Here is a 131,474-nt window from a genome sequence, read left to right on the forward strand (position 1 = left end):
CCATAGCAGACAATCAGATGCCAACTTTAATTTTTCACAGCTCCTTTGGCAAATGAAATGATCGATCTGATTGGTTGCTATGGGAATCTAAGCCAGTTCTCCTTTACACCAGCTTTGATAAATCTCCCTCATTGGGCACTGAGTCCTGCTCATCTGGGCACGGTGTGGCACTCTTTATCCAGGCATGCTTCTTCTATGCAGTAAGCTATAAATGGAATTATTAATTATGTGTACGGAACATACTACACAGCACTGTGGCAGTATACTTGTGATTATATTCAGATAGAAATCTATTAAATATATAAACAGGTTCAAGCAAAGGTTCGCTAAAGGCCTTCCAGGGCCTCCTATACTGATGACCTGTCTTCGGAAAGGTCATTAATATCTTATTGACGGGGGACCGACTCCCGGCACCTCCACCGATTAGCTGTTTGAAGAGGCCGTGGCGCCCAGCCTCTTCACAGAATACCAAGCACAGCACCGTGCATTGTATAGTGGTTGTGCTTGGTATTGCATCTTAGGCTTACATGACTGATGAACACAAGGTCACTGATCTAGGAAGGGGCTCTGGTGCGCACTGCCTCTTTAAACAGCTGATCAGAAGGGGTTCCAGGAGTCAGAGCCTCATGATTATACAGGTGAAACTCGAAAAATTAGAATATTGTGCAAAGTTAATTTATTTCAGTAATGCAACTTAAAAGGAATTGCATTAATGCAGCTTAAAATTAGAATATTGTCAAAAGGTTCAATATTCTAGGCTCAAAGTGTCACACTCTAGTCAGGAAAATTAATCTATATACCCTGAGCAAAGGGGACCTCAAAATTGTGACTTTGGGATTTGATAAGCTGTAAGCCATAATCATCCAAATTATACCAAATAAAGGCTTGAAATATCTCGCTTTGCATGTAATGAGTCTCTCATATGTTAGTTTTACCTTTTAAGTTGCATTACTGAAATAAATGAACTTTGCACGATATTCTAATTTTTCGCGTTTCACCTGTTTATAGATGACCCATCCTGAGGATAGTCCATCAGTATAGAAGATTCGTAAAACCCCTTTAACCCTTGTGTTCAACACTGCACTTTATTACTGCTCATGAAATATACCCACAACATACACATTCCACCCACAACACATACAACCCATCTGACAGATCCTAAACTACACAGTTACTTGTAGTACTTCATTCTTTCAAGTCTCGCAGGTTCTTAGAAGAAAGCATTGCCTAGGTTTGTCCTATTCTTCTCTATCATAGCAGAACAAGACTATTATTTCCCCTTTGTCTGACTCTTTAAAATAAAATGGCACAAAACAAAGTTTTACTTCTTTTTTCTAATTTTTATTTGAAAAGAGACCAGTGATCAGTAACATGGAGTCCAGGGATCCTGCACAGGAAAGGGGTGCAGACATTTATCATGCAGCCTTCATGATGCTGCAGCTTCCGGCATTCATCCTGATATCAGACATTAAATTAAAGCAAACCTACAGAAAAGAAAGAAAATAGTGTTAAATATAGGCGTTAATACAGGGACAATCTCTCCTCATAATCCTCATCCACTGCTGACCTGCGATCATTAACCCATTCTATGCTCTGTATACAGCTCTCTGAAATCAGGAGTTAGCAATTTTATCATCATAAGGCCTCATGCACACGGCCGTTGTTTGGGTCCGCATCGGAGCTGCCGTTTTTGCGGCTCGGGTGCGGACCCATTCACTTCAATGGGGCCGCAAAAGATGCGGACAGCACTCCGTGTGCTGTCCGCATCCGTTGCACCGTTCCGCAAAAAAAATATAGCATGTCCTATTCTTATCCGTTTTGCGGACAAGAATAGCCATTTTTACAATGCTTCCGTTTTTTGCGGATCCGCGGACCGCAAAAAACGGCACAGTCGTGTGTATGTAGCCTTAAAGGCATAAATTCACTAGTCCTGAAATAATTCCCATTCTAATGTGCTATAATTGTAGCGTTTAAAATGTATGTGGGGCAATGGCAATGCACAATAGCTTACATAATGCTAAAAGGATTGTGCACCAAAAGTATTAGTATGCAATGAACAGGGCGTTTTAAATGAAGTATGACTGCAATACAAACTACCAGAAAATGAAAAGAAAACCTGGAAAACTTAATTCGATGGCACCGAGATTGACAAAGTATAAACCGCTAGTGGGATTGGGCCAATTATCACACAACCAAGGTGGTGCCCCCTTTATTTTGGGCTCAGCAGCAGGGTATATGTTGAGGCAGGGTTGCATTAATAAAGGGTGGTATCTCCCCTCCTGCGATACAGGCCTCTCCCCTGGTAACGGTCATACAGATGCCGGATATCCTCCTGTGGTTTGTCATTCCAAGCACTGTCAATTTGAACCCGTAGTCCAGTCCAGTTGAGGTGGTTGCCATCGCCTCATCCAGTCCCAGATATTCTGGATGAGGGAAAGATCTGGTGATCAAGCTGTCCAGGGGAGCTGGTGAATACCCTGAAGAACATGTTTAAACACCACCTAATGAGGCAGTAGAACTAGCTTCAATATATACCCTGCTGCAGAACCCAAAATACAGGGGGCACCACCTTGGTTATGTGATCATTGACCAAGCACCACTAGCAGTTTATCCTTTGTCACTCTCAGCTCAATCGCATCAAGTCGTCTTCGTCATTTTCCACCACCGCTGTTTTTTTTTTTAATGTACATTACACTTTTTAGTGCGTAGCACCCCTACTGTGTATTATTCTGGTCCACCTTCTCCTACATTCAGTGATGGACCAACATGCTTATTAACTTCCCTTCGCTCATCCCCTCAGTGCTGGCGATATCTGGGCTTATTCATCTGCTTCTGTATAATATTGTTCATCCATCCCTACTAAATTCCTAGAAGTATCTAGCTATATCTCAGCGGAGAAAGACATTGTGGGGGCATTACATGTCATATGCATCTCTGGGGCTATATGTCAGGGACTATGTTCTATGCGCAGGAGGAAAGGGTTAACTAGAGCTAACTGCAATGCACCCTGGGACATGCAGATGCTTGATTGTCTCTGTGACCCACAGAAAGACCAGCAGTCTTTCCGGTATGCCAGTATAAAACAGTTACATTTGTGGTATAACCCTTTTAAGGGGGTTTCTCAGTTTATAAAACCAATTTTCAAATACCATATTCTGAGCTAATAGAGGGAGGTCCCTCCTTGAGAGATACATCAGAGCAAGTTTCAGCTACAAAGACCATCTCCCTCTCTGGAGGACAGATCATTATAACACAGGCAGCCAATTGATTTAAACGGACACAATGTAATGTTTCTTTTCCCCTGTGGTGGCGCTCCATGGAAACTGAAGCTGTTAGATTCCCCAGCAGATTGTAGCTGATCGCTGGGGATCCCAGTAGGGTAGAGCTACCTTTTCTAACAAGCAGTCTGATAATAAAAGGAAAAAAACAAACAAAAAACTTCTCCCTCTTCTCAGACTGCCGGAATTAAGGACGCAGATGTGAACCCAGCCTAATGAAACATATATTCTAATCTATTCTTATTTTCTAATTGCAGATGCAGAATTGTACAGATTATGGGGCCAACCATCCTCCTTGAGCCGTTTCTCTGTTCTGTTACCAGCAGTTCAAATGTATATAGGAAACTATATCCGGCCAAATCTCCTCTGGTCCCTATTATAGCTAATGGGGCCAAACAGCAAGTAGGTGGGGGCAGCAAAACCATAGAGAGGCAGTGTAGTGTGCTACACTTTGGTATATGGTTGTACAATATAATAACATTTGCAAAGACAGGTGCACTCTGCGGTCTTACTAAACCCTCATACTGATGTTAAAATTGAGAGATTAGCCAACATATCCTACTGTGGAGGACATGTCTGAGCCCAAGCACCGCGACAAGGTTTCTCAAGTAGCTCGGAACTTAACACTCACTTACCTGTGCCGTATGGGCAATACCAGGAGCCAGTGGTCTATGAGTCGGACCTTACGCTCCTGTAATTCGCCCACTGGCTCCTGGTATTGCCCATACGGCACAGGTAAGTGAGTGTTAAGTTCCAAGCTACTTGAGAAACCTTGGCGCGGTGCTCGGGCTAAGACATGTCCTCCACAGTAGGATATGTTGGCTAATCTCTTAATTTTAACATCAGTATTAGGGTATAGTAAGACCGCAGAGTGCACCTGTCTTTGCAAATGTTATTATATTGTTATACTGGTTATCACATCCACATAATTGCTATCTTGTGTAGGATGTCTATTGTGGTACTTGTGGTCCACTGCGGGCATCCTCGCTAGGGATCGCCATTAGCAATGGGCTACAAGTGCAGGATTTGCCCCCCTGTATACACATGCACAACTGCATATGTGTTAGCTTAGAGCACTTCCTGCCTGTGTAACACCACGCCATTTTTTCTGTTGGTTTGTATATGGTTGTGCAGCAGAACCAAACAGCAATGTGCAGCACAATATGCTGTTCTAGTAGGACCAAATAGCACAGTGCAGCATAATATACTGCCCCAGCAGAAGTTCTCAGGACAGCGCTAGTGACCAAAAAATATCAGCCTTAGATATGTATTATACACCGCAGATATCTCTGTACCTACACATTTAGTCGTCAATATATTCAAATGGCTCTGGGGGTTCTGGCTCTTGCTCCTCTTCCTCAATTTTCGGACCATGCGCAGCAACAGGTTCCACTAGCTGTTCTTCTTCCTCACTAGTATCCCTGAGAATTATGATGCCACCAATTGAGAGCTGCAGGGAAAAAGCAATTTTACCAAAAAAGTAAAAATGTCAAATCTTAAAACAACATTAGTTATCCAAAGGATAAGTAAAAACATTTCTCATTGCTAGGGATCAACGTATCACTACAGTGGGGTCCTGAGCCCTACTGGGCAGTCGTGCAGCGAGGAGGGTCTTGAAGGAGACTAATATAGATTTTGGTTGTTTCTGTCATCCCCACAGACTTTAAATGGGCAGCGGGGCGTATGTTTGACCACCTACCACGCTCCTCTCTGTAGTTGTGCACTTAGAAGGAATGGGGGCCTTGGGACACCTGTTCCAGCGATTTATGGGTGTCCCATCGCTGGTGCACCCAGCAATCAAACATTTGGCACCTATCCTGTGTATAGGTGAGAAATGTCCACTGTGGGAAAACCCACCATTTTTCTAAATGGAACAGCCATTGTTAAGATGATCACCACAGATCCGGCAGGTGAATCCTGTAGCATTCGGCTGCTAGTGCCTGGGGAAGCTGCGGACAGCCACAGTTTTCCTGCACTCGGAAATGTGTTTTAAATGGGACCCATCGAAATGAATATTCGATCATGTAATACACAATAAATGGATCTTGCAATGCTGGAGCAATTTTTTTAAATTATTTTTTTAAGCAGCGCTCTGCAGGAGGTTCATGTAGCATTCACCTACCTTAATAGGGCACATGGGCAGCAGCTCTCCTAATAGGACAAGCCCTGCATATGAAAACTGTAAAAATCTGTATGCAGTAAGCAATCCCAAAAGACAGATGTAGATATTAAAGGGTTTGTCCAGTGTTTTTTTTTTTTTATGTTTCACATGGAGTTAGAAAAAAATTAATAAAATGATGTCATACTTGGGGTCCATTCACAAGTCCGCAAATGGGTCCGTATCCGTTCGGGAACGGGTGCAGACCCATCCATTCTCAATGGGGCAGGAATCTGCATTTCTGGAGCATGGCTCTGAACTTCCGGGCTTCGGCCCCGAACTTCCAGGCCGCGGCTCCGCAAAAAAAAAAAAAAATAACATGCGGACAAGAATAGGCAGTTCGGTAGGGGGTGCCGGCCGGGTGTATTTGGACCCTTACTCTCACTGATCCTCTGCTGCTCCCACCTTCCTGTTCCAGGCTCGACACACCAGAAATGCCAGGAAAGGCCCGTTGAGCCCCACAGGCTGAGGCCGGTCATGTCTAAAGCCAAAGATTCGTTAAGAGGGCCTATTTCAAGCCAGGACAGGAAGAGGAAAGCAGCTGTGACTGGAGGACGGGAGATCAGTAAGGAAGGGGAGTATGCCTGCTTTTATTTATAACCCCCTGTGAGCCATGTATAAGAAACAATTAACACTGCTGGACAAGCCCTCTAACTCCCCAACCCTTCAAGTTCGTTTGCACATACTTCAAATCATTCTTGGTACATTGACCATCAAAACTTAAACTGCACTCACAGGTTTAAAAGGTTGATATCTGGAGCCCTCTGGCATGGTAAGTACTTTGAGTTGGGCAGGCATCACCCGAGCTGGGTTCTCAAGGAGCTGGAAGTTTGGTTCTGGTTCCTTCTTTTTCTCTTCCTTTTTTTCTGTCTCATCCTAGAAACCAAATCAAAGACTCACATGTACAAAGAATATGAGCAGGTATCACTTATAACTACATTATCATTTGTACAGTATCTCGGCGGTAAAGTCTAACTTACTGCTGCAGATATCTCCATCACATTTGGGACACAACCTCCTGCTAATTTCAGATCACAAGCTTTTGAATACTTGGAACTGGTTCTTGTGTCGCATGCTATTAAACAGGCCACTGACAGTCATTGTTTTTTCACGCCACGCACCGTGTGGTATAAATAATAAGTTACATTTACTCTATGAGCTGGTACATTTATGGCGATACAAAGTTATACTTTGGTTTGTATCAGTACTTTTGCTGAAAAAAAGCAAATTTTTAGGTTTTTATTTTAGAATTCAGGCTTTATTTATAAAGGAAAGGGTTAAAATGATAACATCCTCGGAGCCAACTGTGTACAACAAAATGGGGAGCAGCCAATAACTATGAAGCCACATGCAAGTGCCCAAGAGGCACATGTTGCGCCTGAGCATCAGGGACCCTGGTCTAGGAGGACCATGATCATTGCCGGTAATAGAACAAGCAGCCACAGAAGCAGACGACTCACCACTTCCATTTTTTCCTCCTCTTTCTTCTCCTTCTCTTTTTCCTTCTTCTTTGCCTTGGCTGTAATGGATAAGACAGCAGTGGAGACCTGAAAGAATAGAAAGTATGAAAATACCTAAAAGGTAACATCTGAATTTCCAAGATGGCGATGCTACAGACTATTTTGAGGTACATAGAGAAAAGTCCACTACATGGATATCTTACAGGTTTGGCACCATTGTTTCGTAAAAGGTATAATATGGTCTAGGGAACGCGTTCAGTTATTATAAGGCAATGCGTGTGCTGAAAAAACTTTCTTAAAAGAGAAATACAATTGTACATTTAAGGGTACTTTCACACTAGCGTTATTCTTTTCCGGTATTGAAATCAGGTAAAGGGTCTCAATATTGGAAAAAAACATCAGTTTTGTCCTAATGCATTCTGAATGGAAAGCAATCCGTTCAGTATGCATCAGGATGTCTTCCGTTCCACATGCTGCAATATTTTTTTTCCAGCCAAAATCCCGGAACACTACCGCACTTGCCGGATCTGGTATTAATTTCCATAGAGACGTATTAATGCCGGATCCGGTACCAAGTGTTCCGGAAATTGCCGCATTGCCAGATACGGTTTTCCGGTCTGTGCATGCGCCGGGAGATAGGAGAAACAATTTTTACCCATTGATCTTTGAAAAAAAATGAAACACTGGATTCGTTATTCCGGATGATACAGATCCGTTTGCATACGATTTTCCGGATCCGGCAGGCAGTTCTTTTGCCGTTGCCTGCCTGATCCGAACAACGCTACTGTGAAAGTACCCTAAAGGGGTTGTCCAGGGTTTTTTACGTTATGGCTTATCCTCACACAGTCCATCACTAGCTGATAAGCAGAGCTTGACCCTCCGCACCCCCGAAGATCAGCTGGTCTGTGTAGCTCCACTGACCGAAGTCGGCACCAAAGCTAGACAGCACTGTTGACACTGTAGTGGCGGAAGATCACTACTACAGCGCTGCTTCACATTTTACTATGTGTACATTACATAAAAGCAAAAAAAACTAGTTATTAGGTATAAGCACAACTAAAATAACCTGAACAACTCATTTAGGCTACTTTCACACTAGCGTTCGGGTGTCCGCTCGTGCGCTCCGTTTGTAGGGGCTCACGAGCGGCCCCGAACGCATCCGTCTGGCCCCAATGCATTCTCAGTGGAGGCGGATCCACTGAGAATGCATCCGCCTGCCAGCGCTCAGCCTCCGCTCCGCTCCGCTCAGTGAGCGGACACCTGAACGCTGCTTGCAGCGTTCGGGTGTCCGCCTGGCCGTGCGGAGGCGAGCGGATCCGTCCAGACTTACAATGTAAGTCAATGGGGACGGATCCGCTTGAAGATGACACCAAATGGCTCAATTTTCAAGCGGATCCGTTCCCCATTGACTTTCAATGTAAAGTCTGAACGGATCCGCTCAGGCTACTTTCATACTTAGAAAATTTTCTAAGTTTTAATGCAGACGGATCCGTTCTGAACGGATGCGAACGTCTGCATTATCGGAGCGGATCCGTCTGATGAAACATCAGACGGATCCGCTCCGAACGCTAGTGTGAAAGTAGCCTTACCAGGTTATTCAGTGTGAAATATGTACAGTGTAAATAAAAAGGAAAAAAAAAAGCAACGTAAAAATAAATATCGCTGTTTCTATATTTTATATGTACTCTCAAACAGCACCTAAAAATGCAATTTACCTTGCACAAAACCAGGCCTCAAAATGCCATGTCAATGAAAAAACAATTAAGTAATGGCCACTTTAACATGGGGAGGCAAAAAACGAAAAAATTATCTTGATTTGACAGCTTTCACTTTAACTTCTCAAAGTAAAGACTTTCCTCTAACAGCATCTGATCATGCTTATCTGATGATCAAAAAAATGACAGGGACCATTAAAAGTTTAGAAATTAAATTATAAAAACTTTCCACTTCGGACATTTTCTTTTGTTATAAGGCTTCTCCTTACAAAGGAGTGATTGGCTATAATCTTCAGGGAAATCTGGCAACGAGTGTTCAAATCCCCTGCAGCACCCCCACAGGAGAAAGCAGACATTACTTGATGCTCGGGCTGCAGTAAACGATTATTTTAGAAATCAAGTATTCTATCAATTATTTTTTACGATTAATCGAGTAATCTAATAAGAAAAAATGATTACTGTTTTCCTTTATAAAAACTCATCAGACCCCCTACCATCAGTCCCCAACACCCTTCGTTCCCCCCTGTGCGATCAGCTTAAGTGCATCAGTTCCCCCCACCCCAGTGCCCTCAGCCCCTCCATGCCATCCAATGCCATGTCCTCCACTCCACCAGTGCCATCAGATCAGCCCCTCCATGTCCCCCCCCAGTGCCATCAGATCAGCCCCTCCATGTCCCCCCCCAGTGCCATCAGATCAGCCCCTCCATGTCCCCCCCAGTGCCATCAGATCAGCCCCTCCATGTCTCCCCCCAGTGCCATCAGATCAGCCCCTCCATGTCCCCCCCCCCCCCAGTGCCATCAGATCAGCCCCTCCATGTCCCCCCCCCAGTGCCATCAGATCAGCCCCTCCATGTCCCCCCCCCCAGTGCCATCAGATCAGCCCCTCCATGTCCCCCCCCCGTGCCATCAGATCAGCCCCTCCATGTCCCCCCCCAGTGCCATCAGATCAGCTCCTCCATGTCCCCCAGTGCCATCAGATCAGCCCCTCCATGTCCCCCAGTGCCATCAGATCAGCCCCTCCATGTCCCCCAGTGCCATCAGATCAGCCCCTCCATGTCCCCCAGTGCCATCAGATCAGCCCCTCCATGTCCCCCAGTGCCATCAGATCAGCCCCTCCATGTCCCCCAGTGCCATCAGATCAGCCCCTCCATGTCCCTCACTCCCATCTGACACTCCATGCCATCCATTGCCAGCTGTCCCCCTTCAGTGCCATGTCCCCAGTGCCAGTGAAATAAAATACTTACCTTTCCTATAAGGGCTCCGCTCCACAGCTCATTGCTTACGTGCACTATGACCTGACGATGTGTCAGGATCCAATGCAGCGCAGTACTGGCCGGTGGGTGACCACGGCGCGGTAAGTAATAGCAAGCGCTTCACTCCTGCCCCGTGGTCACATGACACAAAAATCCTCAATGCAAAAAATTTCCATCGAGGATTTTTTTGTGTCGAATTACTCGATTCAATCGAATAATCGTTTCAGCCCTACTTGATGCCCACTGAAACCACACATCATAGTGGTCCGGCTACTAAGGGTTCCCTTCTTCTAACCCTAAGAGGGTATTTGAAAGTAAGTTTCCTAAAACTATGTTTGCACCATTAGAAAAAACTCCACTAAGGATCCATTAAATGATCAGTCTGAATAAAAAAAATAAAAAATGGATATCTCATAATGATAGTCAAACGTGATTTAACAGGTCCTCTGATCACAGGGAAGACTTTCAGTTGAAAGCAATACAATACTCTTTTTACTTGTATATGTCAATGCACTTTCTGGAAAAGTAATTGACAGATTTTTACATACAGTTGCAAGAAAAAGTATGTGAACCCTTTGGAATGATATGGATTTCTGCACAAATTGGTCATAAAATGTGATCTGATCTTCATCTAAGTCACAACAATAGACAATCACAGTCTGCTTAAACTAATAACACAAAGAATTAAATGTTATCATGTTTTTATTGAACACACCATGTAAACATTCACAGTGCAGGTGGAAAAAGTATGTGAACCCCTAAACTAATGACTTCTCCAAGTGCTAATTGGAGTGAGGTGTCAGCCAACTGGAGTCCAATCAATGAGATGAGATTGGAGGTGTTGGTTACAGCTGCCCTGCCCTATAAAAAACACACACCAGTTCTGGGTTTGCTTTTCACAAGAAGCATTGCCTGATGTGAATGATACCTCGCACAAAAGAGCTCTCAGAAGACCTACAATTAAGAATTGTTGACTTGCATAAAGCTGGAAAGGGTTATAAAAGTATCTCCAAAAGCCTTGCTGTTCATCAGTCCACGGTAAGACAAATGGTCTATAAATGGAGAAAGTTCAGCACTGCTGCTACTCTCCCTAGGAGTGGCAGTCCAGTAAAGATGACTGCAAGAGCAAAGCGCAGACTGCTCAATGAGGTGAAGAAGAATCCTAGAGTGTCAGCTAAAGACTTAGAAAAGTCTCTGGCATATGCTAACATCCCTGTTGGCGAATCTACGATACGTAAAACACTAAACAAGAATGGATTACATGGGAGTATACAACAGAAAAGCCACTGCTGTCCAAAAAAAACCATTGCTGCACGTTTACAGTTTGCACAAGAGCACCTGGATGTTCCACAGCAGTACTGGCAAAATACTCTGTGGACAAATGAAACCAAAGTTGAGTTGTTTGGAAGAAACACACAACACTATGTGTGGAGGAAAAGAGGCACAACACACCAACATCAAAACCTCATCCCAACTGTGAAGTATGGTGGTGGAGGCATCATGGTTTGGGGCTGCTTTGCTGCGTCAGGGCCTGGACGGATTGCTATCATCGAAGGAAAAATGAATTCCCAAGTTTATCAAAACATTTTGCAGGAGAACTTAAAGGGAGTCTGTCACCACATTTGGGCATATTAGACCGATCAAATAGGGTTATATGATCCACCCAGAACTTAAAAACGGTACCTTTGTTGTAGAAAACGGACTTTTCTTTTAGCCGAAAATGAACTTATAAGGTTGTTAATGAGCCCTCTCAAGTGCCCAGGGCGGTCTCTCAATCCTCGGAGCCCCAGGCAGCACCTCCTAAACGGCTCATAACCCCGCCCTCCGTGCGCCTCTGCCCGCCCGTTTACTCCCCTCCCCTGTCCTTTTCCACTGCGGCTGTGCGGTCCAAATCGTAGCGGGCGCATGCGCAGTAGGTATCGCGATGCCCTGCCAGGAGCGGGCATCGCATTGCGCATGCGCCCGCTACGATTTGGACCGCACAGCCGCAGTGGAAAAGGACAGGGGAGGGGAGTAAACGGGCGGGCAGAGGCGCACGGAGGGCGGGGTTATGAGCCGTTTAGGAGGTGCTGCCTGGGGCTCCGAGGATTGAGAGACCGCCCTGGGCACTTGAGAGGGCTCATTAACATAACCTTATAAGTTCATTTTCGGATAAAAGAAAAGTCAGTTTTCTACAACAAAGGTACCGTTTTTAAGTTCTGGGTGGATCATATAACCCTATTTGATCGGTCTAATATGCCCAAATGTGGTGACAGACTCCCTTTAAGGCCATCTGTCCACCAGCTGAAGCTCAACAGAAGATGGGTGTTGCAACAGGACAACGACCCAAAGCATAGAAGTAAATCAACAACAGAATGGCTTAAACAGAAGAAAATACATCTTCTGGAGTGGCCCAGTCAGAGTCCTGACCTCCACCCGATTGAGATGCTGTCGCATGACCTCAAGAAAGCGATTCACACCAGACATCCCAAGAATATTGCTGAACTGAAACAGTTCTGTAAAGAGGAATGGTCAAGAATTACTCCTGACCGTTGTGCACGTCTGATCTGCAACTACAGGAAAGTTTGGTTGAAGTTATTGCTGCCAAAGGAGGTTCAACCAGTTATTAAATCCAAGGGTTCACATACTTTTTCCATCTGCACTGTGAATGTTTACATGGTGTGTTCAATAAAAACATGGTAACATTTAATTCTTTGTGCGTTATTAGTTTAAGCAGACTGATTGTCTATTGTTGTGACTTAGATGAAGATCAGATCACATTTTATGACCAATTTGTGGAGAAATCCATATCATTCCAAAGGGTTCACATACTTTTTCTTGCAACTGTATTTGTATATTTCTACATATACACTCCTTTACACAGAAATTGGAACACCAAGGACAAGCCATAAGGTTATGCAAATCAAGGAAGTAGCAGATGTCACTAAGACCTGCACATAAGCAAATTTTTAAGCACCTAGCTCCAATCTGTGCCATGTGAGAATGCATAAAGTCCAGATTGAAAGCAAAGTTTTTTTAGCTACATGAAAACTAAAAACTCGGATCAAGTCATGTGGGATGATTGTGCGATGACAGGTTTGTGTCCAGCTCTAGGTGTTCCACATACATCACGCCACTACTCTCAAAGGCTATCATGGTAGACAGTAAGATGGCAATGGAGGCTGGAGTGGAGGTCTATCCTCCTGCATTTGTCTCAGAAAAAATGATAACTGGAGAGTGGTCTGAGACCACGTGGGCAATGCCTTGAAGAGGCCTTCAACAAGGTTAACGCCACACTGGTCCTACTCCTGGATTTATGGTGCGGGGTGGAATAATGTAAGGTAGCCCTGACCCCTCTAGTCTTCATTTCAGGTAAACGATGAGCTCGGTGTTACTTTGATTTGGTTGTGGAACCAATGGTACAGCAATTTCTCCAAAGTGTCCTAGAAGCATGGCCTAAACATGCTACTATGGCCTTCAGCCTCTCCGGACTGGTCTCCCATCAAACACATTTGGGATGTCATTGGTTGGCAATTGCAAAGGGAGCTGCCAGCAGCGGATCTCAATGATCTGAAGGCCCGAGTACATTCAGTGTGGCAGAACATTCCTCAGACAACCAATAATAACCTCATTGATGTGGTGTGTATTTCTGCGCATGGCGCTGATATTTAATACTAAATAATTCCAGATGTTTTGAATATTTTGTTTCAATTTTATTATTTGCATACATCATTAACATGTTCACCGATCCTGTGATCTCCATAATTCCATGACTTTTTCTTCTTGGTGTTGCAATTTCAATGTTGAGTGTACTTGTATGCTTTACATTAAACAGATCTTTGAAAAAGCTTTCAATGACGTTCCACTTTTTTTTTAGCTATTTTGTACAATTCTTACCTTCTCTTTTTCCTTCTCCTTGGGCACTTCTAGTGGAGCAGGGTATGCAAATGTTGAAGGTTTGCAATTTGATCGATACTGAACTTTTGGCATCTGAAAATAAAATATAGACCAACATTATAACAAGTTCACGACAAAAATCTCTAGAAACTGTTTGCCACTATACACAATGGTCCTGGTTTATCATTCCTTTCGCTCCAGAATTCTGGCTTCTTAGATTTGCAAAATAGGGATTTTGTGACGTTTTGCACTCGCAAAACTCCAGTTTTGTAATTTGGGTGGAAAAGTAAGGTGTCGTTAGCCATGTAAATGAGTGTCCCTCCAGTTTTATCATTCAGCATTTTTTATTTCATTTTTTTAAGTCACAATATCACTCCAGAGGGGGGAGTAGGAAAACTGGATTGGCTTTTCTAGACAAAAGTGTAAGGTTTAAGGATAAGACAAAATTATCAAATTATGAGATATTTGTTAAATGTGGCATGTGTGTAAGCCCTGTCAATCAATTGGAGGGGAGGGAAGCAAAAAACTGGTGACAAACTCCCTTTAAAAATGTTTCAGTGGCTTCAACATCTTAAAGATTGGTTTTAAAGGAGTTGTGCCAAGATGGAAACATATCCACTGTCCACAGAACAGGGGACAAGTATCTAGTCGATGGGAGTCTGACTGCTGAGGCCAGGATAGGTGAGCCATTTCCATCTTGGCACAACCCCTTTAAGGCAGCAGGGATCTGCCAATACCAGCCAAAGGAGCAAACTATATTCACAGTTTTAACCCCTTCATTCATTTCTAGATCATTCTAAAAGGGATCAATAGATGAAGAGGAAGGAGACACTGTTGTACAAGCGCTCTGGTGTAAGGAAGAGTTAATGAATCTCATTAACAGTCCTGTCCGTCATTACTATGAGCCACTAATGAGCGGTGAGTGATCCTGCATCATAAGGTCTGTAAGAGGATTATGCATTTTTCTTTTAAGTTATGGGGGTGATGCTACAACTATTGTAACCCATTCAGAGCCCTGCTAAAGGAAACCTTGCAGAACACCCAGACCTAGTGTGTTCACACTCACCTTCAGATCCTTATTAAGACCAATCACACAGGTCGGAGTAAAAGATAAAGATAAGAAATGCGACAGTGGGAACCAGAACCAGAACTGAGTGAAAACTAACACTCCGACCACGGAAGGCATGTGAGTGTGACCGGTGCGAGACTGCAGAGAGATGGTCACATTGTGTCCGCCTGCACAAAAGAAATTACAGAATTAGCTTCAAAACGGTTCTTGATAAATAGGCATTGCAATGCTAGCCGAGTGGCAGTCTAGTGGTTAAAACAAGGTCTAAAGCCAAGATTTTTCCCCGTCAGCGTGGGGTGAAGAGGGCAGCAGGCAGGGTCATTACCGCCATGAGGCCAGGTGCAGTCATCTAACGTCATTATAAAGCCATTATCTGCTGACTCCTAGAGAAGAGCAATTCATACAGTGACATTCTTCCAACAAAGATAACCCCTTGGGTACCACAGGCATTTCTGTCCGACGACACTAGCTCAGAGGGCTCAATGAGTCACACTGTATCTAGGTTACAACATACCTGCATCAAGGATTCCCTGTGCCAGTATGGCGCCAAACTTTGCCATCACATCATCATGCTTGTCATTGATCACCTTGGAATACAGTTGCCGGAACTGATTGACCTGAAAAATAAGATGGGGTGGTTAACAGGTTGAAAAATAAAAAAAAAGTCATATCAATATGCCACGATTTCAGGAACAAGCGTGCACATTTCAACCAGACGCTGACATTTTGGTACATCTAGGCTACATACTTGTCTTTGGAGTTAGGAACCTAGTGGCCCCCTTAGGGGAAAAAAGTGACAGGCAGCGCCCACAGCACTAATACATTCTGAACCATAATCACATCTTGAGGAAGCAGGACTACAATGAGGCAGATGCACCGCAGACGTAATGCTCCGCCGGCGCCTGTTGGAAGGGCGATGTTCAGAATACCGGACATGGGCATCGTCATGCATACAGCTTGTAACAGCACACTGACAAGTAGACGTGTTGTCCAACGTCTTCTGGGCTAACCCCTGAACTGCTGGAGAGTCAGAGCTCACAGCCCAAAAATCCATCAATAAAAGAAAGATAAAAATCAATACACCAATGCAGGGCAATCAGCGGATTTGGATAAGCCAAACCAACAGTCTTTAGTGACAAATTTTTGCCTTGTGCTAGTTGCCCATGTATTTGGAGGCGGGGGTGTTTCCAGGATGAGCTTGGAAGCGGGAGGTTTGAGTCACTATTGAGGTTCTGCTCTGTGCCCGGATCCAACTGTGGACACACAGACCTTATTATCTCCTTTATAGACTGTTTATTTTAATTCAGTGCGGAGTTCTCCCAGACGGAACACTCTGGAGAGAGCTGCATACCAAAGAGGGGAGACAATCTGTGCGCAGGGCAGAACACGGGGAGCTAGGCGGCCATACGCTGGAATAAGACTGATGTAATATTTATAGAGGGGGAAAATAAGAGGGTTCAGTGCTTGTGCTGCGCAGAGCCACACGATGCAGACCATCTACTTCTTCTGATACGGCTCATCGAGACCTACTAGCTTCATTTGGATACTTTACTAGACTAGGACTGCTTTGCAATGCTTGTGGACATCACTAAAATGGAGACGTGTGTGTAGAAGAATGCTAGTTTTCATTTGGCCGTTGCGATATACGGTAATATATAGAGGGTCTGGCAAGTCGTCTTCTGCTATTCTACCTGAATTCATTAACCGTGAAATGACATTTCAATATTTGCAGCTCTTCGTTGTAATCCTGGCTGTAACACGGGTCCCCTGCATTGACAGTTTTGAGGGTTTCTACTACGGTCATCACGTTTCTGGACATACCCATGCCTTAGCGCAGAGTTATTCTGTGACTTTTTGTAGAGCTAGGGAGTGAAAGCTGCAGTGCACAAGATTGTATACAACCTAGTGTATTTCTCTGGACTGAAGCTGTAACTCAATGGTTTATCATGTAAAGAAAGTTAATACAAGCCACTTACTAATGTATTGTGATTGTCCATATTGCCTCCTTTACTGGCTAGACTCGTTTTTCCATCACATTATACACTGATTGTTTCCATGGTTACAGACCACCCTGCAATCCATCAGTGGTGGCCGTGCTTGCACACTATAGGAAAAAGCACCAGCCTATGCGCACCATTCCCGGCCACCAGAGAAGCCGGCGCTTTTTCCTATAGTGTGCAAGCACGGCCACTTCTGCTGGATTGTAGGGTGGTCGTAACTATGGAAACAAGCAGTGTATAATTGCTGGAAAAAAAAAATCAATCAAGTTATTCGCTCCCAGGATGTAAACTTCCATATTGACACCGCTGCAGCGATGACCTGCTCTCCTTGTGTCATGTCAAATGGTCACACGAAGCAAGTGCAAGCACATGCACAACCCCTTTTAGATGCCCATACACAAGATGAAAGAGACGACTTTGGCCAACAACTAATTAAAGGGAATCTGTCACCAGCGACCTCCCTGTCCATCTGTTTGCATAGACGCATAGCTGTGGTTCACCTGATTAACACGCTGTTTTTGTTTTGTTGATCTCAGGCTGCGTTCCTGAGTAGTTTGCAAATAAGCCCTTTGGTGCAATGAGCATGTCACCATTGTTCTGGTTGCATCCAATCTCCACTCATTTCTGTGGTCAGCCCATCCTTCGCATCTCTGAGTGACAGGGCCAGGCAGTGGTAAAGCAGCCAGGGAGGGACTGGCCACAGAAATGAGTGGAGTGACACCTTTGTTGCACCAAAGGCTTAATTTGCATATTAAGAATAAGTATAACTCCCGAGCCTCGGATCAACATAAGAAAACGGTTTTAATCAGGGGAACCACAGCTTTGTGTCTATCCATACAGCAGGATAGGGAGGTCGCTGGTCACAGATGCCCTTTAAAAATCAACCTTTGAGAATACCTCTGAAAAAAATGATCGCCAGGTCGGAAAGTATCAGCCGTGGAGGCCCTAAACTCCATGTGTGTGGCATGATCCCCTGAATTCAGCCAATCCTTTACCATTCTGCTCAGGCACCAGGGAGTTTCTTGTTTTTTTGGTCACCAGTTTAGCCCGATATATGGTGGGATCATTCGTTGACACAAATTAATGGACGACAGTGATCTATCGTTATCTTATGTGTACAGCCACTTTTCAGGTTACGGGGGGCTCTTTGTATAATGTAATGTGACAGTCTGCCGTGAGGGTCCTGGTGTTAAAAGGACTACATTTCCCAGAATTTAAGGCACCTCAGTGATATCTCTGCAGAAACTGTGGCGGAAAGGAATGCTGAGATACCGCAGCTCTGAAGCAGACCTATGTAGATTACCGTAGGTCTATAGTTAAACTGTAAAATGTTCTTCAAAGGTAAGTGTAAAGGGAATGCTATATACTTACATGATATGCATATTCAGTCAGTTAGAACAGGGTGTCTCAGGTTACAAAGCAGGAGGAGGCGAAGAGTCCATAGTGGTCTGACTGTTGAGCTTGTTTTGCTTTACACCAAGTTTAAAATCATGGCGGACAGGGGATAATGCTTTGTGTGAATTGCGCAAGATGTGTGTAGTGATTGGATATTCTTACAATTCTCTTTACAACTCTATGGAGGGTAGGAAAACCTTCACTCACTTTTGGACAAGTGACCTCTGTCTGCTGGATCATGATGAGGGCAGAGGAGATGAGTGCACCTTGACGCACATAATTCACGGGGTCATTGGTCATGGGTTCCAGGAGGTTAATAGCTTCCTGTAATAGACACATGGACTCCAGGTCATAACACGTACAGATGGGTCACATACAAAGCTAGAGAGGAATTTTCTCTCACCTTGTTTCCAGTGCCAGAACAGCAGATACCAAGCGCCATGGCAGCTCCATACCGCACGTGAGGATTGTAGCTCTCCGACAGGAGGGACACTACACTTGGGCATTGCTCTGGTGTTCTGCAGGAGGAGAAAGGAGAGATATAAAGAATCTAAGGTCTCACAAAAATATAATTGAATTAAAGGCGTTTCCTACGTCCAGGTAAGCGATGGCAGATTCCCTATAAAGGGGTTATCCACCTTTTTCTGACTGATGATCTATCCTCTAACCCCGCCGATCAGCTGTTTGAGAAGGCTCGCAGTAGCGCACCAGCCTTCCTACTGCTTCTGTAGGGCCAAAAAGGCGGATAACCCCTTTAACTAAAGCCACCTGCCTTGCTAGATCTACGCTTGTCATCAGTTTCTAATGCTATTTGTCACTTCTCAATACGTGTCCCTAATTCAGAGAAATGAGTGTTTTTATGTAATGCAAAACCAGCCTCTTGGTGCAACCAGGACATCTGCCCAGCGATCTCCAGCCATGTACTGTGTGTGGGCTGAACGCACTGCCGTCAGACTTCAGGGACAAGCGTGGGAACAGTCCTTTTGGCCCTGTCAGTCAAAGAGGTGGGGGGCACAGCCGACAAAGAAAAACGGACCACAGCCTCTGGGTGCAATGAGGTGCAACCTCAAAGACCACACTGCACCAAGAGGCTAATTTTGCTTAACATAAAAACTGTAATTTCTGTAATTGGGGACACGTATTGAAAAACGACAAACCGCATCAGAATCTGGGGACATGCATAAATCTAGTGAGGCAGATTGCTTTAGTGATGACAGATTCCCTTCAAGTGTCCCAAACCTTTCTATTTAATTTCTTATACATCAAGGTAATCGTATGACACCATCAGGATGTGCAAATTCATTTCCTTTGAATATATAACCAGCAGTTACACTGGGGTTTAGGCCAGTTGACGATAGAATGGGTTCTGCCCAGCCGCATAGGGGGTCACTAATTTCTTTCCTGAAACAAATCTCTTGTATATTGTGTATATCATGATTTAGCGAGGCCACTACTTCGCATAAGTTCCCTCTCCATAATGGCACAACCGGTTATATCAATTTACTAAGCTCTGGTGGAAGTGCATCTCTCCAATTACATTTGTAATTGCATGTAATTAAAAATTGTGTATAGCCACTGAGTTATTCAATAAAATGTATCTGTATAGCACCACCTGCTGTTTGTTATTTCTTTGTCCTGCTCACTGAGATGGCCGCACATGCTCAGTTTCATCCTTCAGCTGCCTCCTGAGCTGTGATAGGGGGAGTATGGACACGCCCCCTTATCTACAGCAGTAAAGACACTCCCCCTTGAGCTGTCAGTTTGATATAAATCTAGCAGAGCAATGAATGGGGAGATCTCTGGATCCATGTGAGGTACAGGGCTGGGTCTAGGTTAGGCCTCTTTCACACTTGCGTTGTCCGGATCCGGCGTGTACTCCACTTGCCGGAATTACACCCCGGATCCGGAAAAACGCAAGTGTACTGAAAGCATTTGAAGACGGTATTAAAGTCCTGGTTGCCATAGTAGGAATGGGGAGCGCGGGAGCAGTATACTTACCGTCCGTGCGGCTCCCGGGGCGCTCCAGAATGACGTCAGAGCGCCCCATGCGCATGGATGACGTGATCCATGCGATCACGTGATCAATGCGCTTGGGGCGCCCTGACGTCACTCTGGAGCGCCCCGGGAGCCGCACGGACGGTAAGTATGCTGCTCCCCCGCTCCCAGCTACACTTTACCATGGCTGACAGGACTTTAGCGTCCCGGCAGCCATGGTAACCATTCAGAAAAAGCTAAATGTCGGGTCCGGCAATGCGACGTTTAGCTTAAGGCCGGATCCGGATCAATGCCTTTCAATGGGCATTAATTCCGGATCCGGCCTTGCGGCAAGTCTTCAGGATTTTTGGCCTGAGTAAAAAGCGCAGCATGCTGCGGTATTTTCTCCGGCCAAAAAACGTTCCGTACCGGAACTGAAGACATCCTGATGCATCCTGAACGGATTTCTCTCCATTCAGAATGCATTAGGATAATCCTGATCAGGATTCTTCCGGCATAGAGCCCCGACGACGGAACTCTATGGCGGAAGAAAAGAACGCAGGTGTGAAAGAGCCCTTATTAAAAAGCGGGTATAGATCAGTGATGGCGAACCATTTACAGAGTGACTGCCCAAACTGTAACCCAAAACCCACTTATTTATCGCAAAGTGCCCTCACGGCAATTTAACCTGAATACTACAGTCCAATATTTTACTTATCATTTAGCTATAATAGCCTGCCTACATTCAGTGCGCTGCCTGTGCTGTTCATAGTGCGTCCTGCGCTGATGAATGGTAGGAAATCTCTAAGGTATATTGGTACACTGTAGACTTTTTCCAGGGTGTGGGTGCCCACAGAGAGGACTCCGAGTGACGCCCCTGGCACCCGTGCCATAGGTTCGCCACCACTGTACTAGATGATGTCTGATTTTCATTATTTTTTTTTTATTATTATTCATGGGATAACCCCTTTAACATACAGATCATTCTGTAATCAAAAATAAATGATCGGTAGGACTATAAAAACCACAGATTATATTGCATTTAGACAGTTGGAGAATTCAGCAATATAGAGCTAAAAGGAATGCCAATACAAAAAAAAAAATTATTATTAAATCACTATCCATAGAGTCTGCTGAAATATAAAAAAAGTCAAAGAGAAACAACAACAAAAAACCCCCAAAAAACAGGATCCATTAGGAAGAATCAAATCTCATTGCAACACAAGTATGTATATACTGTACTGCAGAAAATTGGATTTAACTCAGTTCCTGACTACACATAACATAGAAGGAAGTGGACCCTGCGGACTCTACAATGAGGGGGTGGTTTGCTAGGCAAAAATGAAATATCCAGCTGCTTAACACAGCAGCATTGTGTAAGAATGTAAACCATGCAGCCCGGTGACAGTCAAGCCATTTTCTGCATATCTTTAATATATCATCAATGACCAAGTCTGATTCATACGATGGATCAGAGATAGACATGGGGATGACCCCACAAGGACAATGTTATTTCATGCAATGCTCTTTTTACACAACATCCGACAACGGAGATCAGCAGAGGTGTAGAAATATTTGCAACCTTCTGTATGTAACTGTACTTACATCATGGGCTGCCCGTGCCCCACAGGGAATTTTCCTTGATTGCATTGCTCACACTGTGCCCATCATATATCTCTCATGGTACCAACCCCTGATGACGGTCGGGTCATGTAATGCACTGGGTATTGGTTGATGCCGTTAAAACCGTTCCTTTCCATACTCTGCATCATATACCTCTAACATACATAACTGTGGAACACAGTGGCAAATGCCAGCTATTGACTCCCATTATCATAAACTTATACCATGTGGTACCATTTGTCTCTGTAATGAATACTGCCATCTACTTTGCTACTTACAGTTACAAAATAATGTCCTATCTTAGTTCACTCTGACCTTATGCATATGTTCCACATAGGCCCCAGCACGTATATGGCCCTACACGACAAACAGGGACTGAATCATGAATAATAAAGCGGACTTAATACTAGATGGATATGGGTTTGGGACTGACAGACCAAGCCGCCCAGGCTAAAACGCAGCTTTCCAATCTCTTATGGAGATATGAATGTGTTCTCTGGTTTCAGCCGACAAGATGGCGGCGTATTCCTACATCCTGCCAGCAGGAGAGGCTTCGTAAGAGACAGCGGAGGTAGACTGGCTCGAGTGCACCACAGCATCCATGCAGGAGAAACCGTAAATCCCTATAGAGAAGCTATATCATTTCTCAATCTCAATGGTATGAGTGTCAAAGGTTACAAGTGCGTAGTAAATGAAAGCGCCTGCTGCTTCCAAAGCCCATATATAGCAATCGCTCCAAATAACGAGCTGATCTACTGATATAGTCCTCCAGCTATGTACAAGACACAAAGGGTGCTGCCACATGTTCAGGTTTATTGATGCAGGAATAAATTGAAGGAAGGGAATCCGTCAGCTCCAAACAAGAGTAAGCAGTCTATAGTGCAAGTTGTGCCGAGTCCAATTATGACATTTTTATCTACATACTTACGTTCTGACGCTGAGCGCCAACAAACCAGCAGGGAAATGCATTGAGAGGACTATTCTTTGAGTCCTCTCTATGTGTGAGAGCTCAGGAGTCCTGTCGATGCATTTTGCTGCTTGTTTGTGGGAGCACAGCGTCAAAATGCAAGTTAAGTATGAAGATAATATTCATTCAGATTCAGCATCTATTCAATGCTTACTCTAGTTTGGTTTCGAATCTGACAGAACCCTCCCCCTGCAAATACTTTCTCTCCTGTTATGATCCACACCTGATTTGGGCTTCAAAAACACAGATTAAAATCGCGTGGCAGCACCCAAAAGGGAGACGTGCTACAAGCAGATTATTAGCCCACCTAATTATCCAATTAGTACCCACATTATAATCTTCATTGCTTCATAGCCAACAGCCTAGGTCAGTGGTGACGAACCTATGGCAAGGGTGCCAGAGGCGGCACTCCGAGCCCTCTCTGTGGGCACCCGCCCCTGGAAAAAGTCTACAGTGTACCAATATGCCTTAGACTTCTCCTGGCATTCATCAGCGCAGGGCGCACTATGAACAGCACAGGCAGGGCACTGAATGTAGGCAGGCTATTATAGATAAGTGAAGTGAAAAATGCCATGAAAAGCAACTTATACAACACACAGAGTTAAAGTGTGTGTAGATATTTGTGACCCCTCCAAGAGTGAGTAAATGGTTTAGGGGGTCTGGTTATAAGCCCTTGTAGGCACCAAACTAAAACTATGCGAAAAAAAATGGGGTGGCGATTGCAAATATCTTGGCATGTTGGTCCTGGAACTTGTCTAGCCCTATTTATATGGCGCCAACATATTTCTCATAGTTGTCCAAGGATTGTAACTGCATCAGTCCAGTGAGGCTCACACCCCAATTTTCCTTCCTCACATTTGTTCCCCTCGCCAGTCTAGGACACTAAATACTGAGCCATTCTGCTGCCTCATGTCGTCTACATATTCAAGAGCAAATCACAAAATCCTCAACAAATGCAGGTCCCTTGACTTGTCCTGGTAAGTTTTTGCAAACTGTCCTCAGATGTTTCATAAGCCACATAAGTTTCTAGAAAATCTGTTACACATGCGCTAACCACACACATTCATTAGGACACAGGAAAACAGGGCGACAGTCCCTGTAAAATTATAATGGCTCCACAGCCATTTCCAAAGTGGGGTTTTACAAGAAAAAAAAAAAGAAGGCCTTTAAATAATTGTAGCAGTTTTACTGCAGGAGAAACACCTTTTGCAACATGCAGTAAATTACTTCTCTCCCCTCTCCCCTCCCCCCGACATGGCTTCTTGTTCAGAAATTAAAAGGGCAAAATGTACGAGCGTCCATCATGCTAACATGTTGGCACACTGTGAATAAACAGTCTCCATAGACTTCTTCTGAAGAACACCGGGCTGACTTCTATAACAAACTGCACGGTGAGTCTCTGAAGAAACATTTCAACACTTCCTAACACTCACTAATTCCCCTGGATTCCTGCGGAGGTTACACCCCTCTCGTTACCACCCAAAGTCTGATAGACGGCTAGAAAGTAATACATTATTAAGATGCCGATTGTGTTTGTGTTCACAACCGTACAGGACAAATATACAGTGTCAGACAGAAAGATGACAGTGCTCAGCGGGGGAGAAAAGTGAGCGGCCCTGGTGGGGAGCCACTTATGGCGTAGTAAAATATATGGAGCACAATGCTCAGCACACATAATAAACTAGAATCAGGGGGCCAACGTGCCACAGGGAGGCAGACGCTCAGTCTCTACTGAGTGCCGTGCTTGGGCAAGGCCTCGTTCTTCATGGACAGCATACAGTCAGGTCCATAAATATTGGGACATCGATACAATTCTAACATTTTTGGCTCTATACACCACCACAATGGATTTGAAATGAAACGAACAAGATGTGCTTTAACTGCAGACTGTCATCTTTAGGCTACATGCACACGACCATAGTGTTTTGCGGTCTGCATATCGCAGAGCCGCAAAACACCCATGGCGTACATGCATGTTCCGCAATTTGCGGAACGGCACAGACAGCCTTTAATATAACTGCCTATTCTTGTCCGCAAAGCGCGGACAAGAATAGGACATGTTATATTTTTTTTGTGGGGCCACGGAATGGAGCAACGGATGCGGACAGCCCACAGAGTGCTGTTCGCATCTTTTGCAGCCCCATTGAAGTGAATGGGTGCATTCCCACTAAGACAGAATAATTTTTTATATTTTTTTTTAAAACAGGAAATCACAGTGTATGATTTTTAAAGAATTTGTCTTGCACTGCTGAACATAAGTATTTGAACACCTGAGAAACAGCAAGAATTCTGGCTCTCAAAGACCTGTTACTGTGCCTTTAAAAAGTCCACCTCTACTCCACTCATTAATCTAACTTAGTAGCACCTGTCTGAGCTCTTTAAAGACCCCTGTCCACCCCACAGTCATACACCAACTCTCACCAGGGGAAAGACCAAAGAGCTGTCAAAAGACACCAGAGACGAAAAAATTGTGGACCTCCACAAGGCTCGAAAGGGCTACGGGGCAACTGCCAAGCAGCTTGGTGAAAATAGATCAACTGTTAGAGCAATTGTTCGAAAATGGAAGAGGCTAAAGACGACTGTCAGTCTCCCTTGGACTGGGGCTCCATGCAAGATCTCCCCTCGTGGGGTATCACTGATGATAAAGGTGAGGAATCAGCCCAGAACTACAAGGGAGGAACTGGTCAATGACATGAAGAGAGCTGGGACCACAGTTTCAAAGGTCACTGTCGCTAGAACACTACGCCGTCATGGTTTCAAATCATGCATTGCACGGAAGGTTCCCCTGCTCAAGCCATCACATGTCCAGGCCCGTCTGAAGTTTACCAATGACCATCTGGATGATCCAGGGAAGGCATGGGAGAAAGTCATGCGGTCAGTAGAACTTTTTGGTCTAAACTTCACTCGTGTTTGGAGGAAAAAGAAGGCTGAGTTGCATCCCAAGAACACCAACCCTACTGTGAAGCATGGGGGTGGTAACATCATGCTTTGGGGGTACTTTTCTGCGAAGGGGACAGGACGACTGCACTGTATTAAGGAGAGGATGAATGGGGCCATTTATTGTGAGATTTTGGGCAACAACCTCCTTTCCTCAGTCAGAGCATTGAAGATGAGTCGTGGCTGGGTCTTCCAACATGACAACGACCCGAAGCACACAGCCAGGATAACCAAGAAGTGGCTCCGTAAGAAGCATATCAAGGTTCTGGAGTGGCCTAGCCAGTCTCCGGGCCTAAATCCAATAGAACATCTTTGGAGGATGCTGAAACTCTGTGTCGCTCAGCGACAGCCCCGAAACCTGACAGATCTAGAGGAGATCTGTGTGGAGGAGTGGGCCAAAATCCCTGTTGCAGTGTCTGCAAACCTGGTCAAGAACTACAGGAAACGTTTGACCTCTGTAATTGCAAACATAGGCTTCTGTACCAAATATTAACACTGGGTTTCTCAGGTGTACAAATACTTATGTTCAGCAGTGCAAGACAAAACGTACAAAATTGCAGGGTGTTCAAGTACTTCTGTTCCTCACTGTATATGGACATAGAGGTGACTGAATGGCGGCCGTGTCCAAATGGATACCAGAGTTTGCTGTAATCTTTGAAAGTTCCTATTAGGCTATGTTCACATCTGCGTTAGAGGCTCCGTTCAGAGCCTCAGTCACAGAAACTGTCAAAATATCTGAGAGAAGAGTCCTACATGCAAGACTTTTTTCTCCCCTAAAGAAAACAAACATTCTCCAGAATGGAACAGATTGATTCGTGTCAGTTATGTGCCAAGTCCGGATAAGGGCTCATGTACATGACCGCATCAGTTTTGCGGTCTGCAAATTGTGGATCCGCAAAACACAGATCCCGGCCGAGTACATGCTGCCATTTTTTTGACACATCTCTAGAAATATCCTATCTTGGTCCCCAAAACAGACAAGAATAGGACATGTTCTATCTTTTTGGCGGGGTCGCGGAACAAATGTGCGACCCCATTGAAATGAATGGGTTCACCTCCGATCCGCAAAAAAGGATCTACAGCCGTAACTAAAGCCGTGTATATGAGCCCTAACGGAAACATAGAAACATAGAATGTGTCGGCAGATAAGAACCATTTGGCCCATCTAGTCTGCCCAATATACTGAATACTATGGATAGCCCCCGGCCCTATCTTATATGAAGGATGGCCTTATGCCTATCCCATGCATGCTTAAACCCCTTCACTGTATTTGCAGCTACCACTTCTGCAGGAAGGCTATTCCATGCATCCACTACTCTCTCAGTAAAGTAATACTTCCTTATATTACTTTTAAACCTTTGCCCCTCTAATATAAAACTGTGTCCTCTTGTGGTAGTTTTTCTTCTTTGTGTGGTAGTTTTTCTTCTTTTGTGGTAGTTGAGCAGAAGAAAGTAAAATGATAGCAGTGATGTAAACGAGCCCTTAGCCAAACAGCAGATTTGGGGTAATCGGAAAGAGGACCACAATACCATTCTGCCCGTAATCGTGAAAACATGGTCTCATGACAGACCCTCTTTAAATCGAAGCATGGACAAAGGACAAAAAAATAAAAAATTTGGGTGACGTTAGCAACCTTTGCATTATAGACTTCATCCTGTGTAAGGGATCGTGCACATGACCACTGGATGTTTTGTGGTCCGCAAAACACGGATATCGGCTGGCTGCATTTTGCCGAACAGCTGGCCCCTAATAGAACAGTCCTATCCTTGTCCGTAATGCGAACAATAATAGGACATGTTCTAATCTTTTGTGTAATGGCCACGCGACACAGAATGCACACACTGTCATTGTCATTTTCAGTTTTGTTTTTTTGCAGCCCCACTGAATGAATGGTTCTGCATACAGGCCGCAAAAAAAAATATAAAAATTAAAATAAAATAAACGGACATAGAAAAAAAAAAAATATATATTATATATATATATATATATATATATATATATATATATATTATAATATAATTAATATTAAATATAAATAAATACCTGATGCAAAGAGTGAAATCTGGACCAAATACATGACAAAATCTGCATGTACGTGTAGGTTCACAGTCTTTTGGAGAAGGATTTGTGGCAGATTTTCCTATGGGTTTTTCAGCCAGAAGTGGATACAGTCAGACAGATAAGTATAAGTCCTTCCTTTATGTTTAGGATTCCTTTCGAATCTATTTCCGGCATTGGCTGAAAAACCTGCAGACAAATCTGCCTCAAATCCTCCTCCAAAAAACTGAGTGTGAACCTATCCTAAGGCTATTTTCACACTTACGGCAGTGTGATCCGGCAAGCAGTTCTGTCGTCGGAACTGCACGCCGGATCCGCCGATCTGGATGTGACTGAAAGCATTTGTGAGATACATCCAGATGCGGATCAGTCTCACAAATGCATTGCAAAAACTGATCCGTCTCTCCACTTGTCATGCGGACAGACTGATCCGTCTTGTATCTTTTTTAAAATTTTTACTGGTCTGCGCATGCGCAGACCGGAAGGATGGATCTGGCATTCCGGTATTTTGAATGCCACTAATACATTCCTAAGGGGAAAAATGCCGGATCCGGCCTTCAGGCGAGTCTTCCGTTTTTTTCGCCTGAGATAAAACCGTAGCATGCTACGGTTTTATCTTTTGCCTGATCAGTCAAAAAGACTGAACTGAAGACATCCTGAACGGATCACTCTCCATTCAGAATGCATGGGGATATACCTGATCAGTTCTTTTCCGGTACAGAGCCCCTAGGACGGAACTCCGTGCCGGAAAAGAAAACCGCTAGTGTGAAAGTACCCTTACACACGAGCTGATTCTGCTGTAGGTCTGCAGCGAAATCTGCATCAAATTCATTCCAGTGTGCATGCAGCCTAAGACTGAAGCGACACTCTAGGACAGTGGTCAGCACTCCGGGATGTGGTAAAACTACAACTCCCAGCATGCTCCATTCACTTCTATGGGAGCTCTGAAAACAGCTAAGCAAGTGTGCATGCTGGGAGTCGTAGTTTCACCACAGCTGGAGTGCCGGAGGTTGCTGATCCCTGATCTAGGAATACATAAAAATGCACGCACAGGCTTCATGTTATGCTGAGATTATGGAAGTCACCAAGGGGTTAATCGTGTGGGAAGCGTCTCTGTAGCTATGAACAGAGAAAAGTTCTTTATGATTGGAGAGGTATACGCGCTGCTGCCTTGTCCTGTATATACAATATGTGCACGTGAAATTCTCCAGACTCCGTTTGGTTCCTCATACACAGCAAGATTCATATGGCCCAAAGGTGCTGACCCAGAAATCACAAAACATGCCTTCTCGCCTTTCAGCTCAGGGAAACCTGATCACTGCTTACACGGTGTACGCTGTATATTTGAGGTTAGCTGAAGTGCAGTGAATAGGTAACAGTTTACAACATTTTAGGTCCAATTGCACTAATACAGAAAGAAATGCATGCACTACAGCCATAATGAAAGTTTCTAATAAGCTGGGCCTTGTAATCTCTTTTCTAGTATACAAAGTGTTAAAAGGTCTGCTGGTCTTACAAATAGTGTTGGGGGTCTGTCCATCAGTGACTAGCAGTGAAGCCCCCAAGGGTGAAGCTAGATGGGTGGGAGGGACAGAATGGAAAGAAAGGAGGGGAAAAAAGAAAATCAAGAAGGAGTCTGGCTTCTGGCTGACCTCCAGCTCTAAAGCTTCACTAGATTCTCTTAAGGAGACGGACTCCTTCAAGTGAGAAGTGCAGATGCATTACAATCACACACTTGCGGACCAGCTATGTACTTCTGGGACACAGATATGTGGTGCGAGAGCTGGGATCAACCATATCTATGGGAAAGAGTCAAGCCATCAGATGTCTGAGGGATCTGATTTGTACTCCGAGTTGATGAAGGCATCTGCAAAGCAAGGATCTCAAAGGACAGAGCAAGCACCAAGCACCATTCCATCAAAGTTTCCACCTAAGTGCTTTTGGTGAGTGAGAATTAGCAGATAAGTCATTACGATTGGTGGTTGATTTTATTTATTCAGACAGAGTGAACAGAGATTGCCGCTGCTTAAATTGGTTTCTGCCCCAGTTGGGGCGAAAGAAAGATACTGCCAATCAGTAAAATGATTACCGCTATATTCTAGGGCACAGAACATATTCATGGGGATGGTAGAGAGATCAATATTAAGAGTTAAAGCTCGACAAGGAGTTAGGTTACCAGCAGATAATACCCATTCTGGAAGGAGGGGGGGGGGGGAGCAAAATCACAGACGGGCTTGGTCAAAACAGATGGGTTTAAATGAAACAAATCCCTCATCTGCCTCATTACAAGGACTGACCATAGCATTTAAATGATATTAAAACATGGATACTGATAACGCTTCATGGAGATATGTATATGTCACATACTGTTCCTGTCCTGTCTAGACCATCACAACAAGGAGGTTTGACAGTTTTATGCCCAGTGATTATTGGATACAACAAGCAACACCTTTGGCATCCAAGGGGTTAAGCAAACACCTCCCACACACATACAAAAATCAAGACACTCCTGGTGGGGTAGGAGAAAGAACCGAGAAGGCTGGTGATTAGAGGAAGACGCAAGTGGACTTAGACCATCTGTGCCACATGGGAGACACCCTTATGGACTGCTCATTTTCCCCACTTGTTTCCAGGAATAAACTCCCATGAAAAGACATTTACATAGGCATGGCCAAAAACCTGGAGACCTCCTAAGTAAGGACAATAATGGATCTAAATCATATGGCTTGTGTCAGAAAACCAGCAAAGTGAATGGGACATGCATGAAGAAGTGACATACCCCGGGTCACCTGGAATTCTCCACAACTCTGTTCTCTGGCACGAAATGCCAGAGTTCAACTTTTCCTATACGGTTACTCCCAATGATACCAAGACAGACACAGCACCTCCGAAGTGCTGGCTTGCCCTCCTAACCCTTATGGTCATTGTGCCTACAATTGGAGGCAACATCTTGGTGATTTTGGCAATATCGCTAGAGAAGAAACTACAGAATGCTACTAACTACTTTCTTATGTCACTGGCTGTGGCCGATCTACTGGTTGGAATATTTGTGATGCCAATCGCACTCCTCACCATTATGTTCAGTAAGTATGAAACCGAGTGAATCCTTTCAGTAGCCGAGCTATCCAGTTGGTGTTTTTTTGGCCTCAAGGTAACTGTTGTATGTTGGTTCACATAATGCAAGTTTTTCAAACTTTTTTAGAATGCTCAATAGGAAAAATGTGACTTGCTGAAGTGTTTTTAGGTAAATTAACTCCACTAAAATCACCTAAATATTCAGATATGATTGCCCCCCCTCACCCCCAAAAAAAACTTGCATAGAAGGATGCTAAAAAAATAAAAAAAAGGTTGAGGTACATAGCTTCAATGACAACTAGCATTCAACTTTTGTGCAACTTTTTACCCCAATGTCTATATTCTTGATATTTTGGTAAGAGGCCTGCATGACAAGTGCCACCTGAAATTCCAAATGTGACCATAGAAAGGCATTAATTCACAAAATTAGGTTTCAAATATCATTCAGGACACAATAACAAGTTGAGTTTTAGTAGTAATGGGAAGCAAAAGATTTCCAGTACAAGGGAGGAAAAAAAAAACTAAAACACATAAAAAAAATAGGACTGTTCCTTTTGTTTCGACTGTTTGTCAAAGGACGTTTAGGAACATTTATACCAATACTTACATGAACCCCAAGCCTGTTTACACCACGGACAGATAGCAGGACTCCTATAGAGCTCCTCGGCTACTGTATACAACCACAAGTAGTCCCCATACATGACACACAGGATGAGAAATGTAACTCTGCTTTTACAACTTCAAAGGGGAAGAGAAAAATGTGTTTTAACTTTCCTTAACATGCTTTATGATCTTGTCAAGTAGAGGAAACGGTTGAACAAATCTGTGCTCTTATAAGGCCAGAGAGTGTGATCAAGTACTAGTTTTATTCAAAAAAATCAGCAAAAATCAAATATTAGTTCCAAAAGTAACAAACATAAAAGTGAACCTCCCTGCAAAAACACTAAATATCAAGACCCGGGTATTCTAGCCTAGTAAAATAAGCAGAGGATTCTTACACAAAGCATGCCCAGTTCTTTGTAACCGTAAGCACTGGAAAACTTGCGGCAGTGATTAAGAAGAATCCATCACCGGCACACTGTTATTGTAGAAAGCACATTTAAAATCAATGGAAGTGTCATTAGCCCACAGCTATAAAAAGCACAAATGTCAAGTTAATTCAAACATTTTATGCATCTGCATTACAGGTTCCTGCGGTTCCCCTCATGAATGTGCTTCCCTTGGAGTCCAAATGACAATAGTAATAGAGAGGTATAGTAGCCTTGAAGGAAACCAGGTTTCCCAGAGGAACATTTATACAAAATATTGTCAATAAAGTTGTCAAATACAATAATTTAGATTCTCCAAAAGTCCAAATAACAGTGTAGTATTACATTGTATAGTATTAGGTTACCCAAGTCTATTCCACATGGATTAAGCAGTATTAAATAATAATGGAAAAATTATTGCTACCCACATCCAACCCATTACCAAACTATGTTCATATATTCTTCAAAAAAATCAAAATAAAAAAATCAAGCTTCTAGTAGAAATTGTTCCAAATACATGACCGGATGGTTCTTGCAAAAAGATTTAGTTGGTAAGATGCTCTCTATACCCTAATTAAAATAGATATACTGTAGTAACCTTTCACCGGGGTTATCTGACCTTGGGAGAAAAATGAAAATCATAACCCGCAGCAAATGTTGTAAAAATAGTAATAATAATAAAAAAAATAAAAAAAAAAAAAACAATACTCACTTCTCCAATCCCCTGCCAATACAGCCCAGTTCCCTTGGCTGTCTTCCCCGTCTAACTGTATAAACAAAAAGTGGCCTAAGTGGTCATGTGCCATATTACTGGCATTATGGTTTTTCATATAATGCCAGTAGTACAACATGTGACCACTGATTGTTTACAAGCAGCTACCATGTGACTGCTGCAGCCAAAGTCTTGGGGAGCAAGTAGGCATCTGCCCTGGATCGGCAGATGATTAGAGAGGTACATATTGGGGTTCTTTTGTTATTTTATAGCATTTACTAGTTTAATTTTTTTCCCCAAAGGTCGGATAACCCCTTTAATGAAGCTTACATGTAGGTTGTCACCCAGCAACTTAAGGATAACGAAGCCCAGACGTCTTATATGGTACATTGCTAGGCACATTGGGGAGAAAAGGAAAGATGGGGACAATTGTAAAGCTACCATACTGCATGTCATTACTGTACAAGTTTGCGGTTTCCCTAGGCACTGGTAATAAGGACACATCTGAAAAGGACATCACATCCGGGAGTTAATTAGATCACCTAAACACAACGGTCATTTATGTGAAAATTAAAGTTAAAAGTTCATCAACTATTAGAAGCCACATTCACAAGTCCTACCCATTTTATTTTTAACTATTTTGACTACATCAAATGAATGAAAAGAAGAACACTGACAATGACCACTGTCTCTGTCTTTTTCAGAACCCGTCTGGCCACTGCCAAAATGCTTATGTGCAATCTGGCTTTTTTTGGATGTCCTGTTTTCCACAGCATCTATTATACACCTTTGTGCCATATCCTTAGATCGCTACATTGCCATCAAGAGACCCATCCAAGCCAGTCAGTTCAACACCAGAGCCAAAACGCTCATTAAGATTGCAGTGGTATGGCTGATATCAGCAGGTAAGCCAAATCAAACCTTAAAAGAATAAAACTCAATGTCCAACCTTTAGGGAATGTTCACATAGATCAAATCTGCCACTTATTCAGCAGTGGAAAACGAGCACGTTCTGCTGCTAAATCCACATTCACAACACAAGACCAGTTTCCTCATTGACTTTAATGTTAAAAACTCCATTTTGAGAACACAGTGTAAGACGGTTGATGTTTTTGTGTAGAGGTTTTGATAAATGCTTGAGAAGTGGCATGTTACTCCTTGGAAGCAGATTTGAGGCTTTCATAAAAGTTATGAAATCCTCACTCAAATAATCTAATACTCTTGTAAAAATGCCTCTAAAACCTTCACATTACAAATCTGCCGCCAAAAATGAATTTTTTTGCTGCCGATTTTGCCATGTGAACTTAGCCTTAGAGGTGTACTGTATTCAAAGTTCTCCAAAAACTCTAGTTCTAGGGACCTCCAGAAAGTTTCCCACACAAATACGCCTATTAGATTTTTGCTTCTTTTTATATATGTTTTATGTCTGTGCACTGAGTATTTTAGGGTTCTTTTATACAGCAGTTCATATAAAAGCTATCCATTAGTTAATCAAGAGAAGTGACTCCAGTTTTTAAGCTAGTACACAGACAATGGCAGATACAGTACAGAACAAACTTAGATAATACATTATATTATGTTCACAGAACATATGTTATACCGGCCACTTTACTAAAAGGTCCCTCCTAATATGCAAAATTGGAGGTTATACAAATGTCAGACATCGAGCAACCTCTGCTCCTAATCCCAAGCAAGTAGACTAACTGGCAACGGCCCTGGCTGGTTGGAAGAGCTATGACAACATGCTGATCCTCTGAATCCTGCAGCTGCGGAGGTGCTCGGCATAACTGGGACATGCTGAAAAACTATCCCTATACTACGGATCAGAAACACTTTCCTTTAATTTATTCCAGCCTGAAATAGCTTACAGAGCATAATGATCAGATTACTTGGGTCTTGCATGATAAAGCTTTGGTAATCAGTCTGCAGCAGCTGTACGGCAGAGCAGGAAATCAACATTTTCTGAAAGATGTAACTAACCAGTAACTAAACCTCATGCTTAAGATGGAATCTCTCCTCCGCAACTCTGCACACACTGTGGGGCAAGTGCAGGAGGTATAAAGTTTAGGTAATGAAACTTGATCAAAATGCAAAACTCCATGGCATGGTTTTAAGATACACTATTGTTTCCACTAATCTTAGCACATTAGTAAATGCCAAGGAATTATGGAACGAAAAGAGTATGATAGCTACAGAAATAAACATCTTCAGTGCAGCGCTTGAAAAGAATTCATAGAAGTTTACATGAGGGGTAAATGATCTTCATTCTCTTTCAGGCATCGCTCTTCCCATACCGATCCAAGGAGTCCTAGACCAAAAAACGATCTTCAGCCCAAACGACACCTGTGTGGTTCGGACAGAGTTCTTCAAGGACTTTATTATTTACGGCTCCATGGCTGCATTTTTTGTCCCCTTTGGGATTATGGTGGTCATTTACTTCCTGACTATTCATTTACTAAGGAAAAAGGCATATCTCATCAAGAACAAGCCTCCTCAGCGCCTCACCTGGTCTACAGTTTCAACAGTCTTCCAGAGGGACATGTCTCCTGGATCCTCTCCAGAGAAAGTTGCCATGCTAGGTGGCCAAAGAAGAGATCGGGCATTGCAGATAAACAGTGACGAAATGCCGATTCGAAGGCTTTCCAGTGTTGGCAAGAAGTCAATGCAGACCATCACTAATGAGCAAAGGGCTTCCAAAGTCTTAGGGATAGTCTTTTTCCTCTTTGTTTTTATGTGGTGCCCCTTTTTTATTACCAACGTGGCTTCAGTTCTCTGCGATCCAAGTGACTGTGATCCTGAAGTAATCGAGATGTTAATGGAAATCTTTGTGTGGGTTGGGTATGTCTCATCTGGGGTGAATCCATTAGTCTATACGCTATTTAACAAAACCTTCAGAGAGGCCTTTGGGCGCTACATCACCTGCAATTTTCGGGGTATGCGGCCAGTGGGCATCCTTCGAAACTGCTCCAGTCGGATATCATTTCGGAACTCAATGGCCGAAAATTCAAAGCTGATCATGAAACATGGTATGAAAAATGGGATTAACCCAGCCATGTACCAGAGCCCGCTGAGGCTGCGGAACTCTCAGCTTGAGTCATCGGCTATCCTGCTCGACACCTTATTACTCACTGAAAACGAAGCTGGAAAGACTGAAGAGCAAGTGAGCTACGTATAAAGCAAACGCGATGCTTAATCCGATATTTCGTAATCTATTTATAAAATGGAGGAAAATGTTATCCATGGAGTTCGTACCTCACTTTGGTTTCACACTGCACTGGAAGTTTTAGCGTCATTATGACAGTGCCTGTGTGGTCATATTTATAGAAAACAGTAAAAAGCCCCTTGAGAAAAGCCCAAAAAAGGGACATTAACACTCTCAAAACTGTTTTCAGCTGGCAACACTGGGATCTACGTCTGAACAGCACTTGCAAAAGTTATAAATGGCAATTGGTTGAAATCTTATTCTCATAAAAGTACTCTGGAAAGCTGTGAGTTCAATTACATTCCAGTATCACTTTACACAAAACGTCTGGTGAGAGCGCAGAACATTAGCCACTACCTGTAAACCATCTGACATAGACAATCTGCTGTATTTTTATTTTATTTTTTTCATACGGTCTCCAAAATACACACAGTGACAAAAATGGTAGGATTAGTATGACGGCAGTTGTCAGGCAAAACCAACTACAGAACCACAACTTCTGCAATAAAAATGAGTGTGACTTTATACAGGGTAAAACGTCTATAAAGTGCCCATGTTTCATGCAGGTGACTGCTTGTGACCACAGTGGTGGCTATGAAAAAACAAATGTTCTTTTTCGGAGTAAAGTCGCTTTTGTTGGGTACTGCTTGTTCAGATTGTAATTATTTCTGTTAGTTTGTGAAGGCTAACAAGACAATAAACCGATACGTTTTTAAAACTACATGGAATTCATGTTGGTGGTGTCTGGCAGTGGCTTATTCCCCTCTCTTCCGACACAAAAATGCAGAGAGTTGGCCAAGCTAAGTATGATGGGTATATGAGGGGGAAATAGCAGTCAGCCAACAGCCATCTAAAGTGTATGGGAAGCTTTACACCTTAAGGACCTTGCCATTTTTCAATTTAAGGCCCCTTTCACACAGGCAAGTTTTCAGCGCGGGTGCAAAGCGTGAGGTGAACGCATTGCACCCGCACTGAATCCGGACCCATTCACTTCAATGGGGCTGTGCAGATGATCAGTGATTTTCACGCATCACTTGTGCGCTGCGTGAAAATCGCAGCATGTTCTATATTCTGCATTATTCACGACCCATAGAAATGAATGGGGCGGCGTGAAAATCGCAAGCACCCGCAAGCAATTGCGGATGCGGAGCAATTTTCACACATGGTTGCTAGATGATAGGGATGAGCAATCCCGGACTCCATTAAAGTAAATTCACTGTATTATTTTACCTTATAACATGGTTATAAGGGAAATAATAGCATTAATACAGAATGCTTACTAAAATGTGGATTGAGGGGTTAAAAAATATAAAAAATTAACTCACCTCATCCACTTGTTCGCGCAGCTGGCAAAGTCTTCTTTCAGGACCTGAAAAAGGACCTTTGATGACTTCATCGCGCTCACCACGTGGTGAGCGTGGTGACGTCAGCGCAGGTCCTGCTGAATGAAGATGGAAGGATTACGTCGTCAAAAGGTCCTTTTGCAGGACCTTGACATTTTAGTAAGCATTCTGTATTAAGAATGGAATTATTTTCCCTTATAACCATGTTATAAGGGAAAATAATAAAATCTACAGAACACCTAACCCAAACTTCTGTGAAGAAGTCCAGGTTAGGGTCTGAGTACCACATTCAGTTTTTTATCACGCGCGTGCAAAACTCATTGCATCCGCGCAATAAAAACTGAACGCCGCAACGCAATAACAGTCAAAACTGACTGAAATTGTGTGCGCACTCGCACGGGTTTCCCGCAATGCACACGCGAAGCATCTGGAGCAAATCCGGGACACCTGTGTGAAAGAGGCCTAAGGACCAGGCCATTTTTTGCAAATCTTACATGTGTCACTTTATGTGGTAATAACTTTAAAACGCTTTTACTCATCTTCTCTACTTTTATAATAGATAGTAATAACTCCAAAAATAGTTATTACTTTACATTCCCCATATGTCTACTTCATGTGTGGATCATTTTGGGAATGCCATTTTATTTTTTGGGGGATATTACAAGGCTTAGAAGTTTAGAAGCAAATCTGAAGTCACTTTGTAAGGCTTACATAATAGAAACCACCCATTTTAGAAACTACACATCAAGATATTTAAAACTGATTTTACAAACTTTGTTAACCCTTTAGGTGATCCACAAGAATTAATGGAAAATGGAGATGAAATTTCAGAATTTAAAGGGATCCAAGCTGGCTCCAAGCTGCCGCCCACACCCACACCTGAGGCGGCGCTGGGCACGAACGGCAGCAGGTGCGGGCGGCAGCTTGGAGCCATTTACATCCCCTTGGGCACCTTATTTTTATGAATGACAGGTTAGTAATAGCGTATTTTTAGCAAAATGAGCCTACAGATTACATTTATAAGACCACATTAGGAATGGTTAAAGCTCCCTGAGCAAAACCATATTTTTATCTGGAGGGGGTGAAACCTGGTGACAGAATCCCTTTAACTTTTTTGGCAGATTTTCCATTGTTTCCAGTAACAAAGCAAGGGTTAACAGCCAAACACAACTCAATACTTATTACCCTGATTCTGCAGTTTACAGAAACATCCTATATGTGGATGTAAACTGCTGTACGGGCACACGGCAGGGCGCAGAAGGAAAAGAACGTCATATGGGTTTTGGCAGGCAGATTTCACTGGAATAATTTTAAGCTGCTGTGTCACATTTGAAGCCCCCCTGATGCTCCAGGAAAAACTCCTGAAACTCCCCAAAAATTACCCCATTTTGGAAACTACGGGATGCACTATATTACACTTTTTGAGAGGCAAGATAACCGTTTTTATTTTTTGTTATTTACAGTGCTCATCTAACAGGTTAGATCATGTGGTATTTTTATAGAGCAGGTTGTTACGGACGCAATACCAAATATGACTACTTTTTTTGGTTGTTTGTTTCTGTTTTACATAATAAAGCATTTTTGAAAAAATGTGTCCATATTCAGAAAGCCAGTTTTTTTATTTTTTGGACGACTGTCTTAGGTAGTGTATAATTTTTTTGCGGGATGAGATGACTGATTTGCACTATTTTGGGCTGTATATGACTTTTTGATCGTTTGCTATTACACTTTTTGTGATGTAAGTTGACAAAAAATGGCTTTTGACATGGTTTGTATTTTTTTTTATTTTTACAGTGTTCACCTGAGGGGTTAGGTCATGTGGTATTTTTATAGAGCAGGTTGTTACGGATGCGGCGATACCTAATATGTCTACTATTTTTATTTATTTTTTTACATAACACAATAAAAGCATTTTTTTAAACGAAAAAGAAAATATCATGTTTTAGTGTCTCCATAGAGAGAGAGATAGATAGATAGATAGATATATATATATATATATATATATTTTTTTTTTAAGCGAATGTCTTTGGTAGGGGCTCATTTTTTGCAGGATGAGGCGACGGTTAGATTGGTACAATTTTGGGGGGCATATGCCTTTTTGATCGCTTGGTGTTGCACTTTTAGTGATGTAAGGTGACTTTTTTTTTTTTTTAAGCACAGGTTTTTTTTTTTTAACGATATTAACCTGAGGGGTTAGACCATGTGATATTTTTATAGAGCTGGTCGATACAGATGAAGCGATACCTACGGTAATAGGTCTTCTAATTTTCACAATTTTTTTTTTTTACTTTATATTGGGAAAAGGACACTTTTTTTACTTGAAACTTTACATTTTAATTTTTTTTTGCTAAACTTGATTTGTTGAAACTTTTTTTTTTTTTTCACTTTATTATTTGTCCCACTCTGGGACTTCAACATTACAGGGTCTGATCCCTGCTTCAATGCAGCACAATACATCTGTATTGAACTGTTAGTGTCTAAGGGCTCTTTCACACCTGCGTTATTGTCTTCCGGCATAGAGTTCCGTCGTCGGGGCTCTATGCCGGAAGAATCCTGATCAGGATTATCCTAATGCATTCTGAATGGAGAGAAATCCGTTCAGGATGCATCAGGATGTCTTCAGTTCCGGAACGGAACGTTTTTTGGCCGGAGAAAATACCGCAGCATGCTGCGCTTTTTGCTCCGGCCAAAAATCCGGAACACTTGCCGCAAGGCCGGATCCAGAATTAATGCCCATTGGAAGGCATTGATCCGGATACGGCCTTAAGCTAAACGTCGTTTCGGCGCATTGCCGGAGCCGACATTTAGCTTTTTCTGAATGGTTACCATGGCTGCCGGGACGCTAAAGTCCTGGCAGCCATGGTAAAATGCAGTGGGGAGCGGGGGAGCAGTATACTTACCGTCCGTGCGGCTCCCCGGGCGCTCCAGAGTGACGTCAGGGCGCCCCAAGCGCATGGATCACGTGATCGCATGGATCACGTCATCCATGCGCATGGGGCGCTCTGACGTCATTCTGGAGCGCCCCGGGAGCCGCACGGACTGTAAGTATACTGCTCCCCACTACTACTATGGCAACCAGGACTTTAATAGCGTCCTGGGTGCCATAGTAACACTGAAAGCATTTGGAAGACGGTTCCGTCTTCAAATGCTTTCAGTACACGTTTTTCCGGATCCGGCGGGCACCTCCGGCAACGGAAGTGCATGCCGGATCCCAACAACGCAAGTGTGAAAGAGGCCTTACACTGTAAGAAGTTAACAGTTGCCTAGGAGACCCGGCATGGGGGCTGGGCCTCTTAGGCCTCCGTACATGCCGAGCCCCAAGCCTTGGAATGGCTTGGGGCTGCCATGGCAACCATCGAGTCCCCGCCACAGCAGCGCGGGGACCCGATGGATGAGGCGAGAGCGTAAATCTCCCATATGCCGCGGTCAGCGCTAACCGCAGCATTTGAGGAGTTAATCCACAAGCATCGGCATTATCACCAATGCTCGTGGATGCATTAGGGATTCCGCTGTTGCTTATCGCCGCCCCGCTAGGGGGGGGGGGGGGTAAAAAGCAGCAACAGGGGCAGTGATAGGAGTGTGTCTATATAACTAGCGGGGTGGGAGAAGCTATAAACTAGTTGGGTGTTAGGGGCAGTGCTGGATCTATGGCAGAGAAAAGAGAAGTGCATCATGGGTTTGGTTGGATATAGTAACAGGAAGTGCTACATACAGGATGTAAGGAAACCAGAGTGATCTGGTCAGGAGAGTCCAAATAAAACCCCTTTAAACAGTAGCTAGCATTGAATGTGCTCCATTTAGAGATACAAAGGGGAACATTTATCAATGTCTTTATGCCACAATAGTGAGGTGAAAGTCCCAAATTATGGTGCACGTCATATTTGCGACTTTTCAAATGTGGATAAAACAGGTAGAGGGGCTTTGTGGGGTCCGCTGGATTTACTATAACTTATGCCAAAAACTGGCATGAGTTACAGCTGAAGTCTACGCCAGCCCCTAGATGATGTAGACTTCAGTTTCTGGCACACGGACTGCCAGAGATGCAACTAATTTATTAACAGGCATCTGCCTCTTAATAAATTAGGCGCATCACACTCTGGCACAGGGAGATCGAGACTGGTGTATGGAAACTCTAGCCTTGATAAATTTCCCTCATTGTCTGTTTTATGAGCTATTCCAAGAGGGAAAAAAAATGAACAACAAGAGAGGATGTTCAGTTTCTAAGGAGAGCAGGCATTTCTGTTAACAGAGCAGGTTTGGGTACCTACTAATATCCTGTATGTATCCACATTCAAACCTACAGGACATTGTTTTAACCTGGCACCACGTGCACACATCGCAGCCGAGGCATATCTAGAGGTCAATCCATAGCAGTGATAGACGCATGTGATTACACTGTCCCTGGCCCCCGCATACTTCTCTGAAGGCTCTCATAGTGACCTGTGTATGTTCCCTTTAGGCCCCTTTCACACGAGCGAGTTTTCCACGCGGGTGTGATGCGTGAAGTGAACGCATAGCACCCGCACTGAATCGTGACCCATTCATTTCAATGTGTCTGTGTACATGAGCAGTTTTTTCACCCAACATTTCTGTGTTGCGTGAGAATCGCGGCATGTTCTATATTCTGCGCTTTTTTTAACGCAGCCCTGGCCCCATAGAAGTGAATGGGGCTTCAGTGAAAAAGGCATTGCATCAAGATGTAATTTCACTGATGGTTGCTAGGAGATGTTGTTTGTAAACCTTCAGGTTTTTTTCACGCGCGTGAAAAATGCATCAAAACTCATTGCACCCGGGCGGAAAAAAACGGAACAATTGAACACAATGTCAGACAAAACTCCCTGAACTTGCCTGCAAAATGGTGCGAATTTCACTGAACGCATCCGGAGCCAATCCGTATTGTTCGTGTGAAAGGGGCCCTAAGCTATTTTTTCCTCACAGTTCTTCATAACTGCAACACTAAAATTTCTTCACACGTGTGAGGCTGAGTTCACACCGGCGTTCAGGAGAACGGAAAGGACGGATTCGGCACATAACTGAGCCGAAAGGAGCCTATGAACCCCATAGACTATAATAGGGGTCGCAAAAAAGAGCAGCACAGGGAGAGGATAAATCTCCCCAATTAGGATTTTTTATTTATTTATGTACATTACATTTTTCTCTCTGGTTGTCCTCCCTGCTGTTTCTCCTGTGGCCGAGATGCTGGTTTATCTCCACAGTGGTGGACTAATATGGTCATCGGCTTCTGATTCCTTCCTCTTCTCAATGGTGGTGTAAAGATCTCATAGTCAATTAGCCCAGAAAGTTTTCCTTCATTCATCTCTAGCCTCTAAATTCAAAGAATCACATAGCTATGTCCTTCTCTAGACACTGAAGAAGGAACATTTGGGGGGAGCACTGCATATTATAATTCTATTTATTAGTGGAATCACTGGGGCCGAGTATGAGAGATCATTTTCTATGCAATGCACTCCTGGGAGATGCAGGTGCGTGATGGTCACAGTGACAAGCTGCTGCCCACCCTGAGGGAGAGTAAAGAAGCCAAAAAGGGTCTTTTGCATTGATACAGTTTAAATAGGAAGATTTAGGACAATTTCTTTTACTCATTTTCCCCTGCTTGAATGTATACCAAGCACCTGTCCTGCCTCTCAAAATTATGTGCAGAATGTCAGGAGGAAGCCAGGAAAGCTCACCGGCTTCCATCCCACGCACCACGACGTGTAAATGTTTGCGTTATAGAAACAGCACCAAATAAACACACCAAGATGTTAAAACTAGGAATTTCAAGAGCAGTACATATTGACCTTCCTCATAAACACCCATTAAAAGACTGCACCACCCTGATACTTTACACGGCAAATTATATCTATGGCTCTGTTCACACCGGTGTCATGGGTTATGTCATGGGGATTTGCTCTGCAACCTACCCTAACAAGTCCCATTAACTTCAAAATGGTTTATTATATTACCGTGTACGCCACTCTGCTGGTCAAAAGCAACAGAACCAAACCTAATGCCAGTGTGAAAAGAGCCCAAAGCACACCATACATACAATATATTAAAATCTGCCAAACCCACTGACCTTGGGCGACAATACATGTATGGGAGCAACCTGACCATCAAACTTGGTGAAAAAAAGAATCAAAATGCCCCATGCTTGTTCCCCGGGAAGTCCCTGCTAGAGGGTTCTGTGGCCTACTCCACTTTTCTATGGCTGGCTTTAAAAGGAACAAATATATGCAACTATATAAATACTAAGCCATACTAGGCTGTGTGGCCAAATCACTTAACAGGGATGAGCCAACTTGTGTTTTCAAGTTTGGCGTACAAAGTTCGGGTTTCTCTAAGAATACAGTTATGGATTCCACTACCACGGACCATAAGTTATGGTCCGTGGTAGTGGAATCCATAACGGAATTCTTAGACAACCCAAACCTTGTACGCCTAACTTGAAAACACAAGTTCGCTCATCCCTACTTATCAATGTGTGACTGGTGTCCATTTTTTGGTTTATCCAATGAGTCTATGGTAGGCCCTAAGGTCAAAGAAGCTCCTGTTAGAGCCTGGCTACTAAGTCTACAGTACTGAAGAGTGGTGGTCACCAACCAGTGCCTCTCCAGCGGTTACCAAATTAAAACTCAGTATGACCGAAGAACCATTAGCTTTTGGGAATCCCGGGACTTGGCATCTACAAACAGCTAAAGAGCCACCACACATTTGAGATCACCACTATACTGGTTCAGGAGTATCTTGGCCTGAGGTTGTAGGACACATGTCCATAGAGCTTATGTTTGTAGGTTTCTGATGAGTACTTCAATTACCTTTCCAACCAATTGGCTTTACACGAAATGGGCCCAAGCGTATGTCTACATGTGGGTACCTGAAACATTAGATTGCGAGCCCCTTTGTGACAAAGATAAATCGCTGTTAAATCTGGTGGTTCTATAATACAATGCCTCTCCAAGGGGCCACACCTGACTTATTCTGCCCGAAACACTGCTCTCTTTGTGGCCTCCTCATGTTCAGCGTGCAGTAAATGACGTATTTATGTAATAAAATGATTTACTGCCACTTTATCACCAAGCTCATCTATCACCAACTATATCCCAGCCCTTTTTTGGATGCAATAACCCTGTACGAGCATTTGGAAGGCACTGATGTTTAATTCCTTAAAACATCAAATAGGTGCATTTACTTAAAGGACTGCTTCATCCCGCTTTCAAGTGAGCCGACAAAAACACGACAACCGTGAAGAGGAAAAAAAAAAAAAAAAGTGAAACCTAGCAGTCAGAGAAACGTCAGACTTCAGTCTTTTAGGGTGACCCTAAGTGCCGCTGAATGGCTCTAACACTGTGCCATAGCCACCCCAACAGCTACCATGCACTGAAGATCTCATTAGGAACATCAAGACATGAATACGGGATAGCAATTTATCCCTGAGATTCCTGTAAGCCATGCATTTCACCTTTAACGCCTTGGAAGCCAGAAGTGTACAGAACCCTCTCTCGCAAACTCCAGAAATGTAATTAGTCGGCCGGCTCTGTTATTTCTCCGACATTAAACCAGCTGGCCCCTAACGTCTGCACATGGCTGACACTTGGTGACTCATGTAGCTGGCACCATCGTCTTTCTACCATTACACCGCTAACTGCTTCCAATTAGCCCAGTGGCTCCAATCTTTCCCCTCACAGATCCACAAAAACACTCATTACATATGTAACTGGTCCAAAGCTATAGGTGGAATCGTGTACACCCCATTTGACAGGCAGGTCACTTGGCGTTTGCAATCAGATTAGTCCTATATATACACAGCGATGATTTCAGAGATATGTACACACACATTTTTTTAAAATTCCTTTTACACCCCAGTTAAAGGGTTGTGTCACAAACCTATACATAAAGGACTGTATTGAATTGACTCAGAAATGCAGCAAAAACATCCAGTTACGCACTGCACTAACGTCCAATGGAAAACTCAGGGATATTCTAAAAGCATGTAGGAACAGCATGACTATTCACTGCTGTGTGCAGAGCGGCAAAATCTGTCAACAGCAATGCCATAGGATCGGTACACAAGACTGAACGCTGTGAAAAGCGCGCATGGAATTTCCCTTCTGTATATGTAGGGCTGAAGAGAACAATCAATCTGAGCAGTCCTAAACTGGCAAAATAGCACCATCTGCTGGAGAAAGCCAAACATTTCCATTTAAACGTATTCAAGAAATCTTTACCGTGTCAGGGAACTGGAACTGTCCGTCGGACTCACTTTTTAGACCTCCTATGAACATCCAAATGTTTGTGCAACTTATCTCCACTGCCTCTGTGAGGTCCAGTCCACCTGGTGGAACATGGACGTGTCCTTCAATAGCAGCCATGGATGCTCTGTCCCTTTGAACTAAACTGTAACCCCAACCTGCTATTGAAGGACGAAGCATCACAGTGGCCAAATGGACCAGAGGTGAAAAACATGTACACTCCAGAAAAACTGTGTATGTCTAATGTTTGGCCTGAAGGAAGGGGGAGGGTGCTTTTGGTGAATTTCTGTGTAATGGACTCCCACCTGAAGCCCTGCTCATGGGATCAGTATAAGTTCTGCACACAGAGTTCCGTCATGGCTTCTTCACACAGTGCTATCTTCAGGGTTTTTTATTTGCACAAAACAAAATTTTAAAGGGGTTCTCCAGGCTATCCTCAGGATAGGTCATCAGTATCAGATCAGCGGAGGTCCAACGCCCCTCACCCCCCGCTGATCAGCAGTATGAAGGGAAGGTTAAGGTAGTGCGCATGTGCCGTTTCCCTTCTTTCTTCCTGCTCGCTGCTGCTATGTCTATGGCAAGCAGAAAGAGAAAAGGGAGAGGGCGTGCGCGCCTTCGCGTCATACAGTTGTTTGGCGGGGTGCTGGGTGTCGGACCTCCGCCGATCCGATATTGATGACCTATCCTGCGGATAGGTCATCAATATTAGAAGCCCGGAGTACCCCTTTAAAGCAGCAGTGTTTTCTTAACCCTTAGGATAACTGAGGTTTTTTCATTTTTCTTCCCCATTTTCCTTAAGCCATAACTTTTTTATATTTCCGGTCACATAGCTGTATGAGGGCTTATCTTTTGCTGGACAAGTTGAACTTTCTAATGCCACCATTAATTATGGCATAAAATGTAATGGGAAGCGGTAAAAAAAATTCCAAATGGGGTGGAATTGGAAAAGAAATGCAATTCCTCCACCGTTTTACGGGTTTTTTTCCCACTGCGTATTGTTTGTAGCAAAACACCATGCCCATCATTCTCTGGGTCAGTACGATTACAACGATACACCATATGTATAGGTTTTTTATGTCTAAATAGTGTAAAAATAAATATAAACTTTGCTAAACATTTATTTATTTTTTACATCACCATATTCTGATCCCCATAACTTCTTTATACTTATGGCTACTGAGCTGTTTAGGGGCTCATTTTTTGCAGGACAATCTGTAGTTTTTATTGGTAACATTTTTGGAGTGTGCTTGACTTTTTGATCCCATTTTATGACCTTTTTTGGGGGGTAAGAGAAGCAATAAAAAAATTGCAAATCTGCTATTTTTACGCTATATTGGAAATTTTTTAAAATATTTTAATATGGGAGTTTTCAGTCGTGATGATACCCATGATTTATATTTATTGTTAGTTAGGTCTTTATTTTTTAATTATACCGTAAAGGGGGCGATTTTAACTTTTATTTTTTTATATTTTTTTGTGATGATCATTTTTTGAAGCTCATATATGAGCCCATAAATATTGTTTTTTAATTTTTGATTTTGTTCTATCAGGGATTTTTTATCCTGGTCTGCCATCCGGTGGCCAAAATAAGAATTGCAGCATGAACACTATAGTTCAGCGCAACTAGCGATGCCCACATTGCCTACACGGGGCATCGGTAGGAAGCTCAGAAACCCGCGAGCTTCTGGGTTTTTGTGCATTTAGATGCCGTGATCTCACTTGATCACGGCATCTAAAGCCTTTAATTACCGTGATCGGCATTATTGCTGGTTACGATAATTAGCCACAGGTTTCTGCTGTTTGAAACAGCAGAGATCTGCTGGCCATGGCGCCCGCGTTCACACATCGCTCCAGCACTGTGCATGTATGGCGCTGGTAGCGAATGGGTTAAACAAAGTGTTTTTATGGTTGATATGTACCAACCGATAAAATGCAATTATAAAACTTTAATCTAATATCTGGCCACATCGTTTTAGGACAATGGGGGGGGGGGGGGTTCATCATTTGCAGAGGTTTTGGTATCCGTTTTAAGTCTGGTCTTTGCTTTGTGAGGTTGCAACAAATTTTTTCGCTGACCCTGTTGTGTCTGGGGTCAGAAGGTCGCAGCGGGTGGCTGTATGCTCGATTTCTCAAGAGATGGCTCCATGACCTAGTGGTGAGAATAGATTTCGGTCCAGGTTTTCCTGTTTAGGTTTGCGATTCTTTTTGTTCCATTTTGGAATCTGTAGCATTTTCTTTCAGCTGTTCTCTGTCAGCCACTCCCAGCTACTATATATTCTCCCTTTCTGCTTCCCTTGTTGCCAGATATAGACCTTCCTTCCAGATCTTCTATTCTGACCTCAGGTGGACAACTCTTGCTGTGGAGCCGTTGGAACTGGAGCAGTTGGATCTCCGGTTCACTCCTGTTGCCGTCGTCTCCCTTCGGGGATTGTTAGTGGTGTTTGTGTTGTTCATCCTTTCCCTGTTGTTACCCTAGGTGTCAGTAGAGAGGACTAGTGCTCCCACCGTCCTACTCACTACCTAGGGCTTATTTCAGGGTAAGCCAGGGACAAGGCAACGTGATCGGCGTACGGGTTAGCAGCCCATCTATGGACGCCAGGTGCTAGTTCCAGGTGAGCTAGGGATCACCACTCCTCCCTCTTTCTAGTAGAGGTGTACTCCTCTTCCCTCCCCTCTGCACGTCTATTACCTGCCATCTCAGACGTGATAGGCGTACAGCAATATTTGGTGCAAGTGTAATGTAGTGTGCGCCCATATCTTTAAAAGTACACACCAGGGGGCTGCCTGATGTGGAGATGCAACATTTTAAAAAGCTGCACATCATAGATGAGACATAAAAGTGTACTATTCTGAAATCCTGACCTACTGTTCACTCTACTTCTGAAAGTGGCGAGGATCACCAAATGTTATAATTGGGCATCACTTGTGACATTTTTACGCCACAAAACTGGCGTAGCAGATTTGATAAATGTCCCTCATGGTGTTTTTCTGCAAGAGGTTGCCTGTTTGTTTTTTTGGCACAGACTCTCTACTGACAATAGTAAAGTGGGCGTCTTATGGTTTAGGTGGTATTTCTTCAGACAGAAACTTCTGCAATACATATCAACATGTTGTGCCATAAATGTTAGAGGAACTACACTTTACATAATATTTTGATCAATGGGGGTCCAAATAATGAGACCCCGCCGACTGCTAAAACAAGAAGATAGAGGCAATGTCTCCTCACTGCTGAAGGCGGGACTGACGACGGCCTCAGAAGAAAGTCCATCACTCTGAGATATCAAAACCATTTTCGGCATTAGTGCCAGGAGTCGGCCAGAGGATAAACTGTGCTTGCACCAATGCTGGAAAGAGGCCGATAGCCAATGCGACCTGGCGGTGCTCGGGCCCTTTCAGCCTTACTTTGTAAGTTTGGGTTAAGTGCAATAAGTAAATATACTAGGATTAATTTACAATTTCCACCTGGGAATCATGTAGTAATCGTAAAATTAAACACATTTTGCTAACATATGAAGAAAAGGGGGCGTGGCCTAGCGGAGTATGTGAGTGGACGTGCGGCACAGAGCTCCTCTGCTACCTCGGCCATTTATCCTGATAAACTCCTGAATTCGGCTGATTTTAGGTATACCCTATAAATAGAACTGCGGAGGATTCATTTGCGCTGGTGTGGAGGCGAAATCCGAGCACCATGACCCGCAGAAAAGAGCAGAAGAGTTTGGAGAAGGAGAGCCAAGATGGCGCTGGCGCCACTCCGGGACGCTCTGGCCGCGTCACGGAACTCCAGAAAGGTGCGGCAGCTAAGCTAGAGAAATATGCCCGGCTGTCATCTGAGACCCCTGTGAAAGACACCCAGAGAAAGCCTGTAACTAAAGGAGGGCTATCTGAGGAGGACTCTGATATTGAGGGACCTGATCCTGAGGACACTGTGGCGGCAAGGTCTGGCCGATTTGACGCCCTGGCTACTGTGAGTGACTACCTAGCCTCAGCAGCACCTGACTCCGATACAGAGGAACCTACCTTGCTGGATGTCATGCAGGCTATATCCAGGTGTGGCAGGTCGCTCAACACCCTTACCATGCAGGTGGGGGCCATTAAGGAGGATGTCTCCATAGTAAGACACGATATGCGGAAGTTAGCAGACCGCACGACTGCCCTGGAAGGCCGGATGGGTGAAATGGAGGATGCCGTGACACCTCTGACTGCAAACATGAGGAATTATTCCATGAGACTGGATGCCATTGCTGCTAAGCAGGATGATCTTGAAAACAGATCCCGACGAAACAATGTGCGTGTGGTGGGGGCACCGGAGAAAGCGGAAGGGGGAAACCCATCTGAATTTTTTGAATCCTGGCTAAGGGACAACTTTGGCGCAGACGTCCTAACCCCCTTATTTGCTGTGGAGAGGGCTCACAGGGTCCCTATGCGTCCGTTGCCACCAGGTGCCCCGCCGAGGACAGTCCTGATCAAAATACTGCATTTTAGAGACCGGGACATTATTCTGAGGAAAGCGCGAGATAAGCCAGATCTGTCAGTGGATGGACATAAAGTAGCACTCTTCCCAGATTATTCCCAAGATGTCCAGAAGCGGAGGGCTAAATTTGCGGATGTGAAGAGGCGTTTAAGGGCGCATGGGGTGTCATATTCAATGATGTACCCGGCCAAGTTGCGTGTAGCTGCAATGGGGAACACACATTTTTTCGAGGACCCCAAGGAGGCGGCAAGATGGATAGACCGACATGAGAGGCAGTTGGCGGCGGATCATGAGTGACACAAGTGTTGAGGAGAGCTGTGGTGTTTACCGAATCAGGTTGTATGATTGATGTGGCCTGGTTTTGTCTGGGTGTGAATGCTCAGAAATGCTGTTAAGCGGGATGTGGATATGTAAATGGAGATTCTGTTGTAATGTCATTGGAAAGCATAATGTTAGGGGTATAATCTTCACTTATTCTGGTCCCACTTAGGTTTGTCCGAGGAGCAAGGAGAGGGGAGGTTCTGTGCACCCGTTTAGTGTGCTCACTGTATAGTAATTGTATACCCACGTTCTGTTATATCGGGTAGGAACTACTCCTGTCTATCTGAGACAAAAGAAGAGAGTTTAGGCACTCGTCTGCCTTTAATAGCGGGTACTGTGTTTTCTTCCCACAGGCCTTTTATAGGTGATATAGTGGGGCCCGTTATAAAGGTGGCCGCAGTGTTAAGTACTAACGTTTACACTGTTGGGGGGGTATTTTTCAGGGAGGGGGGTAGGGGGGGGGTTATGTTTTATTTGAATGCACACACTGTATATGAACGTAAAGGTATTGGTCTATTGACTGTATGTAATATGAGCTACTGCTGTATAGGCTCACCGGGTGCTAGAAACCTAATAGCTATATTTGTGTACTTCCTGATATCTAAGTATGGCGGGGAGGGTTAATGTGCTCAGTTGGAATGTGCGCAGGGTTAAGGATGTCATAAAAAGACGAGCAGTTATGGATTGTTTGAATCAACATCAGCCGTTGGTTTGCTGCATGCAGGAGACTCATCTCACCTCTGACCAGATTCATCTGCTTACTCCTAAGTGGGCAGGACATTGCTATCATTCCACTTTTTCGTCCTATGCAAGGGGGGTGAGTCTCCTGAAACACAGATCAATTGCGTTCTCCTGCATCACTAAAAAAGTAGACAGAGGGGAGGTACGTGTGTTTACACTGTGTGATATATGCAACTACCTGTATTCTGGTGGGTGTGTACATCCCGCCGCCGTATTCACCTGGGGTGCTTAGAGAAATATTGCAATTTATAGCGGATGTGCCTGACGCTCCAGTTTTATTAATGGGGGACTTTAATAATGTTATTGATTATAACTTGGATAGGATGGGGGTGGGTCAAGCTTCCCATACAAATGGAATGTCTCCTTTTGGAGTCTTGATGCAGGAGGCTATGATGTTAGATTTTTGGAGGCTAAAGAATCCATCTGTGAAACAATTCTCTTGTTGTTCAAGTACTTATAATTCCTTATCTAGGATTGACCTCATTGTTGGAAATGCTCTGATGGGGCAGTATATGGGAGTCATACAATATCTGCCGCGCAGGGTCTCAGACCACTCACCGGTGGTAGCGGCGCTGGACTTTAGTGCATCACGTAAACGTGGTAGTGGGGGTTGGAAGTTTAATCCTTACTGGCTGCCTCTCCTGCCGGATGCTGGGGGAATTGGTGTAAGACTGGTAGAATTCTTCCAAATTAATCTTCCGTCCGCGTCTAGATTGGTAGTATGGGAGACTATGAAGGCATTCTTGAGGGGTCTGCTCATTGCAGAAGTTAATAAAAAGAAAACTGAGTCTAGAGCGCGCACGCAGAAGTTAATTGCGGAATTGGATTGCGGAATTGGAAGGAGCAGAAGCAGAATATATTTTGAGACCGCAGGAGGAGACTAGGGATAAATTGAAGGAAGCCCAGCGGAAATTAAATGACCGATTATTAGAACAAGCAAAAAATAAACGTTTTTTCCAGAAGCAGACCTTCTATGAGGAAGGGGAGAGGGCAGGTAGACTTTTGGCATTGGTATCTAAGGCTCAGTTGCAGTCTACATACATTGCGGCCCTAAGAGATATGCATGGTGTTGTCCAGAAAGAGCCGCCTAATTTGCTCCAGGTCATGCACTCATTTTATTCTACACTGTATAAATCACGGCTGCGTGTTTTAGATGCAGATATCGATCTTTTTCTGCAACCCCTGAAATTGGGCACTTTATCAAATGAACATAGGGCGCGGTTAGATGGCCCAATTACCATTCAGGAGTTGGAAATTGCATTAAAAACAATGTCCAATAATAATAAAGCCCCAGGTAGGGATGGTCTGCCGGCTGAGGTATATAAGCGATATTCTGACATTTTGCTTCCCCAGTTACTGGAGGTCTGTAATGAGGCTAAGCGGCGGGGACGGCTCCCTGGATCCATGAATGAAGCAGTCATTGCTCTCTTGCCTAAACCAGGTAAAGATATACTTGAAGCTGAATCCTACAGGCCCATTTCTTTACTTCCAGTTGATGTTAAACTTTTAGCAAAGGTGTTAGCGAATCGTCTAAACTCAGTGATAACTACTCTAATATGTCAGGATCAAGCAGGTTTTATGCCAAATATGTCAACAGCGGTTAATATCAGGCGTCTGTTTCTGAATATTCAAGCAGCACATGTCCACACCTCGACCGCGGCGGTCGCATCTCTTGATGCGGCCAAAGCGTTTGACAGTGTGGAATGGCGCTATTTATGGTTAGTGCTCAAGAAAATGGGTTTTGGAGCCAAATTTATTTCTTGGGTTCAACTGTTATATGCATGTCCTAGAGCGGCTGTGAGGGTTAATGGTGATTTGTCTGATCCATTTATGCTTTTTAGAGGTACGAGACAGGGGTGTCCACTGTCGCCGTTACTATTTGCGGTGGCAGTGGAGCCCTTGGCAGAGGCATTGAGAATGTCAGCTGCGGTCAAAGGTCTCCAATACGGACATAGAACAGAAAAAGTGGCGTTATACGCTGATGATTTGCTTCTATTCATGGATGATTGGGAGACTTCTCTTCCTGCTGCGATGGAAATCATTAATCGATTTGGGACCATGTCAGGATTAGTCATCAATTGGTCAAAATCCGCCCTACTACCCCTAGACAGTGAGAGTATTAGGCCCTTACCTGATACAGGAGGGTTGAAAGTAGTGTCATCCCTAAAATACTTAGGAGTGTGGGTTACTACGAATCTGAATGATTATGAGCGTTTGAACTTAGTACCCATGCTAGGTGAATTCCGGATGAAGATAAAGGCCTGGAGCAAATTACCTTTGTCAGTCATTGGTCGAGCCAACCTCTTGAAAATGATACTAATGCCAAAACTCTTATATCTCCTTCATAATGCGCCGGTTTGGATTCCTCTAAGGTTCTTTCATACTATAAATGCAATTTTCAGAGATTTGATTTGGAGGGGAGGTGTGCCGAGGATTAAACTTTCAACCCTGCAGAGACTTAAAACACAGGGAGGTTTGGCGGTGCCAGATCCATGGTCCTACTATATTGCAGCCCAGTTACAGCATCTTAGGGGATGGGGAGATGAGTCTAGACTGAATAGCTCAGGTCGTATTATTCAACATTTAACATTACGCACTTGCTTATTGTCTGCTTTGGAGGATGGATCTTTTCGTTCCCATGGCGCTCAATACCCTGTGTTATCCATGATACATAAAATCTGGTGGAAAGCTAAAGAGAAATTGAATATTTCGGGGTATATTACACACACACCTATATGGCCAAACCATCTATATCCTGAATTGGATAAGGTTAGTGGAGTACAGCAGTGGAGTCAATATGGGCTGAATAAGATGGCTTAACTGTTTCTGGGTGGGGCACTGAAAAGTTTTGAAGTGTTAAAGGGTTTCTATCACTTCGTATGCCATAATTAGCTCTCAGACACTAGCGATCCGCTAGTGTCTGCTCTGGCCAACCATCCTAATATAAGAGCTTTTTGGGCAGCCGTTTTGCTAAAAAAATAACTTTTATAAATATGCTAATGAGCCTCTAGGTGCTATGTGGGCGTCATTAGCACCTAGAGGCTCCGTCTACCTTCATACACAGCCACCGCCCAGCGCGTCCCTCCAGCCCGCCCATCTCCTGATGAATGCGATCCTCCGTGTGACGCAACGGACGAATTCTCGCGCATGCGCCGTGCGCGGCTGTATTCGGCGCATGCGCAGAGAATGTCTGACCGCTTCCCTGCTCAGATATCTCCACTGCGCCTGCGCCGATGACGTCATAGTGTTCCAAGGAACAGGCGCAGTGGAGATGTCTGAGCAGGGAAGTGGTCAGACATTCTCTGCGCATGCGCCGAATACAGCCGCGCACGGCGCATGCGCGAGAATTCGTCCGTTGCGTCACACGGAGGATCGCATTCATCAGGAGATGGGCGGGCTGGAGGGACGCGCTGGGCGGTGGCTGTGTATGAAGGTAGACGGAGCCTCTAGGTGCTAATGACGCCCACATAGCACCTAGAGGCTCATTAGCATATTTATAAAAGTTATTTTTTTAGCAAAACGGCTGCCCAAAAAGCTCTTATATTAGGATGGTTGGCCAGAGCAGACACTAGCGGATCGCTAGTGTCTGAGAGCTAATTATGGCATACGAAGTGATAGAAACCCTTTAAGGCAGGAGTTCAATGTCCCCCATAGATGTTTCTATGTATATCTACAGTTACGACATGCTATTCAGACCCAAGAAAGGAGGAGGGGAAAGATACGGCAGGCAGCTAGATGTGTTATCAATGAGTATACTGCACGAGCAGGGACCACTGGTGGGGTGATTTCCCTCTATTACAGCACGCTCAGGGAGGAAATTGATAAATCCAATCCATTACAGCTGTATGACAAATGGAAAAAGGATATTGAGGGCCTGACGGAGGAGAATTGGGAGAAGACTCTCAAGGATTTGCCAACATTGTCACTGAGCGAATCTTCTAGGATTTCTCAATTGTATCTCCTACATAGGGTCTATAGAACACCTACATTACTGTTAAAAATGGGCTATAGGAATGATGATAAGTGTCCGCGTTGTAATGTATCGGGTGCAAACTTGATCCATTTAATGTGGAACTGCCCACGGTTAAGGAGGTATTGGGTGGAGGTGCTGGAACTCATCAATAGAGTCTTTCAGGTGAACTTGGAGGTTAACCCGTTAATTTGTTTAATGGGCCTTGTGGAAGTGCCTAGGACTATGGGGAAAAGGAAAATTAAGAGAGTACTGTACCAGGCAAGAAAGTGCATAGCATTTCACTGGATAGATGAGATGGCGCCCACCAGCCAAGAAGTAGTGAATAGGGTACATGCATTGATTAAATTGGAGGAATATGTTTACCTGAAAAAGGATTCGAAGAAAAGATTTGAAGCAGTTTGGTCTTCATGGATCTCATATTATGAGCTGTCTTAGAGGTGACTGTATACTTTGAATGGAATGAAAGATTTAATGGATAATTGATATGGGTGAATGGTAGACTGTTGGATGATGGTTGATATTCAAATGCTTACGACAGAGTTATGTGTGGATAATAGAAATCCATGAAGTTATATGGTCCGCCCCAGAAGATTAGACGGTGATGCCTTCAAAAAGAATACCATGAACTTACATTTATGGACCATACCTGAATTCTTCTTTCAAGTGACTGTGCTTTGGGAAAGGGGGATGGGATGGAGGGGGGGGGGGGGAGGAGTTATAGTTGAGTATTTGTATAATGCACTTTCTTGTAAAACCAAAATAAAAAGTATTTGATCAAAAAAAAAAAACATATGAAGAAAAAAAAAAAAAAAAAAAGGAGGGGGGAGTTAAAGGGGTGGTCTCATTTCAGCAAATGGCATTTATCATGTAGAAATAGTTAGAGGTTTTCCAACATTTTTATACTTCTCTCAGCTTCTCTATCCTCGTAGCCTTCTCTCAGCTTTTCCTAGGTCAGTGAAGACACATTCAGCAGTCACATGGCCTAGGCAAAGCTCAGCCCCATTGAAGTGAATGGGGCAGAGTGCGATGCCAAGCACAGCCACTGTACAATGTATGGCGCTGTGCTTAGTGAGCAGGCACCCAGCCACTCATGACAAGGATTGGCGAGGACGCCGAAACCATTCATTTAACCCCTCAGATGCAGCGTACAGTAGCAATCGCTGCACCTGTGAGGTTAGGCAGAGGGATGTGCCATCCTCTGCCTTCCGACTGGAACCCTCCCCCCTGTATTTAAATTGGGGGGGCTCTAATCAGTTATCATGACAGCCTGGACCTTGCTGAAGCTTCCCAGGCCTGTTATTGTAATCTGCCTGCTGAGCTGTGCATGAGGCAAGGTTCAGCAGGTAGAGTGTCAGAATCCCATTTACCATAATAGATTTATATTATAGTGAATGGGACAAGGGATCAAAAGAGCCCAGGTTCTAGCCCCCTAGGGGTGCTAAAAATTATTGTTAAAGTAAAAAAATAAAGTCAAATATTTAAAGGGTTTCTGTCACAAGAATTAACCCTATTAAACTGGCTGACATTAGCGATGTGCTAATGTCAGCAGACCCTAACTCTACTATTCTTATGCTTATTGATGGCCCCCTTACTGCACAATTTAAATTTTATAATATGCAAATTAGCCTATAGGAGTAGGGGGAGTTGCTCCTGCTCCTAGAGGCTCCGTTCTCCCATCTCATGTCACGCCCTGGCGTCCTTGATTTCCCAATTTTACATAAAATTAAAAAAAAATAAAAAAAAAAATAAATATATATATATATATATATATATATATATATATATATATATATCAGGGCTTGACAAATTTCCTTGGAATCTAGGAGCCAGCTAAAAAAGTTAGGAGCCAGGCGGAGCCGCGTCATAAAATCTATGACGATTTTAAGCATGTATATCGCAATATATTGTTTTCTATATTTGGGGGGGGTGTTTAAACTTTTTTTTTTTTTTACTTTATTTAATAACTATTAGCCTTCTTAAGGGCTAGAACCCTTGTCATATTCACCCTAATAGAGCTCTATTAGGGTGAATAGGACTTTACACTCTCCCTGCTGCCCTGCGCATAGTACACACAGCAGGGAGCTGACCATGGCAGCCAGCCTCTGATCAGCCCCTCCAGCCTCCCTCTCATCAGCCCCTCCAGCCTCCCTCTCATCAGCCCCTCCAGCCTCCCTCTCATCAGCCCCTCCAGCCTCCCTCTCATCAGCCCCTCCAGCCTCCCTCTCATCAGCCCCTCCAGCCTCCCTCTCATCAGCCCCTCCAGCCTCTGATCAGCCCCTCCCTCCCCCCTCCCTCTTATCAGCCCCCTCTGGTAACAAACCCACCCCGCCTCCCTCCCCAGTATTAATCATTGGTGGCAGTGGCCACAGGGTCCCCCTCCTCCTATCATTGGTGGCAGTGGGCAGTTCCGATCGGAGTCCCAGCAGTGTAATGCTGGGGCTCCGATCGGTTACCATGGCAGCCAGGACGCTACTGAAGTCCTGGCTGCGATGGTATGTTAGTAAGCAGCATTATACTCACGTGCGCCGTGATCGCCGGGAGCTCCTTCTTCTCATAGGTCTGTGCGGCGCATTGCTAATGCTATAAGCATTAGCAATGAGCCGCACAGACAGAAGAAGGAGCGCCCGGCGGCCTCGGCGCACGTGAGTATAATGCTGCTCAGTAACATACCATCGCAGCCAGGACTTCAGTAGCGTGACTCCTGGCTGCCATGGTAACCGATCAGAGCCCCAGCATTACACTGCTGGGACTCCGATAGGAACTGCCCACTGCCACCAATGCAGAGAGTCGAGACTGAAGAACCCGGCACCCGACCTCTGACAGGACGCTGTGATCCGCGCGAATAACCCCTCAACTGAGGAGTTAATCGCGCGGATCACAGCGTGCAGTCATAGGGGCCGGGATATGGCCGGCACATTCATTGGTGGCGCAGTGGCCACAGTCCCTCCCCTCCTGCTCCTACTCTGTTCTTAGTGGCCAGCGGCAGCCGCGCACAGTGGGGAGGGAGGGACTCCTCTCCTCCACTGTGCCGCTCAGGAAACCATGGTGCGCGCCGAGAGAAAACGGGCTGACAAATACCCAAGCGCCAGGACCAAATGTTATTTTATTTTTTTCCTGCTCGACATATGCCATAACATAAAAAAATAAAAAAAACACGCGATTCGTCTGTTTTTTTGCCACCTTATCCCCCACCCACAATTTTTTTTTATACCAGTTATCAAAAAGTCATATGGTACCAATAAAAACTACAGTTTTTCCCCACAAAAAACAAGTAAAAAAATAAAAAAATTAAATCATACATTCGGTATTGCCGTAATCATATTGAGACAGAAAATAGGCATGTCATGTCATTTTTAGTTCACAGTGAACACCATAATATCAAAACCCAAAAAAGCTTGTCGGAACTGTGTTTTTTTTTTTTATTTAGCCCCACAAAGCATTTTTTGCCTGTTTTCTAATACAAGACATGGTAAATTAAATGGTGCTATTAAAAATTACAACTAAGTAAAATAAGCCCTCATATGGCTATATGAATGGAAAATTTTAAAAGTTATGGCTCAATGCTTAAAGGGGTTCTGCAGTTTATTAAACTGATGATCTATCCTCCGACAGCCAGGACCCCTGCCGATCAGCTGTTTGAGAAGACAGCAGCGCCGGCAGTTGCGCCACGGCCTTCTCGCCGTTTACCGCAGGCCCAGTGACGTCACGACTAGTATCAATGGCCTGGGCTAAGCTCTGTTCACTTGAATGGAGCTTAGCCCCGCCCCCAGGCCATATATACTAGTCGTGACGTCACTGGGCCTGCGGTAAACGGCGAGAAGGCCACAGCACTACTCACAGCGCCGCTGTCTTCTCAAACAGCAGATCGGCAGGGGTCCAGGGTGTCGGACCCCCACCGATGAGATGGTGATGATCTATCCAGAGGATAGATCATCAGTTTAAAAAGAAACTGCAGAACCCCTTTAACTGGTTAATTGGTTGTAATGATATCGAGAGCATATAAACATATTTATAGATAGACCAGACATGCACAGACCTTCAGTAAAAAGTTCAAACATTACGTCCACCAGCCATTGATCCATAGTATTCTTAATGACCTCACACATATAGCAGAAAGAGGAAATAATAGACAAGAACTGAAAATTAAAGTGAAAGTGAGCAGTGAAAGGGTTACCTATGGCCTAAATGCACCATTAACAAAGCAGCCTCTACAGGATTCCAAGCCCAGCCTGTATCTCATCCCGGGAGAGCTGTCACCGGCTGTATAAACACTAGCTTCCCGTCAGTAAGTTCAGTCAATACGGAGCTTGTTCCAGGCGGTGCACACTCACCAACAATTCTCAACAAAGTAGCTGCTTGCACCTTAACACCGCACAAAGCAAACCCCCTGCATACCCCGGAGACGAGGGCTCAGGACAGTCTTTCCTAAACACTAAATTAACTAAAACACTAAAAGCCAAATACACATTGCTTGCGAGTCACACTGGAAACCAAAGATCAAAAATTCTACTAAAAAAGCTTTGGGGAAATTGTGCAAGAACTCGCCAAAAGCATGCGCAGTAGTTATCTGTGATGCTGAGTAATCAGAACCATATCTACTGTGCATTCGCAAGATTACAGGGTCACGCGAGATGCAGGGCCCTGTCAATAAAGAGAAGAGGGAACTGGCTATCAGGGCAGAGCAGAGGGAATGTGTCTGCCCCTCAGTGCACCGAAGACCTAATTTACATATTAAAGAGGGCTTGTCCAGCTTTTATTAAGCGATAGGAAAGGCCATCACTAGTTGATCTGAGGGGGTTCGACATCCCCCACCGATCCGCTATCAGCAGGATCAATCCTACCAGACACAATGTCTGGTTTAGTAGGGTTGATGCTGCTGAATGCCCTTTAAGTGGCTCAAGACTGGGCTGTTTAACCTCCTTCTGACCAGATGCATTTTCAGCATTTTTTTTTTTTACTGCATAAGTCTTTGAAAGTCTAATTTTTTTTTTATTTTGTTATGTAAATAAGCGTTGCACCTTTATTTTGGTGATACACAGGGCTTTATCTTACTGCAAATAAAATACTTTAAAGAGGACCTTTCACCGATCCTGACATTGTGAACTAACTATACAGACATGGAGAGCGGCGCCCGGGGATCTCACTGCACTTACTATTATCCCTGGGCGCCGCTCCGTTCTCCTGCTATACCCTCCGGTATCTTCGGTCACTAAGTTATGGTAGGCGGAGTCTTCCCTTGTTCTGCTGTAGCGCTGGCCAATCGCAGCGCAGAGCTCACAGCCTGGGAGAAAATAACCTGTATACTTCGTTCACAATGTCAGGATCGGTGAAAGGTCCTCTTTTACTAATGCCCGATTTCAGTACCGGTCATTTTTTTTTTTTTAATCAGATTATTTTTATTGAAAATTTTCCATTTTAACACCAAAAGACAAAACATTATCCCTCCCACCCTCCCCTCAACACATCCCATGGGACAAGAGCCATTGTACAACATCTCGATGCAATATGTTACACATTATTATAGTCACTGTATCTATCACAATATTTTCGCTCATATTCATGCAACTGTGAACAGTGTGTTATCATCTAGATTAGTATGTGGATATGTAGAAGTATTCATAAGATCCTCCTTTACCCTGAAATCCTCAGAATAAATAGTTCGACATACTTTTTGTGAATTCTCTCTACCTCCCCTTTCCATTCTTTACTAGTCATTCCTCATTCACTCTCTCATTTATTCACTCCCTCTCTTATTCCTTTACATCTGTATCTTGTAATGTTGAATCCATAGTGACCATATCTTTTCAAACTTCTTTAAGCAATTCCTTTTTTGATAAACAAATTTCTCCAAACTAATCAGTACATGTATTCTTTTTTCCAGTTCTTCCACTGATGGCGGTTGTCTGCTTAACCAGTGAAATGCTATTACTTTTCTAGCCTGATACAATACTCTAATAATAGCTAATCTTTTCTCCGGCACTGAATTTGGAATATTCACACATCCTAACATACATTCCGTCACTTTCATATTAAGTTCGACACCAAACACAGTTTTCACCAATTTACCTACCCCTACCCAGTATCTCCTCAACCTCGGGCAATTCCACATTAAGTGAATGAGATCCGCATTTGCTACATCGCACCTCGGGCAGCAATCGTCACTCCTGTACCCCATTTTTTTCATCAGAACTGGAGTTTTATACACTCTGTGCAGTAACAAGAGCTGAGATACCCTTTGAGCCTCACTAACCGCAATTTGAGTAAAATCCTCCAGGACAGCATCCCATTGCTCCTCTGTTAAGTCAGGGGCATCCCTCTTCCATTTATCATACAACCGAAATTGTTGCTTCTTAAACTGCGCTTCCATAAGACACGTGTAGTTTAAAGATATCACTCCTTTTGTACCTCCACTAGATTTTACCAGGTCTATTACCAAATTTCTCTGCGCAGGGCGTACCGCTATCACTTGATCTTGAGCACGTAACGCATGTCTAAGTTGTAGATATAAATAGAATTGGGACTTCTGCAGCCCAAAATCCTGCTGCAAACTAGAAAATTCTTTAAGTACGTTATTATCAAACAATTGACCCATATATTTCAGACCTGAAGTCTTCCATACCTTTACCCCACTAACCTTATTTATCTCAGTATACATACAATTTGGCCATATAGGAGTGATATCTGAGTATCCTTGAATACCTAAAATTTCTCTGGCCTTCCACCATGTGTTGTGGATGGAATAAAGTGTCTTGAATGCACTACCTTTCGCATGGAAAGTACCCTCCTCCAAAGCAGATCTCAGATTCTGACATCCCACAAGAGACTGAATAATTTTGCTAGTATTACCCAAGCCATCCGTCGACTCCCATCCCCTCATATGCTGCAATTGTGCCGCCAGGTAATACATCCTTGGATCAGGAACCCCCAAACCTCCCTCATTCTTTGGTCTGCACAAAGTTTCCAGTTTGATGCGGGGTGTGCCTTTCTTCCAGATAAGGTCCCTAAATATTGCATTAACTACATAGAAGATCCTAAGAGGAAGCCATACAGGGGCGTTATGTAGCAAATAAAGAAGTTGTGGCATCAGTATCATTTTTATCAGATTCGTCCTGCCTATTATTGATAGTGTTAGTTTTGTCCAAGCATTAACCTTCTGTCTAAACTTCAAAAGCAGCGGGGTAATATTCAACTTCTCAAACTCTAGCTCATTGCGTGAAACCTGAATGCCCAGATATTTAAACGAGTGAACCACCTGTAAACCCTCCACACTCACACTGGTATTAGTAACATCTTCCTTCAATGTCATCAGCACCGACTTAGTCCAATTGATGCACAGGCCTGACATTTTCCCAAACCCATTAATCACTTCCATTGCTACCGGGAGAGACTCCCTCCAATTATCCATAAACAATAACAGATCATCAGCATATAATGCCACTTTCTCCACTAAGGAACCATATTGAAAGCCCTTTATCCCCACCGAGGATCTAATGGCCTCCGCTAGGGGTTCAATGGCTATCGCAAACAGCAACGGTGACAGAGGACAACCCTGCCTCGTCCCCCTATGAAGTGTGAAGCTATCTGACAAATTACCATTTACCCTAACCCTAGCCGATGGTTTACTATATAAGAGCTGAATCCACCCTATAAATGACTGACCAAACCCTAACTTCTTTAATACCTTCCACAAATATCCCCATTCTACACTATCAAAGGCTTTGGCCGCATCTAGAGATGCGACCGCCGCCTCAGGATTCTGCCTCTGACTTTGGATATTTAAATATAGGCGCCTAACATTGACCGCAGTGGACATATTCGGCATAAATCCAGCCTGATCCGTGTGAATAAGAGAGGTTATAACAGAGTTCAAACGATTCGCCAGAACTTTGGCCAGTAATTTAATGTCCACCTGCAGTAATGAGATAGGCCTATATGACTCAGCCTCCAAAATATCTTTACCTTGCTTCGGAAGAACCACAATTGTTGCCTCAGTCATACTAGAAGGTAGTTTTTTCTGCGCCATTGCCTCCTTAAACACCTCCACTAGTTGAGGTAGCATAACTGAGGCAAAACGTCTGTAAATCTCCACCGGCAGGCCATCTCCCCCCGGGGCTTTATTATTAGACAGACTCGTCAGCGCCAATTCCATCTCGTTGACTGTTATAGGGGAATCTAACTTTCCACGCTGTTCCGAAGTGAGTGTAGGCATATTTAATCCTTCCAGAAAGGAGTCCATGTCCTCATCAGAAGCGGTCAAACGAGATACATATAGATCGGAGTAAAATCCCCTCATCATCTCTAGTATGCGCTCCTGAGCAGTACATAGATCTCCAGTTGAATCCCTGAGAGCTGCTATATAATTAGATGAACGCTGAGCCCTTGATATCAGAGCCAGCATTCTTCCTGACCTTTCTCCTTCCTCATAGTACAGTTGTTTCTGGAAGAACTGCTTGTTTCTAGCATTAAGTAATAACCTATCATTCAATTCTTTCTGCGCCCCCTTCCATAATTCTCTATGCCTGTCAATTGGTTCTGTTATATATTTAGCTTCCGCTGCCTCTACTGCTCGCGATAAAGCCTGCACCTTAGCTCTAGTCTCACTCTTCTTCTTGTTAACCTGCGCTATGAGTAGTCCTCTCAAAAAGGCCTTCATGGTGTCCCAAACTATTAACCGTGTATTTGTAGGCAAATTAATCCTAAAAAATTCTTCCAATTGTCCTTTGATATCCCCTATCTCCGGCAAAATAGATAACCAGAAAGGGTTAAATGACCATAACGTACCTTTACCTATTCTAGCTGGCCGAAGGGCTGCAGATACTAAAAGAGGAGAGTGATCCGTCAGCTGTCTAGGAAGGTATGTAATGTCTTGTATTACTTTTCCCATTTCTGCATTTACTAACGCCAGATCAATTCTAGACAGCGAGTTAAATGTACTAGAGCAGCATGAATATTGTCTGACCTGCGGATTTCGCTCCCTCCAAATATCCACTAAAGAAACTTCCCGCAGGAGCCTCCCAAACGCCGTACATTCTCCCGACTCCCTCGTCTGCAACCCCAACCTATCTATTTCAGGACTTATTACATTATTAAAATCTCCCAGCACAATTGTTGGCACTCCTGGGTAGTCCATCATAAAGGCTAGAACCTTCCTAATTACAAGCGGGGAGTATGGGGGAGGAATATACACTCCACATATCACACAGGGCCGATTATATAAGGTACCATATATACACACATAGCACCCATCGGCATCCACCTTGCTAGCAAGGCAACAAAACTGTATGTTTTTATGTATCAAGATACTGACCCCTCTAGCATATGTAGAATATGTGGAGTGAAATCCCGCCCCCACCCATGCCATTCCAAGCAAATGTACCTGTTCCGGCAACAGGTGTGTCTCCTGAAGGCAGCATATGAGAGGATGTAGCGGACGGACGCTTTCCATAATCGCCTTCCTTTTTGTCTTTTCTTTGATCCCTCGTACGTTCCAGCTAAAGATTTTAATACAATCAGCCATTAGTAATATAGCGCAATCTCCTATCCAAAATAAGGACCTCCACCTTTACACAGACAGTTCTGACAGTATGCCCTGAAGGACAACACTCCCCCATCCATTCCACACTCATCCCTTCATGCATCCACTCATACCACCCTTTGCTTTGTCCCGAACCCCGTCCCATAACTTCCCCAAACTTTAAATCTGCCATTGGGTGGCAGCAACTCTGTATTAAACTACAGTTCACTGGGCTAGCCAATTGGCCCCACACTACGCCCAGCTATTAGGCCAGTGGGAGTATATTGCACCAATCGGTGAGTCCAGCAGTATTCTCCAACTGACTGATAATATCAGCCGGAGGGACGTAGCCTAAACTGACTACCTGACTGTTCAGTGTTAACCAAGAAACTGTCAATTACACTTTTAGAAATAACTAATCTCCATTTAGCTTCCCGCATCTCACCCGGGCGTATATTTTTAGTTTAGGGCAGACATATATTACCCTCAGTGAGATTCAGGATACTCCATTAACTCACCCATATTATCCTGTCCTATATCCAAGTTATAAACATTTGAAAACATCCTTTTCTATATCTATGATAGAGACATATTCATGTACATTCAATGCGTTATACATTATCTATGTCCTAGTACAGTTATTCCCCCACTTTCACTACTCCCTTAACTGAGGCACTTAATACTTCATCATAGATAAATATACATCTTGCAAAATACAACAATATGCAGCTAAGGTAGTTGTGTCGATATCCGCAAGACAAGAGCAAAGTCTCTTCAGGCAGGAGGCTGGAGATCCATCCTTAATTGACGTTCATTTCTGTCCAGCCATCTTGTCGCCTCTCTTGGATCCTCAAAGAAGCTGGTGTTATTTAAGGCCACAACACGTAGCTTGGCCGGATATAGCATAGAATAGGGAACCTCCAGGTTCCTCAGCCTTTTCTTGATTTCTAAAAAGCGAGCCCTCTTTTTCTGAACTTCCATAGAATAGTCCGGGAATAGTGAAATTCTGTGACCGTCAATGGATAAATCCTGTAGCTCTCTAGCTTTACGTAGAAGAATGTCCCGGTCTCTGTAATGTAGCAACTTAGCCAGAACAGTTCTCGGGGGTGCACCAGGAGGTAGAGGCCTAGTCGGCACCCTGTGAGCGCGTTCCACGGCGAACAGCGGAGTTAGAGTATCCTGTCCCACATTCTCTTTCAACCATGCCTCAAAATATTCTGTGGGATTTCTGCCCTCCACTTTCTCAGGCACCCCAACAATCCGCACGTTATTGCGGCGTAGGCGATTTTCCATATCGTCTTGTTTTGCCGCCAAAACGCTCAACATTCTGGTATGCTCTGCGGTATCTCTTTTTAGAGGCTGCACCTCGTCCTCCATCTCCCCCACTCTGTCTTCCAGTGCAGTAGTGCGCTCTGCTAATTTTCTGAAGTCGTGTCTAATAATAGAAATGTCCTCTTTAATAGAGCCTACCTGGACCGTTAGCGCACTCAAGGACTTGCCACATTTGGAAATGGCCTGCAGTACGTCCTTAAGAGTGGGTTCCCCGGAGTCTGATTCACAAGTCTCGTGCTCCAGCTCCTCTCCATTCCCTCTCAGAGCCTCATACCTGTTGGCGCTCTGATGCGCGCTTATGCTGGTCACCGGACCTTCGGATTCCGATTCCTCTCCTAGCTCCACTGACCCATTATCCTGGATCTCTCTGCGCTGTCTGCTGGTATTTGCTTGCGGGGCCCTTACATATTGGCTCAGCTTTACTGCCGCTTCTTTCTGCATCTCTGCAGCACGTTCCCGCCTCTTCGGCGTGCTGATCCCGGCGCCATCTTGGAGCTCCTTGTCTGTGCCTCTGCCCTCTCTTTTCCTCGACATGGTGGCAGTCTCCGCACTTCAGCACCTCCGGTTCTGTCACCACACTGTTCTTTAACTGTTTAGGTCGCAAATTTTACAAATTACAGGGTATTCACAGGATAAATAGCCGGGCAGATGCGGGAGCTCTCTCTGCGTGCGACCGCTCACATGCCTAGCTAGCCACGCCAGTACCGGTCATTTTGATAGAGTGGATGTATGAGTTATGGTCTCCTGGGGCAGGGCTTTTTTTTTTTACACTTTGTGCCCCCCATAAAGTTATACAAGGCCTTTGGGGGGAATCAGCTATATACATTTCTGCTGATTTCTCCAGTAATTAGGACTCACATATTAGCCACAATTACAGGGGGAATACGATTAGCATGCAGCTGACATCTATGCAAGGATGTTCAGAAACGCCCTTGCCATGATAAGCATTTTTCAAAAAGTTGAATTTGAAGTTAAAGTTGAAGTCTAAGGCAACAGCTATAAGCCTAGTCCATTGTAAATGTCAAAGTAAAAACAACAATCGATAAAATACAAAATGTAGTTCTCAAATAGTTTGCTACCATTAGTTTTTGCCTGTCTGATGAATTAGGCTTTAGGTATTTTACTGGAGAGAGACAATGAAAGTGTTCATCACTGCTCATAGCTGGCGCAGTTAGATTTTCTGGCGCAGAGACCGCCAGAAATTCATCATAATCATTAAAGGGTTTCTGTCACCACACTTTTCACTATTAAACAGGCTGACATTATACATGTGCAAATGTCACCTGAATTTAACTCTGCTATTCTTTTTTTTTCAGTGTGCCCCTGTTTTTGTGCAATTATAACTTCTATTATATGCTAATTAGCCTCTAGGAGCAGGGGGTGGGGGGCGTTGTACCTCCTCCTAGAGGCTCCGTTCGCCCACCTCTTTCCACTCCCTTATACTCTTGATTGACAGGGCCAGGCCAGCGTTAGTCTCCTCCGGCTGGCCCTGTCTGCAAAGGAAATCTTGCGTCTGCGCCACGCGGTTCAGTATTCCGCGCAGGCGCAGTGAGGGAAGGATGCTCGCCAGCTGCCTCACTGCGCCTGCAGTAGAAGTGAGTGGAAAGAGGTGGGCGAACGGAGCCTCTAGGAGGAGGTACAACGCCCCCCACCCCCTTCTCCTAGAGGCTAATTAGCATATAATAAAAGTTATAATTGCACAAAAACAGGGGCACACTGAAAAAAAAGAATAGCAGAGTTAAATTCAGGTGACATTTGCACATGTATAATGTCAGCCTGTTTAATAGTGAAAAGTGTGGTGACAGAAACCCTTTAGGTGGCCTGTGCTAGTCTCTATGAATCTAAGGCCTCTTGCACCCGTCCATATGGCTTTATCAGTCCGTGTGCATTCCGTATTTTGAGAAACGGAACAGCTGGCCCCTAATAGAACAGTAATATCCTTGTGTGGTTATGCGGACAATAATAGGACATGTTCTATCTTTGAACGGAACAGAAAAACGGAAATACGGAAACGGAAGGCATGCGGAGTACCTTCAGTTTTATTTTGCGGATCTATTGACATGAATGGGTACGTATACGGAAAGCAAAAAAATGGTAACGTAAATGGAAAAAAAAACGTTTGTGTGCAAGAAGCCAGACAAAGCAGTGTAGGAGGCTTCTGCTGCAGCCAGCTGTCTTATAGTCAGACAGAGGATTGTGAGAAGAAAGAGGGACATGGCTGATCAACAGGAGATTAAAGGGGTTGTCTGGCCAAGAACCCCAGTGGTTGAAGGGTGTGATCTATGTGAGAAAAACCTCACTTGTCCATAGTCTCTCTGTTCCAGGCCAGTCCAGAAGTGGCTCCGTCCCATGACTGTCAATCAGCCAATCCTTGGCCTCAGCTTTTACATGTGCTTGAACTAGTAGTGACATGCTATTCAAGCACATGTGACTGATGATGGCAGTGAATGGCCACAGTGGTCACGGGACCAAGTCACCTCCAGTCCGTACGTGAACTGGACAACAGCACCGGAACTGCGTGACTGCAGACAGGACTGTTTTTTTTTTCAGTGATTGCTTACCAATAAGGACCTAGCCTGGGTAAAGGTGCATTAGCTACAACATTTAAATTAAAGCCAAAAAGGCTCTTAGGGTACTTACACACTTGCGGCAGGATGGATCCGACAGGCTGTTCACCATGTCGGACCCGTCCTTCCGCTATTTCGCCGTGCCGCCGCTCTGTCCCCATTGACTATAATGGGGGCGGAGCTTCGGCGCAGCACGGCGATGGCCGCCGGACTAAAAAGTCGGACATGCAGTACTTTTTAGTCCGGCGGCTTTCGCCGTGCACTGCCATGCTGCGCCGGAGCTCTGCCCCCGTCCCCATTATAGTCAATGGGGACGAAGCGGCGGTCCGGCGAAATAGCGGCAGGACGGATCCGACATGGTGAACAGCCTGTCGGATCCATCCTGCCGCAAGTGTGAAAGTAGCCTTAACCTAACTTGACCCAGGCTTAAAGTGAATTTAAAACGTCACTTTTATTAGTGCGATTAAAACGGCTGTGAGCCAACACTTCAGTTACAAACCTTGTTTGCCACTCCAATGTGCTCTTGAATTATCTGCTATGAGGGCGGTGGAGAAGTGCACAATCTATACAGTATTGCCTGTGAGCCAGTTCATTCACTGTCCACCAACTGATTCATAGACAGCGTCTCTAACAGACTCGTGGACAGAGGTCCGTTTATTCACTGACTCTTTGGTGCCGTAGATACGTGATAGAACATGGCGGACTCTGTACTGAGGGCTACCAATTTTGAAGTCATGAATCAGTTGCTTCACTAATATACATATGTTTTACAGCAGTGCAGACTTGTCTGACACTATATCAATAGCTGTCAGACCTGCAATCACACGGCACACACTCCTATGTGTAACTGGCTGATTCGGACTTAAATTGGTGCCCTGGCTAATATACTGTCATCCTACCGCAGATTCGCTGTCTCTGAATATTGAATTCTACCTAGCTGACTGCCTGCATCCGAATGGACAAACACACACTTAAAAACTAAAACTGCCCCCCGACATGTTTCACCAGTGACCTGGCTTCTTCAGGGGTTTGGGCAGAATTCAGAATGAACTGGCTCACAGGCAATACTGTATAGATTGTGCACTTCTCCACCGCCCTCATAGCAGATGATTCAAGAGCACACTGGAGTGGCAAACAAGGTTTGTAACTGAAGTGTTGGCTCACAGCCGTTTTTTTCAGTGAGGCACACTTTCTAGCCACTGGGTTTGTCGGCTCCTAACTCGGACAACCTCATTAAGTAATCATGCACAAGATCGTATGTGATTTGCGATCCACCAAATATACGGATGACGTCCGTGTGCATTCCGTATTTTGAGAAACCGAACAGCTGGCCCCTTTTGCGGGAACGGATATATACGGACATACGGAAACGGAATGCACACACAGTAACTTCATTTTTTTTTTTTTTTTGCGGACCCATTGAAATGAATGGTTCTGCATACGGTCTGCAAAAAAAACTGAAACAAAGAAAATATGTTTGTGTGCATGAGCCCTTAAAGGGCTTCTGTCACCCCCCAAAAGTCATTTTTCATTTTTGGGCTAATTAAAATCCTTATAGTGCGATTATTCAATATATAGTGCTCTTACATTTTTCTGTGGCTTAGTTTCTTTAAAAACCGCACTTTTATAATATGTTAATTACCTCGCTACCAGTAAGTAGGGCGGTTACTTGCTGGTAGCCGCCGCATCCTCCTTTAAAAAAAAAACGCCCCCTCCTCCTGTTGATTGACAGCGCTCTCCTCCTCCGGCTGGCCCTGTCTGCAATTCAAATCCCACGCCTGCGCCTTACGAGTCTTCATTCGGCGCAGGCGCTCTGAGAGAAGGACGCTCACTTCCTCAGCACTTCCGCAGTGCGCCTGCCCCGATGACGTCTTCTCTTTCAGGTTTAGAGGTGACGTCATTGGCGCAGGCGCACTGAGGGAGTGCTGCGGAAGCGAGCGTCCTTCTTTCAGAGCGCCTGCGCCGAATGAAGACACGTAAGGCGCAGGCGCGGGATTTGAAATGCTGACCGCCCTACTTGCTGGTAGCAAGGTAATTAACATATTATAAAAGTGCGGTTTTTAAAGAAACTAAGCCACAGAAAAAGGTAAGAGCACTATATATTGAATAATCGCACTATAAGGATTTTAATTAGCCCAAAAATGAAAAATGACTTTTGGGGGGTGACAGAAGCCCTTTAAGGAGGAATGGCTAGGATGTTTGTGTGCCTTTTCTACTTCTAGTGTTGCTTTGAAGTCATTTATTATGAATAAACATTATAGACTTAACAACATTTGAAAACCTAGGCAATTTTGTTGAAGTTAGCATCATTTATAGCTTTTTATACAGCATACCAGATAGAAGCAGAACATCCATCACATAGGAAAGTTCATGGCAGAAATATGCTTGTATTGGAACAAAATGTACATCTTTTTCAGTATAACTGACCTGAACAGGATGAAGCCAAGCGACTCCACGGCGGCCCTTCTCACATCATCGTTCACATCGCTCACCTAACCAGACAAGAGCAGAGCTGATGCATTTAACAGCTTCACAAATAATGGATACCCACAAAGACAGGGCAGGCATACTTACCGCAACATGGAGCAGGCGACGAATGGCCTTGTTGTTTCCTGATCCGCAATAAGCCATGGCAACAGTGTACATGCCAGAACGACGCAGGATTGGGTCCTACGCAGAACAGGACATTCAGTTACACAAGATCACAGGCTAAAGCCACACACATCTGTAAATCTAAGAGCTCTGCCCCGCAGGTTACATCAGGCCGCGGCATAAGACAGTATCTTGCTGCGGCCAGTAATTTGTGAAGTGTTTTGTACAATAACTCTGGAGCTTATGTTTTTGTATCCAGTTTGTACTTTACTGTCTATTCAGCTCAATTCATTTCAGAAGACAATTGATGTCTCCTGCCACAGCTTCAAACCTTAGAAGTACTTGGAAGCCAGACACGTCTGCCGCCGGGAGGTAGAACAGACATGGCCAATAAATTCTCCAGGAATGAGAAGAGGCCAGACACAGGAGAAGCATCTTACAAGAAAATGACGCCAAAGAGGAGGATTTTTTCTCTCTTTGTTTACAATGTAGTATAAAAGCTAGCTTACTAACGCTTTAAGAAAAATGGCCTTAAAGGGATTTTCCCATAAAAAATATTCTACTGCTCACCGAGATGGAAGCAAATGCTCGGTTCCAACTGCCACTAGCTTCAGCAGATAGGACATGCCCTCTGAGAAAGGACACAACCCCTGTGCCGCCAGCTGCAAATAAGGGTCCATTCAAACTTTCGCAATTTCTATGTCCTATTCTTGTCGAGGCCTATTCTATTAGTGCCGGCAATGTGCGGTCCGCAAAATGCGGAACACACATTGACGCTGTCCGCAAAACACGTTACGGACGTGTGAATGGACCCTTAATCTAGCGGAAAAATTGGAGCAATGGATCCATAAGAGTTACAGGGTTGGTTCTAGATTTGTTAGAAAGAGGTTGGCATGTACGAGATTATGTATGATTTTCACATTAATCATGGGATAACCCCTTTAAAAAGTATGAGATCAGTATGTACCAGTATCAGTACACTGTCAATAGCTCTCTCTCCAGTGGTTCGGCCAAACAAGTATAGGTTGTCAGTCGGGAGAGAGAAGAAAGCCGCTGCCAGACACCTCTGCAGCAGCTTATCATCAGGGGGCAAAATAAATGTATCAGCCAATACATTTAATTTGCCCAATCCTTCCCTCATCTGTCAGGGGCATCAGTCGACCAATGCCACTGAAAACGGCAGGCAAGGTGTATGGTGCCTTAAGCGTAAGTTCCTGGAGTGCCTGCAAGCAGATTCTAAGTACATTTTATAACCTGCCCATGTAGATAAACTTATAAGGCCAAGAAAATCTCGGCTTATCTTAGGTCCGTTTTAAATCACTTACCTTGTCTCTGCAAAGGCTCTCAATTAGAGCATCTGCCTCTTCCATACGGCCGTACATGACCAAGGCAATGCCAACTGCTAACCCTCGTAAGATCTTCTCATGCTGTGTCTCTTGGGCATATCCAACCATGTCTTCTATGGCTTGGGCGTTTTTAGATCCAAGCATAACCAAGCCAAGTGCCAGGCCTGCAGCCTCCCCTATGAAACAAAGCGATAATGTATAAATTAGTTGACTGGTGTTAATAGCAAAACATACCAAGACAAATAAAAAGTATAAAACATAAAAAAAAAAAAAGGAAAAAGTCAGTAACTATTCACACCTGTCACAGCATCATCCTGGTAGAGATTGGTTTTGAGGAGATCATAAACATCTTGACGTGCTGTTCCCATTGCAGCCAAACCTAAACCTAGGCATCCACCATGACGCACAATCTGTTAAAAAATGGAGAGGTAGGTTATAGGACAAAAAAGTGCCAAAAAAAAAAAGGGTCCTCCTACTGTGACAGTTTTTTCCAGCTGAAACCTAGTCAAGCATTTATTTAGGATGTGCGAGTGTGACCACACGGGGTGCAGAACGGTGGGTGGAAGATCGGCAGCGTTTTACAGTAGAAGCAAAGTGAATAAGATTTAAACAAATATCACCCACATGTGGCATAAAAAACCCGAGCAGAATTCGCCCGGACATTAACATGCCATACAGATTTAAATCTGCAGCATGACGATTTATGCTGCGTATATCAGTAACTGGTGGGTTTTATGTGATTGGCGAGGGTATTGGCATTCAGAGCCCACCAATAAAAACTTTTGACATGTCACTGATACATGAACATTTTTTCAAAGTGCAGTGTCTCAGGTGCGTTCTTTTACATTTTGTGCCGTTTTACGTATACTAGAAGAATGTGAATTACAATACATATTACAATTACTATTATTTTCTTAGCGCCCCAACAAAGCCTAGCACACAAGAACAATAATATAAAAATAATTTATACAGTTTTATTTAAAATATATTTAAACAGTTTTCTCTAAACTACAACCTCTGCCAACTGGATATAAACTGAACCAGCACTGGCGGGCAGACACAAAGTTCCCCATCAGAGGAGATGCAGTATTACATGGTTCCCATTCTTGGGAATATCTGCTGTGCCTAACAGAAGTACCTCCTTCTATGACATCTGCATGCCCTATTAAGCCCTATGGAAAAGGACATGTAAAAGTAATACTTTGGCGGGCGGCCTTTGTTACAAGCAATTTACGGCACAGCTGTTCTGACAAACAGTTCCCAGCAGACCCATCAATCCCACACAAATCTTACATCATTGCTGGCATTCTTCAGCTGGTTGAGTAGGTAGTCTATTATATCACCACCATGGTTGGCATGAATAAGTCCCAACGCATACAGGCCTCCTCCTTCCTGGTATGCAGAGCCAGGGGAAGTGTCTTTAGGCAAATAAGTAGCCATAAGCTGCAAGGCCTCTTTCTCATGACCCTGTGGAGGGAGATAAATATCCATTAGGAATTTTGCATGAATTCTTCATCTACAAATGTGGTGTAGGCTTTGGGTCACTTACCTTGTGAATGACTCCTAGACTAGCTGTCGCAGTGAACTTTGCCCAATTTGTAGCTCTTGCCAGCCACTCTAAATTATCTCTGTCAAAAAAGAGGAAAAATTAATAAATCAATCAGTGACCACCCAAAACCACTGCAAAGGCAAGGCAATATATGGTGACTCTTTATACAATTTCTAATTGGCAAAAATGAATGAATTCAGAACAACAGAATAAGGGCCCACTTAGACAGCCGTATGAACGGGTCTGCACGCATTGCGTGGAATGGGTGCGGACCTATTAATTTCAATGGGCTGCAAAAGATGCGGACAGCACACCGTCTGCTGTCCACATCCATACTTCCGTTCTGCAGCCCTGCAAAAAAAAAAATAGAGCATGTCCTATTCTTGTCTGCAAGAATAGTCATTTTCTATGATCGTGCCTGCCATGTGCGGTCCGCAAATTGCGGAACGCACACAGGCCAGTATCCGCAAAACACTACGGTCGTGTGAAGGCGCCCTAACATGAATGTAATGTAGAGGGGAGGGATTCAGATCAAACATAGAACATATCACTGAATGAACATATATTTACTGCCAGTGACGCTATGGGGAGGCTTAAATATGGCTCTACGCAATCAGAAAACCAAAGAACTTGCCCTTACCTGAGGAACTGGTCACTGGTGGTGCCACAGTGCATAAAAGAGTTTGCTATTACCGTAGCCGTATGACACACAGAATTCCTCACTGCATCCTAAAGCAAAAAGCAAATTATTGCACAAAATACAAAACAATGTTCCCGTCTCCATATGTATATGACAAACAGCAGGATCTAAGAAGAAGTTATCTAGGTTAATGCACCAATGCTTCCATGAAGACGTGATTTCACATATAGGTTTTATTGCTGATGTTTTTGGAGTGTGCCTTTCGGGGCTTTTTTCTGTGTCTGGTTTTTACAATGTGTTGCCATTTTTTGTACCGATGTATTTTCTCCACACTGCTCTGCTGCTAACACACTGACACTTTGCATTTAAAGAGGTTGTGTCATCTCATACATTCAGGGTCTCACCACTGGGACTCCCATCTCTCTCTAAAACGGTATGCGCGGTACCCTCTCCTTCTCTTTGCGGGCTCCATTTTAGAGATAGGTGCAAGTCCCAGAGGTACCCGCACAGACTTTGGGGGCATATCCCTACAATATGCCACCAATGTATCAGATGGGCCAACCCCTCTAAGGTTATAAAAAAAATTAAATAATATGTGCAGTACCTATTGTCCTATATGTGGCCCTGTACATGTTAAAGGGAGACTCCCTTTAATGTTTTTTTTTCATTACTGAAATTCAAAAATTGCGCCATTTGCAAATCGCCATAAATAACATGTTCACTATATTGTACAGCTTATGATTACAGGGATACCATACTATCTTCTCTATAACATGGTGGTTGAGTTAAACAACTCTTATGATTGCATTAGTTGTTTCATCTATATATCTACAATGGGAGACATTTTTACAGTTATTTCCCGGTTTCCATATTAGCAATCTCACATTATTGGAGGAACGCAATTGTTATTGAATGGATTATTGAACTGAAATCTATTAACTCAGCACTGACCTATATTCCTCAATGTGTGGCTCACTCCTCCATTTATTTGAACTTTCACTGTTTTAGAGAGTTTGATTTATTTATAGTGAAACCGTATATACTGTACTTTGTGGACTATAAGTTGCACTTTTTAGCGAGAAAAAAAAATCTCTTTCTAAAAAGTGTCTGCATCTTATAGTTCGCAGTCAGGGTTGTCCAGCCATGCCAGACCTCCCTGACTGCTTCCTTAAAGGGGTTAGCTGGCAATTTATATTAATGACCTATCATCTGGATAGGTTAATATCAAATCGGCAACACCCAGAACCCCCACAATCAGTATTAGAAGAGTTTGGCACCCCGCGAGCGCTGCGGCGTCTTCCTAGGCCATGTGACCTGGCCTAGTGGCAGCTCAGTCTCATCGAAAAGAATGGGGCTGAGCTGAAATACAAAGCACAGCCGCTATATACAATGCGGGCACCGCACTGATCTGTGTGTGTATAATGTCATGATCATAGACAGTAAAAAAATAATAATAATAATCTAGCATAACAAGTATGGCTGGACACTACACAGCAATGACAGGAGACACATTTACTTTGATTGGTACATTAATTGAGGTGACCACATGCGTCATTGCTGTTTGTTACAGTGGTCGGCAGATGACACACTAAGGTTAACAGGAGCTAACCAAAACTATTAACCCCTGTTCACTAGACCCCAAAGTTAGTGTCCTTGACCCCTACCACTTCAATAAACCACCAGGGAAAGTTTATAAGTAGGAAATATATATATTTTTAAATTTTCTGTTGTGCGTCTTATAGTCCGAAAAATACGGAATATTGCAGGGCCTATTCTTGTCCGCGCTTTGCCGACAAGAATAGGCATTTATATTGAAGGCTGTCCGTGCCAATCCGCAAATTGCGGAACGCGCACGGACGCCATCCGTGTTTAGCGGAGCGCAAAACACACCACGGTCGTGTGCATGAGGCCTTAGTTTGTGGTACTGCACATATCACAAGCTCTTGTGAGCACTGCTATAGTAAAAAGGTAAAATATTACAGCCACTATAACCAACCTTAGTGTTCTTTAGGATCATCAAGTCTGTATTGTTATTCCGGATCAAAAATTGTAAGTGCAGCTCTATGGCCATCTCCCCACTTAGGATTTTTATCATTTTGGAAATCTGATCTTTCGGTTCTGGACTCTGAAGAAAATAAATAAATCAAAAGTAGAAAATGAGACGTAACAGATATCATGCAGCCAACAATACGTCCACTATGCAGACATTTTAAATGTAAGTATTCTAGAGCCAACTAAAAAAAAAAAACTCTACCCATGTACTGTGTTACTTGCCTACCTGTTCACTCCATAGCAGCAAGGACAGCGGGGGGCAGCACAGCAACTTTAATTGCCTGCAGCCCCAAAGGAATATCTCGTGCAGTGAAGCCATCACCCATTTACAGAAAGAAGATGCAACATTTCTTAAAGTCACTGAAAGTTACTGCAATTCTTTACTCTATTCAGTTATTCACAGAGCCACACATACGACATGCACATTTAGGATTTCAGGAACAGGTGCTCCTGAGCGATAATATATAATCACGGGGGTCCGACTCCCAGCACCTCTAGTGACCAATTGACTGATGAAGTAACAACGCTCAAGCTTCCCTTTGCTTACCAGACACAATTAGGTAGTTGTCGTACCTGGTCTTCCAGTTCAGTCTCATTCACATGAATATGACTGAGCTTCAGTGAAGAGAAGGTGTACAGAGAGGTCATCAATATTTTTAGTCTCAGAAAACTCCTTCAAAAGGGGAGCAGTCAGCAGGTAATCATCTTCTTTTCACTGATCATTTAGTAGCTTGTAGTCTATAACCCTTCATTGCTGCTGAGCTTTTCGTCCACTGACTTCCTTGTGCTTACACATTACAGACTATCAGGGGTGTGGAATTCCTATCGCCCGACGCCCGGGACATGCAGTTCCGGGCGCCGGGCAAGTCGTTTGAACAGTTGTTTAGCCCTGTGCGGCCAAGTAGCAGGGACATGTCGGTTGGGCAGTAATAGGAGCGGTCATATGCTAGCCGCGAGCTGACCGCTCCTACATCTATGTCAGCCTGCCCCTGCATCGTGCATATGAGTACCGTACATATCACTTCCTGCAGGCGGCCCCCACTCCTCCCCGCTCCTCTATCGAAGTCTCCGCCCACCTGCCAGCACAGGAGCGCACAGTAAGTCAGCACACCGTCTCCAGAGACTGAGTAATTGCAGGCCAAGATGGGAGAAGAGGAGTGAGAGACCCCACGGCCCCCTGCAGATGAGCGTTCCTCCCGGAGCCTGTCCACATCGCAGCTCCCGGCCTGACCTACAAGCGCTGACTGGGGTCACATAGCATTATACTGATTTATGATGCTATGTAACCCTTACAGTTCTGGAATGTGTTGGATAACAGTGACAGCATTATGTGAGTGTTATCCAATACATTCCAGAACTGTAAGGGTTACATAGCATCATAAATCAGTATGCTATGTGACCCCAGTCAGCGCTTGCAGGTCAGGCCGGGAGCTGCGATGTGGACAGGCTCCGGGAGGAACGCTCATCTGCAGGGGTGTCAGAAATAAAGGTTGTGCTGTCTGTCTTCTGAGGCTCTGGCCCTGCCTGCAATCTGCACTGCACGTGGCACTTGATAAACTATAATGTCTCCCTGTTGCCCCCATACAGTATAACGTCTCCCTGTTGCCCCCATACAGTATAACGTCTCCCTGTTGCCCCCATACAGTATAACGTCTCCTTGTGGCCCCCATACAGTATAACGTCTCCTTGTGGCCCCCATACAGTATAACGTCTCCTTGTGGCCCCCATACAGTATAACGTCTCCCTCTTGCCCCCATACAGTATAAAGTCTCCCTCTTGCCCCCATACAGTATAACGTCACCTTGTGCCCCCATACAGTATAACGTCACCTTGTGCCCCCATACAGTATAACGTCACCTTGGGGCTGCCCTAGTGCCCCATACAGTATAACATCACCAAGCAGCTGCCCCCGCACAGTATAACGTCACCCTGTGGCCCCTGCCCCCATACAGTATAACGTCACCCTGTGGCCCCCGCCCCCATACAGCATAACGTCTCCTTGTGGCCCCCGCCCCCATACAGCATAACGTCTCCTTGTGGCCCCCGCCCCCATACAGCATGACGTCGCCTTGTGGCCCCCGCCCCCATACAGCATGACATCTCCTTGTGGCCCTGCCCCCATACAGTATAACATCGCCTTGGGGCCCCCGCCCCCATACAGTCCTTCGACAAGTATTATTTTTTTTTATTTCCACACCCCTGGACTATGTAACCAAGTAGAGCAGCAACCAATGATGAGAGTGCTGGTTGATATTAGACTAATTGCTGCAGTCACAGGTCTCACCCCTCTCCTATTGGAACAAAGCTATGAGGGGTCACGCATGCATTTTTTTTTGTGCAGTGTTTGTTTGTTTTTTAAACCTAATAGAAGCAAAAATAAGGAAAACGGATGCTTTTCTCTTGCGTGCACACTTATACTTTGCATGGGTGAATCCAGCCTCTATTTTCATCAATCATGAAAAACCGATGCAAGTCATTTTCAAGTAGTTATCAGTTCTGATCGGTTACAAAGTGTGTAATTACACATGGTGTTTTTCTGCAGGAATTTACTAAAAATTATGATAAAATCTCAGCAGTTTCTAAAAAAAAAAAAAACATTGCGTTTTTCCAGTCATTTAGCACAGGTTTCCCGTCCGGTGTGGAAAATACACTGCGTGTGTGATCGTGATTTCCTGTTATGAACACTGCTCGTTTCACAGGCGCACACGGCATTATAATGATTTATAATGCTGTGTGTCTCTGCATGACCTTTACTGACATAAAGCTGTCACTATAATTCTATAGAAGTAAGATCATGCAGAGACACACAGCATTATAAATCATTATAATGCTGTGTGCGCCTGTGAAACGAGCAGTGTTCATAACAGGAAATGACGCTCACACACGCAGTGCGATTTTTCGCAAAGAACACGCTCATCTGAAAGAGGCCTTAGGCGGATTTTTCATGGATTTCAAACATGAAGGACCATACAACGATTACTAAGGACTTTATGTGACTGCCACCCAACCAACACTGATTATGTGAACACACTAACCGAGTCTGTGGATTTGCTGCCAGTTGTGCTTGTGGGTTTCTCCTCAGTTTCCATTGCTTCGCTGTAGGATGAGACATAAAATAGCATAAGAAATAAAGGCAATCCTACACCTTACTCTTTACTTTGAAATAATGGTATACTTTACTGTCATAAAATAAGGGTATTTGACAAATGACATATGAATTTGCTGTGGATTTCTGTCCGAGACTGTAACAAGACAACTGTAAAACCTGCCTGTCTTTTGCAGTCCCTGGTACTGTGCCGGTGTTTGTTGACCCTGGTACTGATGGAATGGGGGCTCCGACAGTCCGGAGATTTTGAATGACAGAGGACAGGAACTGTTGGCTGGCACTCTCATACAAGTCAAAGCATATCTGATACGCCATGAGCAAGTTTTCCTCCTTCACCAACTTCTCTAAAATGTCACTAACAGCTTGAGGATCATCCAGGAAGATGAGGCACTGTTGACAAGAAATAAAACAAATGTTCAGCAAATGTCCAGCACATTGCAGCCACGGAGTACAATATTACCATACTATGAACACGGTGTTACCTGGCACACATTGATGAAGTCTGGTTTTTCCAAGTTCATATAGATTTTGACCAAGACTCGAAGAACTTTATTCCTGAACTGCTTGTTTTGCATTAGAGACATGCAGACCTTCAAACTGTAGGCCAACATTCCAGGGACATCATTCTGAAACACAGAAAGTTAGAGTTTCATCATTTATTAAATGCAGAGATGGTCTGGAAGGATAGCAGACAATCACAAAATGATCACATAAAAGTGAAAACACAGTGGTAAGAACCATGGATCTCACCGATTCTAAAATGGTTTTCTGGAAAACATCCAACCGTCGAGTCTCTAGAGCAATCCCTATTGCCTGCTTATATTTGTGGTCATCCAGGCAGCGCTGGAACATCTTGTTCACGATCCCTTCTAAGCGCTCATCCACCGGCTTCTTCTCACCCTCTGGGAGCTCAGCATTTTCTACACACTGCTTGGTGTAATGGTCTATACATTTGGCTGCACAAGCAGAAGAAGAAATGTTTGAAATTAGGCAGCTGGCAATCTAACCGGGCACAAAGTGGATAAGATAGAGCCTTATTTAATTTATGCATTCAAAATTACGATAAAAATAAATATAAAAATAAAAAAAACAGCATGCAAGATGTCACAGAATGAGGTCACTAAACCATTCTGCCAATCCAGAACAGCGATCCCATTATAAGATTAGGGTCTATTCTTACAGGGGTTTCCCAGTTGTTAAAAGTTATCCCCCATCCACAAGATAGGGTATCTCTCAGAGCAATCCCAAAATGAACAGGTCAGGCCCATGAACTGCCGCTTCACTCAGCTCTATGGGAGTTCTGGAAATAGCTGAGCGCTGTTACGAGCCGTGTCCAGAACTCCCATAGAGAGAAACGGAGCAGCAATTTGCATGCCTGACCTGCCCCTCCATTCATTTTGAGGAGCTCCGAGGGGTAGATGGGGTACCTGCTCTGGTGATCATGGGGGTCTCAGCAGTAGGACCCTGTCCAATCTAATAGTTATCCCCTATCCTGCGGATAGGTGATAACTTTTAACAACGGAAATTAACCTTTAAAAGGTGTACTCCTGCCACACGCATTTACAACCCATCACAGGCGCAGCGTTCTGCTGTTTCTATCACTCATGCATAGTTTGAATGTAGCAGCGGCTAGCATGCTTGGCCCCTGCTCCATTCAATCTCTTCCTTGCCAGGCTTGTGTGGCTGCCTGCACAAGGTTCCCATTCTAGCAATCCTTGGGGGCCCCGATGAAGTGACTCCCACTGATCTAACATTTATCAGCTATTCTGAAGATTGGCAATTAATGATTGTGGTTTCAACATCCCTTTATTGAAACAGTTACTGAAGCATATTATGTCCTATCCATTCTAATACAGCCAGTCCTAGAACTACTAAACCACGTGACATACATCACTTTGCAGGGTGCCAGCCAGCTTTGCTATTCTCCTGGCTTCAACCGGGTGAATGGGGGCATAAAAATACATATAAATGTTTACGTATAAACCTTTCCACACACTAAGACCTTGCTCACATAGTGCAGTTTTTACTGCCTAACCAAGAATGGATCATTTCAAATTTACTGTATTTTGGATCCACTTTTGGATTTAGTGAGGAAAAAAAAAAAAAAACACAGAAGTCTATCTAGAAGTTCTCCCATTTTACACTTCCTTTGTCCTCTCCAAGTTTCTTGTACAGTTTGAGGACCTATAACCAATTAGTTACAACTTACCTATAATAGTCTCCACGTATTCAGAATTGTCATTGACATTAAACAGATCTCCGGCGCCCAGGGCGTAGTTCAGGGACTCTTCAAAAGCCCCGAGGTGGTAAAACACTTTGGAGGCCACAAGGGCAGCAAACTGCCTGCTTCTAAAGGTCTCATCTTCATATAGCACTTCACTGTAAACCAAACAGCCACATCTTACTGAATGTCATTATGGAAATATTGTAGGTTTTGATCAAATAAAACAATGGAGACCATTAAAGGGAACCTGTTACATTGAACATGGTGGAGTTGCAGGCAGCATGTTATAGAGCAGGAGGAGCTGAGCAGACTGATATATAGGTTTATGGAAAAAGATTCCATCTAACTTGTAATTTATACATTTACTGGACATTATGCCCGTTACAATAACAGGCGCTAGAATTGGCCGGCGGGCAGCGCAATCATCACACCCCTGTGCGGCAAAGGCGCATGCGCACTGGCTGGACAGTATACTGTAAGGGGGCGGGGAAGCTGTGGCAGGAGCGGACGGCGGCGGCGGGGAAGCTGTGGCAGGAGCGGACGGCGGTGGCGGGGAAGCTGTGGCAGGAGCGGACGGCGGCGAAGCTGTGGCAGGAGCGGACGGCGGCGGCGGGGAAGCTGTGGCCTGCCTATAGGGTGACATCCTGCAGGGAAACTTGTGTGGAGCGCTGTGTCCTGATTGGATGCCGCACATGCCCAGTGCAAAACTGGTGACACACACACAAACACCGCACACTCACACAGGGATTTTATTATTATAGATATTCCTGCTCATTCTGGGCTTTGAAGTTAAAGAGGCGGTCCTATCATGGTGTCTGCAAACAGAACTTCAACTGCAATGCGACAGGCTCCTTTTATAAAGGTTATTCCATAAAATTATTTCGAAAAAGGTGATATCTAGCAGATCACAGAGGGAGACCCAAGATCATCTGCAATCCATGTTGTCAAAAATCAAAGTTGTATTTTGGGGGAAAAATGACTGCCTGCTCAAAAGAACCATCAAGATAACAAAGATGTGAAAACGTCTTACATTTTATCCACAGACTCCGATATCTCTGCCCAGAAATCATTGACGACTGCATTCAATTTCTGTAGGGCAAATTCCTAAAGGAAGGAAAATGTTAGAAAGACTTGTCAGATCTATATAGAAATTCACTAAACTCCTAAAATGTGAAATGCACATTGTAAACAAAATTTACGATTTACTGAAGACTTAGGAACCAGTTAGAAAATAATCTACGGGCACAGTCTTTAAGTGGTTTTCTGTTATTGATGGCTTGTCCCATTAATTTAATATCTGATTGGTGAGACTACCCCCCCCCCCCCACTGATCAGCTGTTTGAAAATGTGTAGAATTACCAAGAACAGTGCCATGTATATTGTATTGGTACTGCAGCCCAAGCCCACTCCCTTCAAGGGGACTGAACTGTGTCTAGGCCAAGTGACTGAAGAATGCAATGTCACTGGCCTAGTGAGCACTCATCGAAGCACCATAGCCTCTTCAAACAGCTGACTGGCGGGGGTGCTGGGAGTTGGATCCCCACCAATCAGATATTAACGACCCCGGCCAATCAGACGTAGAAAGTCTGTCCTGTAGATCGGCCATCAATACAAAAGAATTTGAAAACTCTTAACCTGAAACAACTAAAATGATATGATCTGATAATAAATTAAGAAAAAAATGGCTCAAATCCACAATTGCATCAGTCAGTAATTACACACACACACACACTACACAATAGTAACAATACAAGGTACAAAGCACAACAGACATTAATAAAATGCCTATGGTACCTATGGGTCCTAAAAAAAAGTTCTATAGGAGATACGTAAAAAACAAACAAAAATAACTGAATTTCCTAACCTTCAACTGAGGCTCCTCTTCATCGAGAAGGGACAGAATACCAGCTGTGGAAGAGAAGACCATGTGTGTAACGTCACGTAGAGTCCAAACAGTCATATAACTCAACCAGAAGATTAGAACCAAAATAGAAGATCATTTTACTAAATTAACTATTTTAGGTCAGATGATAAAAAGAAACTGAGCCCAGAAACATGTCTTATATGGCGCCCCATCAGATACATGCTACGTAGCAATGGTGAGCCAGGGCAATCCTTTCCGTATGCATTTACAGGGGATAGCAGGGCGTCCTCTGCGGCTCCTAGTTTTAGTGGGTGCCCTTCAGAGATGATGATTATGGGGACCTGGTAGGCCCTGTGACCGGCAGAGGAGCAGAAATGAAGATGGATCACGAAATAGCCTTAGATTTGTCAATTACTATCCCTCCGCCACAGCAGCTTCGAACTTTACATTTTCTAATGCGGGTCCGCTAAAAGGGTAGCTCTCCACCGCCTCTCATGTGATCGCCAGGTCTAATCCGCTCGGCCAGCTGCTCTAATACAGTCCAAATGGCGGAAATCACAACTAGCGGAGCTCTCTGATAAACTTAGATGCTAGGCATAATACATGGGACCCCAAAATCCAATGGTAGGGGCTGTAAAGTGGCTGGAGAAAAGCCTATATTACAGCAATACGCCACTTGTAACCCTTTCACTGCCAAAGACTTGAGGGACTAAAATAGAAGGACCAGAGCTTATATCTCGGTATCATATGAAGGCATAGGAGACCAACCAGGAGAAATAAGTATAGCTCAAATATCTGGAGGAACAGTATTCGGGCTCATGCACACGACCACAAAAAATACGGATAACGTCCATGTACATTCTGTATTTTGCGGAACGGAACAGCTGGCCCCTAATAGAACAGTCCTATGCTTGTCCGTAATGCAGACAATATTAGGACTACCATTTTGCGGAACGGATACACGGAAACGGAATGCACACGGAGTAACTTCCGTTTTTCTTTGCGGACCCATTGAAATGAACGGTTCTGAAAAAAAAAAAAAAAAACGCGGAAAGAAAGTACGTTTGTGTGCATGAACCTTTACTGTGTGTGTATGGGACAGGAGCTGGGGGGCTCCAGGGAAAAAGACCACAGCCTGTCACTGTCACCTTTACCAGGGTACAATGACCCCAGGGGCGGAGGAATGCAGGAACCCCCAGAAATCAGAAATGGGCGACAAGATAAGCACTTGCACATCTAATCACCCCTTAAGCTGAGTTCACACGAGCGTGTCCGGATAAGGTCGGGATGCGTTGCGGCAAACCCGCGCGAGTAGGTACCCAATTGCATTCAGTTTCGACTGCGATTGCGTTCCGTTGTTCAGTTTTTATCGCGCAGGTGCAATGTGTTTTGCACGCGCGTGATAAAAAAACTGACTGTGGTACCCAGACCCGAACTTCTTCACTGAAGTTCAGGTTTGGGTTTGATGATGGACCATGTGATTGTACCATGTGATGTCAGTCACCACAGGTCCTTTAGCCGGCAGCTCATGATTAAAGAAGAAGAGAAGAGAAGAGACCGGCAGCTACGCGATCAAGAGGAGAACGTGAGTTAATTATTTTTTATTTTTTACCCTCAATTGACCTTCTACTAAGCATTCTGTATTATAGAATGCTATTATTTTCCCTTATAACCATGTTATAAGGGAAAATAATACAGTGAATAGACTGTCACCTAGCAACCATGCATGAAAATCGCACCGCATCCGCACTTGCTTGCGATTTTCACTCAGCCCCATTCACTTCTACGGGGCCTGCGTTGCGTGATAAACGCACAATATTTTTCACGCAACGCATAAGTGATGCCTGAAAAACACCGCTCATGTGCACAGCCCCATAGAAATAAATGGGTCCAGATTCAGTGCGGGTGCAATGCGTTCACCTCCCGCATTGCACCCGCGCGGAAATCTCGCCCGTGTGAACTCCGCCTAAGGCTACTTTCACACCTGCGTTAGGTGCGGATCCGTCTGGTATCTGCACAGACGGATCCGCACCTATAATGCAAACGCTTAGATCCGTTCAGAACGGATCCGTTTTCATTACCATAAACAAAAAAAAAAATTTTTTTTTTTTTTGTTCATGATAATGCAAACGGATCCGTTTTGACTTTGCATTGAAAGTCAATGGGGGACGGATCCGTTTGAAAATTGAGCCATACTGTGTCATCTTCAAATGGATCCGTCCCTATTGACTTACATTGTAAGTCTGGACGGATCCGTTTGCCTCCGCACGGCCAGGCGGACACCCGAACGCTGCAAGCTGCGTTCAGGTGTCCGCCTGCTGAGCGGAGGACAAACGGTGCCAAACTGATGCATTCTGAGAGGATCCGCATCCACTGAGAATGCATTAGGGCTGGACGGATCCGTTCGGGGCCGCTTGTGAGAGCCTTCAAACGGAACTCACAAGCGGAGACCCGAACGCTAGTGTGAAAGTAGCCTTAGGGAACTTTCACACTTGCGGTAGAGTGATCCGGCAATCTGCATGCAAACAGACAGCATTTGTAGACGGATCCTGATCAGTATTACAAATGCATTGCAAGAACGGATCTGTCTCTCCAATGCATTGAAAGACGGATCAGGCATTGCAGTATTTTTAATGCCGGATCCGGCACTATTACATTTCAACGTAAATTAATGCCGGATCCGGCACCTGATCCGGAATTTTGGACAGAGATAAAACCACAGCATGCTTGTATTTCCTCCGTCCAAAACGCCGTTCAGTGATGAACTGAAGACATCCTGATGCATCCTGAACAGATTGCTCTCCATTCAGAATGCATGGGGATAAAACTGATCAGTTCTTTTCCGGTATTGAGCCCCTAGGACGGAACTCAATACCGGAAAAGAAAAACGCTAGTGTGACATGACTCCAATGTTTCATTTTTTTTTTAAAGATGTTTCCATATAAATTCCTGGCACCCAGGAGATCGGTACAAGCGACACGTGTGACATGTAGGCACAGTGTATACCAAAGGGCCGCAAACGTGAAAGAAGAAGCGTTGCCGCGCTCACCCATGTGTACGCTTGGGAGGCACGGACACGCCTGGATCTGGCGTCTCAACAGTGTCCAAAATAAAACTAAAAAAATCCAGCTTCCCATAAAAGCGGAGCTAACCTTTACTCTAATAGCGAAAATCCAGACGTGACACAATACAAACAGATTGCGCTAACGTCTACACGTTTCAGATGTCCTTACTCATGACAGGTTTGCTCGATATCTGAAACGCATAGACTGATTGTATCACTTCTGGATTTTAGCTGGTTAACTACGCTGGATTTATTTATTTCACATAATGTATAGCAATTATATCAATGGCACAGAAGTAATATGGACATAGACTGATCTCCTACAGATCGGCCGATCAGATCAGGCCTCCCCGGGGTGACTCAGCTCATGTGCTGCCGTGTCCTCTAGCTAGGCCTGTCCCCTCCGCAGCACTGACAGAATACACAGCCCACCGGCCCCGTCTCTAACCTCCGCCAACCGTACATGACCCCGCCACACTGCACGATGAGTCAGCGGATCTCGGCCTCTCTACTCTGCCACCTGTACGACCCAGCCCCCCTCCGCCTGGCATGTGCCCGCTCACCCGCAGAGGTGATCATCGTGCCCGGTGTCTCGTCTCCTCTCTTTTACGGTATCCCGGTGAACTGCTCCCGGCAAAGCGCTGTATCACTCTGCCACTTCCGGCGCACACTGCACGTCATGACGGGACCGGAAATGACGACACTTCAAGCCCGTTGTCTTTCCCATGTACAATCAGCGCCATTTTAGAATTGGGCAAGAGCAGCTTGTTATCAGCTGACGTCTTGCCGTAGATGCAGCCATTTAAAAAAAATATATATTGATGGATATCTGGGGTAGCAAACAACAAAAGGCAAATTAACCACTTAAGGACCTAGACATTTTTCATTTCTGCGCTTTAGTTTTTTTCCTCATTGCCTTCCAAAAGAGCTATAACTTTTTTAATTTTTCTTCACACGCCCTTATGAGGGCATATTTGTTTCTACAAGGCAAGTTATATTTTTTACTGCCACCATTTAATTCACTATACCTTGTATTGAAAAACTGGAAAAAAAATTGTAGGGTGGAAGTTAAAAATAAAAAAAATCCCTGTGGTTTTTCAGGTTTTATGGTTTATATTATACAATAAAAGTGACATGAAGTGCTTATTCTAATAGTCCAATTACAGCAATACCAAATTTGTAGTTTTTATTATGTTTTACTACTTTAAAAAAAAACTTTGAAAAAATAATACTTTTCAAAGCATCACCATATTCGGATACCCGTAATTTTTTTTTATATTTCTGTCTACAGAGCTGTGTGGGGGCTTGTTTTTTTGCAGATGTGTTCTAGTTTTTATTGGAACTATTTTGGGGTGTATATGCCTTTTTGATCCCTTGTTACTCCATTTTTTGGGAGGGGCAAAGCTACCAAAAAAATGACCAATCACAATTTTTTTTCCCCATTAAGCTCCACTTCATTCTGTGGCCAGTCGGTCCCTGGTTGCTCTGATTGACAGGGCCTGGCAGTGGTAAAGCAGTGAGGGAGAGGCTGGCCACGGAAAGGAGTAGACCTTGGGGGCAGCAAGAGCAATGATGATGCCAATGTTGCACCAAAGGCCTAACTTGCATATTAAGAAAAGTTATCATAACTCAGGAACGCAGCCTGAGACTATCAAAAGAAAAAGAGCGTGTTAATCAGGTGAACCACAGCTATGCGCCTAAGCAAACAGTTGGACAGGGAGGTCGCTGGTGACAGATTCCCTTCAAGTCACCATACTGACCTAGCATTACTGCCTGTGGTTCAGACGACTCCCTGCCCCTGAATTCCTGTATACATCAGATGTGGTATAGGTGATGTACACGTTTGCATACCATTTTTTGTTGTTTCAGTGCATTTAACATTTAAAAAAATGAAGCAACTTTGCAAAAAGTCTTCAAAATGTTCTATCATTTTCTACAGAGCCTATAGAACAATGTAGGGGTTATTTATCAAAACTGGTGTAAAGGAAAACTGGCTTAGTTGCCCCTAGCAACCAATGAGATTCCACCTTTCATTTTCCAAAGTAGTCCTGAAAAATGAAAGGTGAAATCTGATTGATTGCTATGGGCAACTAAGCAAGTTTTCTTTTACACCAGTTTTGATAAATCTCCCCCAATTTCCATGCTAACCCTGTAAAGTCTGGTCCTGCAGTCTTGCTCCCTTCCATCTGTCCTAGATGTATGTTAGCAAGAATTAAAGGGCATCTGTCAGCAGATTGGTACCCATGAAACTGGCAGACCTGTTACATGTGCACTTGGCAGCTGAAGGCATCTGTGTTGGTCCCTTGTTCATATGTGTCCGCATTGCTGAGAAAAGTGTTTTAAAGAGGACCTTTCACCGATTCTTACCCTATGAACTAACTATACAGACATGTGGAGCGGTGCCCGGGGATCTCACTGCACTTACTATTATCCCCGGGCGCCGCTCCGTTCTGCCGTTATGCCCTCCGGTATCTCCGCTCACTAAGTTATAGTAGGCGGAGATACCAGTCCCTAAGTTATGGTAGGCGGAGTCTGCCCTAGCGCTGGCCAATCGCAGCGCAGAGCTCACAGCCTGGGAGGTTATTTTCTCCCAGGCTGTGAGCTCTGCAATGCGATTGGCCAGCGCTACAGAAGAACAAGGGCAGACTCCGCCTACCATAACTTAGGGAACGGAGATACCGGAGGACATAGCAGGAGAACGGAGCGGCGCCCGGGGATAATAGTAAGTGCAGTGAGATCCCCGGGCGCGCTCCACATGTCTGTATAGTTAGTTCATAGGGTAAGAATCGGTGAAAGGTCCTCTTTAATATAGGCAAATGAGCCTCTAGGAGCAACGGGGGTGTTGCCATTACACCTAGAGGCTCTTCTCTCTGTAAAATGTACAGTGTACAGATAGTCCAAGCAGATAAGTGCATCAACAGTATTGATGCCCCAAACAATAACCATAACCAAGCAGATGGTGCCCCCAAAGTAATAATGCCATGTAGTACCAGCCAAAAAATAATTGTGCTCAGCAGTTATTGACCATAGTAGTTATAGTGCCTACAAAATAATTGCATGAATTGTGCCCTCATGGTGCTTAGAAGCATGCGCCCAACAGTGTAGTGTTCACATAGTATTCATCAAAATAATTGTGCCAGAGTGCCCCCAACAGAAAGAGTGCCAACACTTCTCCCCAAAATAATTGTGCCAAAGATAGTGCTCCGATAGTACCCCCAAGCACAGTGTGTAACTATGTGTATAAAAAAAAAGTAAAAATTCTCACCTAACCCCATTCCCATGTTGCACACTGTGGTAAAGGCTTATCTAACCTGTAGCCTGAATGATCTGCAGGATGGCACAGGCTGATGCATTGGCATGATTGTGCCTACTTACAGCCATCTTATAGGCAGGGCACATATCAATAGCTTCCAAGCTCCAACACAATTTTTAACTTCATCCATGTGCTGAGATGTGAATAAACTTGATATACTTGCTTGGCCCGCGATCTCTATGGGACCCATCGCCAATTGACCTGTCAGTCGCGATTGCCAGTCTGCTATGTGGTATCACAGTCATGTCTTGCTATAAGGGCTCATGCACATGACCCTACTGTCCGCATCCCATCCAAATTTTTTGCGGATCGAATGTGGAGCTATTCATTTCAATGGTGCCGCAAAAGATACATAGAGCCCCCACCTGCGCTCTCCGCATCCGCACTTCTGTTTAGCATCCTCGCAAAAAAGATAGAACATGTCCTATTCTTGTCTGTTTTGCGGACAAGGATAGGACATTTCTACAGAAAAATAAATGGTGGCATGCACTCGGCCAGGATCCGCGTTTTGCAGACCGCAAAACACTTACGGCCATGTGCATGACCTCTAAGTGGAAATATTTTTTACATTTCTGATAGCTAATGTTTCACTTCACCATAATAATTATAGTATGCATTTCAACCACAAGATGTCCTCATATTCACATATTTCACTGGATCATGTTATTCAATTTGTAGAGCAATTTTATTTACCATTAGAATGTGCCTTTATTCATAGTACGTTATTGGGGAACCAGATATGTGGGAATCATTTGATTTGCTATATACATTGTTTCATTGTGTATTCATTTATTTAAGCCTGTTGGGACTTTACCCTTAGGGTGGCTGCACATGGTGCGGTTTTTCTGTTTGGATTTTCGTACGGAAAAACAGAAGTGTTAGGGCTCATGCACACAAATGTATTTTCTTTCCGTGTCTGTTCCGTTTGTTTTTTTTTTTGCGGGCCGTATGCGGAACCATTCATTCCAATAGGTCCGCAAAAAAAAAAAGAAGTTACTCCGTGTGCATTCCGTTTCCACATGTCCATATGTCCGTTCCGCAAAAAATTTGAACATGTCCTATTAATGTCCGCATTACGGACAAGGATAATGCTGTTCTATTAGGGCCAGCTGTTCCGTAAAATACGGAATGCGCACGGACGTCATCCATATTTTTTTCCGGATCCATTTTTTGCAGACCGCAAAATACATACGGTCGTGTGCATGAGCCCTAATACAGTACCAGCAAAGATTAGACAAATCTAATGTAAACTTTGCTTTTTTTATTAAGGATATCTCTGTACTTTGCTCCATTCAGCTTTCCCTCAATTCTGACCAGTCTCCCTGTCCCAGCCGCTAAAAAACACCCCCAAAGCATGATGCTGCCACCACCATGCTTCACTGTAGGGATGGTATTGGGCAGATGATGAGCAGTGCCTGGTTTCCTCCAGACATGATGCTTAGAATGGAGGCCAAACAGTCTGAGAGTCATTTCTGTGCTTTTTTGCAAACTCCAGCTGGGCTTTCATGTGTGTTTTTTATTAAGAAGAGGCTACTTTCTGGCCACTCTTCCATAAAGCCTAGATTAGTGGAGTGTTGCAGTGATGGTTGCTCTTCTAGAAGTTTCTCCCATCAGCACACAGGATCTTTGTAGCTCAGCCACAGTGAACATTGGGTTCTTGGTCACTTCTCTTACCAAGGCCCTTCTTCCCTGATTACTTAGGGTACTTTCACACTTGCGTTATTCTTTTCCTGTATTGAAATTCGGTAAAGGGTCTCAATACCGGGAAAAAAACGCATCAGTTTTGTCCTAGTGCATTCTGAATGGAAAGCAATCCGTTCAGTATGCATCAGGATGTCTTCCATTCCGTTCTGTCCCTTGTACGGTACTTGACCGGACAAAATACCGCAGCTTGCTGCAGTATTTTTTCCGTCCAAAATCCCGGAACAATACCGCACTTGCAGGATCCAGCATTAATTTCCATAGAGATGTATTAATGCTGGATCCGGTACCAAGTGTTCTGGAAACTTCCTCGTCGCCGGATCCAGTTTTCCAGGAAAAAAAGGATATCAGTTTGCATACTTATTGCCAGATTCGGCAGGCAGTTCCGGCAAAGGAACTGCCTGCTGGATTCTAACAACGCTAGAGTGAAAGTAGCCTTAGTTTGGTTGGGCAGCCAGCCTGGGACGGATTAACGTAGGGGCGGCGCGGCCTTGGTGAAAACTTAAAGTAGGGGGCGGCGTGCCGGCACAGGGAGATGAGCGCTTCCATTGTGGAAGCGCTCATCTCCATAGTCATCTGTATCGCTGTCTTCAGGACATCGATACAGATGGCTGTGCTGCCGCAGCACAGCCGAGGGAGAGGCGTGTCCCTTCCTTGTGTCTCTGATAGGCTGCCGGCCTAGTGCCAGCAGCCTATCAGAGGCCGATGCAGGCAGCGCGAGTCATCGCGCCGCCTGAGCCGTACAGCGCGGGACACAGGCCGGAAGAGGCCTGCATCGCATCGCTGCCATGGAGGTAAGTATAAGTGTTTTCTTTTTTTTATATGTACAATTACAATACTTTTAGTAAAAGTCTTTTACTGGCACATGATGGGGCATAGGGGGGCCTCTTGTTACTTTGACATGATGGGGGGGGGCCATCTTGTTATTGGTACATGATGGAGGGGGGCCATCTTGTTACTGGCACATGATGGGGCATAGGGGGGGGACTTGTTACTGGCACATGATGGGGGAGCTCTTGTTACTGGCACATGATGGGGGGGCCCTCTTGTTACTGGCACATGATGGGGGGGCCCTCTTGTTACTGGCACATGATGGGGGGGGGGCCCGCTTGTTACATAATACAGACGATTGCACTAATCATAAACAAGACGAGTTACAAACTGGTACAGAAGGAGAGAGGGCCCTGCCTACATGGTATGGGAGAAGGACACAGTAGGTGAGGGTGAAGCTGGTCATGGCGGTATAGAGGCCGTATAGCCTGGCATTGTAATGGTGCCTGTTCCTTTCTCCAAAGTAGCTACCACTGGGGCCTTGCTGACAAAGACCTGCCTTTGGCCAACATCAGGATTTTGAGGCAAGACCTGGAGAGGTACCATAAGTAGATAGGTCTGGGCTCTGATTATTTAGGGGGAGGTATGGTCTACAGTCTGATTAATATACAGGGTCTGCTGTGGGTTCTGAATAATTTAGGGGGTTTGGTCTGGGGTATGAATTAATTTAGGGCTTCTGATCCAAAGTCTGAATACATTTTGGGGTTTAATTTAGGGTTCTGGCAGAAGTCTGAACTAATTTTGGCATCTGGTCTGGGAACTGCTCAGGTGACATGGGTGCCACATACGAGGAAAAGGCGGTATGTCTCGGTGGTGGGAGATCTTAGTGTCTGCAGGAGCCAGAGGCAGTAGAGCATCTCGGTAAGGCTACATTCACACAAACGTATTTTGTTTCCGTGTCCGTTCCATTTTTTTGCCGATAGGATGCAGACCCATTTATTTTAATGGGTCAGAAAAAAATGCGGACAGCACACCATGTGCTATCCGCATCCGTATGTCCGTTCCGTAGCCCCACAAAAAAATAGAACATGTCCTATTCTTGTCCGTTTTGCGGACAAGGATAGGCATTGTTACAATGGATCCGCAAAAAAAACTGATGCCATACGGACGTCATTCATTTTTCTTTGCGGACTGTGTTCTCTACAGGCAGCAGCTTTAGCGCAATGATTTTTTTTTTTTTATGTTGCCCATTATTGTTCTTTTAAAAGATAGCCACATACTGTATCTGTAATGATGTTCATTCCAAATTAAATTCAGTTGGTCTTCTAAGCCAATATAAACCTAAAATTATGAAAAAGATTATAAAGGCACAAAGTAAAATACAGTGAATGATCATTAATATAACCTAAAGAGTTTGCTTTAGACCTGGAATATATCACTAGTGGCAAATACACGACTAGACTTCTAAGCAAGTCCAAACAAAAGGTTCTTTTGAGATGGAAGGGGCATAAAAGGATCATTGTCATGACAACAGGAATAAATCCCTCAAAAATATGCTTGTTCCAAGAAGCAGTGAATGCTAAATAGTCTTCATGAAGACTGGAGTTCTTTTGTTATAAACTTCCTCGTGCTGGTTTCAGTCTAAAGTAATGGATTCACACTGATTCTGAAATACAGCAAGTATGCAAATCACGTCCACAAATTTTGACCACATCATGAAAAGCCTTATTTATGGCATTTTTACATTTATGTTTTTTTTGTTTTCATTGACCATATAAAGGTATGACCACACAGCGGGGTTGTGTGGTGTCAGGGAACCCAGCCGTGCTGCAATCAAGACCCAAGCGGCCAAAAGGGCATCACTAGGCTCTAATTAAGCTAATGAGCGGGGGCCACATGGCCATTACCAATGCAGACCGGCTTGAACAGTGTTTAGTTTAATTAGGGTCCGTTTGGCTGTGTGGTTCTTGATCACAGCACGGCCATGTCCCAAATACCACACAATCACCCGTGTGTTCTTACCCTAAGGCCTCTTTCACACGGGCGTCATGTTTTTTGCCCGGATAAGATGCGGGTGGGTTGCGGGAAAATGCGGAATTTTTCCGCGCAAGTGCAAAACATTGTAATGCGTTTTGCACGCGCGTGAGAAAAATCTGCATGTTTGGTACCCAGAACCAAACCCGGACTTCTTCACAGAAGTTCGGGTTTGGGTTAGGTGCTGGGTAGATTGTATTATTTTCCCTTATAACATGGTTATAAGGGAGAATAATAGCATTCTTAATACAGAATGCATAGTACAATAGGGCTGGAGGGGTTAAAAAAATAATAATAATAATTTAACTCACCTTAATCCACTTGTTCGCGCAGCCCGGCTTTTCTTCTGTCTTCTTTCTTCAGGACCTGGGTAAAGGACCTGTGGTGACGTCACTACGCTCATCACATGGTCCATTACATGATCTTTTACCATGGTGTTGGATCATGTGACGGACCATGTGATGAGCGCAGTGACATCATCACAGGTCCTTTACCCAGGTCCTGAAGAAAGAAGACAAAAGAGAAGCCGGGCTGCGCGAACAAGTGGATTAAGGTGAGTTAAATTTTTTTTTTTTTTTTTTAACCCCTCCAGCCCTATTGTACTATGCATTCTGTATTAAGAATGCTATTATTTTCCCTTATAACCATGTTATAAGGGAAAATAATAATGATCGGGTCTCCATCCCGATCGTCTCCTAGCAACCGTGCGTGAAAATCGCACCGCATCCGCACTTGCTTGCGGATGCTTGCGATTTTCACGCAGTCCCATTCACTTCTATGGGGCCTGCGTTGCAAAATGCACAAAATAGAGCATGCTGCAATTTTCACGCAACGCACAAGTGATGCGTGAAAATCACCGCTCATGTGCACAGCCCCATAGAAATGAATGGGTCCGGATTCAGTGCGGGTTAGTGCGTTCACCTCACGCATTGCACCCGCGCGGAAAACTCGCCCGTGTGAAAGGGGCCTAAGTGCACAAAGTAACATGAAGAAAGAGTCATGAGGATTTTGTGGTTATCCAGACCATGAACCACCAAAATGTGGGGAATCAGTGAAGTGAGTATTACTTATTTTAGTACTTTACACCATGGAGAATTGTAAACGGGAGGACAACCCCTTTAAAACGTGAAGGAAGTTAGAGAGAGCCAAAAAATGCAATGCAATCTGAAAGCACCGTGTTATAAAGTAGGAGAAGCTAAGCAGATTGATATATATTTTTGTGGGAAGAGTCAGTAAAAGTTGTCATTTTTACATTTACATCTACAGCCCTGTAAAGTGCTATCGGTACAGGGAGGGGGAGTTTTCAGGGACTGACAGCTATAACATGGTGCTGTCAGATTGTATTAATTTTTTGTGTGAAAGGTCCTCTTTAAATAAGTACAACTCTACTTTTTGACATGAGTATACGAAGGAGTTATTTACAGTTAAAGTAGTCAGATTATGGAAAGCCCTATCCGAAGGGGTAGTAATGGCAGATACTATGTCAACATCCATAAAAGGCCTAGATACGGTATCTAATGATAAATGGCATTGAGAGATATACATATTTAGCATTGGATGATGTACAATTGATCTGAGAAAGGCTGAACTTGAGAGATGTGTCTTTTTTTTTTTTTTAAACTAATGGGCGTTAAAAACCGACACACTGCCAGTTTTTCATGGCCGTTTTTCAACCATTTGTGCATCCTTTTTGTGGCCGTCTGTCTGTTTTTGTATGGCCATTTTGCATCCGTTTTTCATGGCCATTAAAAATCGCGGTTAAAAATGGATGAATTTCATTGGCTCTTTTTAATAAAATATTAACCACTGCAGTATACATAATGGCGCCGCTAGCGGCCCCCAGCAGTAATAATGTCCCCCATAGTGGCCCCAACAGTGGTCCTCAGCTGTAATGTTCATTTTTTTAGCAGAAAAAAAAAAATGACCTCACCTCATCGTGTGCACTCCTTTCTAAGCATCTGTTAAAAACGGTCCCATTGATTTCAGTGGGAGCCGTCTGGCAGTGAAACGGCCATAAATAGGACGCGTCCTATTTTTTGACGGCCGCTATTAACTGGCCATTAAAAAACGGCCATGTGAATAGCCCCCTAGACTGCAATGATTCTGAAAACAGCTGTGTGTCGGCCGTAAAAAAAAAAAAACGGAACGTGAATTTAGCCTAAGTAACATCATTAAACCACACTGGGTAGGATTCAAACAAACAGTTCAAGTTGGAACTGCAAAGAATGTATAGGACCTGGAGGCTTTTTGCCAAGAGGAATGCGCAGCTTTACCACGGTAGAATATAAAGAACTGCATTCACAACTATCACAAAAGTCTGCAAGCTGGCATTGATGCAAAGGGGGCTGTATACAACGGTAAGAACAAAGGTCCCTATTAGACTGCCCGATATTTGGGCAGGATGAATGCTGATGGACAATAAACATGTCCATCCACGCTCTTTTGCATTGGATTTCCTGATGAAAGATGGAAATCAGCTGACAAACAGCTGATCCCTTGCATGACTATATGGGCTAATTATCGGTTCTTATGAACGCTTGTTCCCAGTAGTTGGCCTGAAAAACGTTTGGTCTAATAGGGCCCTTAGGATGCTGCCACACATTCAGGTTTTTTATGCAGTTTTTGAATCCAAAAACAGGAGTGGATTGAAAAAAGTGGAGGAGTTGTATCTGCTCTTAATACTTTCTCTCCTGATCCACTCCTGCTTTTGGCCTTAAAAAATTGCATTAAAAACGTATATGGCAGCACCCTTAGGGCTCATGCACACAAACGTATTTTTCTTCTGTTTTTTTCACAGGTCTGTATGCGTAACCATTCATTTCAATTGGGCTTGAAAAAAACGGAAATGACTCCGAGTGTATTCCATGTCCGTATGTCTGCATGTCCGTTCCGCAAAAAAAAGAAAAGAACAAGTCCTATTCTTGTCCATTTTGCGGACAAGAACAGGCATTGTTACAATGGATCCGCAAAAAAAAGAATGGATGCAACATGGACGTCACATGGATGTCATTTGCTTTTATTGCGGACCGCAAAATACATATGGTCTTGTGCATGAGCCCTTAGAGTATGCAACATTTTGAAAAAGAGCATATTATTATTTCCTTTATTGCTGGGGTTTGTTTAACCTTTTCATGATTAGGATGTGTCACCAGTTTTATGGTGTCCTAGCTAAGAAACAAGTGACAAATCCCCTTAGCAATATGCTAAGCCATTTTGCCAAAATCTTGTACTGAACAGTTTCAGTGCATAATAAAACTGTCAATCAGAGGCAGGTGGGCGGGGATTGCCGTAAGCTCATGAATATGAGGACTCATTGGCCTGTGCTGGAGCTGTTAGAACCTAGCAGCATAAAACTGCTGACAGATTCCCTTTAAGGTCAGAGACTTCCGCCTATGTGTTTAGTTTCAAAAATTTCTTCAAAAATGGCTTAGTTGTCGATCACAACCAATTGATCCTTTCATTTTCCAAAGGAGCTCTGGCAAATGAAAGGTGGGGTCTGATTGGTTGCCATGGACAACTAAGTAAATTTTCCTTAGCACCAGTTATGATAAATCTCCACCGACTGGAGACTTTTCAATAATTTTCTATAGATGTAAAGTACCGTACCTTCTGTCTGTTACAGACATGTACAGACGTCAGGAACTTGGACATTTTTCAGACACAGCAGATACTGTACATACAGAAACTAGGCAAGACCGATTGGACAAGAACACGGACGAAATCCAGACAACACACGGAACAGACTTTAACAAACGAAGTAGAACAGGATTCAGAGTCAGACTAAGGGCCTTTTTCACATCTCCTTTTTGCTGTATGTCAAGTCGATGTGCTTAGACATACAGTAAAAAAAAACGTACACAAACGTATACATTTGACGGATGTGCGTATGATTCAATATGCTTGTGTCCGTTTTTTTAACAAAAAACATATATGTTTTTGTGAAACCTTTCTTTTTTTAAATAAAGATTTGAAGTCTATCGTAGGAAGTATCTGGATAAAAACCGATATGTTTAACGGATGACAAACGTATTGTCTTACATTTCTATCCATCTCCCATTCAAACAAACATACAGGAACGTAAACAATGACAAACGGAGTCAGAAGTATGCACTTTTGAACTACATTTGCCCAATTATAGTCTATGGGTATGTCAAGTAATACGCTTCTATACGTTTTTTCTGTTTACAAATGTGTCTGTTTGATGTACAGCAAAAACAAGATGTGAACAGCCTCTAAGGAAAAAACATAATACAAAAGCACAGTGCATCACGCTTTTCCATCCTGCAAAGTCCAGTAAAAAAAAGTATACATTCTTTACAATGGAATGCTATGGTGATGGATGCCACTGTATGACATCAGTCTGAGGCATCCGTTTTAGGGTCCATTCAGACGTCTGTAGTGCATTGCGGATCCGCAAATTGCGTCCCCTAGTGGGTCTAAAAAATAAAGTTGACAAAATGTTTCAAAATATTGTAAAAAGAACCAGACAAAGGTGTGCACCATTTGTGCAAAAAAGGGCTGAATAGTCGGACTTTGAGAAGCTGGATGGTCCATCTGTCAAATCTCAGAAAGAGTTGGACGAGAAGTTTCTGTAGTCCATCAATGATGTCCACAGTGGCCAGAGGAGGGCACGTGCACATGTAGAGAGGATTTTGGACTGTGAAGACAGACTGAGCTGCGCCAAGATCACCATAAAAGAATAGATGTTGTATCTCAAAGGGCAGCCATAGCATCACTACCGTAATTGGTTCTGCAGCAACCACTGCAGTGACCACCCCAACCATATGGAACCATCTGCCTGAAACAGGGGTGCATTCATGCACTCCACTAACTTATTTGCCACTGACATCTGATCATCGGCAAGAGTGCTTGCACTGATGCCACAAAAGAGCTTATTGGAGGCATGATTGAAAAACAGGTTCTGCATTTGTAATTACAATGAGTATATCAGAGTTCAAAAGAGGGCTGGAGAGCGACTACTGCTATCATGCATAGTGAGGAGACACACAGGATCAAAACCAGGTGTCATGGTGTGCTGTGCAATTAGCTATCATGCCTGTTCCCATCTGGGATTCGTGGAGGAACATTGACCAATATGTTCTGCATATCGTGGAACCAGTCCTACTGCCTTTTTTTACTTGGTGCGGAGACGTGGTGTTCGAATAAAAATAATGCCCTCCCACACACACAGCCCGCTCTTCACTGTATCCAGGGACTCATGAGAGATAGATAGTAAATAGAAAGATATGAGGTACACTGTACGACCACTTTATTATAGATGCCCATCTAGTAGCTAATATCTGATCTTGGGCTCATATTATATTCGTCCACATGATCCAAGGGGTGGGAAGTTTTCAGTGTAGGAGACAATAAAAGGGGTTTTTACAGTATAAAAGACAGCAGATTGGTATATACAAATAAGCACATGATATCTCAGCATTCCATGACATCTCAATGATGGCCTGTATATAGGAACACTAGACACTATTGGGGCTGCTCATTCCTTTGCAGTAGGGTGACCAGCGTGGTCAGAGGCTACAGCAGGTATGTATGTAGCAGGCCCAGAGAGGATAGAGGAGTAGAAGACAGCAGTGATGGTAGCAATAATGATGGTAGTAGTTACAGTGGCGGTCCTCTCTCTGCCACTGCCTGGGGCCATGCAGTGATAGGAGGGCACACACTTTGTTCCCTCAGGGAACACTCTGGTTTTGGGGGCCCTATAGGATTTGGGGGAGGAAGGGAGGAGTCTCACAGATGGGAGATAGTGGGCACAGTCAAAGCTCCATCTGACGGCAGGTATGTATGAAGGTTCTCCAGCTTTCTCTCACAAGACACACTGGGGGATTAATTATTGGGGAAAGATAAAAATCCAGTGAGAGATGGGTGGTGCAGTAGTATTCTTCCAGTATGGGAGGATGGCTTTGGCTGTTAGAACTAATTGTGCCACTAAGGTCTTTTGAAATCAGATGGAAACTTGGGTGGAAGCTCCAGGAATATCAATGTTGGGCTTAGCATTGGAGCCTTAGGGCATAGTTTGGAGATAATACCCTCAACATCCTGCCAGAAAGTTTTAATTGCTTTATACTTCCACCATACAGTATATGCATCTAGGAGCTGGTTTGGAAAGGCAATTCCAGCATATGGAGGGAATGTTGCTGTCCAATTTGTTCAAAACAGCTGGAGTTTTATACTATTTGCTAACCGGTTTATAATTGGCTTCTTGAAACTTAATGCAGCAGGATGGCCTACAATAATTCCCATATAGTTGAAATTTCAGAAGAGGAGAGTTTCAAGTTTAGCTCTTTTTCTCCCAGGCTTCAATATAAGGGAAAGCTAAAATGGGAGGGAGAGTAATCAAAACTTTGTAGATTGTGGATTTAGTTTTAGGGGCTAGTGAGGATGAGGGTGCCACACACTCAAACCTAGTGAAATACATATATAAGGAAGTGAGCTTCAAAAGTTTCTTAAAGCCTGAAGCCAATTGAGAGTATGTGAGATAATTCAGGTCAGGAAAGTAACTGTAACTGTAAAGTCGGGAGGTCAGCAAAGGTGCCATCTACTAATACATCTCCCACTTTCTTCCTGTTTAAACCCTACTGAAGTTGTAGTCACATTGAAGAGTAGGGAACACTAATACCAATTAAGTCTTCCAGTTCTGTGTGGGGAGAAGGGTAAGAACGTATGGCAGTAGATTTATATAGCAAATCCCAGGTACGTAGGAGTGCTTTAGTTAAAATATTAAGCATAGGCATACAGCCAGGGAGAAGGAACGCCCAGGGAGAAAAGCTGATGTCTCCTCCCTGGTGTTCCGATGCTGTTGCTTAGCATACAGCGCGGAAGAATGTAACGGGGGCTGGAGCGGTGACCAAGTCTTTTGTGCTGTTCCTGTCCATAAAATGACAGCTGATAGAGGGTCATGTGACCAGGCAAAAAAAACTCCAGACACAGCATTGAGCCCCCTCCATTCATATACACTGTGCCTGCCATCTGCTCTTGTACTGCTGGAAGTTTTGCGCAAGAGATTTCTGTCTGGTCACATCACATGACCCTCCATCAGCGGCAATCTTGTGGATAGGACTAAGCTTGAGCGAATCGAGCTTCAGATCATAGATCTGAAGTCGATACGTAGAAAAACTTAGTTTGAAGTTCTGTTTCCGTATAGCATTAAAATGTATTTGCTCCGTGGAGGAAAACTTCATCTTGACTGAAGTTGTGCAAGACTTCGGTATTTCTATCTGCTTATTTAAAAACATTTTAAAATAGGAATCCAAAGTCGGGTTTGATACTGGCTGGTACCTCGGTACCAAAGCCCACTTCGGTTTCCTATTTTAATGTTGTTTTAATGATTTTGGAGGAGGTCAAGCCAAGCAAAGCAGTTTGAGGTGCTCAGCATTATGAATTGTTTGGGTGTAGCCAAAGTAAACGTCCAAAAGGCAATAGCCAGCAATATTGGATGCCATTACTTCTTAGAGTGTTGGTAACTGGTTTAAGTAAGTGCCTTTTAGTAAGTCACTGGAGAAATGTCTGGTTACATAATATCAGCAGAATTTCACACTTTCCTTAAAGGGGTTATCCAACTCTTTGAAACTGATAAGCTGTTTGAGAAGGCTCTGGCATTCCTGTGAGCACTGCAGCCTTCTCGTTGCTTACCCTAGGCCAGTAATGTCATGACCATCGGTCATGTTGTCTAGGCGCAGCTCTGGCTGGGTGTCTTGATGTCTGGAATTCAGAGTTCTGCAGAGCGAAGGATCCTCTGGTGGGCCAGATTGATGCTGCCTGGCCAGCTCGATCGCCAGATCTCTCCACTATTCAGAATGTCTGGGACTGGATGGGGCGACAGATCTCCATGCATAGCAGCCAACAAACACCTTGGCTAAACTACAGGTGTTTGTTGGCTTGGAATTAAGGATGAGCAAACCAGTTTGAACCAAACCGAGTTCAGTCCAAACTTTGCAATTTTTCAGACTGCAGATGAACCCGAATCGTTCCAGGTTAGTTTTGGACAAATCCACTAAAACTCAATTTTTGTGCAAATGGCGGGAAAAAAGCACTAAGGAAGAAGAAGAAGGGTTCTAACGTGACCCTGAGATGAAGTGGGGGAGGGGGCTTGGCCAATTGTCTCCCAGGCATACAGACAACCTTGATGAGCCAATCAGTGCTGCAGCAGGCAGCGAGGTACCCTAGAAGGACAAGCAGAACATCATTCTGTGCTGAGCTGTGAAAGAGGATGGTTGGGTATTACAGTGTCTGCAGGAAAACGATCATGCCTCAATCGTCCATTTACGTATTTTCAGTTTCCACATGATCGAATTAATATTTTTTTGTTGGGGGCGGTGCTTTCAATTTAATTAAGCAGCACATATACGTGATTACTGCAACAATACCCACGGTGTGGCAGCAATCTGCCTGTGTGTGTTAAGTTGAAATTGAGAGCCATCCCTCAATCATCCTGTTACCTATCTTCAGTTTTCACACGGTCGCAATTTAATGGCCTTCTGCATGCTCACTTGCTTTTCAGTGACAGGCATATCGTTGACATCAAGTGAATCAGGGCTGAGCATGATACCAAGCACAGCTGCTATACAATGTACAGCGATGTGCTAGGTAAGCTTCAAGAAAGTAGCGACACTCGCAGGAGCGCTGGTGCATAGGTGTGTCAGACCCCCACTGATCAGATACGGAAGACCTATCCAGAGGATAGAGAAACAAATGTGCAGGAGCAGCACTCCACGGTCCGTCCCTGTTGTAGGGAGTTGCAACAGCCCCGCACCAGCCGCGGATCCAATCAGCCAGAGAATACGTGAAAATCAAATAGCGGTGGCAGCATCTCCCATCATTCCATCTTTATTAGGACTTCACAGCATACAAAAAATCGGCAACGTTTCGGCTGTACAACAGCCTTTGTCAAGCATACAGCCGAAACGTTGCCGATTTTTTGTATGCTGTGAAGTCCTAATAAAGATGGAATGATGGGAGATGCTGCCACCGCTGTTTGATTTTCACCTATCCAGAGGATAGGTCATCAGTATAAAAATCTCAGAAAACGCTTTAAAAAAAATTGTGGTGCCTTTTAAAAGAAAATCTATATACATTTGGTATTGCTGTAATTGTTAAATAAAAAAAGTTAAACTTAACATGTCGATTGTACTGCATAGTGTACATAGTGAAAATGGGGGGAAGGGAGAAAAAAAATTAAAATAAAAAATAAAAAATAAAAAAAATTTCATCACTAACCCCCCCCCCCCCCAAAAAAAACAAAACGATATGTACCCCTAAAATGGTGTAATTGAAAAATACAACTTGTCCTGAAGAAACACAAGCCATCGTAATGCGGCTACACTGAAGGAAAAAGTTCCAGCTCTTGGAATGAGGAGATGAAAAGCAATTCTAGGACTTTACAGGGGTTGTCCCATTTAGACAATTTATCCCTTATCCACTGAGCACAAGAAAGGGGACAGTGCTCTACTGTTTAAATGGAGTCCCAGCTGCTCTATTCAGCTCTATGGGTCTGCTGAAGATAGAACAACGATAGAGATGAATGGATTGGTGGACACACATGCGTCTTCTGCTCCATTCAAATTAGGAGTATGTGCCCCCATTCTTATGATCGGTGGGGCCCAGCAGCTGGACAACCCAACACAATCAGGTCATTAAAGGGGCTAAAGATGGCTGTACTATTGTACAAAATAAGCGATTTTTACCTCTTGAGTCACCCCTATCCTCTTAGATTGTAAGCTCTTGTGAGCAGGGCCCTTACTCCTATTGCTTGAATTATTACTACTCTGTAATGCCTGGTCTTTGGTTGTATGTCTGTCCTCTGATTTGTAAAGTGCTGTAGAACATGTTGGTTTCTACAGCATGTCACTGAATAAGCTCTCTTTCTTTCAGAGCGTGAAACACACCCAGACATGACCTTTGTATTAGAGATAAAGTATTTTCTGAAATATGTCAGCTCCATATAAACAAGTGCGACAGTTATGCATCACATGACCCAGTAGTGCATCCTGGAATGTGTGAGTCACGACTACTACGCATTTCCATAACCTATAAAGATAGAAAAACTCTGCAATCTCTAAAAGCATTTGCTATGTCTTACTTTGAAAACACATATAGCAGAATAGAAGAAAGGCCTTCAACCAGTTGTATAGTGTCCAAAAGTCACACATTTTTACACCAGCAGCAATTTGCAGAAAAATGTGCAATTCTTCCTATTTTTACCATTTAAAAAAAATAAAAAAAACTGTATGGTACTTAGCATGAGGGGCCTGGCCTCCTGCGACCCATCAAACTTTACTGACTGGAATTTGGGGTAGCTCATAGTGGGTGTAGACTTGCTCCACAGGATAGGGGATAAGTATCAGATCGGTGGGGGTCCTACCGCTGGGACCCCCACCGATCACAAGAATGTACCCAGTAGAGCCCCCCTGAAATGGACACAGCAGCTGGTCGTAAATGCGCGCCGCCGCTCCTTTCATTTTTACAGCAGTTCCGGAGATAGCAGATTACTGTACTCAGCTATCTCCGGCTTTTCCATAGAAATGGAGCGGCTATGCCTATTTCAGAGGGGCTCCAAGTGTAACATCCCAGAGTATGTCACTAAAACTCTGTCACCCTGCCATATGATGTTGAAGTGTAAATGTGTTAACATCCTGTGTAATCTGACATTACATTTGTATTATATGGATTTATTGTGACTGTTTCATGTAATTTGCTGTAATTCTCAATGTACACCAGCAGGTGGCAGCAATATGTAAGCAGACCATGGTTAGTTAATAGATCTAGGCTGGAATAGACCATTCCAGGCTAGCTCCCCCCTTTCTGAGGAGTGGAATGTTCCCACATCCTACTTCAGGGGGACGAAGGAAAGTTCTAGGCAGTGTGAGCCACCCCCTTGCTGGGGTAGGCTGTGTTAGTAGGAGCTCCCAGAAACAGGGACCCCAACCAAGGATCCAAGCCTCGGCTGAGGCCCAGATCAACCTTCCCAGCCTGAGTCCCTTACCTCAGCTGGTAGACAGAGAAAGCAGCCATCTACAGAACTATCAGATCTTCAGGAAGCCACCATCATACCCTGCGAGCAGTCCTGTAAGTAAAGATCCAAAGATAAAGAGAAGATAAGTACCTCTTCAGCTAGTCAGACCCAAACCAAGCAGACCACAGACAGAGCAGAAGATAGATACCTGCCAGATTCTAATAGGCATATGACCAGATGCAGAATACATATAAATTCCTGCCACATATTGCCAAAACCTGCTGGGACCCTAGACTAAAGCTGTAACTTGTATGGATCAAAAGCTGCATATCATACTACCAAGTAAAGACAAGTTGGACCCTATTATCTGTGTGGATTTCCATCATTCCTCAATGACTCCTATTAACAGCACTCATTTTGTTGCATGTGAGCCAGGATACAGGAGTCCAGCCGTACCAAGGTAGGAGACACCGTTGACACTACCAAATCTGCTATACAGAGACATTATCCCCCTCTGGCATTCCTTACCTAGTACGTGAGCTCATAACATCTTAAAGGGCCCTGCTACAGTACCTGCGCAAGCTGCAACTGGCGTCACAAACTTATACACATATAAACTGACCCACTGCATAGCATTCCCACCGAACCAGTGTCCTGCTCATTGCACATGGAGTGTGGGGCCTCCTGTCACAGACACTCCCGTGACAAGTGCCAGGAGATCAGAGAGATTGGCAACACGTGGGTTTATCTGACTTGTTCCTTGTGCATTTGTTTCTGTGTTGTTTTGGCAATGACCACACCTCTTGCAGGTGTTGTTGGTTTAGTCATTTAACTTCTTCAGGACACAGGGCGTACAGGTACGCACTTATGTCCTGGTACTTAAGGACACAGGGTGTACCTGTACGCCCTGTGTATTTCTGATCACCGCCGCCCGGCGGGCAGTGATCGGAAGCCGGTGCCTGCTCAAATCATTGAGCAGACACCTCGGCTAAATGCGCGGGGGGTCCCGTGACCCCCCCATGTCGGCGATTGCCGCAAATTGCAGGTCAATTCAGACCTGCGGTTTGCGGCTTTTACCTATTGCGGTGGCGGCGGTGCCATCGGGTCCCCATGCGGCTGTAGGGGGGACCCGATGGCATGGAAGGCAGCGCGATGCCTAAGGAAGGCATCGCGCTGCCTTCCGGTGACGAGCCTGTGAGATCCAGCCCCCTGGATCTCACAGGCCGGAAGCTGTATGAGTAATACACACAGTATTACTCATACAGCCAATGCATTTCAATACAGAAGTATTGGAATGCATTGTAAAAGATTAGACCCCCAAAAGTTCAAATCCCAAAGTGGGACAAAAAATAAAGTGAAAAAAAAGTTGAAAAAATAAAGTGAAAAAAAAGTTGAAAAAATAAGTGAAAAAAAGTTGAAAAAATAAAGTGAAAAAAAAGTTGAAAAAATAAAGTGAAAAAAAAGTTGAAAAAATAAAGTTTTCCCCCCAAAAATTAAAAGTTTCAAGTAAAAATAAACAAAAACTTCATTTTCCCCAAATAAAGTAAAAAAAATTGGTAACAAATAGGGGGGGGGGGGGAGTATACATATTAGGTATTGCCGCGTCCGTATCGACCGCCTCTATAAACATATTACATGACCTAACCCCTCAGATGAACCCCCGGAAAAAATTAAAAATAAAAACTGTGCTAAATAAACCATTTTTTTGTCACCTTACATCACAAAAAGTACAACAGCAAGCGATCAAAAAGGCATTTGCCCACCAAAATAGTACCAATCTAACCGTCACCTCATCCCGCAAAAAATGAGGCCCCTACCTGAGACAATCGCCCAAAAAATAAAAAAACTATGGCTCAGAATATGGAGACACTAAATTACTAAAACATCATTTTTTTTGTTTAAAAAAGCTGTTATTGTGTAAAACTTACATAAATAAAAAAATAAGTATACTTATTAGGTATCGCCGCGTCCGTATCGTCCAGTCTATAAAAATATCACATAAGGCTACTTTCACACTAGCGTTCGGGGCTCCGCTTGTGAGTTCCGTTTGAAGGGGCTCACAAGCGGCCCCGAACGGATCCGTCCAGCCCTAATGCATTCTGAATGGATGCGGATCCGCTCAGAATGCATCAGTCTGGCTCCGTTTGTCCTCTGCTCCGCTCAGCAGGCGGACACCTGAACGCAGCTTGCAGCGTTCAGGGCTCCGCCTGGCCGTGCGGAGGCAAACGGATCCGTCCAGACTTACAATGTAAGTCAATGGGGACGGATCCGTTTGAAGTTGACACAGTATGGCTCAATTTTCAAACGGATCCGTCTCCCATTGACTTTCAATGTAAAGTCAAAACGGATCCGTTTGCATTATCATGGTAATGCAAACGGATCCGTTCTGAACGGATCTAAACGTTTGCATTATAGGTGCGGATCCGTCTGGGCACATACCAGACGGATCCGACCTAAACGCAGGTGTGAAAGTAGCCTTACCCAACCCCTCAGATGAACACTGTAAAAAATTTAAAATAAAAACTGTGCTAAAGCAGCATATACATCTATGATGTCCACACCTATAACTCGTAAGCCAGACAGGCTGCGATTTTTTCTTGTCCTGATACAGGCTCGGACTGACATAGTTTGCGATAGTAGGGGCTCTTCTGGCTGAGCTTTTAACCCCATCCGCAGCTATGTCTGTCCATTCTTTATCATATGCAAGAATAGGAAAGTGCTTCTTTACAATGTGACAGATTTGTGCGACATCTCTCCCACCTGCCAATTTGATTTATATAGGACGCTCCTGGATGTTAACAGGCTGGTCCGCGCTCTCACTCTCCTGCATGAACTGGCTATAAAATCATTAGCCTGGTTCCTTAGAACCTATGGGAATATTACGGCAGGGCTGGAGGAATATGTACTTCTGGTGGTCGACTTTCTCCTCAAGCGTAATTTTTTCATGTTCAATACCATTTTTTTTTTTGCTTGCAGGTCTCGGGGGTGTCGATGGGGGCCAAGTTCTCTCCCTCCATAGCTAACATTTTTATGGCATGGTGGGAGAGGAGCTTTCTCCTCATCGACACCCATCCATTTTGGCAATGCATTAGGTGGTATGGCCGTTACATTGATGACCTGATCCTTGTTTGGACGGGTGATGTGACGGACATACCGGCCTTTGGTTGCTACATCAATTCTTGTGTGGATACTATCTCCTTTAGTATCCATGATTCACAGGAAATTTCTTTTTTGGATTTGCGCTTGAGGGGGGATCCTTCCACCAATAAAATTCACACGTGTACCCATAGAAAACCTTTGGCAGGGAACACGACCTTACATGCCACATCGTGTCATCCCAGACATGTCATAGCGAACATACCGAGGGGTGAAATAATACGTGCAAGGAGGAACTGCACGGATGATAAAAGATTCGTGATTGAGGCTGAAAATATCGCCCATAGACTGCATAACAGAGCTTATGCCAGAAGTCAGGTTGAGGATGTAATACGGCAGGTGTTTGAGATTGAAAGAGGGTCTTTGATCTATCCAGTACGGGAGAGTGTGTCTAAGGGGAATGAACTCCGTGGTATAGTTGCTAACAAACAAAATATAAAACAAAAACTCTAAAATCTGTCACATTGTAAAGAAGCACTTTCCTGTTCTTGCATATGATAAAGAATGGACAGACATAGCTGCGGATGGGGTTAAATGCACAGCCAGAAGAGCCCCTACTATTGCAAACTGTCAGTCCGAGCCTGTATCAGGACAAGAAAAAATCGCAGCCTGTCTGGCTTACGACCAAAGGGAGTTATAGGTGTGGACATCATAGATGTATATGCTGCACCCATATGTCGATTTCTAACACTTTTGTCTCAGCTTCAAATGGCAGGATTTTCCAAATGAAAACATACCTTAATTCAGGGGCGTAACTAGAGGTGACTGGGCCCCACAGCAAATTTTTGTATAGGGCCCCCCCCCCCCCCGTGTAAACCCCGCTCCTTTGGCACGATCTAGACCAGACCAGGCTATTATATATATTATATACATACACGCACACTCTATCTGTCATCTAGTGTCATTCTATCATACTGTTGTGGGGGCCGTGTCAAAGTCTTAGGCCCCTTTGACACGGGCGACTTTTCCGCACGGGTGCAATGCGTGATGTGAACGCATTGCACCCACACTGAATCCGGACACATTCACTTCAATGGGGCTGTGTACATGATCAGTGATTTTCACGCATCAGTTGTGCGTTGCGTAAAAAATGGCAGCATGCTCTATATTCAGCGTTTTTCACGTAGCGCAGGCCCCACAGAAGTGAATGGGGCTGCTTGAAAATAGCATTGCATCCGCAAGCATTGCGGATGCAATGCGATTTTCACGGATGGTTGCTAGGAGATGATAGGGACCCGAACTTTATTATTTTCCCTTATAACATGGTTATAAGGGAAAATAATAGCATTCTTAATACAGAATGCTAAGTAACATGTGGCTTGAGGGGTTAAAAAATAATAAAATATTTAATTATTCACCTCATCCACTTGATCGCGCAGCCCGGCTCGTCTTCTTTCAGGACCTGGCAGGAAAAGTACCTTTGGTGACAACGTGGTGAGCGTGGTGACGTCGGAGCAGGTTCTGCTGAATGAAGATAGAAATCTTCTATCTTCATTCAGCAGGACCTGCGCCGACGTCACCACGCTCACCACCAGGTTGCTAGGAGATGTTGTTTGTAAACTTTTAGTTTTTTATCACGTGCATGAAAAACGCATCAAAACGCATTGCACCTGCGCAGCAAAAACTGAACGCAATCGTAGACAAAACTGACTGAACTTGCTTGAAAAAAGGTGCGAGTTTCACTGAATGCACCCTGAACGCATCTGGAGCCAACCCGTATCGTTCGTGTGAAAGGGGCCAGCCATTCCCGTATTGCGGACTGCATATGCGGATCAGCAATAAATAGGCACCCTTCCGTGTGCGAAACAGAATCACGGAACGGAACACTACATAAGCACTACGCAGTGCTTCCGTGGGGTTCCATTCCGCACTTCCGTTCCACCAAAAGATAGTACATGTCCTTTTTACAGAATTGTGCTTTCCTGGGTAATATACCCGGAGAGGTGAAGATGACATCACACGACACTGTATGTACAGCACAGGATGACCCCTGCTGTAGGAGAGGCGTCCATTCTATGTATTGCTGCAGAGCTGACACCGACTGTAGGCTGTCTCCATGGTCTGAGCCCCTGGTAACCAGTGGAGCAGCTAGAAATGACTGGGCCGCACAGCAAATTTTTAGACGGGCAGGCAGGCGTCATACAGTGGCATCTGATTCTTTAACATACATGTGTTTTTACTGGACTATGACGTACACGATACAAAAATGCAGTACTCCACGTTCTTGTATCCTGCACAATCCGGTAAAAAAAATGGAAACTTTTTTTTTTTTTGCAATGAAACTCTATGGTGAACGGATGTCACTGTTATGGCATCAGTATGAGGCATCCGAATACATTTTTTTGTATACGTTAAACGGATGGGAAAAACGTGATGTGAACCCAGCCTTAAATGTGGGACAAAAATGTGATGTGAACTAGCGGTGCATTGTACAGTTGTTGAAAAAACCGTACTCGCCTGCTCCCCGCCGCTCCGTGATCTTCCAGTCCCCATTCTGGCCTCATACTTGTGTCCCCAAGCTGCACATGGGCGCCCAGAGGAGTGTGGCATCAGATGGATAGGGGGCCTAGAGGGCAGGGCATCAGATAAGTAGGGGGCCCAGGACTGGGGGGGGGGCTTCTGAAAGGACAGCAGATGAATGGGGGGGGGGGGGGGGGCAAAGGACAGCAGATGAATGCAGCTGGGGGGGGGGGGGGGCTACATGAGATGCAGGACAGCTAGGGTTGGCAGGGATGAGCCTGGAATGTATGGGCTCCTGATAGTGACAGGCACAGCATCTTCTTTCTGCAGCACTTTCAGTCCCCCTCTCCCTCCTGTTACTGCCGACTACAGAGCAGTCTCTGTAGCAGAAGCTGGGCTGTACTAATAGTTAGGAGAGGGAGGGGGGACAGGATCTCCCTGTAGCACACTGTACTGAGCCCTGGCTGCACTATTAAGCCAGGCTCCTCTATTAATGGTCCGTGCTGATGGGCGGGGCTTAGCTCCCTGCTCTGCTCCGACATTCTAAAGCAGCAGTGAAGTGAGTGTAGAGGGGGTGTGGCCAGTCTGACTGTTTACTACTGCTCCGGGCCCCTTGTCAGCCCGGGCCCCGAAGCAGCTGCTTCCCCTGCTTCCCTGGTAGTTACGCCACTGCCTTAATTGTAACACAACTTTTGCAGTTTACTTTACTACATGCAGAAAATGCAAACTGCAATATGTGGGTTGCACCACCAATGCTATCAAAACCAGAATACGCAAACACATTTCCGATGTGCCCCACCATGGCAATCGCAATGTATCTGCAGTCAGTCTGCATTTTGCTGTCTGCCATGGCGGTGACACATCGGACTTGGTGGCACAGGGTATAGAAAGGGTCATATTGCCGAAAAGGGGAGGAGATTATAAAGGAAAGTTATTAAATAGAGAATCCTTTTGGATTTTCGCATTGAACACGCGGCAACCTGATGGTCTGAACAGACGTCTAAACTTAATTTTGCAACAATAAACCTATATTGTCAGTGTTCTTGCATCTCTTAATTAATTTTTCTCTCTCAAAGAACTCTCTCCGTTATTCTTGTTTCCTATGGCCATTACATGTTTTATGTATTTTTGTACAGGCTTTGTTATTGTCTAGTGTGTGGTTTCTATTTTTCTTTATTTTTTTTCATGAGAAGTCTTTGTTCATAGGCGTGGCAAGTATTAGAGGGTGTCTTCAGTCATGTGACCACAATCAGTGAAAACAGGTGCAGTCCCTCTATAAATACTGCCACTTTTTAATGTCGTGTTGTGTCATGAGTAAGGGCGTGAATGGTCTTCAGTAGCCCGAAACGCGTAGACAACGACTTTGTAACTGTAAACTGGAAAGTGATTTTACCGCAAGCAAAGTAAACTATTTCCTTTACTTAAGTGGAGCTGGATTTCTTGAACCACATTGTACTATTTTCTCACTTAGTTTTGAATTAGGTCAGTCCTTTTATTCATCGTTTGCGGTAGAAATAAAGGGTAAATTCAAACACCTTTTTCCTAACATTGGACTAGGCCTCTCTTTGTTTTTATGAGTGTCATGGTCTTACCTTCCTGCTGTTCTCCTTCGTTTGACATGTGCTGGCGGCCATCTTGGTTTCTGGGTTTCTTGTAGCCTTCCACCCTGCGGCTCCTCCTTCCCACTGGAAGGAGCTGGATGCCTAGCTCATATATATAGGAGGTCTGTGGCTTCAGTTCCTTGCTTGGTCCTCTTGTGTTCACATGCTTCTAAGACTGCTGCTGCTTCTGGTTCCTGATCCTGGCTTCGTCTGACTACCCTGCTGGTTCCTGATCCTGGCTTCGTCTGACTACCCTGCTGGTTCCTGATCCTGGCTTCGTCTGACTACCCTTCTGGTTCCTGACCTCTGGCTTCGCAAAGACTCTGCTCGGTTTCACCATCCGTTTGGACTTTTGCTTTACAGCTTTATTTTCAATAAAGCCTTCTTATTTTCACTTATCTATTGTTGTACGTCTGGTTCATGGTTCCGTGACAATGAGCAGGGATGGAAGGATAATAACTTATTTCTTCACTACATGCTGGAGATTTCCTTCCATTCTCCTGGGCATATGAAGGAAAGTAGGAGTCTTTTTCTTCACTTAGTACAGATTTGAACCTATGAATACTCTGATTCATATCCTCTTCGTGTACTCTGAGTCTGGCTTCTATGATCTTAACTTCTTTCTGCCTTTCAAGACTTTTCAATTCAGCTTCCATTTGATGGCGATGTGCCTCCATTTCAGCTTCCATTTGATGGCGCTGTGCCTCCATTTCAGCTTCAATTTGATGGCGCTGTGCCTCCATTTCAGCTTCCGTCTGATGACGTTGTGCAATCATTTCAGCTTCCATCTGATGGCGTTGTGCATCCTTTTCAGCTTGCTTTTAAGCCATCAGTTGACTCTGCGCATCGATGGCAGCTTCTATTTCAATTTCTGCTTTCTTGACAGCAAGTTGTTCACCTAATTCCTTTCTTTTGGCTGAAGTATTTGAGGACTCTGATATGTGGGTGGCACTTCTGCTAGCGAAGGAAGTCACACTTGAGATTGTGGTTCCTCCTAAGGACCTAGTATAGTCTCTCATAAAAAGCTTGTTCATTCTACTTCTTGCTTTACTTCATCATAGTTTGCTGCAGATGATAGTTCTCTCATGAGCTTTACTAAATATTTAGTGACCGCAGTACGTGTCCATGTTCCTTACAATATCCTGGGAAGGTGTCGTAAGTGACCGCAGGTTGACATATGCTGCCATAAGCTCCGATTCAGATTCTTCTACCGTCTCTACCATATCACTGAAGTTCCTTTTTATACTTTCTTGCTTTAGCTTTCTACGAATGTCTTTAATGTATGACTTCCACTTCTCATACATTCTGGCGAACTTTTTTCCTTTTAATGCTGCTTCTTGCTCCCAATTTTTCAGCATCTTTGGGGTCGGTTTTCTGGCACGTGATGAACATCTTAGTTCAGCTGCTTTGGCTATATTTCTTTGAGGCAAGACTAATGCTGCAAAAGACAGACAGGTTCCCTTGCTGTTCAACTTCGACTCTATCTATCTTTGCATTCTCTAACAGTGGCATGGTAATACTAGGCTCAGACATTTTACTTTAAATGCTTTAACAATCAATACAAATATTAAGAGTCCTACACCACAACAGTTTCCATCCATATCCCGTCAAAAAATCTGTGCCTTATGGGCAATTTATCAGGTTGAGGTGCATAAATAGCAAAGATGAAGGATATATAAAACAAGCACTGCATTTGAAAGAACGGTTATTGCAGAGAGGCTACCCTGAACATTTATTGGATGAGAACATAAAAGAGGTTGAGAAATTGTCCCAAGATGAGTTATTAGCAGGAAAAAGAGGGATTGGTAGGAATGGGCAACAGGAAAATAAAAATAACAACAAAAAGAGATGTGTATTTTCATTCAAATTTAGCCCAATGGCTAATTCTATACGCACAGCAATATTTAAGCACTGGGATATCCTGAAAAAAGATGGGAGTCTGAGAGGCATAGTGGATGATAAACCGTTAGTCACGTATAGACGCAGTCACACAATAAAAGATAGGATTGTGAGAAGCAGATTTTTGGGAGAAAAAAAGACTAATTGGTTGCAGGAGAGGTTGCCGGCTGGTAACTATAAATGTGGCAGTTGTTCGCTATGTGAACATAATTGCCCAAAAAAGATTGTCAAAATAGGTCCCATCACAAAAAGGATCACTAGTTTCATAAACTGTAGAAGTACTTATGTAGTATATGTTTTGATGTGTGATTGTGGCCACTTCTATGTGGGAAAGACCATCAGATGTTTATTTGAGAGGATCAGGGAACACTTTAACTCTATAAAGACAGGAAAAGGTTGCACCAGACTAATTGACCATGTGAGAAAGGTACATGGAGGTAATGTGAAAGCACTGCAGTTTGCTGGGATAGAGACTGTCCCATACCCAGTTCAGGGAGGAGACAGACACCGCACCCTTTTGCAAAAAGAAGCAAAGTGGATCATTTGTACAGGAGCAACAGGTCAGCTTGGTCAGAATGACCACAACGATTTAAATGCGTTTTTGTAATATTGTATCTTTGTTGTAACATGTTTATCAATGATCTCTTGTGTGCACGGCGCCTGGTTGTTGTGGGTTACCATGGCAACCTGATGCCGGGGTATAAGAGGTCAGCACGTATGGGCGTGCACCTGTAGTGGCCTGAGGAAGCACGATCACTCGTGTGCGAAATGTCCGTCGCCACTGGTATGTGAATCTGGCTAACTGCTACCTTGCCGCATGAAGCACTTGTCTGCTTGAAATAAAGAAGCAAATGAACCATTGGTGAGTGCTGCCTATTTTTTCTTGATCTCAGTTTGCAAGTTTTTCCCTTTTAATGCTGCTTCTTGCTCCCAATTTTCCAGCATCTTTGGGGTCGGTTTTCTGGCACGTGATGAACATCTTAGTTCAGCTGCTTTGGCTATATTTCTTTGAGGCAAGACTAATGCTGCAAAAGACAGACAGGTTCCCTTGCTGTTCAACTTCTACTCTATCTTTGCATTCTCTAACAGTGGCATGGTGATACTAGGCTCAGACATTTTACTTTAAATGCTATAACAATCAATACAAATATTAAGAGTCCTTTCCCTTTAAATGCAATACTGACAAATGCAGAAATAAGTGACTGTCACTTTTAAATACAGCAGTGATAAATGCAGGCAATAAATGACTTTCACTTTAAATGCTTTAGAGTCCGTGTACTACAAACTGTCCTTTGTTTTTATTTAAAGTCTCTAATTTCTGAACACAAAAAAAAAAAATGTCTCTTTATGTCAAAGCCTATATGTAATGATAAGTAATAAAAGGCATTTGAGGAGTGGCGTCATTGGTTTGAAGGGGCGATTCATTCGATCACGGTGTTCACTGATCACAAAAAACTGGCTTACCTGCAGTCTGCCAAACGACTGAACCTGAGACAAGCCAGGTGGTCATTGTTTTTCACCAGATTCTATTTTACTGTCACCTATCGTCCTGGGGTGAAGTACTTCAAGGCGGATGCCTTTTCACATAGTTTTCCTGGAGGTGGTGATTTTGAAAATCCTAGTCCCATACGGTCTAAAGGAGTGGTGATATTCGCTCTTTACCGACCTTTAGGTGAAGGTGTTAGAGGCTCAGTGTGACGCACCGGATTCGTGTCCCTCTGGGAAACTATTTGTGCTTCCGGAATTGCATTACAAGGTATTTGAGGAGCATCATTGTACGGTTCTTACTGCGGTGTCCCACCCTGGAAGCAGATCCACTGCCGACCTCATATCTCGTAGATTCTGGTGACCGGGGTAGCGTAAGTGTGTTAAGGACTGTGTCAGCCTGTACCACCTGTGCACGTGCTAAGGTGACACATACTTGGCCTTCCGGATCTTTACTTCCATTACCTATCCCATAAAGACCATGGACTCATGTATCCAAGGATGTTATCACTGATCTTCCTAACTCTTCAGGAAAGACAGTTTTCCCTTACGTCCTACCAGCAGCACAGATGGGGTTAACTGCCCCTGTGGACTGGTAGGACCGGCGGAATTTTTAATGAGCCCAAGCACCAATAAACGATCTTCAGCTCCCTGAAAGGGAGGAGATCACCCCCCAGCCCACCGTGTTTTTTTCTGTCCTTTGGACAGGTGGACTGGCGTGTCGCTCCCGCCCCTCTGGGGTGGCTCCCGCCCCTCTTCTTCCGCCTAGGTTTCGGCGTCTCTGCGGTGTCCCGTTCTCTCCTTGCCGCATGTGTGGGGCGGGGCTTCCTCTTTTTAAGCGCCCAGAGCCTGTCATTCAGTGCTCTGGTTGCACCGCTTTCACAAGCTAGCTCCAGAGTTCCCTGTGCTTTGATATATTCTAGTAATATATTGCTTGGCTTGGGTTTTTTTCTTCAACAGCTCTATTTCTTCAGTGCTGGTGGGCGCCCATATGGTCTCGTTTTCACCTCCACCTGGTGTTTGTAGGTGTTATGACCTGTTTGTTCTTTTCTTTACAGTTATGGCTTCCCCTAAGGATTCTGATCAGCAGAAGTCCGGGGCCAAAAAGAAGCATTTGGCCTGTTACGATTGTAACACACCTTTGGATGACAACTGCCCTTACTCAAGGTGTGAGAGTTGTCGCACACAGGCATCCACGGAACCCACGATGCAAGAGATGTTCCAGTGGACAAAGACCTACGTGGATGATTCCATTAAGGGAGTGGTGCGCCTGCTTAATGAGAGGCTACCAGGATCCTCTCAGACTCCCATGGAAGTGGCTGCACCGGTCGAGAGACCTACTCCCTGTTCAGTGGGGTCTTCTTCTGAGGAAGAAGAATTAACTTCTTGCTTTTTTCCTCCAGAGAAAACGCAGAAGTTACTGAAGTCCATCAGGTCGGGGGACCAGGATGTTGACATGGGGGAGTCCTCCGATCCCGCCGCACGGACACAGCGTGTCTTTAGAGCGGATGAGACCCTTCTCTCTGTGATGCGTACAGAGTAGAGAAAGCCTGAAAAAGGCCCGGTCCTTACCAGGAAGTTTAAGCTCATGTACCCGATGGCTAAACCCTTGGTGGAATCGTGGGGTTCCGTTCCCAAGGTGGACATGGCTATAGCCAAGTTGTCCAGGCGCACTCTGGTCCCTGCAGACGATGGGTCTAGTCTGCAGGACCCTCTAGACCGGAGGGCAGAGTGCACCCTTAGAAGGGGTTACGCGGCGGCTGCTGCCTCCGCATCGACATTCATTGCGGCCACGAAAGTAGCCTCCTTCTTACGCTCTAAACTTAATCAGATCCAGACAGACGTGGATCAGAGCATTTCTAGAGACGACATCTTGACAGCTTTTAAGTCAGTCAATCTGGCTATGGATTTCCTGTGTGATTCCACCCAGATGCAGCTGAAACTGGCTGCCAAAACTATGGCTCTAGTTTCAGCTGCCCGCAGACCACTATGGCTGAAACCATGGATCGCGGACAACGCGTCCAAGTTTAATCTATGTGGGCTCCCCTTCGAACCGGATAGGCTGTTCGGGTCCGAATTGGACAAGATCATGGAGGGACTCTCCGACAAGAAGGGGAAGAGTCTCCCCCAGCAGCCCTTTCGGGGACGCCCTAGACAGGATAAGAAGGGCGGAGGCCATTCAGGGCAGCAGGCTAGGCGCAGAGATTGGGGGGGGGGCGTCTCGTAGATTCTCGAGACGCTCCCGCAAACCCACCAGGGAGGCAAAACCCTCCTGACTATGGGCCTCCTCGAGGCTCTTGGATAAGCCCTGCTGCCCCTGCAGTATCTCCTCTAGACTTTCCCGTACCCCTCCCCCAGATTCCCGTGGGGGGCCGTCTCTCCCACTTCAAAAACTTTTGGGCCCAGTTGATCGCAGACCCCTGGGTTCAGGATATAATTTCTGCCGGGTACCGGGTAGATCTTATCTCCCTCCCCCCAGAGAGATTCATCGCCACGCGAAACTTCGGGTCTGCCAAACAAAAGATCCTAGAGTCATATATTCAGGACTATATCTCCAAGGGAGCCCTGGAGGAGGTGCCGGCAGGGGAGAGAGGCCTAGGGATTTATTCTCCAGTGTTCCTGGTTCCCAAGAAGACGGGAGATCTCCGGATGATCATCGACTTGAGATTCCTCAATCGATTTATAAGGAAAACCAGGTTTCGGATGGAAACCATAAGGTCAGTCAGCCATATCCTCAACCCTGGGGACGTCATGGCTACTCTGGACCTCAAGGATGCGTATCTTCACATCCCGATCCATTCCGCTTCCTGGAAATTCCTCAGGATCGCGGTCCAGATTTTAGGGGTTCGCAGGCACTTTCAGTTCACCGCGCTTCCCTTCGGAATATCTTCCGCCCCCTTATCTTCACCAAGGTGGTGGTGTCGGTGGTGGCAGCTTTGAGACTTCAAAGACTGACTATTATTCCTTATCTGGACGATTGGCTCTTCATAGCCTCTTCAGTTCCGGTCCTTACCCACCATCTTCAGATCGCAATCTCCTTTCTCCTCCGCCTGGGCTGGATTATCAACTGGCAGAAGTCGAATGTGAACCCATCGACTTCAATCCATTATTTAGGATTCGTAGTCGACTCTGTGGAGATGTCCCTCCGGTTGACTCTAGAAAGGAGAGCGCGGATTCAGGACCTAGCAAGAGTCCTTTTTGTCCCTCGTCGAGTCTCTATTCGGACTCTCATGAGAATGCTGGGGCTCATGTCAGCGGCTGCGGACGCAGTCCCTTGGGCGTTATGGCACCTCCGTCCTCTTCAGTCGGAGGTCTTACACTTATGGAACGGCAGCCCTGCGGGGCTAGATTCCCTGTGCTCCCTGTCTGGTCAAACCCGGAATTCCCTCAGATGGTGGTTTCAGCTACCAGCAGGGAAGTCTATGACCCAACCAGCTTGGGTCATATTGACTACAGACGCGTCCCTTGTAGGCTGGGGCACTCACCTGGACGGATCCCCAGTACAGGGATCTTGGTCTCCTCTGGAGCGGCGTCTCTCTTCCAATCTTCGCGAGATGCGAGCTATCCGGCTAGCCCTCCTTCACTTCGCCCCTCAGATCCGGGGCAAAGCAGTGAAAGTCCAGTCAGACAATATGACTGCGGTTCTCTATATAAACAAGCAGGGAGGCACAAGATCATTGCCCCTTCTGTCAGAGATCGGGGTAATTCTTCGGTGGCCAGAGATGAACCTTTCCCATCTATCTGCCACTCATATTCGAGGCTCCCTCAATATGATAGCGGACCGCTTAAGTCGAGGATTACCGACCATGGAGTGGTCTCTGCATCCGGAGATCTTCAGGCAGTTAGTTCACAGATGGGGTATGCCAGAGGTGGATCTCATGGCAAACAGGTTCAACGCCAAGGTGCTGAGGTTCTGTTCCCTGTACAGGGAAGACAACCCCCTGGTGATAGATGCTCTGTCGATACCGTGGAGGTTCAGGCTGGCTTACATCTTCCCTCCATTTTCCATGATACCGAGGGTATTGATGAAAATCCGTCAGGATCAGGCCTCGGTAATAGCCATCATACCGTTCTGGCCCAGGAGATCCTGGTTTACCCAGCTCATTCAGATGAGTCGGGGACAATACTGGAGACTCCCCCCCGGAGCAGACCCTGGTGTCGTGGGACACTCACCTCTGCCCAGATCTGCACAGGTTCAACCTGGCAGCCTGGAGGTTGATCAGTCCCTTCCCAACATAGAAGGGCTTTCCGAGTCGGTCCTGAGAACTTTGTCGCATTCCAGAGCAGAGTCTACAAAGAAGGCCTACTCCAGGATCATGAGAATCTTCGTGTCATGGTGTGATTCCAAACAGGTGGCGTCTGCAGATCCGCCCCTTCCTGCGATACTACAATTCCTTCAAGATGGATTAGATAGAGGTCTTTCTCCAGCTACCTTGAAGGTACAGATTTGTGCCATCTCGGCCTGTCTCAACAGGCCACATTCTCGGGACCCACTCATCAAACGCTTCCTGAAGGGAGCTGAAAGACTAAAGCCTACTATACTGAAACCTATTCCCCAGTGGGATCTTTCAGTAGTGCTCAGGGGGCTAGCATCTCCCCCCTTCGAGCCATTGGAGGAGGTGGAATTCAGATTTTTGACTTTAAAGATGGTTATTCTTCTGGCTGTAGCTTCAGCCAAAAGGATCTCTGAATTGCAGGCTTTTTCTGCAATTCACCCTTATATTATCTTCCTACAGGACAGAGTACTCCTGAAGTTTTTACCCTACTTCAGGCCTAAGGTGCCTACCTTCCAAAATATCAACCAGGTAATCTCTTTACCAGTTTTGTTTTCAGCCTCCTCCTCTGATACTCCAACAAGAGACCCGCTGGATATTTCAAGGTGCCTCCAGGTCTATGTGGATAGATCCAGAGAGTTCAGGATAGACGAAAATCTCCTCATCCTGTTTGCCGGTAAGTCTAAAGGCCGTAAAGCGTCTAAAGCTACCATTAGTCGCTGGATCAAGGAGGCCATTAGGGAGGCTTTCGTCTCCCAATCCCTAGATCCTCCGGAGTTTGTGAGAGCCCATTCTACTAGGGCTGTCTCCACCTCTGTTGCGGAGAGAAGACTTCTCCCCTTAGAGTTGATCTGTAAGGCGGCCTCCTGGAGCTCTGAGTCAACCTTCATCTCCCATTATAGGATAGATGCTAGGATGGCAGAGTTTTCGGCTTTTGGGCAGACAGTTCTTAGTTCTGCCAGGCATGAGGACCCTCCTTAGGGGATTCTTCTTGCTATCTCCTCATCTGTGCTGCTGGTAGGACGTAAGGGAATCGTTCATTTCTAACGATAATTTGTTTTCCCTTAGTCCTAACAGCAGCACACAAATATCCCACCCTAAATACATTATGCTTGTTAAAAACACGGTGGGCTGGGGGGTGATCTCCTCCCTTTCAGGGAGCTGAAGATCATTTATTGGTTCTTGGGCTCATTAAAAATTCCGCCGGTCCTACCAGTCCACAGGGGCAGTTAACCCCATCTGTGCTGCTGTTAGGACTAAGGGAAAACAAATTATCGTTAGAAATTAACGAATTCTGGTGGTAGTTGATCACTTTAGTAAAATGGTGCACTTTATTGCTTTACTACTTGCAGGATGACAGGCCGAACTGGATGGACAAATGTCTTTTTTCGGCCTTATGTACTATGTTACTAGGCCTACCTAATGCTAAAACACTTGCACAAGTATTTGTTGACAACATTGTGAAACTTCATGACATTCCCTCTGACGTGGTCTCAGATTGTGGGACTCAGTTGGTTTCTAGGTTCTGGAAAGCGTTCTGTACTCGAATAGGGATACAACTGTCCTTTTTTTCAGCTTTTCATCCTCAGTTGGACAGATGGAGCGCACTAATCAGAGTCTGGAGACTTACTTGACATCTTTTGTATCTGAGAACCAGGAGGAGTGGTCTTCCTGTAGTGTCCCACTAGGTAAATGTGGGCACTACACAAGGGTCAATTGGGCCACGTGGTACTCCTACTCCTGAGGGACAGTGGCAGTGTATTTCACAGTACATTTTAATGTGTATTTATGTGTATTTTTCCTGTGATATGTGCAGCAGGCCTATTATGGTGTAATTTAACATCATAGACACTAGAGGGAGCAAGGGAGCACCTAATATATATAGCTAGGCCCAGACAGGAAAGGGTAGTGTAGTCCAGGGGGCTAGTAAGTGCAGTCTAGCCTGCCTGTAGTTCCTGAGCCTCTGTTAGCTCAGAAGATTCACCCCAAGAGAAGGGTTTGCCTCCTGGGAGAAACCTGCAGATCCCTAGCCAGAGCAGAGCCAGTGTTCCAGCTAGTCAAGTAAGCTGAAGGGCAGAAGGATCATTAAACTAAAGCAAGGGATATATACCTGAGGAGGATTGCTACCAAGGATAAAAGCCAGCATTAGGGCATACGGGCCTTGGGATACAGACAGCCAGGATATCTGAGGAATAGTGCAGCCTGGTCTGTGAGTGTTGATTTTACCCTGTGAGTATCTTGCAAAGAACATTACCTGCCATTGATGTAAAGCCTGCTATTGATTACTGCTGCAAAGTGGAACTGAATTCAAAGTGTAAAAAGTTTAACTGTTTCCAGTAAAGAAAAGTTTGGTTCCCCCCAACAACATGTTCCTCACTTATTGCTACTACCAATCAGTGTGCCACAGTTACAGGCACTGGCGTCACGAACCCTAAATGGACCTTGCCCTAGGCACATTAAACATCTGCAACATCCAGGGCACCTCACCCACCATCAGGCCTGGTCCCTATATACAGAGTGCCCCCAGAGGACTTCTGTGCCAGCCTCTCCATCACTGCTGTACGCCTGCCCAGGGTCTTCCTACAAACTGTGAGTAACCCTTAGCAACCCTTGTTTGCCTAAGTAACCGTGACCTCACATCGCTACACCCTGCAGGGCTGCGTACTGCATTCCTTTTTGTTTTTGCCAGAGTTTGCCATAAACAATTGTAGTCAGGAGTCCACTGGTGATTCGCTGTTTATTGGGGCATATGGGTTTCACCCGCAGTTTGGCAAATTTTCTTGTTCTGATTCTTCTGGTATCCCTGAGTAAGAAAGTTTTTCGTCATCATTGTCATAGGGCGAAAAATTCTAAATAATTTGAAGAATATGGGCAACAAGTATAAACGTGTGGCTGACAACAAAAGTATGAATGGTCCGGACCTAATTGTGGGTGATTCTGTGTGGCTGTCCACCAGAAACATTAAGTTGAAGGTACCTTCTTGGAAGTTGGGTCCAAGATTTATTGGTCCATATAAGATCACTGCTTTCCTTAATCCTGTAGCTTTTCGTCTTGAACTTCCCCAGGCCCTGAAAATTCATAATGTGTTTCACAAATCTATGTTGAAAAGATATGTTGAACCTTTTGAGCTGTCTTCCTTGCCACCCACTCCTGTGATGGTGGATGGTAGTTTGGAATTTCAGATCGCCAAGATAGTCGACTGTCAAGTTCTCCGTAGAGCCCTTCGGTATCTTGTCTACTGGATAGGTTATGGACCAGAAGAGAGGATGTGGGTACTAGCATCTGACGTGAATACCAGTCGCCTGGTAAGAGCCTTTGACAAGTCTCACCCAGATAAGGTCGGCACTGGGTGCCCGGAGGTCACCCGTAGAAGGGGGGTTACTGTCACGGACACTCCAGTCACAGGTGCCAGGAGATCAGAGAGATTGGCAACACATGAGTTAATCTGACTTGTTCCTTGTGAATAATTTATTTTTGTGTTGTTTTGGCAATGACAACACCTCTTGCAGGTGTTGTTGGTTTGGTCATTTAACCCCTTCAACCCCAGGCCTGTTTTCACCTTCCTGCCCAGGCCATTTTTGCAAATCTGACGTGTCACTTTATGGTGGTGATAACTTTAAAACGCTTTTACTTATACAGCCCATTCTGAGATTGTTTTCTCGTCACATATTGTACTTCATGACAGTGGTAAAAATAATTAAAAAAAAACAACATTTTTATTCATAAAAAATACTAAATGTCCAGATTTCAATTTCTCTACTTTTATAATAGAGAGTAATACCTTCAAAAAAATAGTAATTACTTTACATTCCCCATATGTCTACTTCATGTTTGGATCATTTTGAAAATTACATTTTATTTTTTGGGGACGTTAGAAGGCTTAGAAGTATGGAAGCAAATCTTGAAATTTTTCGGAAAATTTCCAAAACCCACTTTATAAGGGCTTTGTGAGGATAATAGAAACCACACAAAAATGACCCAATTTTAGAAACTAGACCCCTCAAGGAATACAAAACTGATTTTACAAACTTTGTTAACCCTTTAGGTGTTCCACAAGAATTGATGGAAAATGGAGATGAAATTTCAGAATTTCACTTTTTTGGCAGATTTTACATTTTAATCCATTTTTTCCAGTAGCAAAGCAAGGGTTAACAGCCAAATAAAACTCAATATTTATTACCCTGATTCTGTGGTTTACAGAAACACCCACATATGATCGTAAACTGCTGTACGGGCACACGGCAGGGCGCAGAAGGAAAGGAACGCAGTGTTTTTTGGAAGGCAAATTTAGCTGAACTTGTTTTTAGATGCCATGTCCCATTTGAAGCCCCCCTGATGCACCCCTACAGTAGAAACTCCAAAAAGTGCCCACATTTTGGAAACTACGGGATAAGGTGCCAGTTTTATTGGTACTATTTTGGGGTACATATGATTTTTTTATTGCTCTAAATTAAGTTTTTTGTGAGGCAAGGTAACAAAAAAATTGATGTTTTGGCACAGTTTTTATTTTTACAGTTTTTTACCTGAGGGATTAGGTCATGTGACTTTTTATAGAGCAGATCGTTACGCACGTGGCAATACCTAATATGTCTACTTTTTCTTATTTATTTAAGTTTTACACAATAATAGCATTTTTAAAACCGAAATAATGATATTTTAGTGTCTCAGTCATAGCTTTTTTATTTTTTGACAGATTCTCTCAGGTAGGGTCTCATTTTTTGCGGGATGAGGTGACGGTCTGATTAGTACTATTTTGGGGGGCATACGCCTTTTTGATCACTTGCTTTTGCAATTTTTGTGATGCAATGTGACAAAAATGGCTTTTTTTTACGGGGTTCACCTGAGTGGTTAGGGCATGTAATATTTTTATAGAGCTGGTTGTTACGGACGTGACAATACCTAATATGTATATTTTTTTTAACGTATTTCACTTTAGCACAATAATAGCAGTTTTTAAAAAAAAAAGTGTTGTTTTTGTGTCTTCATGTTCTGAGAGCTATATTTTTTTTTATTTTTTGGGCGATTGTCTTAGGTAGGGGGGGGATGAGTTGACAGTTTTATTCAGACCATTTTGGGGGGCATACGCCTTTTTGAACGCTTGGTGTTGCACTTTTTGTGATGTAAGGTGACACTTTTTTTTTTATGGCGTTTATCGGACAGGGTGGATCATGTGATATATTTATAGAGCCGGTCATTACAGACGCGGCAATACCGAATATGTGTGGGTTTATTTTATTTTTTTTCAGTTTTTTATTATAAAATAAGGGGAAAGGGGCGTTTATTTTTTTCTTTTTTACTTTATTAATTTTATTACTTTATTAATTTTATTAAAAACACTTTTTTTTCACTTTACTTTATTTATGACATTCACTTTTGGGGGTCTGATCCCCTCTGCAATGCATTACAATACATCTGTATTGTAATGCATTGCCTGTTAGTGTATGACACAGTCATACACTAACAGGTTGCCTAAGAGACCCAGCCTGAGGCACCCATAAAAGGAAGGGCTGCCTTGTGTCGCATTGGGTCCCTGCCACAGCAGCGCAGGGACTCGATGCGATCGTTCACATGACACAAACCTCTTCTATGTCGCGGTCAGCGCGGACCGCGGCATAGAAGGAGTTAATCCGCCGGCATCAGCTTTTACAGCGATGCCGGCGGATACAGCAGGGGCCCGGCTACCACGGACTGCCGGGCCCCTGCAGTGATCAGTCTGCGCTATTCAGTGGTTCCCATGACGTAACAGTACGTCAAAAGTCGTGAAGGGGTTAATGTCCCCTGTTTATTACTGCTTACCCCTTCAGGGGGTGCGGTTTATAGCTTCAGTTTCTGGCCTGCTGGTTGTTGGATCTCGGTTGAGCTCCTGGTGCTGCCTTTGCTCCACGTGAAATTAATAGGGAACCTGTCACCTGGATTTTGTGCATAGAGCTGGGGACATGGCCTGCTAGATGGCCACTAGCACATCTGCAATACCCAGTCCCCATAGCTCTCTGTGCTTTAATTGTGTAAAAAAACGTTTTGATCCATATGCAAATGAACCTGATATGTGTCCTGTGTCCGGAGAGGAGTCCAGCGGAAAGGAGCCCAGCACCGCCCCACATCCTCCGAAACTCCTCCTTGCTTGCTGACGTCACAGAGCTAGAGCGCCGAAATCTCGCAATGCGCGACCTAGCGCATGCGTAGTTCGTTCCCTGTGCTGATGCTAGCACAGGGAATGAACATGATGCCGACACTGCGCATGCGCTAGCTCGCACATCGCGAGATTTCGACGCTCCAGCTCTGTGACGTCAGCCAGCAAGGAGGAGATTCGGAGGACGCGGGGCGGTGCTGGGCTCCTTTCCGCTGGACTCATCTCCGGACACATATCAGGTTCATTTGCATATGGATCAAAACGGTTTTTTAACACAATTAACCACTTCAGCCCCCAGTGCTTAAACACCCTGAAAGACCAGGCCACTTTTTACACTTCTGACCTACACTACTTTCACCATTTATTGCTCGGTCATGCAACTTACCACCCAAATGAATTTTACCTCCTTTTCTTCTCACTAATAGAGCTTTCATTTGGTGGTATTTCTTTGCTGCTGACATTTTTACTTTTTTTGTTATTAAATCGAAATTTAACGATTTTTTTGCAAAAAAATGACATTTTTCACTTTCAGTTGTCAAATTTTGCAAAAAAAAAACTACATCCATATATAAATTTTGCTCTAAATTTATTGTTCTACATGTCTTTGATAAAAAAAAAAATGTTTGGGTAAAAAAAAAAAATGGTTTGGGTAAAAGTTATAGCGTTTACAAACTATGGTACAAAAATGTGAATTTCCGATTTTTGAAGCAGCTCTGACTTTCTGAGCACCTGTCATGTTTCCTGAGGTTCTACAATGCCCAGACAGTACAAACACCCCACAAATGACCCCATTTCGGAAAGTACACACCCTAAGGTATTCGCTGATGGGCATAGTGAGTTCATAGAACTTTTTATTTTTTGTCACAAGTTAGCGGAAAATGATGATTTTTTATTTTTTTTTTCTTACAAAGTCTCATATTCCACTAACTTGTGACAAAAAATAAAAAGTTCTATGAACTCACTATGCCCATCAGCGAATACCTTGGGGTCTCTTCTTTCCAAAATGGGGTCACTTGTGGGGTAGTTATACTGCCCTGGCATTCTAGGGGCCCAAATGTGTGGTAAGGAGTTTGAAATCAAATTCTGTAAAAAATGACCTGTGAAATCCGAAAGGTGCTCTTTGGAATATGGGCCCCTTTGCCCACCTAGGCTGCAAAAAAGTGTCACACATCTGGTATCTCCGTACTCAGGAGAAGGTGGGGAATGTGTTTTGGGGTGTCATTTTACATATACCCATGCTGGGTGAGAGAAATATCTTGGCAAAAGACAACTTTTCCCATTTTTTTATACAAAGTTGGCATTTGACCAAGATATTTATCTCACCCAGCATGGGTATATGTAAAAAGACACCCCAAAACACATTCCCCAACTTCTCCTGAGTACGGAGATACCAGATGTGTGACACTTTTTTGCAGCCTAGGTGGGCAAAGGGGCCCATATTCCAAAGAGCACCTTTCGGATTTCACAGGTCATTTTTTACAGAATTTGATTTCAAACTCCTTACCACACATTTGGGCCCCTAGAATGCCAGGGCAGTATAACTACCCCACAAGTGACCCCATTTTGGAAAGAAGACACCCCAAGGTATTCGCTGATGGGCATAGTGAGTTCATGGAAGTTTTTATTTTTTTTTCATAAGTTAGTGGAATATGAGACTTTGTATGAGAAAAAAAAAAAAAAAAAAAAAATCATCATTTTCCACTAACTTGTGACAAAAAATGAAAAATTCTAGGAACTTGCCATGCCCCTCACGGAATACCTTGGGGTGTCTTCTTTCCAAAATGGGGTCACTTGTGGGGTAGTTATACTGCCCTGGCATTTTCCAGGGGCCCTAATGTGTGGTAAGTAGGTAAATGACCTGTGAAATCCGAAAGGTGCTCTTTGGAATGTGGGCCCCTTTGCCCACCTAGGCTGCAAAAAAGTGTCACACATCTGGTATCTCCGTACTCAGGAGAAGGTGGGGAATGTGTTTTGGGGTGTCATTTTACATATACCCATGCTGGGTGAGAGAAATATCTTGGCAAAAGACAACTTTTCCCATTTTTTTATACAAAGTTGGCATTTGACCAAGATATTTATCTCACCCAGCATGGGTATATGTAAAAAGACACCCCAAAACACATTCCTCAACTTCTCCTGAGTACGGAGATACCAGATGTGTGACACTTTTTTGCAGCCTAGGTGGGCAAAGGGGCCCAAATTCCTTTTAGGAGGGCATTTTTAGACATTTGGATACCAGACTTCTTCTCACGCTTTGGGGCCCCTAAAATGCCAGGGCAGTATAAATACCCCACATGTGACCCCATTTTGGAAAGAAGACACCCCAAGGTATTCAATGAGGGGCATGGCGAGTTCATTGAAAAAAAAAATTTGGGCACAAGTTAGCGGAAATTGATTTTTTTGATTTTGTTCTCACAAAGTCTCCCTTTCCGCTAACTTGGGACAAAAATTTCAATCTTTCATGGACTCAATATGCCCCTCAGCGAATACCTTGGGGTGTCTTCTTTCCAAAATGGTGTTATTTGTGGGGTGCTTGTACTGCCCTGGCATTTGAGGGTCTCCGCAATCATTACATGTATGCCCAGCATTAGGAGTTTCTGCTATTCTCCTTATATTGAGCATATGGGTAATGAGATTTTTTTTTTCCGTTCAGCCGCTGGGCACAGATTTCTTCATTCGCATCGATCAATGTGGATGAAAAAATCTCTGCCAAAAAAAGAAAAAGGAGGGGAAAGGCGTCTGCCAGGACATAGGAGCTCCGCCCAACATCCATACCCACTTCAGCTCGTATGCCCTGGCAAACCAGATTTCTCCATTCACATCAATCGATGTGGATGAATAAATCATTGCCGGGATTTTTTTTTTTATATATACAAAGTGTTTGCCAAAGTATATGAACACCGCCACCTCCTCAGCTCATATGCCTCGGCAAACGTATCTTTTACTGCAGAGGAGAAATCTCATCTTGCAGCGCCGCATACACCGACTTGCGTGTAATCTGACAGCAGCGCAATGCTTCTGTCCGAATGCACATCAGTGCTGCAGCTAGTCGATCGGTTGGTCCACCTGAAAGGTAAAAAAAACAAAACAAAAAAGAAAAAACCAGGCCGCAAAGCAATAACTTTATTAACTGTTGAACAGAACATAGAAACTTTTTTTAAACTTTTTTAACTGAACGTTTAACTTTTTTACTTACCGGTATTTTTTTTTTTTGTTTAGTTTTTTTTACCTTTATAGAACAAACCTCTCCTTCCCCATGGGACAATGTGCAAAGCGCAAATCGCCCAAAGATGTGGCGAAGTACGTTATGCACTTTATCCCAGGTGAAAGGAGAGGTTTGCAGCAGCTGTGAGTAAAAGGGCCCTAATAGCCCTGTGTGCCTGTCCTGGTGAGATGTGATCCCTATGCTAGGTGTACCTGTGTGTGGTACTTCCGGAAACACTCTCCATAGCATAGGGCAGGGTGGTCAGCACAGTCAGGACAGAAATAGCGGGTGTCACGCCTTATTCCACTCCTGCTACAGACACAACATCTTTTTCGAGGTGACGGTTGGGTTGAGGTACCAGGAACGACACTGGGGAAATGTCGCTCGTGTAGACGGCTAACTACACTGGTGGATGGGGCCACGGAACCTCCTGGGTAAAGGAGGTTCTCGATGATCTCTTCCTGGAATTTGAGGAAGGATCCTGTTCTCCCAGCCTTACTGTAGAGAACAAAACTATTGTACAGCGCCAATTGAATCAAATATACAGACACCTTCTTATACCAGCGTCTGGTTCTGCGGGAAACTAAATACGGAGACAACATCTGGTCATTGAAGTCCACCCCTCCCATGAGCGCATTATAGTCGTGGACACAGAGGGGCTTTTCAATGACACGGGTTGCTCGCTCAATTTGGATTGTCGTGTCTGCGTGAATGGAGGAGAGCATGTAAACGTCACGCTTGTCTCTCCATTTCACCGCGAGCAGTTCTTCGTTACACAAGGCAGCCCTCTGCCCCCTTGCAAGACGGGTGGTTACAAGCCGTTGGGGGAAGCCCACGCGACTAGTTCGCGCGGTGCCACAGGCGCAAATCCGTTCTAGAAACAAATGCCTAAAGAGGGTCACACTTGTGTAGAAATTGTCCACATAAAGATGGTACCCCTTGCCGAATAAGGGTGACACCAAGTCCCAGACTGTCTTCCCACTGCTCCCCAGGTAGTCAGGGCAACCGACCGGCTCCAGGGTCTGATCTTTTCCCTCATAGATCCGAAATTTGTGGGTATAGCCTGTGGCCCTTTCACAGAGCTTATACAATTTGACCCCATACCGGGCACGCTTGCTTGGGATGTATTGTTTGAAGCCAAGGCGCCCGGTAAAATGTATTAGGGACTCGTCTACGCAGATGTTTTGCTCAGGGGTATACAAATCTGCAAATTTCAGGTTGAAATGGTCTATGAGGGGCCGAATTTTGTGGAGCCGGTCAAAAGCAGGGTGGCCTCTGGGACGGGAGGTGGTGTTGTCGCTAAAATGCAGAAAACGGAGGATGGTCTCAAATCGTGTCCTGGACATAGCAGCAGAGAACATGGGCATGTGATGAATTGGGTGCGTTGACCAATATGACAGCAATTCATGCTTTTTTGTCAGGCCCATGTTGAGGAGAAGGCCCAAAAAAATTTTAAGTTCGGAAACTTGGACTGGTTTCCACCGGAAAGGCTGGGCATAATAGCTTCCCGGGTTTGCGGTTATAAATTGTGTGGCATACTGGTTGGTCTCTGCCACGACTAAGTCCAAGAGCTCCGCAGTCAAGAACAGCTCAAAAAATCCCAGGGCCGAACCGATTTGAGCCGTCTCAACCCGAACTCCAGACTGGGCAGTGAAAGGGGGAACTACTGGTGCGGCTGAAGTTGGTGACTGCCAATCAGGATTTGCCAGCACCTCAGGGACTCTACGGGCCTGTCTGTGCGGTGG

General features: G+C 44.3%; 2 protein-coding genes across 2 annotated transcripts; one reads left to right on the forward strand and one right to left on the reverse strand.

The window, feature by feature from the left end:
- Positions 1-1,319: 1,319 nt before the first annotated feature.
- PSMD1 (proteasome 26S subunit, non-ATPase 1) lies at positions 1,320-87,415 on the reverse strand. Its single transcript, XM_040428455.1, has 25 exons — positions 87,295-87,415; positions 83,668-83,711; positions 82,834-82,907; positions 81,789-81,958; positions 80,330-80,535; positions 80,062-80,205; positions 79,743-79,969; positions 79,509-79,569; positions 76,418-76,546; positions 74,422-74,510; positions 73,782-73,860; positions 73,526-73,699; positions 72,531-72,642; positions 72,212-72,408; positions 70,869-70,964; positions 70,722-70,786; positions 18,608-18,722; positions 18,412-18,528; positions 15,324-15,426; positions 14,807-14,976; positions 13,741-13,833; positions 6,897-6,983; positions 6,172-6,312; positions 4,578-4,728; positions 1,320-1,484 (listed from the first exon to the last, which is right to left on the reverse strand). Exons 1-24 carry the CDS (start codon positions 87,308-87,310, stop codon positions 4,582-4,584), a joined length of 2,856 nt encoding a protein of 951 aa, XP_040284389.1. The 5' UTR covers positions 87,311-87,415; the 3' UTR covers positions 1,320-1,484; positions 4,578-4,581.
- Positions 30,576-36,401, forward strand: HTR2B (5-hydroxytryptamine receptor 2B). Its single transcript, XM_040428456.1, has 3 exons — positions 30,576-30,846; positions 33,283-33,483; positions 34,855-36,401. The coding sequence occupies exons 1-3, from the start codon at positions 30,588-30,590 to the stop codon at positions 35,751-35,753; spliced, it is 1,359 nt and encodes a 452-aa protein (XP_040284390.1). The 5' UTR covers positions 30,576-30,587; the 3' UTR covers positions 35,754-36,401.
- Positions 87,416-131,474: the final 44,059 nt, after the last annotated feature.

This window comes from Bufo bufo, chromosome 4 (genome assembly GCF_905171765.1).
Source record: "Bufo bufo chromosome 4, aBufBuf1.1, whole genome shotgun sequence".
In the NCBI taxonomy this organism is placed as follows: Eukaryota; Metazoa; Chordata; class Amphibia; order Anura; family Bufonidae; genus Bufo; species Bufo bufo.

Bases quoted from the DNA above. Each gene is read 5' to 3' on its own strand.
- HTR2B (XM_040428456.1), top strand. From the start codon at position 30,588: ATGCCAGAGTTCAACTTTTCCTATACGGTTACTCCCAATGATACCAAG. The intron at 30,847-33,282 runs GTAAGTATGAAA...TGTCTTTTTCAG, and splicing joins ACTCCTCACCATTATGTTCA to AACCCGTCTGGCCACTGCCA. The intron at 33,484-34,854 runs GTAAGCCAAATC...ATTCTCTTTCAG, and splicing joins GGTATGGCTGATATCAGCAG to GCATCGCTCTTCCCATACCG.
- PSMD1 (XM_040428455.1), bottom strand. The intron at 72,643-73,525 runs GTAAGATTTGTG...ATTTTTTAACAG, and splicing joins TGAAGAATGCCAGCAATGAT to ATTGTGCGTCATGGTGGATG. The intron at 15,427-18,411 runs GTGAGTGAAGGT...CTTATTTTTCAG, and splicing joins CAGAGGTCACTTGTCCAAAA to GTCAATCAGTTCCGGCAACT.